The 104,292-nt window shown below is 42.7% G+C and overlaps 1 protein-coding gene and 1 pseudogene across 2 annotated transcripts; both read right to left on the minus strand.

Annotated features, from left to right (window-relative positions):
- Window positions 1–38,317: 38,317 nt before the first annotated feature.
- On the minus strand, window positions 38,318–39,881 carry LOC119622085 (small nuclear ribonucleoprotein G pseudogene; annotated as a pseudogene).
- A 4,109-nt stretch (window positions 39,882–43,990) lies between these two features.
- On the minus strand, window positions 43,991–104,059 carry GDPD1 (glycerophosphodiester phosphodiesterase domain containing 1). Of its 2 annotated transcripts, none has more exons than XM_037993008.2 (10): window positions 103,805–104,059; window positions 89,745–89,787; window positions 75,801–75,936; window positions 71,809–71,854; window positions 62,683–62,801; window positions 62,088–62,177; window positions 52,984–53,117; window positions 49,203–49,262; window positions 47,404–47,424; window positions 43,991–45,353 (listed from the first exon to the last, which is right to left on the minus strand). In XM_037993008.2, the coding sequence occupies exons 1-10, from the start codon at window positions 103,944–103,946 to the stop codon at window positions 45,275–45,277; spliced, it is 870 nt and encodes a 289-aa protein (XP_037848936.1). In that variant the 5' UTR covers window positions 103,947–104,059; the 3' UTR covers window positions 43,991–45,274. The 2 variants fall into 2 exon arrangements, with proteins under 2 accessions (XP_037848936.1, XP_008009444.1); XM_008011253.3 differs by having other exon boundaries at window positions 43,991–46,565; window positions 47,373–47,424; window positions 103,805–104,057.
- Between the last annotated feature and the right edge of the window lie 233 nt (window positions 104,060–104,292).

Raw genomic sequence — 104,292 nt, forward strand, 5'->3', positions numbered from 1 at the left:
CCCTGCTCAGAAGCCAGGCATTTCCCCTCCTCTCTTTCCTGCTAGTAATTTCGGCGAATTAAAAGTACGAAAGGGGCTTAGAGGAATTGAAGACCGGTCTATTGCTGCTAATTTTCCATGACTTTTAGAGGCAGATGACGATGGTTAGAGTGGGATGGTCCGAGTGACCAGAGGGGAGGAGTCCACATTCTGGGTTACTGGGGTGGTGCTTTTCAAGGAAGAGCAGGTTAAAAAATAACCTCGTGGCAGTCAGGAATCCAGGGAGGCACCAGGTGGGTGGAGTGGGGCAGTTTCCCAGCAGGAAGACAGGTCAGTTTGAGAAAGAATGTAGACACGGACAAGGTGAACAGAGCAGGTCCTGCCTTTCACTCAAGACACTGGGGTTCCGCAGTTCCTCTGGGAACTCCTCGTCCAAAGAAACTAGTGATTTACTGTGCAGCCATCAGGATGTGGGGTGCTGCAGGAAGTGCAGCTGACTCCCCGCCTTCCACACACTGGTTTGCACGTACACCCAGAATGCTGGCTCACCTGCATCTCCACCCAGCTGTCTTTCAAATATGCTTGGTCAACCAAATTGTATTCAGTTAATGTCTGTTGCATGTGAATCCCGTCCCCAAAGTTAGTGAAAACAACAAAACACCCCAAATACCTCAGTATTGTGGTGCTGACATATCAGCATCAGATTTGCAGTTTCAGTGTAAACAGAGGCTATGTCATAGTTCACAACTGACTAGTTTAGAGAGTCTAAAAGGGGAGGGGGGGAAATGCTTTCAGATGGGAAGGAATCACAAACAAGAACTGTTTAGCATTTAATCCTTAATCTAAGATGTCATGGATTCTTTAGATTAGCAAGAACTTGCCCTCTCGCCCTGATCTGCTTCTTGAGCATGTTTCGTTGTCTCTCCAGGCCTAGGTTTCCACAGTTTAAAACAAGGAGGGTTGAAATAGGATGATCTCAAGTCCCTTCCAGCTCTGAAATTTTAAGTAGGACCAGAAAGTCATGTTTGTTACGTTTCCGCAATATTGTGCGAGCGAATATTTGTGTTGCCACATCACCACTTCCTAACAGTAGATGCTGAATTAGTTTAACACCCTAGGATATTGGTATGTTATGTAACAAGACTGGTGGCTACTGTTTCTGTTTAAATAAAAGATAATGTTAGCTAAAAAAGACTAGCCTGGTACAGTAGTTTCAGAGGGAGCTCTGAGGACCCCTTCAGGCCTGCTGTGTGTATGCAGGGGACTGGAAAAGGCCCTAGACCTTAGGGCCAGGAGACAATAGAACCAGCCAGCCAGCCAACAACAAAAAAATTATTAAGCCTGATCGTGCCTCCTCCAAGTCAAAAAGAGCCAAGCATTTTGAGCTGGGAAAGGAGAAGGCAGAGGTGAAACAAATAGATTCAACTTCTCTTCTCTGAACCCAGAGAGGGAGAGGGGCCCTTGAGCTGTCCCTCAATAAATTTTCTCTGTGCCTACTATGGACAGAATTTCCTGCTTGACTAGGATGATAGTATCTGAAAAATCTACTGAGAGGAGAGACGCTGAGGCCAATGGAGAGTTGGTGAAATGAGACAGATGTTTATCCTGGAAAACAAAAAAGAGATGGAGAGAGAGAGAAATAAACGAATTTGTTCAAAGTCAGCCAAGGCTTAAACAAACAAACAAACAAAAACCCCTGCTGCTAAAAGTTTGAGAGATTCCTGGCTTCACAGATTATCAGTCTGCCTTTGTCAATGGAACAGTACCTCTGTCTCCTCTGTGTGAAGCCAAATTCATTCATTCCCAGAGCCTTCACGGCATATTTTCCAGCAACCTCTCACTAATCTCATCTTCCCACTGTTGCCATATTGGTGCTATTGCTGCTGTGAACAGAGTCACTTTTACGTGTTCACCTTACTCAACCTCTCAACCTGCATATTATTAATTTGAAATAATTAATTACATCTTCCTTCCCCTCACCACCCAGCCACCTCCCAGTTCATCAACAGGTCCTGTCAGTTTCACTTCACAAATATGTATTTGCTCTGAACACATCTGCCTCTGCTGCTGCACCCTGGTTGAAGCCACCAACATCTCTTGCCTAGAATAAGCAACAGCTTCTCAACTGATCTCCCTGCTTCCAGCCCATTCTCTGTGCAGCAGCCAGATGGTACTTCTTCTAAACAAACTCCTTCTGGTGGCCCACAGTCCCTAGTAACCAGGCCTGCCAACCTCTCTGGTCTTCCACCAACTGTCCTTTGCTCAAATTGCTGCAGTCAAGCTGGCCTTTTTTCTGTTCCTCATCCTGTCATAGGGTGTTTATATTTGCCATCCTCTCCACCTGGAACACCTTGTCCCCAGAAGGCTGCCTCTTTACCTTTTGGTTCTGAGGTGGTCAAATGCAGGGTGCAGTGGCTCACGCCTGTAATCCCTTTTGGACTTTGGAATGCCAGAGCAGGCTGATCACCTGAGGTCAGGAGTTCGAGACCAGCCAACATGGTGAAGCACCGTCTCTACTAAAAATACAAAAATTAGTTGGGCATGGTGGCGGGCGCCTGTAATCCCAGCTTCTTGGGAGGCTGAGTGAGGCAGAGGAATCATTTGAACCCAGGAGGCAGAGGTTGCAGTGAGCCAAGATCACGCCACTGCATGATCTTGACTGCATGATCAGAGACAGAGCGAGACTCTGTTTCAAAAAAAAAAAAAGCCTCCTCCAGAGAGGAGGATTGCCCATTCATACATGCCGTGCCCCCTTTCTATCATAACCCCAGTTTATTTTCTTCATAATACGTATCACTCTCTGAAATCATCTTGTTCATTTCTTTGTGCTTTTTTTTTTTTGGTCACATCTAGCTCTGAAGTGTAAACTCTGTATAAACATCAGGGACCTGTCTGTCTTGCTTCCTGTTGTGTCCCAAGTGCCAAGAACAGTGACTAGCACTCAACAGATTTTTGAATGACTATCTGAACAAATGCATGAGTGTGCCTACTGCCTCATATCTTTGTCCCTGCGGTTTCTTTCACTTAGAATATTGTTCTCTCCCTTATCCCCCTTCCCCACCCCTCAGCCCTTTCCTCTTATCCCGTCTCAAATCCATTTGCCTGATGATTCAGTCCAAAGGTTGGATCAAGTATCACTTCTGTAGAGGAATTTCCCGTAGCTTCCCCAGAAAAATAGTTTTTCCTCTTCTTAGTACCCTACATAGTACTTTACTCAGAGCTCCATTACGTCACCCCACACTCCACACTCCCAATTAAGAGGTATCAGTTATCTCTCCTCTCTGCCAGTCCCTCTTGGGCTGGAACCTTATCAGATCATCCTTGTATTTTCAGCACCTGGCACATGGTAGGCCCTCCCTAAAGGTTTATATCTGAGTTGAATCCAGTGGGAGTCCAAGCAGAAATTGATAGGATCTGTTCTCAGAGTATACTGATCAACAGATAGCAGTCTTACTTTGTAGTATGATAACGTTAAACTTGAAACTTTAGGTTGTTCTATATAAAAGGGACAACCTACATTTTAAAAATCACAGTACAATGGAAACTTCCTGAAGGCTAGAGGCCACCAGGCTCTCACACTACATACCACCTGGGAAAATGGCCAGCTCTGCCTGTGTAGGAGAGAGAGCTGTTCCTCAGAGGTCTCACCATACCCCCTCCAACCCCCACTCCAGTAAAGTCCCATGACATTACATCACAGAAGAGGGCCTGATGCCGTCTTCCCGCAGACAGATGATGGTAACAGTGCTTTGTTTCTTTATGTACAATAAATGCTTTCTCTGATCCTCGTCCAAGTCTCTTATTTTCGGTCATGAAAGTGGCTGATTCTATGCCTTTCAGACTGTTAACAAGGGAGGGTTGTACCTTGGGCTTCTTGAATGCTTTAAAAAAACATTTGCTACCATTTATTGAGCACATATTGTGTGCAGAGCAGTTTCTCTTCCATCTAGTTATATTTAATCCTCAAAGCAACCAGCAAGATAGATATTTCCCTCATTTTAAAAAGGAGCTGATGCTATGAAATTTGAACCCTGATCCAACTGGCTTCAAAACCTAATCATTCTTTTTCTTCTACACTGTCAAAGACTAAAACTGCTTACCTTCTGTTACCCTGAAATATCCCAATCACCTTCGCAAGAAAACAGCCAAAGATCAAACTACTCCACAAAGCGAAACCCTATGCCAATCTAAGAGATCTGGAAGCAAGAGTGGTGAGGGCTTAGCACCTCCCTCTTAACTACAGTAAAAATCATTTATTTGGTGCTTCCTATGTTTTAGAAACTGGTAGAGACATGTTACGTGCATTGTTTAATTTAATCTAATATTCACAACAACCACAGGTCTACATTTTTTAAGCATAATTCCAAAGTTCAAAAAGCTCTGAAAATCCAAAGTTAGTTTGACATGGCTCACTTGATGGCAAACCTTATCTGACATGAGGTCATTTCTAGTCTTTAGTAAATAATTCCACCTAGAATATCCATATGTTTCTTGTAGAAATATTGAAGTTTGAAAGAGTACAAACTCAGCCTGGCAAGGTAGTTCACACCTCTAATCCCAGCACTTAGGGAGGCCGAGGCAGGCCAATCACTTGAGGCCAGGAGTTTGAGACCAGCCTGGCCAACATGGTGAAACCCTGTCTCTACTACTAAAAATACAAAAATTAGCCAGCATGGTGGCACATGCCTGTAATCCCAGCTACTTGGGAGGCTGAGGCAGGAGAATCACTTGAACCCTGGAGGCAGAGGCTACAGTAAGCCAAGATGGCACCACTGAACTCCAGCCTAGACGACAGAGCTAGGCTCTGTCTCTAAATAAACAAATAAATACAAACTCCCTAGGTTCTCTGTAATATGCAGTATATGAGCTGAAAGATTTGGGAATCTAAAACACATCTATCTTAGGGTTTCAAATGAGAGATTGAGAACTGGCAAGTAAATGTAGGCTCAGAGAGGTTCAGTAATTTGCCCAAGGTCAGCTAGTAATGGTAATGCTAGAATTAGAAATATATGTGAGGCTGGGCAGCTAGTCAATGGTAATGCTAGGATTAGAAATACATGTGATGCTGGGCACGGTGGCTCACACCTGTAATCCCACCACTTTGGGAGGCCCAGCCAGGCAGATCACCTGAGGTCAGGAGTTCGAGACCAGTCTGGTCAACATGGTGAAACCCCGTCTCTACTAAAAATACAAAAAAAAACAAAAAATTAGCTGGGCATGGTGGTGCATGCCTGTAATCCCAGCTACTTGGGAGGCTGAGGCAGGAGAATCGCTTGAACCTGGGAGGTGGAGGTTGCAGTGAACGGAGATTGCACCATTGCACTCCAGCTTGGGTGACAAGAGCAAAAACTCTATCTCAAAAAACAGAAAAGAAAAGAAATATATTTGAAACTGAAAAAAAAAATATTTGGAGCACATATGACAGACTAAGGGTTAATTTTTCTGAAGGCAAAGATATGAAGTGACAGTTCATGGTAGAAGTAAAAGAAATAACTTGTAAAGATATGGAAAAAGTGTTAAATCTTATAATAAGAAAAATTAAAATTACAATGAGGTGCTATTTTAATCTATCAAAATTGGCAAGTAATGGCCAGACATGGTGGCGGGCACCTGTAGTCCCAGCTACTCGGGAGGCTGAGGCAGGAGAATCACTTAAACCCATGAGGTGGAGGTTGTAGTGAGACAAGATCGGGCCACTGCACTCCAGCCTGGGGTACATAGTGAGACTCTGTCTCAAAAAAAAAAAAATTGGCAAGTAGTAAACAGTTTAGTAACACTGTTTTGGAGAAGATGTGAAAAAACAGCCAGTCATATATTGTTAGCAGTAAGGTAAATTGGAATAATTTATTTCTATAGAGGACAACAATTTGGTAATCTCTTTCAAAATTAGAGATTAAAATCTCTCAAAAATCTCAAGATTAGTATACTCAGAAATTTCACTTCTAGGAATTTACTTATTTTAATTTATTTTTATTTTATATATTTTTTAGAGACACGGGGGTTCCCTATGTCACCCAGGCTGGTCTTGAGCTCTTAGGCTCAAGCAATCCTCCCACCTACCTCAGTCTCCCAAAATTCTGAGCCACCACACTGGCTAGGCATGAGCCACCACATCAGCTAGGAATTTTTTAAAGCATTTTTTTGGAAACAGGCTCTTGCTCTGTTGCCCAGGCTGGCCTCCAACTCCTGGACTCAAGCAAGCCTTCTACCTGTCTTTCCAGTCACTGGAATTATAGGCAGGTACTACCATGCCTGGCTAGGAGTTTATTTATTTATTTATTATTTTTATTTTTTGAGACAGAGTTTCACTCTTGTCGCCCAGGATGGAGTGCAATGGCACAATCTCTGCTCACTGCAGCCTCCACCCCCCTCGGCCTCCCAAAGTGCTGGGATTACAGGCTTGAGCCACCACGCCCAGCCAGAATTTATTTTTAAAGTAACTCACACACAGCGCCGGGCGCAGTGGCTCACACCTGTAATCCCAGCACTTTGGGAGGCTGAGGCGGGTGGATTCCATGAGACCAGGTGTTCAAGACCAGCCTGACCAAACCCGGCCTCTACTAAAAATACAAAAATTAGCCAGGCGTGGTAGTGTGGGCCTGTGATCCCAGCTGCTAGGGAGTCTGAGGCACTAGAATCACTTGAACTGCAGAGGGTTTCAGTGAGCCGAGATCGCGTCACTGTACTCTAGCCTGGATGACAGAGGGAGACTATCTCAAAAAAAAAAAAAGGAAAGAAAAGAAAAAAAAAGATAACACACATGTGCACAAAGATGTATGTAAATGGATATTGTAAAATTGTTAGTATTATCAGATGACTGACTCTCTAGGGATGTAACTTTGCAATTGTTAAAGCCCATTTTACAGCTCTCTAACACTGATAATGGTGGATGATTATTTTTCTGTCCAGCAGAAGAGAACCTGAAAGGTTATTATTTTTACCATGTAGAACATTAACTAGTTTTGTATCAAGCTTAGCAATTCAGAATTTCTTTTTTAAAAAATCAGATATCAGATTACAAGCTTCAACAAAATTTCTTTTTATCCATTGACTTTACTCATCTCAATTTTTTTTTTTTTTTTTTTTTTTTTGAGACAGTCTTGCTGTGTCGCCCAGGCTGGAGTGCCATGGTGTGATCTCGGCTCACTGCAAACTTCACCTCCCAGGTTCAACAATTCTCTTGCCTCAGCCTGCTGAGTAGCTGGGACTACAGATGTGTGCCACCACGCCCAGCTAATTTGTGTGTGTGTGTGTGTGTGTGTGTGGTTTTTTGTTTTGTTTTGTTTTGTTTTAGTAGAAATGGGGTTTTACCATGTTGGCCAGGCTGGTCTTGAACTCCTGGTCTTAAGTGATCTGCCCGCCTTGGCCTCCCAAAGTGCTGGGATTACAGGAATGAGCCACTTCTCCCAGCCTTATCTCAATTTTCATATTCTCTTTTGAACAGACTTTGTCGTTCTGCTGGTTTCTTCATTAATGAGTTAAATAAAACTAATAATGCTTTCTATGCATTTTTATTAGAAATATGCTTTTCATCTTTTGAGACTGATGCTTTGAAATAACCTAAATCTGTCTATAAAGGACTGGTTGAAGAAATTACAATGCTTCTATACAAAGCAATACTATGCAGCCATTAAAAAGAGGCAACTCTACACATAGATGCTCCTTAAGAGCAAAGATCTTTGGTTCCCTAATGAACCCAAATGCCTACAGTTGTTTCTGGGCACATAGTAGGTCTTAGTTTGTTTCTGGCTACGATAATAAACAACCCCAGTATATCAGTGGCTAACACACATGCACACACACATTCACATACAAATTTTTTTTTTCCCTCATGAATATGTAGAGAAGCTATGGTGTATTGCTTCAGGCTGAGGCTCATGGATTGAATTTAGGTTGGTTTCTACTATCATTTAGAAACCCCTAATGTGCAAGAAATATATGGATACCTATGATGCTTCTTAAGTCTCTACTTAGAACTGACCGACTGTCAATTCTACCCACAGTCCATTGGTCAAAGAAAATCATATGGCCAACCACAAAGTCAAGAGTGAAAGGAAGTCATACTCTATCTTCTTTACTGATAGAGTATCCAAAGTTACAGAGCAGAGAGCATGATATATAACCTACCATAAGGAGTAGCAAACAACAATCCAGTCTATTATAGTGCTTGGTAAATATGTGTTGAATGCATGAATGAAGAGTAAACAAACTCTAGGATTTAAATGCAAGAAAAACATGCTACACAACAATTGTACAAAGTATGCCATCATTTGTTTTAAAATATATACTTATGGCCAGGCGCAGTGGCTCACACCTGTAATCCCAGCACTTTGGGAGGCTGAGACGGGCAGATCGCCTGAGGTCAGGAGTTTGAGACTAGCCTGGCCAGCATGGTAAAACCCCGTCTCTACTAAAAATACAAAAATTAGCCAGTCGTGGTGGTGGGTGCCTGTAATCCCAGCTACTCAGGAAGCTGAGGCAGGAGAATTGCTTGAACCTGGGAGGCAGAGGTTGCAGTGAGTCTAGATCACTCCATTGCACTCCAGCCTAGGCAACAGAGCGAGACTCCTTCTCAAAAAATATGTGTGCGTGTGTATATACATATATATATATATATATATGTGAGTATGTACACAAGTATGCTTGAATATGACTTTACTATCACCAGAAGAATGTACAAAGCATGCCTAACTGTGGTTGCTGCTGGAGAAGAAAACTGGGAGACTGGAGGTTAAGGATGAAAGGGAGCCTTTCCACTTAGTATCATGTGTATGCATTGCTATTAAACAATAAAATCAAATTATCTAAGGAGAGAATAGAAAGAACCACCAAAGACTGATTATAGGGTCCACGCCCTAAAACCCTCTTCTATACACTGTTTTGATTAAGTATGGATTTCTTCTTCTTTTTGTTATTAATTCATTGCAGACACACTGAGCATAGGATCTTTTCTGTCTCTAGTTCCTCCAGACTTACTTACTGCACAGAACTAGTTATAACAAAAATCCAACCAATTTTTAAATGTTCTACAGCAGTTTTTTTTTTTTTTTTTTTTTGAGACAGAGTCTCACTCTGTCACCCAAGCTGGAGTGCAGTGGCACAATCTCGGCTCACTGCAACCTCTACCTCCTGGGTTCAAGCAATCTCCTGCCTCAGCCTCCCAAGTAGCTGTGATTACAGGTGCCTGCCACCATGCCTGGCTAATTTTTATATTTTTAGTATACAGATGGGGTTTCACCATGTTGGCCAGGCTGGTCTCAAACTCCTGACCTCAGGTGATCCACCCACCTCACCCTCCCAAAGTGCTGTGCTGGGATTACAGGTGCAAGCCACTGTGCCCAGCCCTACAGTAGTTTTTTTTCGTTTGTTTTTTGTTTGTTTGTTTGTTTTGGATACGGAGTCTCGCTCTGTCACCCAAACGAGTCCAGTTGCACGATCACAGCTCATTGCAACCTCAGCCTCCTGGCCTCAAGCGATCCCTCCCATCTTAGCCTCCAGAGTAGCTGGGATTACAGGCGTATGCTACCACATAGGCTAATTTGTGGTTTTTTTGTGTCTTTTTTTTTTTTTTTTTGTAGGGATAGGGTTTTGCCATGTTGCCCAGGTTGGTCTCGAACTTCTGAACTCAAGCGATCTACCTGCCTCATCCTCCCAAGTGCTGGGATTACAAACTTGAGCCACCATACTCAGCCTTCTACAGCAGTATTTTCAAACTCAGTAGAAGCCTCCCCATTCCTGGGAAGCCTCGTAGGTGAAGTCACTAAGGAAATAAGAGTAAATTTGTTTCCCATGATTCCTTCAACCGGATTAGCTCTTTTAGCTATGCTGTTCCTGAGTAAATAAAATCATTCTTTTAGGCCAGGCTTGGTGGCTCATGCCTATAATCCCAGCATTTTGGGAGGCCGAGGTGAACAGATCACCTGAGGTCAGGAGTTCAACACAAGCCTGGCCAAGATAGAGAAACCCCGTCTCTACCAAAAATACAAAAATTAGCCAGGCGTGGTGGCGCACACCTGTAATCCCAGCTACTCAGGAGGCTGAGGCAGGAGAATTGCTTGAATCCAGGAGGCAGAGGTTGCAGTGGAGCCGAGATCATGCTACCGCACTCCAGCCGGGGAGACAGAGTGAGACTCCCTCTCAAAAGAAAACAAACAACAACAACAACAAAAAACCCGTTCTTTTAATAGTAAAACATGGCAATGACTGTGGCTTCCTCATACTTTGTGGGTGTGTATAGTCAAGTGTAATCCATAGGTACTCCCAGAACTTCAGATATAGTACCTCTCAGAGAGTAGCAATAAGGAAAATCAAAATACGATGGAAGAGATTAAACATCTACACAAAAGACTCACCTTGTCAGCAAGTAGGTGGCTAGAGATTTGGAGCCATCTATATCCAATCACAGGGATTAGGGCATACTTTTTAGGCCCTCATTTAAGAACAATTGTATATTGCTATTGTATCCAAAGCTGTAAAATACTCTAGTCTCTGAGTGAATCCATTGTATCCTATGTTGTCTGAAGAGTAGCCTCATGAACTACTGAGGTATCCCAGGGAAGAATAAAAACATCACAGCTGGCCCGGTGCACTGGCTCACGCCTGTAATCCTAGCGCTTTGGGAGGCCGCGGCGGGCGGATCACGAGGTCAGGAGATCGAGACTATCCTGGCTAACATGGTGAAACCCCATCTCTACTAAAAATACAGAAAAATTAACCGGGCGTGGTGGCGGGTGCCTGTAGTCCCAGCTACTCAGGAGGCTGAGACAGAATGGCGTGAACCCAGGAGGGGGAGCTTGCAGTGAGCCAAGATCGCAGGCGTCAGCCACCACACCGAGCTGAAAAAAGTGATTTCTGCAGAGCAAGAATTTCAGCCAGGTGCAGTGGCTCACACCTGTAATCCCAGCACTTTGGGAGGTCAAGGCAGGTGAATCATCTGAGGTCGGGAGTTCAAGACCAACCTGGCCAATATGGCAAAACCCCATCTCTACTAAAAATACTGAAATTATCTGGGTGTGGTGGCTTGCACCTGTAGTCCCAGCTACTTGGGGGCTGAGGCAGGAGAATTGCTTGAAACCAGGAGGCAGAGGTTGCAGTGAGTTGAGATTGTGCCACTGCACTCCAGCCTGGACGACAGAGCAAGACTTTGTCTCAAAAAAAAAAAAAAAAAAAAAATTAGCTGGGCATGGTGGCATGACCCTGTGGTCCCAGCTACTCCAGAGGCTGAGGTGGGAGGATCTATCACTTGAGCCTGGGAGGCTGAGGTTGCAGCGAGCCAAGATCATGCCACTATACTCCAACCAACCTGGGCTGACAGAGTGAGACCCCATCTGAAAAACAAAAAAAATTAAAAAAAAAAAAAACAGAGCAAGAATTTCTCCAACATGGCAGAAAATATCCTGCCACAGTCTCAGGTATTTCATTCGGCTTAACTGGTTATCCCTACAGAGGAACTGAACAAATCCAGCTAGGTACTATCTTTTAAGGTCATCCAACTCATGTCTTTATTATACCCTTGATTTTCTTTTTTTTTTTTTTTTTTTTTTGAGACGGAGTCTCGCTCTGTCGCCCAGGCTGGAGTGCAGTGGCTGGATCTCAGCTCACTGCAAGCTCCGCCTCCCGGGTTCACGCCATTCTCCTGCCTCAGCCTCCTAAGTAGCTGGGACTACAGGCGCCCGCCACCACGCCCGGCTAGTTTTTTGTATTTTTTAGTAGAGACGGGGTTTCACCGTGTTAGCCAGGATGGTCTCGATCTCCTGACCTCGTGATCCGCCCGTCTCGGCCTCCCAAAGTGCTGGGATTACAGGCTTGAGCCACCGCGCCCGGCCTACCCTTGATTTTCAAGTGTAACTTAAGGTTCTAACTGGGCTCACCGACATGTATTTCTTTTTTATTTTATTTTTTTGAGACAGAGTCTCTCTCGTTCACCCAGGCTGGAGTGCAGTGGTGCAATCTCGGCTCATTGCAACCTCCACCTCCTGGGTTCTAGTGATTCTCATGCCCCAGCCTCCTAAGTAGCTGGGATTTCAGGCGCCTGCCACCATGGCCAGCTAATTTTTGTATTTTTAGTAGAGATGGGGTTTCTTCATGTTGGCCAGGTTGTTCTTGAACTCCTGACCTCAGATGATCCAATTGCCTCAGCCTCCCAAAGTACTGGGATTACAGACGTGAGCCACCATGCCCGGCCTCTGTGACCTGTTTTTGAACAGTGTTAATTTACTAATTTGTAAGCTTAATTGTTGCTTTGGTCTGCCCAGCACTGAGGCCCAGGCTCCCAACAGAGGTTCATCAGACAACATGATACACGAGATCAACTGAGATGCAGAGGTGAGAGTTTAAACAACAGCTCAGACCAGTGTTCTACCACGGCAGAGTGCTAACTCATTGCATGGCCAGCTACTTCTCCTTTCTGCTGCATTCTCCTTCCCTTGACTGGGCTCTTCCTTCTTTGAATGAAACATAAATAGGTCCATTTCATTTAGTCAAATGACAATATCATCTGCTGTCCTAGCAGCTTGACTGACCAGACTTTTATTTTAGCTTCGCTGCCTGGTGGGACTATTCCACCTCCACCAGTTTTGCAGGGTGATGAGCAGTCTATGCAGGCAGGGTGACATTGGGCCCCCACGGAATTGGGCAGACTTTAGATCAATTAGGACAGCAGTTCTCAGCCTTGGTGTATATGAGAATCACCTGGAAGGCTTTTGCAACCTACCAGTGCCACGCATGCCCTACTCCTAGGCAATTCTAATTGCCTTAATTGGTCCAGGATAGATTCTGGTCATGGATGCCTTTATTATTATTTTATTTTTTGAGACAAAGTCTTGCTCTGTCACACAGGATGGAGTGCAGTGGCATGATCTCGTCTCACTGCAACCTCTACCTCCCGGGTTCAAGGGATTCTCCTGCCTCAGCCTCCCAATTATCTGGGACTACAGGCACCCACCACCACGCCTGGCTAATTTTTGTATTTTTAGTAGAAATGGGGTTTTACCATATTGGCCAGGCTGGTCTCAAACTCCTGATCTTGTGATCCGCCCACCTTAGCCTCCCAAAGTGCTGGGATTACGTGAGCCACCACGCCCAGCCATGGATCCCTTTAAAAACTCCACAAGTGTCCAGGCACAGTGGCTCATGCCTGTAATCCCAGCACTTTGGGAGACTGAGGGAGGAGAATCACTTGAGGTCAGGAGTTTGGTACCAGCCTGGCCAACATGGTGAAACCCTATTTCTACCCAAAATACAAAAAAAAATAATTAGCTGCGTGTGATGATGCACACCTGTAACCCCAGCTACTCAGGAGGCTGAGGCAGGAGAATCATTTGAACCTGTGAGGCAAAGATTGTAGTGAGCCAAGATTGTGCCATTGCACTCCAGCCTGGGTGACTGAGCCAGACTCTGTCTCAAAAAAAAAAAAAAAAAAAAGCTCCACGAGTAATCAGTGATGAGGACCATGGGCTTGGGATCTTCTATTCAAAGGGCAAATTTAAAGCTGACAAAATTTTCTTCTAAGCCTTCTGGTCTGAAGTGCACTTCAATCATCTGCACACATTCCATTTTAAAATTAACCCACACACATATTTGCAGAAAGCTGGAAAGTAAAAATGTGTTCGTGATACAATGCCATGCTTCATGGAGTGCAAGACATTTTCTCATATATTCTCTCATTTAACCCTTAAAATAACTCATTGAGGTAAGAAGGGCAAGGTATTATTATCCATAATTTTCTGGTAAGGAAATTGGTATCCTGAGTCAAAGGAGGATCCAGACTTCTGGTTTTTGTTCAGTGCCATTTAATTATATCATACCTACTCTACAGTGACAGTGAATAACCTCGACTGTCACACAGTGGGAGGAAATATTGCCAAAGAGTTAAGAGCGAATATTTTTATTTTATTTTAAGACAGAGTTTTGCTCCTATTGCCCAGGCTGGAGTGCAATGGCATGGTATCAGCTCACTGCAAACTCTGCCTCCCGGGTTCAAGCAATTCTCCTGCCTCACTCTCCCAAGTAGCTAGGATTACAGGTACCCACCACCATGCTTGACTAATTTTTGTATTTTTAGTAGAGACAGGGTTTTGCCTCCCTGTTGGCCAGGCTAGTCTCAAACACCTGACTGCAGGTGATCCTCCTACCTTGACTTCCCAAAGTGCTGAGATGACAGGCGGGAGTCACTGTACCCAGCCAAAACCCAGGTCTTAATGTCTCATTTAAAAATATTCACTCTTGGCCAGGCACGGTGGCTCACGCCTGTAATCCCAGCACTTTGGGAAGCTGAGCAGGCAGATCATCTGAGGTCAGGAGTTTGAGACCAGTCTGGCCAACATGGTGAAACCCCGTCTCTACTAAAAATACAAAATTAGGTGGGCATGGTGGCCGGCACCTATAATCCCAGCTACTCAGGAGGCTGAGACAGGAGAATCGCTTGAACCCGGGAGGCAGAGGTTTCAGTCAAGATTGCACCACTGCACTCTAGCCTGAGCAACAGAGCAAGACTCTGTCTCAAAAAAAAAAGAAGACCTGGGTTTGAATTTTAGTTTTGTCACTTGCTGGCTCTGTGATCTTGGCAGATTCATAATCTCTTCGAGACTCAATTTTCCTCATCTGAATATGGTACTGGGATATAGTATCAACTTCGAAGGGATAGCAATGAGATACAATACTTGTTACTCACCTCATTCACCTCACATGATCATGCCACTTTTACACACCTGTTAGAATAGAAAGAATTATTTAAAATAGTTAAGCCAGGCGTGGTGGCTCACACCTGTAATTCCAGCACTTTGGGAGGCCGAGGTGGGCAGATCACTTGAGGTCAGGAATTCAAAACCAGCCTAGCCAACATGGTGAAACCCCATCCCTACTAAAAATACAAAACTTAGCCAGGTGTGGTGGTGTGTGTCCCTAATCCCAGTTACTCAGGAGGCTGAGACAGGAGAATCGCTTGAACATGGGAGGTGGAGGTTGCAGTGAGCCAGATGGAGCCATTGTACTACAGCCTGGGCAACAGAGCAAGACCCCATCTAAAAAAAAAAAAAAAAAAGGCCAGGTGTGGTGGCTCACACCTATAATCCCAGCACTTTGGGAGGCCGACACGGGCAGATCACCTAAGGTTGGGGGTTCGAGACCAGCCTGACCAACATGGAGAAACCCCATCTCTACTAAAAATACAAAATTAGCCAGGCATGGTGGTGCATGCCTGTAATCCCAGCTACTCGGGAGGCTGAGGCAGGAAAATCGCTTGAACCCAGGAGGCAGAGGCTTCAGTGAGCTGAGAATGCACCATTGCACTCCAGCCTGAGCAAGAAGAGTGAAATTCTGTCTCAAAAAAAAAAAAAAAAAAAGAATTATTTAAAGTAGTTGGCCTTCTTTATTCTATTTGTGAAGAAAACAAAGAGAGATCAGACTGTTAACTGTGTCTATATAGAAAGAAGTAGACATAAGAGACTCCATTTTGTTCTGTATTTGAGATGCTGTTAATCTGTGACCTGTCCCCAACCCTGTCCTTGCAAGAGACATGTGCTGTGGTGACTCAAGGTTTAACGGATTTTGGGTTGTGCAGGGTGTGCTTTATTAAACAAGTGCCTGAAGGCAGCTTGCTAGTTAAAAGTCATCACCGTTCTCTTAATCTCAAGTACCCAGGAACACATACACTGCAGAAGGTCGCAGGGACCTCTGCCTTGGAAAGCTAGGTATTGTCCAAGGTTTCTCCCCCATGTGACAGTCTGAAATATGGCCTCGAGGGAAGGGAAAGACCTAATTGTCCCCCAGCCTGACACCCGTGAAGGGTCTGTGCTGAGGAGGATTAGTAATAGAGGAAAGAAGGCCTCTTGGTGGTTGAGATAGAGAAAAGCATCTGTCTCCTGCCCGTCCTTGGGCAATGGAACATCTCAGTGTAAACCTGATTGTATGTTCTATTTACTGAGATGGGAGAAAACTGCCTTAGGGCTGAAGGTGGGACGCGCTTTGTCTCTGTATCTCATTTCTTTTCTCAAGTCTCTTGTTCCACCTAATGAGGAATGCCCACAGGTGTGGAGGGGCAGGCCACCCCTTCACTGTTCAAAGTTTTTTTTCTTTGGTGTCAATCTTTGCTTTTCCTAACTGATACTGCTGCATAAAGTGAAAAGATGGATTCATTTGTGAAGGTGGCATTTCCCATGACAGTCACCAAATGATTCCCTTTAGATCAGCAATCAGATTCTAAGGCTGGGCATGGTGGTTCACACTTGTAATCCCAACACTTTGTGCAGCCAAGATGGGGGGAATCCCTTGAAGCCAGACTGGGCAACACAGCAAGATCCCATCTCTACAAAAAATAAAAATAAGAAAATTAGCTAAGTGTGGTGGCACACACCTGTAGCCCCAGCTATTTGGGAGGCTGAGGTGGGAGAATTACTTGAGCCCAGGAATGCGAGGCTATGTGAACTATGATCATACCACTGCACTCGAGCCTGGGTGATGTAATGAGACACGAGTAAAAAACAAAAATCAGAATTCTAGGAAATTCATCATTTTAAAGCCTTCTTTGCTTATTTTACCAAGGCAGTACTTGATCAGATGCTTTAAAAAAAATTAATAGACAATTTTAGGCCAGGTGCAGTGGCTCATGTGTGTAATCCCAGCACTTTGGGAGGCCGAGGCGGGCAGAACACCTGAGATCAGGAGTTCAAGACCAGCCTGGTCAACATGGTGAAACACCATTTCTACTAAAAATACAAAAATCAGCCAGGCGTGGTGGCGGGCACCTGTAATCCCAGCTACTCGGGAGGCTGAGGCAGGAGAATTACTTGAACCCGGGAGGCAGAGGTTACAGTGAGCCGAGATCATGCCAGCCTGGGTGAAGAGTGAGACTCTGTCTCAAAATAAAATAAAATTTGAAGGGTGGCTGGCCCCTCCACACCTGTGGGTGTTCCTCGTTAGGTGGAATGAGAGACTTGAGAAAAGAAATGAGATACAGAGACAAAGTATACAGAAAGAAAAAGTGGGCCCAGGGGACTGGCGCTCAGCATACAGAGGACCCGCGCTGGCACCAGCACCGGTCTCTGAGTTCCCTCAGTATTTATTGATCATTATCTTTACCATCTCGGAAAAGGGGAAGTGGCAAGATAATAGGATCATGGTAGGGAGAAGGTCAGCAGTAAGACATATGAATAAAGATCTCTGTGAGGTGAATAAGTTTAAGGAAAAGTGCTGTGCCTTGACATGCATATGCAAACATCTCCGTAAACCTTTTTAGCGCATAAAGAGCAGCATTGCCGCTAGCGCGTCCCACCTTCAGCCCTAAGGCGATTTTCTCCCATCTCAGTAAATAGAACATACAATCGGGTTTTACACCGAGATGTTCCATTGCCCAAGGACGGGCAGGAGACAGATGCTTTTCTCTATCTCAACCACCAAGAGGCCTTCTTTCCTCTATTACTAATCCTCCTCAGCACAGACCCTTCACGGGTGTCAGGCTGGGGGACAATTAGGTCTTTCCCTTCCCTCGAGGCCATATTTCAGACTGTCACATGGGGGAGAAACCTTGGACAATACCTAGCTTTCCTAGGCAGAGGTCCCTGTGACTTTCTGCAGTGTATGTGTCCCTGGGTACTTGAGATTGAGAATGGTGATGACTTTTACCAAGCATACTGCCTTCAGTTAAACAAAGCACACCCTGCACAACCCAAAATCCATTAAATCTTCAGTCACCACAGCACATGTCTCTTGCAAGGACAGGGTTGGGGGTAGGGTCGCAGATTAACAGCATCTCAAATACAGAACAAAATGGAGTCTCTTATGTCTACTTCTTTCTATATAGACACAGTAACAGTCTGACCTCTCTTCGTTTTCCCCACAAAATTAAATTTAAATTAATAGACAAATTTTAGAGCAGTTTTAGATTTACAGAAAAACTAAACAGCATATAGAGTTCTCATATAACCCTGCCCTTGACATAGTTTCCCCTATTATTAATACTGTATATTAGTGTAGCACATTTGCTGTAATTATGCAGATTTCTTTAGTTTTTACCTAATGTCCTTTTTTCTGCTCTAGTATTCCAGCCAGGAGGTAACTTTACATTTGGTTGCCATGTGTCCTTGGGCTTCTCTTGGTTATCATAGTTTCTCAGACATTCCTTGGTTTTGATGCTGGTGTTTTGTTTTTGTTTTTTGTTTTGTTTTGTTTTTTTGAGACAGAGGCTCGCCCTCTCCCCCAGGCTGGAGTGCAGTGGCATGATCTCGGCTCACTGCAACCTCCGCCTTCTGGGTTCAAGTGATTCTGCTGCCTTAGCCTCTCGAGTAGCTGGGACCACAGGCACTCGCCACCATGCCCAGCTAATTTTTGTATTTTTAGTGGAGATGGGGTTTCACCATGTTGGCCAGGCTGGTCTTGAACACCTGATCTCAGGTGATCAGTCCGCCTCGGCCTCCCAAAGTGCTGGTATTACAGACGTGAGCCACCGCGCCCGGCCAGTTTTGATGGTCCTGGCAGTGTTGAGAAGTTCTCATCAGGTATATTGCAGGCTGCGCCTCTCTTAGGCTTTGATGCTTTTCTCATGACTAGACTGGGGTCATGTGTATTTTGGGGGGATGACACAGAGGTAAGGTGCCATTTTCATGACATCATATCAAGTGTACATACTATCAATATGATATATCAGTGTTGATGTTCTCCTGGATCACATGGCTGATTGTCAGGTTCCCCCACTGTAGTGACTCCTCCCACTCCTTGTCATACTCTTTGGGCAGAGGTCACCATGCACAGCTTACACTTAAGGAGAGAGGAGTTATACTCCCCTCCTTTGCAGTACAGTAGTTACATAATTTATTCGGAATTCTTCTGCATGAGAGATTGATCAACTGCTTTAGTGTGTAAACCTACTGTCAGCATCAACCAAGTCATAACAATCTATTTGGTGGCGCCCGTAGCCCTGTATTGTCAAGATTAGAACCATAATGGGGTCTAGGGAGACCTCTCGTGGTAAAATAAGGGCATAACCAGCCAGCTACATGCTCTCATTTTATGCCGTTGACTTTCCTTTAGTGCAGTGGTTCTCAATCAGGGGCAATTTTGCCCGCCCAGCCCCAGGCAATATTTGACAATATGTGGAGACATTTTTGGTTGCTGCAACTTTTGGAAAGCCATGTTATTGGCACCTAGCAAGCAGAGACCAGAGATCCTGCTAAACATACAGTGCTTCAGACACAAACAACAAAAAATTCTCTGAGTCAAAATGTCAATAGTGCTGAGGTTTAGAAACTCTGCGGTTAACAGCTTTGTAAGTTACAGATAATGTTCAAAGGGACACATTATAATGAGAAGGAGGAAAATACCTTATTTTGTGAAAAAGGATGAATTCTTTAAAAAAAAAAGCCGGGCGCGGTGGCTCAAGCCTGTAATCCCAGCACTTTGGGAGGCCGAGACGGGCGGATCACGAGGACAGGAGATCGAGACCATCCTGGTGAACACGGTAAAACCCCGTCTCTACTAAAAAGTACAAAAAAACTAGCCGGGCGAGGTGGCAGGCGCCTGTAGTCCCAGCTACTCGGGAGGCTGAGGCAGGAGAATGGCGTGAACCCGGGAGGCGGAGCTTGCAGTGAGCTGAGATCTGGCCACTGCACTCCAGCCTACGCGACAGAGCGAGACTCTGTCACCAAAAAAAAAAAAAAAAAAAAAAAAAAAGAAGTACATCTGGAAGGATAGCAGAATATGTTACACCAAAATATGCCATTTCAGCATATTAACTATTTTGAGCTGAAGACAACTCAGAAGAAGCAAATACAAGGAAAATTCTCTGCTCTCCCCATATTTGTCTAGAAGCGGATCATAAATTTGTAAAGGTGGCCCCTCTCGTGAGACAGAGTCTCTCTCTATTGCCCAGGCTGGAGCACAGTGGTATCATCATAGCTCACTGCAGCCTTGATCCCCCAGGCTCAAGCGATCTTCCCACCTCAGCCTCCTGAGTCACTGGGCCCACAGGTGTGCACCACCAAGTTGGGCTAATTTTTCTATGTCTTGTAGTGACTGGGTCTCCCTATATTGCCCAGGCTGGTCTCAAACTCCTGGACCCAAGTGATCCGCCTGCCTTGACCTCCCAAGGTGCTGTGATTACAGGCATGAACAACTGCACCTGGCCAATTTATTTTTGAGTCAGGGCCTCACTCTGTCAACGGGGCTGGAGTGCAGTAGCATGATCATAGCTCATAGCAGCCTTGAACTTCCAGGCTCAAGGAATCCTCTCTCCTCAGCCTACCAAGTTGCTAGAGGCTACAGGCACTTGCCATCACACATGGTTAATTTTTATTTTATTTTATTTTATTTTTGAGATGGACTTTCGCCGGTTTTTTGTTTTTTGTTTTTTGAGACAGAGTTTCGCTCTTGTTGCTCAGGCCAGAGTAAAATGGCGTGATCTTGGCTCTCTGCAACCTCCACTTTCCGGGTTCAAGTGATTCTCCTGCCTCAGCTTCCCGAGTAGCTGGGATTACAGGCATGTACCACCATACCTGGCTAATTTTGTACTTTTAGTAGAGATGGGGTTTCTCCATGTTGGCCAGGCTGGTCTTGAGCTCCTGACCTCAGGTGATCCACCCACATTGGCCTCCCAAAGTGCTGGGATTACAGGTCCGAGCCACCATGCCTAGCCTGGAGTTCCGCTCTTGTTGCCTAGGCTGGAGTGCAATGGTGCAATGTCATGCGATTATTGGCCGCATGTATGTCTTCTTTTGAAAAGTATCTGCTCATGTCCTTTGCCCACTTTTTAATGGAGTTTTTTTCCCTTAAATTTGTATAAACATTATTTTTAACCACACCAAGCTCCTATCCTGATTAGGTTCATAGTTGAGAAGTTTACATTTTTATTTATCACTGTTTCATGCTCCTGTACTTCTCAAAATCCTCCACCCATTTCGGTTTCCCCATCCTTAGTGAGGCATAACTGACAAAAAGTACATACGTTTAAGGTGTACAACTTGATGTTTTGATATATGTACATCCAAATTATCACCATAATTAAGCTAATTAATGGACCTATCACCTCTCATAGTTACCATTTCCTTTTTCTTTTGTGGTGAGAATACTTAAGATCTATCCTTTTAGCAAATTGCAAGTATACAATGCACTATGGTTAACTACAGTCATGTTGCTATACATTAGACTTCCAGAACTGATTCATCTTGCATAACTGAAACTTCCTATCCTTTGACCAACATCTCCTCAATTTCCCCTCCCCGCAGCCCCTGGCAACCACCATTGCACTCTCTTCTATTATTTTGACTATCTATTTTATTTTATTATTTTTTAATTGTTTTAGACCCAAAGTCTCACTATGTTGCCCAGGTTGGACTCGAACTCTTGGGCTCAAGGGATTCTCCTGCCTCAGTCACTGGAGCAGCTGGAACTATAGGTGTGTCCCACCACACCTGGCTATTTTATTTTATAGTAGGAAAAATATGGTGTTTTTTGTTGTTGTTTTGTTCTGTGAGATGGAGTCTCACTCTGTGGCCCAGGCTGGAGTGCAGTGGCACGATCTCAGCTCAGAGATGGAGTCTCACTCTGTGGCCCAGGCTGGAGTGCAGTGGCACGATCTCAGCTCACTGCAAGCTTCGCCTCCCATGTTCACACCATCCTCCTGCCTCAGCCTCCCGAATAGCTGGGACTACAGGTACCCACCACCATGCCCAGCTAATTTCTTTTTGTATTTTTAGTAGGGACGAGGTTTCACTGTGTTAGCCAGGATGGCCTCCATCTCCTGACCTCGTGACCCGCCCTCCTTGGCTTCCCAAAGTGCTGGGATTACAGGCCTGAGCCACTGCACCCGGCCTGTTTCCTTCTTTTTAAAGGCTCAGTAATATTCCACTGTATATGTATACCACATTTTCTTTATCGATTTGTCTGTTGATGGACATCTAGGTTGTTTCCATATCTTGGCTATTTTGATAGTGCTGCAATCAACATGGGAGTGCAGCTATCTTTTTGACATGCTGATTTCATTTCCTTTGGATATGTATACCCAGAAGTGGGACTGCTGGATCATAAGATATCCTATTTTTAATTTTTTTAGGAACCTCCATACTATTTTCTGTACTGTTGGCTGTACCTACCCATTTCATTTTTCACATCTACATTCTTGCATTTAAATTCCACCTTAAACATGATGTTAAGGAATAAGCCAGGAACAGAAAGTTAAACAATGTGTGCTCTCACTCATATGTGGAAGCTACAAAAAAAAAAAAAGGTGATCTCATAAAAGTAAAAAGTAGAACAGAGGATGCTATAGGCCAGATAAGGTAGGAGGAAGGAAGGGATAGAAAGCTAGACAGGAGGAACAAGTTCTAGTGTACCACTATAGGATGACTATAGTTAACAGTAATATGTAGTTTCAAGTAGTTAGGAGAAGGATATTGACCAGCCTGGGCAACACAGTGAGAAGAAAAGAAAAGAGAAGAGTATAAGAGAAGACAAGGGAAGAGAAGAGAAGGAAAGGAAGGCGGGAGGGAGGGAGAGAGAGAGGTGGGAGGGAAGGGGAAGGGAGGGGAGAGAAGAAAAGAAAAAGAAAAAGAAAAAGAAAAAGAAAAATTAGCCAGGTATGGTGGCACACACCTGTGGTCCGAGAGGCTGAGGCGAGAGGATCGCTTGAGCCTGGGAGGTCAAGACTGCAGTTAGCTATGATTATGCCACTGCACTGCAGCCTGGGAGACAAAGCAAGATCAGGTCTCACAAAGAAGGATATTGAGCATTCTCAACACAAAGAAAGGATAACCGTTTGAGATGCTGGATATGCTAATTATTCTCAGCTGTACGCTATACATTATATGTATTGAAACATCACTATGTCCTGTGCAAAACACAAGTGATAGCAAACAATGTTTTAAAAAGCAAAAAAAGGTAACATTACTATGTGCTGTATGAATATGTACAATTATTGTCAATTAAACACATACATAAAATAAATTCCACCTTAAGACAAATTTCTTTTTGTTGTATATTCCTTATCCTCTCTTTGTGTTTTACCTTTCAAATCAAAAAGAGCATTTTAGATCTAGAGGGACCATTTCCTCTACCTGTATATGTCACCCTATAAATATCACATTTCTCTTTTTTTTTTTTTTTTTTTTTTGAGACGGATTCTTGCTCTTGTTGCCCAGGCTGGAGTGCGATGGTACAATCTCGGCTCACCACAACCTCTGCCTCCCGGGTTCAAGAGATCCTCCTGCCTCAGCCTCCTGAGTAACTGAGATTACAGGCATGCACCACCATGCCTGACTAATTTTGTAGTGTTAATAGAGACAGAGTTTCTCCATGTTGGTCAAGCTGGTCTCGAACTCCTGACCTCAGGTGACCTGTCTGCCTTGGCCTCCTAAAGTGCTGGTATTACAGGTGTGAGCCACCACGCCCAGCAATATCACATTTCTTAAGATTTGCTTTCCTAATTCTGTCTGATTCCAGGGTCAAAGTCCTTGACTATAGCACAAGCAGTTTAGCTTAGGAAGACCGTGGCTTATTCATTTTCCTCTTTCTCCACTCTATTGCCTTCTTAGCTTTGGGTTCAGAAGTCAACCATTTAAATCTCAGTGCCTGCAACACATGAATTGATATTATTGTCACCAAACCCATTTTGCAATCTGTGATCAACTGTTAAATTAGTCATAGTGCTTATTATCAGGAAAGGGGAGTATTTCATGTCCAGACAAAAACTAATTTGTAAGTGGATCTAGAGCTGAAGCTGCAATATAACAATTCATTTATTTAACAAATATTTATTGAGACCTTCTATGTGCAAGCATTGTTCTAAGCTCTGAGATAAGGCAGTAGCCAAAACAAATTCCTTAGGGTTATAGACTTATATCCTGGTGGGAAGAGACAGATAATAAACTAGCAAATATATCAATATATAAAAAATATGTCAGCTAGTGATATGTGCTATGGATAAAAATAAAACCAGATAAGGGTGAGAGATAATGAGAAGGTATACAGGGCTATTTCAGATGAGTACGTTTGTTTTGTTTCTTCCTTCCCTTCCTTCCTTCCCTTCCCTTCCTTCCCTTCCTTCCTTCCCTACCCTTCCTTCCCTCCCTTCCCTCCCTTCTTTTCTTTTCCTCTTCTCCTCTCTTCTCTTCTCTTGTCTTCTCTTCTCTTCTCTTCTCCTTTTCTTTCTTTTTTGAGACAGAGTTTCATTCTTGTTGCTCAGGCTATAGTGCAACGGCCCGATCTTGGCTCACTGCTGCCTCCGCCTCCTGGGTTCAAGTGATTCTCCTGCCTCAGCCTCCTGAGCAGCTGGGATTACAGGAACCCATCACCATGCCTGCTAATTTGTTAAATATTTTTAGTAGAGACAGGGTTTCACCATGTTGGCCAGGCTGATCTCCAACTCCTGACCTCAGGTGATCCGCCTGTCTCTGCCTCCCAAAGTGCTGGGATTACAGGCGTGAGCCACTGCACCTGGCCTTCTTTCTTTTATTTTTCATTTCTTAGTTACCAAGGGTTGTGGCATTGTAGGAAGTGAGAAGATGCTGGGCGAGGTGTTAGAGCCCCGGCATCGAAAAGTGGTCAACCCGCCGGTTGGTAAGAAGAATTGACAGACAACAGTACAGGTTTGATAAAGGAACGTTGTATTAGAAACAAAGAACACTGCAGAAGAGGCCAATGAGGTGCCTCAGCAAGAAAGGACTTGGATTTTCCTTAGAAACATTTATGGACCTTAAGGCAGAAGCTCGAGGGTAATTTGGACCATATTAGCCATGTAGGCCATGATAAATGATTACGTTTGTAGCTATTTTGGTGCCTTAATGTCAGCAACGATTGTATAATGAGTTTCCACATGGCATTCTGGAGATATACAGAAATTCTGGCTACTTAGAAATTGTTTTGAAAGATACCTGAAACCAGATGCAGACTTTAGATACAAGGGAAGTTTAATTACTTCTAAATTCTCTAGGTAAGGAATTTTTGTCCCCAGTGCCTGCTTGATCACCAGGTGATCTTTGCTCTCCTCAGAAGGGATCGCATTCTGGATACATTTTGAAGGTAGAGCTGACAGGGTTCTTTGATGGCATTGAAGTATAAAATCCCAGCACTTTGGGAGGCCGAGGCGGGTGGATCACGAGGTCAGGAGATTGAGACCAACCTGGCTAACACGGTGAAACGCCGTCTCTACTAAAAATACAAAAAATTAGCCGGGCGAGGTGGTGGGCGCCTGTAGTCCCAGCTACTGGGGAGGCTGAGGCAGGAGAATGGCGTAAACCCGGGAGGCGGAGCTTGCAGTGAGCTGAGATCCGGCCACTGCACTCCAGCCTGGGCGACAGAGCGAGACTCCGTCTCAAAAAAAAAAAAAAAAAAAAAAGAAAAAGAAAAAGAAAAAGGGACTATCGCCCAGGCGCGGTGGCTCACACCTGTAATCCCAGCACTTTGGGAGGCCAAAGTGGACGGATCATGAAGTCAGGAGCAAGAAAATAAAAGAAAAAAAAAAAGCCGGGGGTGGTGCGGGGTGGAAGGAGTATCAGGCATGATTCTAAGTTTTCAGACTTCAGCAGGATGTGATTGAACCCAGGAATTCTTTTGTTTTATTTTGTTATTTTATTTTATTATTTATTTCAGACAGACTCTCACCCTGTCGCCCAGGCTGGAAGTGCAGTGGCACGATCTCAATTCACTGCAACCTCCGCCTCCCAGGTTCAAGCGATTCTCATGCCTCAGCCTCATGAGTAGCTGGGATTACAGGCGCCTGCCACCATGCCCAGCTAATTTTTGTATTTTTTTGTAGAGAGGGGGTTTCACCATGTTGACTAGACTGGTCTCGAACTCCTGACCTCAAATGATCCACCCAGCGCCTGGCCTTATTTTGCTATTTTATTTATTTATTTACTTATTTATTTTTAGAGATGGTGTCTCACTATATCGGCCAGGGTGGCCTTGAACTCCTGGCCTCAAGCAATTCTCCTGCCTCGGCCTCCCAAAGTACTGGGATTACAGACGTGAACCACCATGACTGGCCTTTTTCAATTTTTAATTTTTATTTCTTTTTTTGAACCCAGGTCTTCTGTACAAACTTTTTGTTACTGTCGATCACACAGAGAAACAAGAATCACTCCTCCAAACCTCAATTCCATAACATCCAGTTTAGGAACTATTCCATGTGACAAGGCTTTGCCAACCTCGAACCTACTTCTACCTGTAACCAAAAAGTCACTCTTACTGGAGGAATGCCAGTTTACAAAGATAAGTGACAAAGAGTGGCTGTGTTTACAAATCTCCCCCAAGGGCTCGCCGGGCGCGGTGGCTCAACCCTGTAATCCCAGCACTTTGGGAGGCCGAGACGGGCGGATCACGAGGTCAGGAGATCGAGACCATCTTGGCTAACACGGTGAAACCCCGTCTCTACTAAAAAATACAAAAAAACTAGCCGGGCGAGGTGGTGGGCGCCTGTAGTCCCAGCTACTCGGGAGGCTGAGGCAGGAGAATGGCGTAAACCCGAGAGGCGGAGCTTGCAGTGAGCTGAGATCCGGCCACTGCACTCCAGCATGGGGGACAGAGCGAGACTCCGTCTCAAAAAAAAAAAAAAAAAAAAAAAAAAAAAAAACAAATCTCCCCCAAGGGCTCTACACATTTCACAAATCTCCCATGGCCAGTTACTTACCTCAAAAACAAAGTCATATCAAAAGCAGATAATTAAGAGGTGTGAAAGAAGCAAAAGAATCTAGATCAGAAAAGCTAAAACCTTCTCATATGAAAACAGCACAGAGCTATCTTGCAATTCTTACTTAAGGTAAATAGAGCTCTGGGTCTTTCAAAAGCGCACAGAAATGATCCAGACAGGAAACAAAAGTACTCCTCTTGCTCCCAGAGCAAATCTATTGGAATTGCTTAGGGCATTCACAGAATGATATGATCTTGGTCAATAAAGTGTTCAAGATGAATATTAAATTTGCACAACAAATTTACTGTTTTACTTTCTTGGAGAATTATCCGAAATGCTTATGAGTCAGTTTTCCTATAACTGCCCTAATTATGGGGGTGAGAAGCATGTTACAATTTGTGTTACCCTGCTCCGAAAAAGTGGAATTCAAAAACTTTCCAGTGGCCAGGTGCGATGGCTCATGCCTGTAGTCCTAGCACTTTGGGAGACCAAGGCGGGCGGATCACTTAAAGTCAGGAGTTCAAGACCAGCCTGGCCAACATGGTGAAATCCCGTCTCTACTAAAAATACCAAAAACTTATCCAGAAATCTCTTGAACCCCGGAGGTGAAGGTTGCAGTGAGCCAAAGATTGCACCACTGCACTCCAACCTGAGCAACAGAGCGAGGTTGTCTACAATAATAATAATAATAATAATAATAAACTTTCCAGTGACTGAATGTGGATAATCATCAGTAAGCTATACTAGAAATGGAAGCGTGAGGAAATGGCATCTTTCATTGGCTTCTTCTGGTGACAATAATGGCCCACATCTTCAAGTTACCAGCAAGAAATGAGGGCAGAATTTGAGACTGCAACAGGTTCACCCTTGCAAAGGTAACTTGATCTTTCACATGAGGATTAAATCCACGGCTTTGGCCTCATCACCAGGTCCGGATTAACTGAACTAACCAGTCCTTTGTAGCAGGGATTGTCAAACTATGGCTCACAGGCCAAATCCAACCTGTCTGTAAGAATGGATGTTATATTTTTTAGATGGTTAGAAAAAATCAAAAGAAGAATAATATTTTGTGACACATGAAAAGTATATGAAATGCAAACATACACTGGAACACAGCCTCACTTATCTATTTAGGCGAGATCTATGGTTGCTCTTGTACTGTCATGGCAGAGTTCAGTAGTTGTGACAAAGACCCTATAGCCTGCCAGACCTGATACATTTGCTATCTAGCTCGTTACAGAAAAAGTTAGCCCACTCCCATCTCAAGGCTTGGCTTGGTGGCTCACGCCTATAATCCCAACACTTTGGGAGGCTGAGGTAGGAGGATAGCTTGAGCTCTGGAGTTTGAGGCAAGCCTAGGCAACATAGTGGGACCTCCTCTCTAATATTTCCAGCTCGATATTATAAATATTATACTGATGTATAAAAGGCAGAAATAATAGTTGAAAGAACTTATATTTCCAAAATGCAGTTAAGGACACATCCTGGAAATGGAAAAGCACAGAGATAAAATTGGTTAATGTTGCATGTGTGTAGCTTCCACCTTCAGCACTTGGCACTCATTCTTGCCAGGCAAGAGAAAGGAGAATGATTGCTTTTCCAAAAAGGAAAGGAATACTAATCCGTTTAATCAATTAGAATCAGATACCATTCATGTTTTCTGCTGTTAGATTGTTCTTTTCTGTGGGGACTTAATAAAAAAAGGGTGCTGAGGCCAGGCATGGTGGCTCATGCCTGTAATCCCAGCACTTTGGGAAGCTGAGGCGGGCGGATCATTTGAGGTCGCAAGTTTGAGACCAGCCTGGCCAACATGGTGAAATCCTGTCTCTACTAAAAATACAAAAATTAGCCAGGCGTGGTGGCACATGCCTGTTACTTAGGAGGCTGAGCATGAGAATCCCTTGAAGCTGGCAAGCAGAGGTTGCAGTGAGCCGAGATCGTGCCACTGCACTCCAGCCTGTGCAACAGAGTGAGACTCTGCTTCAAAACAAACAAAAAAGGTGCTGAGTCAGATAAAATACAATGGTGGTTTAGTCAACCTGCACACAAGTTGGGTAAAATTTCAGAATTGACTTTCAGAACAGGGACCTTGTCTACCTTTTTCACTACTGTATCCATAGAACCTAGCACATTGTAAACACTAAAATATATAGATATTTTAGGAGACGGGGTCCCACTATGTTGCCCAGGCAGATCTCAAACTCCTGGGCTCAAGCAGTCCTCCCACATCACCTTTCCAAAGTGCTGGGATTACAGGTGTAAGCCACCATGCCCAGCCTCAAATAATTTTTTTTTTTAATTGGGAGAGAGTCTCACCCTGTCACCCAGGCTGGAGTGCAGTGGCTTGATCCTGGCTCACTGCAACCTCTGCCTCCCGGGTTCAAGCAATCCTCATGCCTCAACCTCCGGAGTAGCTGGAACTACAGGTGCCCACCACCACGCCTGGTTACCTTTTGTATTCTTAGTAGAGACGGGGTTTCACCATGCTGGCCAGGCTGGTCTTAAACTCCTGACCTCAAGTCATCTGCCCACCTCAGCCTCCTACAGTGCTGGGATTACATGTGTGAGCTATCGTGCCCAGCCAAATATGTGTGTGTGTGTGTGTGTGTATGTGTGTGTCTGACAGAGTCTTGCTCTGTCCCCAGGTTGGAGTGCAGTGGCGCCATTTCGGCTCACTGTAACCTTGACCTCCAGCGTTAAAGCGATTCTCCAACCTCAGTCTCACAAGTAGCTGGGATTACAGGCACCCACCATCATGCCCAGCTAATTTTTGCATTTTTGGTAAAGGTGGGGTTTCACCATGTTGGCCAGGCTGGTCTTAAACTCCTGACCACAGGTGATCTGCCCCACTCAGACTCCCAAAGTGTTGGGATTATAGGCGTGAGCCTTGCACCGGGTCCTGGCCAAATTTTTAAATGAAAAAATGATAAAAAGCTCTCTGCACCACCTCTGAAGAAAGTTATCTACCCCAGATTAGGTCTTCTTCAAGCTGTATCACAGAACCATTGTGGTCTTGGCCTCTTATTACCTTGAGGAAACTGAAGCAGCAACCCTTGATAGCTCTGGTCAACCTCAGGATTAGAGACCTGAAAAATCTAGGGGCTCTAGGTCCCCTCTTTGTACTTGTATCTAAGGGCAAATACAGCTCTTATTTAGTGAAGTCTCAACTGGAAGATCTGGAAGATTATTGGGGTGGACAACATCAGATAGGACTGGACCTGTATGAGCAGAGTCATGTTTACAACCTTGCTCTCCTCCCCTGGAGTCAAAGTTCTTTCCTCCTTGAAGTGTGTTTCAAAGACTGCTGATTATCTTATTGATTGATTGATTGATTGATTGATTGATTGATTTTGAGATGGAGTTTTGTTGTGTTGCCCAGGCTAGAGGGCAGTGGCATGATCTTGGCTCACTGCAACCTCCGCCTCCTGGGTTCAAGCGATTCTGCTGCCTCAGTGTCCCGAGTAGCTGGGACTACAGGTATGTGCCACCACGTCCGGCTAATTTTTGTATATTTTAGTAGAGACAGGGTTTCACCATGTTGGTCAGGCTGTCTCAAACTCTTGACCTCAGGTGATCCTCCTTCCTCGGCCTCCCAAAGTGTAAGGATTACAGGTGTGAGCCACTGCGCCCGGCCAATTGAATGTTTGTTTTTTTTTTCTTTTTTGAGACAGAGTTTAGCTCTGTCACCCAGGCTGGAGTGCAGTGGCATGATCTCGGCTCACTGCAACCTCCACCTCTAGAGTTCAAGCAATTCTCCTACCTCAGCCTCCTGAGTAGCTGGGATAACAGGTGTGCACTGCCACATCCAGCTAATATTTGTATTTTTAGTATAGACAGGATTTCACTACATTTGCCAGGCTGCTCTTGAACTCCCAACCTTAAGTGATCCTCTTGCCTCGGCCTCCCAAAGTTCTGGGATTACGGGAGTGAGCCACCACACCCAGCCATCAGCTTTTTTTTTTTTTTTTTTTTTTTGAAACGGAGTCTTGCTTTGTCTCCCAGGCTGGAGTGCGGTGGCGTGATCTCGGCTCACTGCAAACTCCGCCTCCCGGGTTCATGCCATTCTCCTGCCTCAGCCTCCCGAGTAGCTGGGACTACAGGCGCCTGCCACAATGCCCGGCTAATGTTTTGTGTTTTTAGTAGAGACGGGGTTTCACCGTGTTAGCCAGGATGGTCTGGATCTCCTGACCTTGTGATCCACCCGCCTTGGCCTTCCAAAGTGCTGGGATTACAGGCATGCGCCACTGCGCCCGGCCTTTTTTTTTTTCCTTTTTGAGTCAGAGTCTCACTCTGTTGGCCAGGCTGGAGTGCAGTGGCACTATCTTGGTTCACTGCAACCTCCATCTTCTGGTCTCAAACAATTCTCCTGCCTCAGCCTCCGAGTAGCTTGGATTACAGGTGTGTGCCACTACGCCTGGCTAATTTTTGTATTTTTAGTAGAGACGGGGTTTCACCATGTTGGCCAAGCTGGTCTCCAACCTTCTGACCTCAAGTGATCTGCCCACGTTGGCCTCACAAAGTGTTGGATTACAGGCGTGAGCCACCTCGCCTAGCCCATCAGCCTCTGTTTTAAAAGAATTTTTATTGTTTCATTTTCTTGATATTTAAATCTTTGTTCCATTTGAGATTTGTTTTGTTTTGTTTGTAGAGATGGGGTCTCCTTATGTCGCCAAGGCCAGTCTCGAACTGCTAGGCTCGAGCCATCTTCCTGTCTTGGCATCTCAAAGTTCTGGGATTACATGCCTGAGCCACTTCGTCCAACTAGGTGTAGTTTTAATACCAATGTTGGCCGGGTGGGGTGACTCATGCCTGTAATCCCAGCACTTTGGGAGGCCGAGGAAAGAGGATCGCTTGAGGCCAGGATTTCCAGCCTGGCCAACATTGTGAAACCCTTGACTCTCCTAAAAATACAAAAATTAGCCCAGTGTGGTGACACGTGCCTGTTAATTCCAGCTACTTGGGAGGCTGAGGCATGAGGATTGCTTGAATCCAGGAAGCAGAGGTTGCAGTGAGCCAAGATTGCACCACTGCACTCCAGCCTGGGAAACAGAGTCTGTCTCAAAAAAAAAATATATATATATATATATATATATGTGTGTGTAAATATCAGTTGGCCAGTTTATACATAAGTTTATCAAATTTATTTTGACCTTTTTTTTTTCTTTTGGGGACAGGATCTCTGTTGCCCAGGCCAGAGTTTAGTGGCATAATCATGACTCACTGTAGATGACTGGCTAATAAAAAAAAAAAATTGGTAAGACCTGGGGTCTCGCTGCATTGCCCAGGCTGTTCTGGAACTCCTGGCCTTGAGCCTTAGCCTCCTAAAGTGCTGGGTTTACAGGCACGAACCATCGAGCCTGGCCTATTTTTTGTATTTTTAAAATAGTAGCCATTCTTACAGGTGTGAGTGGTTCTAATAACTTTAAAAAAATGTTATTTGGGAGAAGTTATTCCAAAGATGAATGAATTTAGAAAACTATAACATTTTCCCTAGGGAAGTGTCATACTTCTCAGCTTTCCTCATCTGAGTCAAGAGGTTTCTTTCTTCTAAGGGGATATCGTTTATCTTAAGTTTCTAATACGTTAAATTTGGATTGTTGTTAGTGATCAGTAGGACCAGGTGCATCCTGTTATATTTTGCAAAAGTGCCTAAATGTTTCTTATTTCAGAATCACAAGACCTAGAAAATGATGACTGCAGGCATATCTATCAAAAAGGGAAATGAATCAGCTACAGAGGAGAAGGGTGTTTATCAGGCACGGTGGCTCGTGCCTCTAATCCCAGCACTTTGGGAGGCCAAGACAGGCAGATTGCTTGAGCCCAGGAGTTTGAGACCAGCCCGGACAACATAGGGAGACCCTGTCTCTACAAAAAAACAAAAAAACAAAAAACAAAAAACAAAACGCAACAAAAAATTATCCTGGGTATAGTGGCACATGCACCTCCCAATACTTGGGAGGCCAAGGCAGGAGGATCACTTGGACCTGGGAGGTCAAGGTTGCCATGAGCTATGATGGTGCCACTGCACTCCAACCTGGGTGACAGAGTGAGATCCTGTTTAAAAACATTTAAAAAAAAAAAAAAAAAAAAAAGAGAGAAAGAGAAGGGTTAGGAAAGAACTTCCGAAGGATCATATAGTTCATCTGTACTTTCTGCATAAGTAGACACAACTATAGACTCATCATCGGTAAATTTTACTATTTGACCTCAAAGAGAGCAGAAGACAGAAAAGGTGAAATGCCTGTATTTTAAAAAATTCAAATTTCTTTCTTTCATAAGTATGATGAAAATGTTTAGAATGAAGAAGTGAAAAAAATTCCATACACCATACAGCAGTTGTATTAGACATCAACGTTAATATTAAACATTAAGCATCAAACGTTAGTGTATTTAATACAAAATCTTACTTGGAAGAGAAAAGAAAACAATCACGTTTTTAAAGAGAGTTGCCCGGGGGGAGTGTGGTGACATCATCATAGCTGACTGCAGCCTCAAACTCCTTGACTCAAGTGATCCTCCTTCCTCAGCCTCCCGAGTGGCTATGACAACAGGTGTGCACCACCATGCCCTGATAATTAAAAACAAATTTTTTTGTAGAAAGGCTGGGCACAGTGACTTACGCCTTTAATCCTAGCACTTTGGGAGGCTGAGGTGGGTGGATCACAAGGTCAGGAGTTCAAGACCAGCCTGACTTATATGATGAAACCCCTTCTCTACTAAAAATACAAAATTAGCCAGGCATGGTGGCATGTGCCTATAGTCCCAGCTACTTGGGAGGCTGAGGCAGGAGAATCACTTGAATCTGGGAGGTGGAAATTGCCGTGAGCCGAGATCGTCCCACTGCACTCCAGCCTGGGTGACACAGAGAGACTCTGTCTCAAAAAAAAAAAAGAGTTTTGTAGAGATGGAGTTTTGCTGTGTTGCCTAAGCTGGCCTCGAACTCCTGGCCTTAAGCAGTCCTCCTGCCTCGGCCTTCCAAAGTAGTGGGATTATAGGCATAAACCACTGCATTCAGTCAAATTTTATTTCTTTTATGACACACTTTCCATAGTATTATTTAAAAAGTTTAGTGATAAAGGTTATGGAGAAAGAATAGCAGTGCTTATGGTGAAAACAGCTTTGATCTTGCTCTCTCAAGATTTAGGATTAAAGGCTGGGGACAGTGGCTCATGCCAGTAATCCCAGCACTTTGGGAAGCTGAGGTGGGCAGATCACTTGAGGTCAGGAATTTGAGATAAGCCTGGCCAACATGGTGAAAACCCGTCTCTACTAAAAATACAAAAATTATCCAGGCATGATGGCGAGCACCTGTAATCCTAGCAACTCAGGAGGCTGAGGCAGGAGAATCACTTGAACCCGAGAGGCGGAGGTTACAGTGAGCCGAGATTGTGCCACCGCGCCCCAGCCTTGGCGACAAGAGCAAAAACTCCGTCTTGAAAAAAAAAAAAAAAAGGACAGGTTTGAACACCAGGTTTGTCACCTTACTATCTGTGCAATTCTGTGTGTCACTCAACCCATCTGAGCTTCTATTTCCCCATCTGTAAATCAGAAATACTACTACTTATCTTACAAGACTGTGGTAAAGATTAAATAAGATGATGAGTGTGATAGCCACCTGGCATACAAAAGGTACTAAATAAATGTTAACTGAATTCCTTCCTTCAAAGTAGGGTTGAAGTTTTCTAGTCATTTTGTAGAGCCTAAGGTATGCATACTTGGGCTTGGGATGTCTCTTACTTGATCTTAGCCAAAAGGCTGAGAAGCGATGGATAATGTTTCTCAAAATGTGAATTGAATCAGAATGTTTCACATTCCCATTGGAAATCTGTTTCCTTCTCAGTTTTCTCCATCTCAGTAAGTGACCCCACCATTCATCTATCTAGTTGTATAAGCCAAACCAATTCTGGGTGTTGAATGACAAAAGTTTAATATTACTTTGTTCTTACCTGGGATTTCTTAATTTCTCAAAAAGGTAGTGGTGTAGTTTTCCATCTGTTCCCACAGGTAGTGGTTTCCGTTATTCATGGGAATAGCAGCTTGATTCCCATCTCCACAAATGCTATTAATAGTGTTTAAGTCAGGGAACAGTAAGTACATTTGGCACATGGGACTCTTCTGTTTTGTAGCTTTCATTTGGAAAGTTCACTTTCTATAGCGTAACATTGCAACTGCCCTTTCTCCCAGCTGTTTACATTTCTCTCAGCATTGAATGGTGAATGGAAAACAAATCAGAAAAGTCAGAGTGGGCGGGAAGGTTAAGGAGACCCAACCACACCGCTTCTAGCCGGGTGACCCTGTACATTCCCTTTGAAGGCATCATCTAACTTACAGTTTCATATAAAAAACAGGAAGGTGGGCCGGGTGCGGTGGCTCACGCCTGTAATCCCAGCACTTTGGGAGGCCGAGGCGGGCAGATCATGAGGTCAGGAGATCGAGACCATCCTGGAAAACACGGTGAAACCCCGTCTCTATTAAAAATACAAAAAAAAAAAAATTAGCCGGGCGTGGTGGTGGGCACCTGTAGTCCCAGCTACTCCGGAGGCTGAGGCAGGAGAATGGCGTGAACCTGGGAGGCGGAGCTTGCAGTGAGCCGAGATTGCACCACTGCACTCTAGCCTGGGTGACAGAGCGAGACTCTGTCTCAAAAAAAAAAAAAAACAAACAGAAAGGTGATCATCTCAACTACTCTACCAGGTTGTCTTAAGAAACACAGGAATACTTGTAAATGTGAATAAAAATTTAAACGTCACATAAATGTAACATTTACTATTATTTAACAATGCCCAAACTTTCAAACTCACTATTCCTCAAATTAATCCGAATTTAAACGTTTGAGACTGGGTGCGGTTGCTCATGTCTGTAATCCCAGCACTTTGGGAGGCCGAGGTGGGTAGATCACTTGAGGTCAGGAGTTTGAGACCAGCCTGGCCAACATGGTGAAACCCATCTCTACTAAAAATACAAAAATTAGCAGGGCGTGGTGGCATACATGCCTGTAACTCCAGCTATTCAGGAGGCTAAGGCAGGACAATCACTTGAACATGGGAGGTGGGGGTTGCAGTGAACCGAGATCATGCCACTGTACTCCAGCCTGGGTGACAGAGTGAGACTATGTCTCGAAATAAAGAATTTAAACCTTTGAAAAGTTTATTTCCTCTCCCTAGTGATCTAGATTGTTATCAATACTCCAAATCTCCAAGTAGGTATCCTAGGAAACGAAGAAATACACAACTTCTTTCTGATAATCCTTGGCTACACTAGATTTCTTCTCTCTCGTAACCCTTCTGTGGTCAGCTGCCAAGGGCTTCCTTTTCCCTCTTTCCTTCCTTTTCTGCCTCCTCTCGCACATAACCAATCTCCAGCTCTCCACTTTGACCCCCATCCCCACCTGTTATGAACTAAATTGTGCCCCCCACGCCCCCCTCCCCCACCAAATTCATATGTGTAAGCCCCGACCCCCAGTGTGACTGTATTTGAAGACTGGGCCTTCAGCAGGTAATTAAGGTTAAGTGAAGTCATAATGGCGGGCCCTAATCCTATAGGACTGATGTCCTATAAGAAGAGTAACAGACCACACTAGTCGGCTTTGCTACTCTATCCTCTTTCAAGTGCAAATCATCCCAGTTTTTTTTTTTTTTGAGATGGAGTTTTGCTCTTTTTGCCCAGGCTGGAGTGCAGTGGCACAATCTTGGCTCACTGCAACCTCCACCTCCAAGGTTCAAGCAATTCTCCTGCCTCAGGCTCCCAAGTAGCTGGGATTACAAGCCTGCACCACTACACCTGGCTAATTTTGTATTTGTAGGAGAGACGGGGTTTCACCATGTTGGCCAAGCTGGTCTCGAACTCCTTCCTGACCTCAGGTGATCTGCCCACCTTGGTCTCCCAAAGTGCTGGGATCACAGGCGTGAGCCACCGTGCCTGGCCCATCCCAGTCTTTCATACTTAGCTTCCCATCCTTCCTTGAAGTATATATAAAAAAGATACTTCTTCCTTCTCTTCTGTCTGGTCTGGATTGCTTAACTAGACCATAAGAACCAAGGGCAGGAAATGTTCGGTATGATTCACAGCTGTGACTCAGGTGCTTGGCAAGGCAGGCATTCAACGAATCTACCGATTCGTTGAATAAATTACAAGCCACACAGTCTTGAAGAGATAATTGATCACATGTCCTCTCTCTAATATCTCCAATCTCTCCACTAGCGCCTTCTTGTTTTCACACATTTATAAGCCTCCCACATAGAACACGACTCACTTGATACCGCTGCCCTTTCAAATGTCTTGATTTTCTAATTCCTGTGAATAAGTGGCTGATTTTTACTAGCCTCCTTTAGTATAATTCAGTCCTCTTGATTCCTTTGCAATCTCATATCAGTTCCATCAACTATAGAGATAAATGAACCATAGTTACAGAGGCCTCCTTTTGAAACAAATGCAGGCCAGGTGCGGTGGCTTACGCCTGTAAACCCAGCACTTTGGGAGGCCAAGGAGTGTGGATTGCTCAGGAGTTTGAGACCAACCTGGGCAACATGACGAAACCTCATCTCTACAAACAATACAAAAATCAGCCAAGCGTCATGGCACACACCTGTAGTCTCAGCTACGGTAAAGGTTGAAGTGGGAGGGTCGCTTAAACCTAGGAGGTCAAGGCTGTAGTAAGCCATGAGGATGGCACTGCACTCCAGCCTGGGTGACAGAGAGAAACTCTGTCTCAAAAAAAAAAAAAAAAAAAAAAACTGCAGTTATCCCTTTTCTGGCCCTTGCCTTCTTTGATCTTAGTATTCTATTTTGGGCACTGATGATAATCACCTTCTTTCTTTCTTTTTTTGAGATGGAGTCTTGCTCTGTTGCCCAGGCTGGAGTGCAGTGGCATGATCTCAGCTCACTGCAACCTCCTGAGTTCAAGCAATTCTCGTGCTGCAGCCTCCCAAGAAGCTGGGATTACAGATATGTACCACCACACCCAGCTAATTTTTTGTATTTTCAGTAGAGACCAGGTTTCACCATGTTGGTCAGGCTGGTCTTGAACTCCTGACCTCAAATGATCCGCCCACTTCAACCTCTCCAAGTGCTGTGATTACAGGCTTGAGCCACCGTGCCCAGCCTACCTTTTCTCTTAAATTCTGTTTTCATGGGGTTGAAGACATACTCTCCCTTGCTTCTATTTCTCAGACCACACTTTCTTTTCCTTGGACATATTTTAAACTTGACTTTCTGGGTCATTCTTTTTCCTTCTGAACTCTTCCTTCAGCTTTTTCTCTTAATTTCAATGATCAACTCTTTTGTTGATGACTTGTGAAATCACAGCTGAGTTGAATGATTTCATCATATTTATTTCTGTATTTATATATTTATTTTTTTGAGACAGAGTCTTGCTCTGTTGCCCAGGTTGGAGTGCAGTGGCGCAATCTCGGCTCACTGCAAACTCCGCCTCCTGGGTTCAAGCGATTCTCCCACCTCACCCTCCCGAGTAGCTGGGACTACAGGCACCCACCATCATGCCCGGCTAATTCTTGTATTTTTGTAAACACAGCATTTCACCACATTGGCCAGGCTGGTCTCAAACTCCTGACCCCAGGTGATCCACCTGCCTCGGCCTCCCAAATTGCTGGAATTACAGGCGTGAGCCTTCTTACCGCAATTCTGAAAAAACACTATTAACACTGGCAGATAGCATTTCAGACCTTTAAGATGAATATTTTTTATTTACACAATACACAATTTTGTGGCTTAGTGTTTACACTTAATTTTCTCATGTCAGTAGATATAGAACAGTCATATTTTATAAGGATCTGTCACAATTTATTTAACCAGTCCCTTGTTTTTGGGTTTTGTTGTTGTTGTTGTTGACTATTATGAAAGTTTATTTAACAAAATGTCTAATGTGAAAATGTACGTGACCTAATTTTTACATCATAGTAAAACAGGCCCTATGGAGAGAGGGCATGGGTTTCCCTGCTGAACAGCCATTATTTTTACTCATTCCAAGGCTTCTAACATGATACTATTTCCTCATATTACCACCGTTCCATTATTGTTCTGTTGCCCACTAGTCGCCATCTCCACACATTCATCTATCACAAGATTCATAAAGGGATCAAATCTCCACAATATTTCTTGGACATGTCTGCCACCATTTAATTTCAACGACAATTTCTTGTTCATAAATTTTTTCAACTGGGGAGGGTGAGCTTTTCTCATGGTGTCTGCTCTGTGGGCTCACAGATGCCTTGGAATGGAATGCACTGCCTCTCTCACTGTTTTGTTTCTGTTTTTTGTTTGTTTGTTTTGAGACAGAGCCTCGCTGTGTTGGCCAGGCTGGAGGACAGTGGTGCGATCTCGGCTCACTGCAACCTCCACCTCCCAGGTTCAAGCGATTCTCCTGCCTCAGCCTCCCAAGTAGCTACAGGAGCCCGCCACCACGCACGGCTAATTTTTTTGTTTTGTATTTTTAGTAGAGACAGGGTTTCACTATGTTGACCAGGCTGGTCTTCAACTCCTGACCTCATGATCCGCCTGCCTTGGCCTCCCAAAGTGCTGGGATTATAGGCATGAGCCACCATGCCCGGTCTTCCTCACTGTTGTTTTGTTTTGTTTTGTTTTGTTTGAGATAAAGTCTCATTCTGTCACCCAGGCTGGAGTGCACTGGTGTCATCTTGGCTCACTGCAACCTCCGCCTTCCAGGAGGTTCAAGCGATTCTCATGCCTCAGCCTCCCAAGGAGCTGGGACTACAGGCCTGTACCACCACACCCATCTGAATTGTTTTTGTATGTTTAGTAGAGATGGGGTTTTACCATGTTGGCTGGTCTGGAACTCCTGGCCTCAAGTGATTTGCCCGCCTCGACCTCCCAAAGTGCTGGGATTACAGGTGTGACCCACCATGCCTGGCGTAAACAGTCCTTCAATGTTGTATATTTAGGTTGTTTCCAATTTTTCATTCTGCATGTGTATCTTTGGACATTCATCCTGTTTTTTTCTTGGAATATTATTCCTGGCAGTGGAATTTCTGATGAAAGGATGTGTTTGAAGGTACTGTCAAATCTATCCTCTAAGTGTTCTGCCAAGGCCGGGTGTTGTAGCTCACACCTATAATCCCAACACTTTGTGAGGCTGAGGTGGGCAGATGGCTTGAGTCCAGGAGTTTAAGACCAGCCTCGGCAACATAGCAAAACCCTGTCTCTACAAAAAAAAAAAAAAAAATACAAAAATTAGCCGGCATGATGGTACATACCTGTAGTCCCAGCTACTCGTGTGTCTGAGGTGGAAGGATTGCTTGATTCCAGGAGGCACAGGTTGCAGTGAGCTGTGATCATGCCACTGCACTTCAGTCTGGGCAACAGAGCAAGACTCTGTCTTAAAAAAAAAAAAGGGGGGGGGGGGCGGGTGGAGGGGTGGGCTCTGTCGATTTATATTCCTACCAACAGTTTATGAGTGCTTGTTCTCCTATCCTCTCACCAACACTCATTCTTGCCTACCTGAGAGTCAGGAATTGGTATCATATTCATTATCATTTCATTTTGTAAGTCTTTTATTATGAAGGAGGTTAAACATTTTTCATGTTTCTTGGCCATCGACACTTTGAATTAGCTGTTATATCCTATGCCTGTCTCTCACCTCTCCTTCCCCACCCATTGGTTGTTCTTGAGAAGTTTCTGACCAGAAAAAAAAAATAAATCATAAACCATTAAGGGAACTGACTGACTTTTTTAAAGGCTTAGAGTGAGTTATCAGGGAAGGAAGGGAGGGAAGAAGAAAGAGAGGAAGAGGAGGGGAGAGAGGGAGGTTCTAAAGTCCAGAGGGGAAAAATCTTAGATCAAAGATTACAAACGCAAAAAAGTTTTTTTTTTTTTTTGCAGAAAATTCCTATTTCAAATCAATTTTATGTGGAACTCATGTACAAAACAGAAAAAAATGAAGCAGCTCTCATCAAAGTGAGAATGGGTAACCTGCTACACCTACTCAGCCTCCTCTTGCCTGGGAGAGGCTATCCAGGACCTGCTTTGTTATTTTAAGACTTTAAAAAACTAAATTTTAAAACTACTCAACAAACAAGACTAATGTACTTGTATTCTTTTCATAAATAATGCGATGAGTTAAAATTATGCCTGTTTTGGCTGGGCGCAGTGGTTCATGCCTGTAATCCCAGCACTTTGGGAGTCTGAGGCAGGTGCATCACTTGAGGTCAAGAGTTCGAGATCAGCCTGGCCAACATGGTGAAAGCGCATCTTCACTAAAAGTATAAAAATTAGCCAGGTGTGGTGCTGTGTGCCTGTAGTCCCAGCTACTTGGGAGTCTGAAGCAAGAGAATCACTTGAATACAGGAGCAGAGGTTGCAGTGAGCCAAGATCGCACCATTGCACTCCAGCCTGGGAGACAGAGTAAGACTCCATCTCAAAAAAATAAATAAAAAAATTATGTCTGTTTTGATAGAGCTCTCTACTTTTGAAAGAAAAAGGCATAAATGAGATCATTTGTTATGTTGTACATTATCATTCCATCTCACTAGGGTATGAACCCATGCTATTCACAACCTAGGCATCTGGTGTCATGGTACTATTCAAATTGCAAGTAGAATACTGAGAAGCAACTAATATCACCTCTAAAGAGCAACTTTGCAAATTCATACCTATGAAGTACAGGAAATTCCTAAATCTATTCCTCCAGATTTAGCCTTTCAGCCAAGGACTAATATGTCTAAAGCATAGACACTCAAACTTCTTTTTGCTCTTTCAAACTCAAGTGCACCCACATTCATCATCTTTACCATCACATTGTTTCCCTTCTCCAGTTCCCCATTTTTTTTTTTTTTTTGCAGCTTTGTGACTTTCCCTTCTTCTTTTAAGCTTATCCAGTCACTAGCTTTTATTATTTTTTCCCTTTTTAAATTTTTATTTATTGAGATGGAGTTTCACTCTTGTTGCCCAAGCTGGAGTGCAATGCCATGGTCTTGGCTCACTGCAACCTCCGCTTCCCGGGTTCAAGTGATTCTCCTACCTCAGCCTCCAGAGTAGCTGGGATTACAGGCGCCCACCACCATGCCCTGATAATTTTTATATTTTTAGTACAGACAGGGTTTCACCATGTTGGTCAACCTGGCCTCGAACTCCTGACCTCAGATGATCCACCTGTCTTGGCCTCCCAAAGTGCTGGGATTACAGGCGTGAGCCACTGTGCCTGGCCTAATTTTTCCTTTACAGAGACACATAGATTTATTGTTTTCCTACTTGTTACCATGTCTGTCTGTCTGTCTTTTTCTTTCTTTCCTTCCTTTCTTTCTCTCTCTCTCTCTCTCTTTCTTTCTTTCTTTCTTTCTTTCTCTCTCTCTCTTTCCTTCCTTCCTTCCCTCCCTTCCCTCCCTCCTTTCTTCTTTTCCTTTTCTTTCCCTCCCTCCCTCCCTCCCTCCCTCCCTCCCTTCCTTCCTTCCTTCCTTCCTTCCTTCCTTTGTTTCGAGATGGAGCCTTGCTCTGTTGCCCAGGCTGCAGTGCAGCAGCATCATCTTGGCTCACTGCAACCTCCACCTCCTGGGTTCAAGTGATTCTCCTGCCTCAGCCTCCCAAGTAGCTGGGACTACAGGTGCGTGCCACCACGCCTGGCTACTTTTTTGTATTTTTAGTAGAGACGGAGTTTTACTGTGTTAGCTGGGATGGTCTCCATCTCCTGACCTCAGCCTCCCAAAATGCTGGGATTACAGGAGTGAGCCACCACGCCTGGCCTTTTTTCCTTTTTGAGACAGAATCTCACTCTATTGACCAGGCTGGAGTGCAGCAGTGCCATCTCAACTCCCCGCAACTTCCGCCTCCAGGGTTCAAGCAATTCTTGTGCCTCAATTCTTGTGTAATCCTGAGTAGTTGGGATTACAGGTGTGCGCCACCACACCTGGCTAATTTTTTTTTTTTTTTTTCAGTAGAGACGGGGTTTTGCCATGTTGGCCAGGCTGGTCTTGAACTCCTGGCCTCAAGTTATCTCCCTGCCTCGGCCTCCCAAAGTGCTGGGATTACAGACGTGAGCCACTGCACCTGGCCACCAAATTAAGTTTTACGCAATCTAATGGCAATTTAGATTTATATGAACCTGTTTAGACTTCTGACCTGGTTTCTGGACTGTTCTCTGCTCTAGGCTTGTATTTTTCTTTCAGATTATAGGATGATCAACTTTCCAAACATTAATTTTTCAATGCTATCTAAATGAGGCACAGAAAATGTCTTAGTATGCTCCCAGCATTTTGATTTCCTCTCTGACGCTTGCATCTGACTTCTTTAGTTCTGCTTTTGTTTTGGGGCCTGGTTACAGACTGTTCTTTACATTTTTCTTTTGGGACTGAAATCATTATGTCGTATTATTGCCTAGCAGTTTTGGTTCTTGTTTTTATTGCCTCAAGTTTAGCCATCTACTTGAGCTTTATGACTTTCAGTTTAGAACAAACTCTTCAACCTGGCATTCATGGCCACCCTTGACTTGTCACTCTTATCTATTGCAGAATCTCTTTTGATTTTTTTTCAATGGATTCTTTCTGGGGTCACCATGTTGCATAACTCTAGGCAAAATCATTGATCATATTATATGTTAATGGTTTCCCGTACTGGAGCATACTATGATTTATGATTTATGTTCTGTTTTCTCAACCCATCACAGCCATTCTTTCTTCACAGTGTGGCCATGAGATGACTCCCTATAGTCCTGCCCCACTCCTCAATTTCTAGAACTGACCCTTGCCAGAAATTAGAGCTTTAAGAAATTCTGAGGCCGGGCACATTGGCTTGTGCCTGTAATCCCAGCACTTTGGGAGGCCAAGGTGGGCAGATTGCTTGAGCCATGGGCAACATGGCGCAACCTCGTCTTTACAAAAAACACAAAAATTAGCAGGGGGTGGTGGTGTACTCCTGTAGTGGCAGCTATTCAGGAGGCTAAGGTGGCTGAGGTAGGAAGATCACTGGAGCCAGGGAGATTGGGGCTACAGTGAGCGGAGACTGAGCGACTGCACTCCAGCTGGGGTGGCAGAGCAAAACCCTGTCTCTCTTTTTTTGTTTTTTTTTTTTTGAGATGGAGCTTCGCTCTTGTTGCCCAGGCTGGAGTGCAATGGCATGATCTTGGCTCACTGCAACCTCTGCCTCCCAGTTTCAAGCGATTCTCCTGCCTCAGCCTCCTGAGTAGCTGGGATTACAGGCATGTGCCACCACGCCTGGATAATTTTGTATTTTTAGAAGAGACAGGGTTTCTCCATGTTGGTCAGGCTGATCTCAAACTTCTGATCTCACGTGATCCGCCTGCCTCGCCCTCCCGAAGTGCTGAGATGACAGGCATGAGCCATGGTGCCTGACTGTGTCTCTAAAAACAAACAAACAAACATGATGCCCCTATCAGAAAGCAGAATTCAGGTGTTAACTGAATGATGATCAACTTCCTTGTTATAAATTACTATGTTTTTATTAAGAAAATTAAAGTCACCTTGACTATAAAATCACCAAACTTTTGAAACATTATTTTCCAAACATCTTTACCTTGTTGGGTACTTTATCTTCTACTGGTTTACGTAAGATATAAGCTGGCCCTTTAATATGATCTCCTCTGAATCATAACAAAGCAAAATTTAGAAAGGAGAAATAACAAAAAGAATTCCATCAAAGATGATCAAAATGATCCCTAGCAGCTATAACCATAAGTTACAATAAGTGAAATTGAAAATGACTGATTCAATGGATTATCCGCCCAAGTTATTTGTTCAAATGCCAAGAAGTAACTTTCTTACCATAAAATTGTTTCCATATTTTCTTTTATTTTTACTAGAGCGAAATCTCAGGTGCATTTATTATTCATATGATTAAAGCATCACCTCATTAAATTCTGCAAAAAAAAAAATCTACAAAGCATATTTGGAACTAAAACTGAAAAAAAAAAATGAAGAACCCTTACTTTGTTCTTGGAAAATTTATTTCAGTTTAAACAACAAAGCAAATGATATTTATGTCATCTAGGGACAGATGGGAGAGTACAGTAATTCTTCATAGCTGTTTCATTGCCAAACTCCAAATGAGAGACGTAATCTAGGTAAAAGACACTTATTATTCCAGATTACATTTACCTCACAAACTGAGATCATGAAAATTAGTCAAATATATTAGAAACAGATGTACACGAAGTCGCTTCAGATAAACTGAGAAAGCGAGGTCTAATGCTTTGGAAAATTCTGTTCCTACTTAGTACTCAGATTAATGAATTTTAAAGATCAGGAACATCTTTATGGGGGTTCATAAGTGTTAGGAACAATCATATGCACTTTCATCAGTTTAATATAATTATTAGGATTCAAGATGGTATTTAAAATCTAGATGTAGGCTCAGTTAGTCAATGCCAAAAGTGAAAATCTTACATTTTTTTAGAGGAAACACAAAAATAGAACTATTTGGATCTTATCTTAATTTATAATTGATAAGTTCATTTTTAATGCTTAAAAAAATGGACATGGTAGAATTGTTACACACCTGAATAAAGGTCTCAAATAGAATGTTCCATTAACAACATCAACTCAGAAATCTAATTCACTCTACAGATTTTATTTCTGATCAACGAATCAACTTTTATTTTCTTGAGCCTGACTGCTGCTAATTATGTATAACCTGCCAGATAACTACACATCACTGATTTCCAAGCTTTTTCCATTTTATTTTTCCCCTTTAACTAAGATGCACCTAGAAATAACAAGACACTAACAAATAGCTGCAGTGGCCTTCAAAATTTCTTTTACTGGCCAGACGCAGTGGTTCACACCTGTGATCCCAGCACTCTGAGAGGCCGAGGTGGGTGGATCACCTGAGGTCAGGAGTTCGAGACCAGTCTGGCCAACATGGCAAAACCCTGTCTCTACTAAAAATACAAAAATTAGCTGGGCGTGGTAGTGGGCACCTGTAATCCCAGCTACTCAGGAGGCAGAGGCAGGAGAATAGCTGGAACCTGGGAGGCAGAGGTTGCAGTGAGCCAAGATGGTACCACTGCACTCCAGCCTCGGCAACAGAGGAAGACTCCATGTCAAAAAAAAAAAAAAAAAATTCTTTTACTAACTAACTGATTGTATTCCAGTGAAGGCTAATGCCATTTTTTTTTTTTTTTTTTTTTTTTTTTGCGACAGAGTCTTACTCTGTCTCCCAGGTTGGAGTGCAGTGGTGCTATCTTGGCTCACTACAGCCTCTGCCTCCCAGGTTCAAGCAATTCTCGTGCCTCAGCCTTAAGAGCTGCTGGGATGACAGACGTGTACCACCACGCCTGGCTAATCTTTGTATTTTTGGTAGGGATGGGGTTTTGCCATGTTGGTCAGGCTGGTCTTAAACTCCTGACTTCAGATGATCTGCCTGCCTCAGCCTTCCAAAGTGCTGGGATTACAGGCGTTAGCCACCCCACTCAGCCCAATGCCAAATGTATCCAACAGTCTTTGATTCCAGAATTACTTATAATAGAACACTACATCATCTACAGAAATCTTGATCAATAACCTAGATAACCTAGTTTCTAGATTATTGATCAAGATTTCTGTAGATGATGTAGTATGTACATTTCTGTGTATGTTATTAATCAAGATTTCTGTGTAAGATCTAGAAACTAAAATGCATATTAAGAAATTAAAACTTACATCTCATAACCAATTATCTTTCTAAACAATTTACAAACATAAAATATACAATATTATTTAAAATAAATATACATATAATATATAGTTTCTACATTCTCATACAGGCTTAAAAATGAGGTAATAAAAACTGATTAAACCTTTTACCATTCTGGAAATGGCTTAGGGAAATGATGATGAAATTTTTTTTCTTAGGTCTTCATTTTTTCCTTCAATACTTCTAAGTACCTCTTTTTCTATGCTGAAAAGTTATGTAAAAAATCCTTAAGCTTTGTTGGATAGTCTGTCATCACCCCAGTTGCTCCCAAATCAAAAGCTCTTTTGTATTCTTGTTCTTCGTTTAATACCCAAATATACACCTGAAAATTAGAAGTGTGAGAAGGATGAGAAGAAATGTTAAAATAGAAAATTATTTTTATAACAGTATTTATCCACTACAATCTTGGTACATTTAGAAATAACCTTTTAAAGCTATCATTTAAATAAATCATTAGATCCTTTTTTAAAAGTTCACTTTGTTCCTTACAGGAATGAGGGGTGTTAAAAAAAAAATTCACAGTGCTTATTAAATATACACTCTCCTGGCTGGGCGCAGTGGCTCACGCCTGTAATTCCAGCACTCTGGGAGGTCAAGGCGGGTGGATCATCTGAGGTCAGGAGTTCGAGATCAGCCTGGCCAACATGGCAAAACCCAGTCTCTACTAAAAATACAAAAATTAGCCAGGTGTGGTGGTGCGCGCCTATAATCCCAGCTACTTAGTAGGCTGAGGCATGAGAATCGCTTGAACCTGGGAGGTGGAGGTTGCAGTGAGTCAAGACTGCACCACTGCACTCTAGCCTGGGTGACACAGCGAGACTCCATCTCAAAAAAAAAAAAAAAGAAAAAAAAAAATACACACACACACACACACACACACACACACACAAACACTGGCCCACCCCTATGGCAACAGCTATTCTGTACATAAGAGGAATCTAGATCCAGAAATGCCAATGCTTTATTGCTAACTGTATAGGAAGAGCTTAAGGTCCTCATTTGTGGATCAGTAAAGCAGCAGTATCAGAGTGAAGGGCCAAACTAAGTCAGTTAAAAGTTCTTGCCCTTTATATTTGTGTTAAACTGGTGAGCTATGCTGCTTCCAAAATGCATCATTCCAGAAACTTACTTGAATGCCTCGAGCAGTTAAGTGGTCAAACAAAGCTTTCCTCATTAGTAAGCTAGAAAAGAAAAAGCATAAATGATTTAGGAATCTAGTCCTTAGTCCTAATTTAGTCAATTTAGAGTTTAGTAATTCCTAGTTTAATTTAATCCCAATGCTTCAGCAATAAAAGAAATGGTCTCAAGTAATAATGGCTGTTGTGAATTAATTTATGTCTTAATTGCTGGATCTCCTTTCATTGCAGGCTGCTGGTTGGTGGACAACCAGAACCTCCTTTCTACTCCTTACTGCTACCAGATCTGTCGGAGACCCATTCTTGTTGACACAGCTCAGTAGAAAAGAGGCTGCCTCATTTTCACTGCTGAAGAAGGAGAAAGAGCTGGCTTTCCTTTCTTACTATTAATATGTGTTCCTAACTTTCCAAGTTAAAATAAGTCAACAAATGCAGGTCAATTTCTATAGCATCATAGTTCATTACACAATGGATTAGTCTTTTGTAAGCTATGTTAGAAGCATTATGTCCATTAATTACACTATCCTATGTCTAGGGAAAAAAAATTTTTTTGTTCCAAGTAACTCACTGATAAGTGAACTTTCAAAATACAAATCTCTTGAGCAAGATAGGAATTCACTGCGCTGGAAAGACATTATTTCTATTCTGTTATGTCTATTAGAATGATTAAATAACAGAAACTAGAAATCATGTGCTTTTGACACAAATTAAAAATGCATCTTGTCAGTTAATAGGGTTGAAAAAAGAAAAAAAATGCATCCTGGTTTTACATGAGCACAAAAAAAAGGCATCCTTGAAAAACTAGAGCTTAAATTGAGAATAAAGCAAAAAAGAATAAACACTGACACAAAGAAAAGATAAAACTAATTGTTTAGGACTCTTTGAAAAAGGCGTTAAGGCTGGGCGCGGTGGTTCACACCTGCAATCCCAGCACTTTGGGAGGCTGAGGTGGGCAGATCACTTGAGGCCAGGAGTTCAAAACCAACCTGGCCAACATGGTGAAACCTTGTCTCTACTAAAAAATACAAAAATTAACCAGGCATGGTGGCAGGCGCCTATGGTTCCAGCTACTCGGGAAGTTGGGGCAGAAGAATCACTTGAACCCGGGAAGCAATGAGCCAAGATCACACCACTGCACTCCCTGGATGACAGAGCAAGACTCCGTCTCAAAAAATAATAATAATAATTAAAAATAAATAAATAAGAAAAGAAAAAGGCATTAAATAATAAAAAGTTGTGATTTTAGACTATTAAAATATTTAAGCATTCAAGGTTCCATCTTAAAGCAAAATATAGTACAATTATTTTGTGATTTTTACTAAAATTAAACTCAACATGTCTAAATTAAGGCATTTTCTTTAAAGTTGATATCCATTCTATAGGTGAGATTTCCTTTCTGCTAAGTCTTGGTGCAGAGCAGATTTTTCTGAGAAATGTGCTGTAGGCAACATATACTTTTATATATATGGTGTTGTTACACGTCTTTTCACCATGCTTGGTGGAAACAGCAAGTAAGCAAAAAGGAATGGTTATTTAACCTAGTTCTGCTACTAACTAGCTAGACAACCCCAAGTAAATAATTTAACTGGGTATATGGTGGCTCAGTTTTCTCATGAAGTTGGATGAGATTCTCTCTCAAGATTCTTCCTAAGGTTTTGTGATTAGTAATTAAGATATTTCTAAATGATTCATACACATTTTACATAGCAGGTACTCAATTTGCCCTTGTTATAAATTACATGTGGAAAGCTTGCACTAAATTTTAAGGGTAGTATTTAATAGCTGAAGCAATAACTTGCATATTAAGAAGTTAAAATTCTTACAGATCAGAAAGCCAGATGAGAAACTTCTGACTTCTGGACATGGTGTGTGGTTCTTTTAGCCTAGGGTAAAATAAAGTTTGAATTACAAATTAGAAACACAGAAATATATCAGTGTGATGAAACAGATTTGAAAATGAAAACAGTGCCTTGTACTTTGTATATTCTCAAAAATATTTGTAAAAAGGACAAAAATAAAACAAAGGCCAGTTGGGTTCTGTTTGCACTGGTCTCAAGCTAACTTTTTGCCATCCCTATTCAAAAGTTAAAAATAAATAAATAAATAAATAAATAAACAAACAAACAAACAAACAAATACTGTCTTTCCAGAGACCCTGGTGCCCTAGGCTCATATCTCCTTTCTTTTTTGGTAAAATCTTTCTCCTGCTTTGTCTGCTACAATTTAGTATGCGGCAGATTTAAACATACAACAGAACTGTATTATAGATTAAAGTAAGCTGTTTACCATGTGTTTTCCTTTCCTTTAAAATATCTGTAGGCCGGCCGGGCGCGGTAGCTCACGCCTGTAATCCCAGCACTTTGGGAGGCCAAGATGGGCAGATCACGAGGTCAGGAGATCAAGACTATCCTGGCTAACATGGTGAAACCCCGTCTCTACTAAAAATACAAAAAATTAGCCAGGCATGGTGACGGGTACCTGTAGTCCCAGCTACTTGGAAAACTGAGGCAGGAGAATGGAGTGAACCTGGGAGGCAGAGCTTGCAGTAAGCCGAGATTGCGCCACTGCACTCCAGCCTGGGCGACAGAGTGAGACTCTGTCTCAAAAAAAAAAAAAAAAAAAAATTCTGTAGGCCAGGCACGGTGGCTCATGTGTGTAATCCCAGCACTTGGGGAGGCTGAGGCGGTGCATCACCTGAGGTCAGAAGTTCCAGACCAGCCTGGCCAACATGGCGAAACCCCGTCTCTACTAAAAACATAAAAATTAGCCAGGCATGGTGGCATACGCCTGTAACCCCAGTTACTTAGGAGCCTGAGGCAGGAGAATCGCTGGAACCCAGCAGGCAGAGGTTGCAGTGAACCAAGATTGTGCCACTGCACTCCAGCCTGGGCGACAAAGTGAAACACTGTCTCAAAAAAAAAAAAAAAAAAAAAAAAAAGTACTAAATAAAGTACAAGTCCTTTTTTCCATAACTCTGGCCCCAGTGGAAAGTCCTGGTTGCAATTTCAGGAATCTTAGGGATTTAGTAGCTCAAATACTGACTACCTCATTAAACAATCACTATATTGTCTTAGAAAATATCCACTGTCTTCCATAGAAGTATTAAAACACACAAAAAATATCCTACTTGTGTCTTAATCCATAATCAGTTTTTAGAGAAAATATTAATTCTATGGAGTTTGTTCTTAGGTCTGTATTTCAACAATATTTGCTTCTAAAAGGAACACATGAAGATAAATACAGAGCAAACAGTCCACTCCAGGCCAGATGGAAGCTAAGTACTTTAGGAATAAATGTTTTATTTATTTATTTAGAGGCAAAGTCTTGCTCTGTCGCCCAGTCTGGAGTGCAATGGTGCAATCTCAGCTCACTGCAACTCCCACCTCCCGGGTTCAAGCGATTCTCCTGCCTCAGACTCCTGAGCAGCTGGGATTACAGATGTGCGCCACCATGCCCAGCTAATTTTGTATTTTTAGTAGAGATGGAGTTTCACCATGTTGGCCAGGCTGGTATGGAACTCCTGACCTCAGGTGATCCTCCTGCCTCCGCTTCCCAAAGTGCTGAGATTACAGACAGGAGCCCCTGGCCCGGCCAGGAATTAATGTTTAGGGATAATTTTAATCTAGCAAATAAAATAGGGTTTTGTTTTGTTTTGTTTTTTTGGTAGACAAGAAGTGTTTTCTATTGTTTTGTCTAAGAAACAGCCACAAAGACTGTTCATAAATATAATTTAGGAATAAATAAACATGTTCATCACTAACATACTGAAATTGGAAAACAGGCACGAAATAGAAGTTGAGCACAAGAGTACTGACTAAATTGTTTTTCTTTTCTTTTTTTTTTTTTTGAGACGCAGTCTTGCTCTGTCGCCCAGGTTACAGTGCAGCGATCTTGACTCATTGCAACCTCCGCCTCTGGGGTTCAAGTGACTCTCCTGCCTCAGCCTCCTGAGTAACTGGGATTCTAGGTGCCCACCACCGTGCCCGGCTAATTTTTGTATTTTTAGTAGAGAAGGGGTTTCACCATGTTGGCCAGGCTGGTCTCGAACTCCTGACCTCCCATAGTGCTGGGATTACAAGCATGAGCCACCACACCCGGCCAATTGTTTTTATTTTTTTTCTTTTCTTTTTTTTTTTTTTGAGAAGGAGTCTCGCTCTGTCCCCCAGGCTGGAGTGCAGTGGCGCAATCTCGGCTCACTGCAACTTCCGTCTCCCAGGTTCAGGCAAGCCTGGCTAATTTTTATATTTTCAGTAAAGACGGGGTTTCACCATGTTGGCCAGGCTGGTCTCAAACTCCTGACCTCATGATCTGCCCACTTCGGCCTCCCAAAGTGTTGGGATTACAGGTGTGAGCCATTGCACCTGGCCTGCTTTTCTTACCAATATTGTTTGATGACTGCTACACTAACGATCAGCTTGATGTTTTCCCCCAAGTAATTAGCTTTATTGAGACATGCTATAAAAGAGGAAAGCTCTTCAGCTCGATTTTTTAAAGTTCTGTTGGATATGAAAAGTGTTTTCATACAAGTAAAATCACATTTAAATGATCTCCCCAACAATTCCAAATTCCTTTGTCATAATTCAGTTATGAATCTACAGCTAGAAATCACATTCTAAGTGTGTAGAATTTTGAGATGAAGCTATCATTCTTTATAATAACAAAGATAACAATAAAAGCTATCACTTATGAGTGCTTAGTATTTATCAGGCAATCTAAGTGTTTTTATGTACCTATGTATTTTTACAATCTATGTATTTTTATCTTTCTAGTAAATTAGCAAGTGAAATGCAAGGCTTTTCTGGTAGAGGAATTATGTAAATATAAAAGGATCCTGGCTGGGCAAGGTGGGTCACGCCTATAATCCCAGCACTTTGGGAGGAGGTGGGTGGATCACCTGAGGTCAGGAGTTCGAGACCAGTCTGACCAACATAGTGAAGCCCCTGTCTCCACTAAAAATACAAAAATTAGCCAGGTGACATGGTGGGTGCCTGTAATCCCAGCTACTCAGGAGGCTGAGGCAGGAGAATCACTAAACCTGGGAGGCGGAGGTTGCAGTGAGTCGAGATCACACCTTTGTACTCCAGCCTAGGCCACAATAGTGAAACTCCATCTCAAAACAAAACAAAACAAAACAAAACAGTATCCTATATAAGCTAACTGTACCCTTTTATTTTCCTATCTCCAGAGGCTTTTATGGTGGTGGTAGTTTTTCTTCCTAAATGTATTACAGTAATACCATTGTTTAATTTGGAGTTTAATGGAATTTCAGCTGGGTAGAGCTGTCAATGAAGTAGAAAGAAGGGAAAGTGGAGGGCAACTGCTATTTGATGTGAGAATAAAAGAATTATTGACCTTCTGTAATTAAACTAAATTCCTTTTATCTGATTTCTGACTATACAGGCACAGAAAATCATTATAATCTCAGATGGGTCCTGATTATTTGTTTTAGAGAATGTGTCTTATATAAAAATGCATAATATAGGTCAGGTAATAGAACATGGAAATCACTACAGAAATCTCTTCATCATTGATGTTGATATTAGCTTTTATCTTAGTCTTTCTATAATTGATAATTAATTTTAAAATAAAAGGGTAACCACTTACTTCAGTATAATAGAAGGCATTGGGATTTCAAAAAACTGTTCTCGAATGGGCACAAAGGGCAAGAGGCCAGTGAAGAAAAGGCCAAGAATGAGCAGGACACGTTGTAGACTGAAAAGTATAGGAATATCTGAATTCTAAAAGACACAAGCAATATTACATGTTACTTTTACAATCACTCAAATAAAGAGGATTACTTCACAACTCTCAATATTTCCCAAGACAATATTTTGAAATCTATTACAAGCATTCCCGGGATTATGAATATTTATTTGCAAATAACACTACACTTAATAGTGGTTAGTCCTTGACAAATGGGTCAGGATTGATCGTGGAGCCTCATAGTGTAATAATGTTACTAAAATTTCTCTATTACCATTTCTGCTTTTGCAATACCACTTCTGTCTGTTGGTTAGGGTACCTACAGCTAAAGACTTAACATGTCAGAATCCAATGGAACAAAATGAAAAGATGAAAAGATGGAATATTCAGTAACTTTACTCCTGTTTAAAAAATATGTAGCTATATATCTCTATATATGAGTATATATAGATACACATCAATACTGTTGCAAATGTGTCATCTTTTAGCTATGTTATGAATCAAATATAAAATACAAATTAGTTTGTAAACTAATTCAAGAATCTAACCACCATTTTAAGTTTCTATTGGAAAAATGCTCAATATCCCAAAAGTTTAAAAATACAAGATAGACATACATATATATATATAATTTTAATTGTGCTAAAATACACATAACATAAAATTTAAGATTTTTTTTTTTTTGAGATGGAGTCTCACTCTGTCACCCAAGCTGGAGTGCAGAGGCACAATATCGGCTCACTGAAACCTCTGCCTCCTGGGTTCAAGCAATTCTCCTGCCTCAGCCCCCCAAGTAGCTAAGACTACAGGCACACACCACTATGCCCGGCTAATTTTTTGTATTTTTAGTAGAGATGTGGTTTCACCATGTTGGCCAGGCTGGTCTCAAACTCCTGACCTCAAATGATCTGCCTGCCTTGACCTCCCAAAGTGCTGGGATTACAGGTGTGAGCCACCACGCCAGCCAAAACTTAAGATCTTTTTTTTTTTTTTTTTTTGAGGCGGAGTCTCGCTCTGTCGCCCAGGCTGGAGTGCAGTGGCCAGATCTCGGCTCACTGCAAGCTCCGCCTCCCGGATTTAGGCCATTCTCCTGCCTCAGCCTCCCGAGTAGCTGGGACTACAGGCGCCCACCACCTCGCCCGGCTAGTTTTTTGTATTTTTTTGTAGAGACGGGGTTTCACTGTGTTAGCCAGGATGGTCTTGATCTCCTGACCTTGTGATCCGCCCGTCTCGGCCTCCCAAAGTGCTGGGATTACAGGCTTGAGCCACCGCACACGGCCAAAACTTAAGATCTTAATCATTTTTAAAATTTATTTTTTCACCACCCCCACCACCCACCACCCAGCAAAATTGAATGTCAATCATTTTTAAATGTACAGTTTGGTGGTTTTAAGTATATTCACACTGTTGTGCAACCAAAGTCCAGAAGTCTTTTCATTTTGCAAAACTGAAAACAACTCTATGCCCCCGGCCCCCCACTTTTTTTTTTTTTTTTTTGAGACAAGGTCTCACTGTCACCTAGGCTGGAGTGCAGTGGCACAACCAAAGCTCACTGCATCCTCGACCCTGACTCAGGTAACACTCCCACCTCAGTCTCCTGAGTTATAATAGATGGGGCTACAGGCGTGTGCCACCATGCCCAGCTAATTTTTTGTATTTTTTGTAGAGATGAGGTTTCACCATGTCACCCAGGCTGGTCTCGAACTCCTGGGCTCAAGCAATCCACCTGCCTCAGCCTCACAAAGTGCTGGGATTATAGGCGTGAGCCACCTTGCCTGGCCAACTTTATACCGTTAAACAACAAATGTCCATTCCCTCTCTCCTTGCCCTTCTATGTGTATATATGTATGTGCGTGTGTGTGCGTGTGTGTGTGTGTGTGTGTGTGTGTGTATTAGACAGGGTCTTGCTCTGTCACCCAGGCTAGAGTACAGTGGCCGGATCATGGCTCATTGTAGCCTAGACCTCCCAGGCTCAAGTGATCCCACACCTTAGCCTCCCACACAGCTGGGACTACAGACATGCACTACCATGCCGAGCTAATTTTTCAAAAATTTTTTGTAGAGACAGAAATTCATCATATTGCCTAGGCTGGTCGTGAACTCCTGGGCTCAAGCATTTCTCCTACTTCAGCCTCCCAAAGTGCTGGAATGACCAGAGTGAGCTACCATGCCAGGCCCTGTTATATTTACTGAGAGAAAAAAAAATTACGCTTACAGGGAACTTTTAATAAAAACATAACGTATTTTTTAATCACATAAAAGTAATTTATTTTAAATAGTTAGTTCTAGGCTGGGCACAGTTGCTCACGCCTGTAATCTCAGCACTTTGGGAGGCCAAGGTGGGTGGATTCACTTGAGGTCATGAGTTCGAGACCAGCCTGGCCAACATGGTGAAACTCTGCCTCTACTAAAAATACAAAAATTAGCCGGGCCTGGTGGCATACACCTGTAACCCCAGCTACTCGGGAGGCTGAGGCAGGAGAATCTCTTGAACCCGGGAGGTGGAGTTTGCAGTGAGCCGAGATTGAGCCACTGCATTACAGCCTGGGTGACAGAGTGAGACTCTGTCTCAAATTTAAAAATTATATAAATAAATAAATAGTTCTAAATTATCTACTTCTTTATTTTTAAAAAAACAGTAAATAAGTTTGAGAATTTATTTTGCCCCTTTGTTTACATGGTGCTTTGTAATGTTTTTGGCTTACTTATATATAGGTGTTTCAGTTGTAAGAAAATATACAAGTCACTGCAAAATCTTGAGTTCTGCAAATTCATACATAAGGATAACAGAGCTTATAGGGAAAACAGGGTTAGGGGCTGACCCTCAAAACTTACAGCCAGGTACGGTGACTCACACCTGTAATCCCAGCACTTTGGGAGGTTGAGGAGGGTGGATCACTTGAGGTCAGGAGTTTGAGATCAGCCTAGCCAACATGATGAAACCCTCTCTACTAAGAATACAAAAATTAGCCAGGCATGATGGCAGGCACCTGTAATCCCAGCTACTCTGGAGGCTGAGGCAGGAGAATTGCTTGAACTCAGGAGGTGGACGTTGCAGTGAGCCGAGATCGTGTCACTGCATTCCAGTGTGGGCAAGAGTGAGACTCTGTCTCAAAAAAAAAAACTTGGCTGGGCACAGTGGCTCACGCCTGTAATCTCAACACTCTGGGAGGCCGAGGCGGGTGGATCATCTGAGGTCAGGAGTTCAAGACCAGCCTGACCAACATGGAGAAACCCCATCTCTACTAAAAAATACAAAAATTAGCTGGGCATAGTGCCGTGCGTCTGTAATCTCAGCTACTCAGGAGGCTGAGACAGGAGAATTGCTTGAACCCACAAGGCAGAGGTTGCAGTGAGCCAAGATTGTGCCACTGCACTCCAGCCTGGGTGACAGAGCGACACTCCATCTCAAAACATAAAATAAAATTAAATTAAATTAAAAATACTTATGCAACTTTGGAACCAGAGCACTAAAAGAAAGAACCATTGCATTAAGTGTGAAAGAGTGAAAAATCATTAAGTGCCACATTTTCCCACTACCACTATGTGCCCCAATTCCTTTAATGTTTATATTTTGAGTTTACATCTGGAAATTAAAGGACTAATGTAAAATTCTTATAAGTCATACTGTAAGAATTGCAAAAGTAGGCTGGCCGTGGTGGCTCACACCTGTAATCCCAGCACTTTGGGAGGCCAAGGCTGGTGGATCACCTGAGGCTGGGAGTTCAAGACCAGCCTGACCAACATTGAGAAACCCCATCTCTACTAAAAATACAAAAAATTAGTCAGGCGTGGTGGTGCATGCCTGTAATCCCAGCTACTTGGGAGGCTGAGGGAGGAGAATCGTTTGACCCGGGAGGCGGAGGTTGTGGTGAGCTGAGATCGTGCCATTGCACTCCAGCCTGGGCAACAAGAGCAAAACTCCATCTCAAAAAAAAAAAAAAAAGAAAGAAAAAAAGGAAGAGAATTACAAAAGTTGTGTCAATTATATAGCATGTTGGTAATATGAATGACAAATTTTATTGAGACATTTTTACTGTGATGTTTGGAAATTGCTGCTGAAAGGTTTTTGGAATTTTTAAATTAAAAAATGACAGAAAGCCAGAGGCTTCTGGAAAAATATGGGAATCAAGGGAAAAGTTCTGTGATTACAGGCCAAAAGTGAGCCTTTTATTTTGAAAGAATTATAGACTTAATCTCAGCACTTTGGGAGAACGAAACAAGATGATTGCTTGAGCTTAGGAGTTTGAGACCAGCCTGGGCAATACAGTGAGACTGCATCTCTACAAAAAAATTTAAAAATTAGCCAGGCATGGTGGTACACACCTGTAGTACAGTATAGTCCCATGCAGCCTTCACCCAGCTTCCCCAAAAGGTGACACTGATGTAACTATAGTATAGTATCAAAACCTGGAATTGACATTGGTACCTTACTGTTCATTAGACTACAAACTTTATTCAATTTTCATCAGTTTTTAAACACCACATTCATTTGTTTGTGTGTAGTTCTATGCAATTTTAACCCATGTATAGATTCATGTAACCACTACCACAATCAAGATACAAAGCTATGGCTGAGCATGGTGGCTCACACCTGTAATCCCAGCACTGTGGGAGGCTGAGGCGGGTGGATCACCTGAGGTAGGGAGTTTGTGACCAGCCTGACCAACATGGTGAAAACCCATCTCTACTAAAAATACAAAAATTAGCCAGTGTAGTGGCGGGCACCTGTAATCCCAGCTACTCGGGAGGCTGAAGCAGGAGAATCACTTGAACCCGGGAGGCGGAGGTTACAGTGAACCGAGATCGCACCATTGCACTCCAGCCTGGGTGATACAGTGAGTCTCAAAAAAAAAAAAAAAAAAAAGAAGAGAGAGAGATACAAAGCTGTTTCATCACCACACAAGAACTTTTTCTTGTATTGGTGCCCACTCTCTACCCTACCCTAAGTCCCCGTCCCCTAATCTGCTCTTCCAGGCTATGGTTAATGGAATCTACAATACAGTTTGAGGTTGATTTTTCACTAAGCATAATGTCTTTGAGGACCATCCAGGTCGTTGCATGTATCAATAGTTCATTCCCTTTTACTGCTGAATAGTATTCCATTGTATGGAAATGTCAGAGTTTGTTCAGTCATTTACCCACTGAAGGTCATTTAGGCTATTTTCAGGATTTTGCTTTTATGAATAAAGTTGCTATAAACATTCATGTATAGGTTTTAGAGACTGTGCCTTCATTTTACATGGAAGGCTGCATCTCCCTGGTAACATATTTTTATTAAAAAAAAAAAAATGCCTGTAATCTCAGCATTTTGGGAGAACAAGACAAGAGGATTGCTTGAGCCTAGGAGTTTGAGACCAGCCTGGCCAATACAGTGAGACTCCATCTCCACTAACAATTTAAAAATTAGCCAGGCATAGTGGTACACACCTCTAGTCTCAGCTACTCAAAAGGCTGAGGTGGGAGGATCACTTGAGGCCAAGAATTCAAGATCAACCTGGGCAACAAAGTGAGACCTTGTCTCTGCAGAAAAAATCGAAAAATTAGCCAGGCATAGCAGCATGCACCTGTGGTCCAAGCTACACAGGAGGCTGAGACAGGAGACCATCTGAACCCAGGAAGTCAAGGCTGCAGTGAACCAAGATCACACCACTGCACTCCAGCCTCAGTGACAGAGCAAGACCTTGTTTTAAATAATAATAATAAAATAAACCATTAAATTAAAAAAAATTCATTTACAGGTTTTTGTAATCATATATTTCATTTTTCTGGGATAAATGTCTAAGATTGCTGGGAGTTATGGAAGAGTCTAAATTCTAAGTTCTTAGGAATCTAAAGCCACTCAGCCCAGTGATTACTGTGTTCTCTCCTTTTGTACACAGTTACCTTGGGATCTCTCAGGCCATGCTGCACATAAAACTTACTTGCTTTAGGCCAGGTATGGTGGCTCACACTTGTAATCCCAGCACTTTGGGAGGCTGAGGCAGGCAGATCACTTGAGGTCAGGAGTTCAAGACCAGCCTGGCCAGCATGGCAAAACCCCATCTCTACTAAAGATACAAAAATTAGCTGGGCATGGCGGCACGCGCCTGCAGTCCCAGCTAGTCGGGAAGCTGAGGCAGGATAACTGCTTGAACCCAGGAGACGGAGGTTGCAATGAGCCTAAATCACGCAACTGCACTCCAGCCTGAGCTAGAGTCTCCAAAACAATAACAACAACAACAACCTTACTTGCTTTAGTGGGAATCTCAATTATACTCTGAATTGTAATGATGCTGACTGTGCATGTTTTTGCCTTCTCTGCTAGGAAGGAAGGCCTGCCCAAAGAAGTTTTTTGTTTTGTTTTGTTTGTTTTTTAAGGCTAATCAAATGAAGCAGTGGGAGTGGAGAAATAAATAAATCTGTAACTGGTTGTAATCAATTAATTGTAAACACCATTACACTCAGATCAGCCACCAAAGAGTTCTTTGTATTTGAAAAGTGCTACTTATATCATGATATTTCTTCTATATTACAGATTATTTCAGCATCTTCAATGCTCAAGATTTTTTAACATCTTAAATTTCAAATTCTCTTAGCTGATGATGTACGTAAATTTGCTTATGAAGGTTTAACTATACTTTTAAAACATATAAATTAATTTTTATCCACTTTGTTTTTTTTTTTGAGACAGAGTTTCAGTCTGTTGCCCAGGCTGGAGTGCAGTGGTGCGATCCCAGTTCATTGCAACCTCTGCCTTCTGGGTTCCAGCCATTCTCCTGCCTCAGCCTCCTGAGTTCCTGGGATTACAGGTGCGCACCACCATGCCCAGCTAATGTTTGTATTTTTAGTAGAGATGGGGTTTCACCATGTTGGCCAGACTGGTCTCGAACTCCTGACCTCAGGTGATCCACCTGCCTTGGCCTCCCAAAGTGCTGGGATTACAGATGTGAGCCACTGCGCCCGGCCGACATATTTTTTTAACCAGAAAATTTTCAGTGGGTAGATGGTCCTGCTTTTATATCTTGCTTAATAATCATGATCGTGCATGATCTTGTCTTAACTTGCTTAAATTTATTTGGAAGTTATAGAGTTGAGGAACCGAATTTTTTTCTATATTTTTTTTCTTAAAGATAACAGGATTTTTTTTTTTGAGACAGGGTCTGGCTTTGTCACCCAGGCTGGAGTACAGTGGCAGGATCTTGGCTTACTGCAACCTCTGTCTACCAAGCTCAAGCCATCGTTCCACCTCAGCTTCCCAAGTAGCTGAGACTACAGGCATGTGCCACCATGCCTCGCTAGTTTTTGTATTTTTAGTAGATACGGGGTTTCCTCATGTTCCCTAGGCTTGTCTCGAACTCCTGAGCTCAAAGTGATCTGTCCGCCTTGGCCTCCCGAAGTGCTGGGATTACAGGGGTGTGAGCCACTTAGCCTGACCCTAAATAATTTCTTTTCCTTTCTTTCTTTCTTTTTTTTTTGAGATGGAGTCTTGCTCTGTCACTCAGGCTGGAGTGCAGTGGCGCTATCTCAGCTCACTGCAGTCTCTGCCTCCCAGGTTCAAGCAATTCTCCTGCCTCAGCCTCCCTAGAAGCTGGGATTACAGGAGCACGCCACCATGCCCGGCTATTTTTTGTATTTTTAATAGAGACAGGGTTTCACCATGTTCGCCAGGCTGGTCTTGAACTCCTGACCTCAGGTGATCCGCCTGCCTCGGCCTCCCAAAGTGCTGGGATTACAGGGGCGAGCCACCGTGCCCACCATTTTTTTTTTTTTTTAATAGAGTTGGAAGTCTTACTATGTTGCCCAGGCTGGTCTCGAATTCCTGGCCTCAAGCGATCTTCACCCCTTAACTAATTTCTTTCTTTAAAAAAAAAAATAGGGCACATGTTCTCAGGATTTCCTGAGGGCTGTGTCACAGGCAAAAGAAAATTAAAAATTAATAATAATAATAACAGACAGGGGGTCTGACTATGTTGTCCAGGCTGGTCTCAAACACCTGGGCTCAAGCAATCCTCCCACTTTGGCCTCCCAAAGTGCTGGGATTACAGGCATGAGCCACCGTGCCCAGCTAAATAATTTAACTCAAAATTACACAAAAAATTTCAATTACCTAACACAAGACAGTGATTAAAAGATAGAAACCATATTTTTTCCTTTAATACACATAATAAAATATTGGTAAGCAACTAACACTAGCATGTGAAAATAATAATTCCTTGAACCAGTTCAACTGCATTGATCTTATATTGCTAGGTCCAAATCCGTTACCTCTACTATATTAAACTTCTGGCTAGTTGCTTCCACCCAGTACCATCTACCTGTGTATGAAGGTTATGAAATAAAATAAGTTTTTTTTTTTTGGAGACAGAGTCTGGCTCTGTCACCCAGCTTCCTGGGTTCAAGCGATTCTTCTGCCTCAGCCTCGTGAGTAGCTGGGACTACAGGCACGTGCCACCATGCCCAGCTAGTTTTTGTATTTTCAGTAGAGACAGGGTTTCACCATATTGGCCAGGTTGGTCTTGAACTCCTGACCTCGTGATCTGCCTGCCTTGGCCTCCCAAAGTGTTGGGATTACAGGCGTGAGCCACTGTGCCCAGTCTGAAATAAGGTAAGTTTTAAAAATTATTACTGTAATAGGGGCCGGGCACAGTGGCTCACACCTGTAATCCCAGCACTTTGGGAAGCCAAGGTAGGAGGATTGCTTGAGTCCAAGAGTTTGAGATCAGAGTGGGTAACATAGTGAGACCTCATCTCTACTAAAGATTTAAAAATTAGCTGGGTGCAGTGGTGTGTGCCTGGAGTCCCAGTTACTTGGGAGGCTGAGGCAGGAGGATCACTTGAGCCCAGGAGTTTGAGGCTACAGTAAGCTATGACTGCACCACTGCACTCTAGCCTGGGTGACAGAGTGAGACCCTATCTCTAAAAATGAGAAAAAGAAAAAAAAATTATTACTATAATAACTTATCATTTATAGATACAAAAACAACAACAAAAATAGATAATTCTGTATAATTTTTGAAGCTTACCTCTTTGTAGCACTTTTCTACAATTTCATAATTGGCATTACCCCACACTGTTATGTGTTCGCGATTATACTGCTTCACCAACTCTGAAACCTACGTGTGAAAATTCAAAATTTTATGCATGTGCCTATTTGCAAATCCACTAACATTTCACTTAAAAAATGAATTAGGATTGACTCTCTGTCAATGAATAGCATAATATTTTAGAAGAATATTATGTAAATTTAGAATATTTTATAAAATGCAAAATTTACTCACATTATATCATTATATAATTCATTTAACAGAATACAGTTATTTAGTAATTTGACATAAACTAACCACGAATGAAACAAGTTAAACTAGAAGATAATTATATAAATACCAGAATGACTGGTTCATACAAGCTTACTTTATCCATGACATGCCAACTCTCTCTGAAAATAGGCTCTCCTACAGTAACATGATCTCTTCTACTAGGGCATTATTTAAAACAATGCTGATCCCTAGGGTATCACATTTCCTTGAGCATTATCAATCTATGCAGTCACCTACTCTAACCTTATTTAGTTTGTGAAATAGGATGCAACACACCCAGAGGAGGCAATGCCTTGAGTACCTTCTTAATCAGCACATTGTTGTTGACTTTGATATCGATGTTAATGGGAGTGTTAGGAAAGGCCTCAAAAACTTCCTTCAGTAATGGAATTCGGTTATCTTTTCCTTCACATTGGCATGCTGAGAAAGCAAGATTTTTAAATGTATTTTTAAAATACAAGTTTTGCTTTTTGATGACTAGAAAAGGTATAGAATATATTCATTAAAGGACATTTACAAAATAAGAAAAAGTATAGAGAAGAAAAAATCATGTTAATCTAACAACTTAGATATAAACGCTGTGACCATTTGGTGTACTTTCTCTACTCTTTTTTCCTATGCATCATTTAATACAGTAATAATATGACATGCTACAGATTTTAACTTGATATTTTCACATAAAAATAAATATTTTCCTGTTGATTTACTGTGCTTATGATTATGATTTAGTTTTTATTAATTTTTTATTTTGAGATAACTACAGACTCACAATCAATTGTAAGAAATAATAGGGTCCATGTACCCTTTATCCAGATTTCCCAGTGGTAACCTTCTTGCAAATCTATAGTACGATATCACAACCATGATACTGACATTGATACAATCCACCGATCTGATTCTATCTTAATTTTTTAAAACGTGTCAGAATACTCCATTGAGTAGCTATACAATAATTTATTTTAATTTAACCATTTCCCTACTAGTAGATACTGAGATTGTTTCTAAAGTTTTGCTATATCATCATTGACTTTTTCAGAGATTAAAAATAACATTCAGGCAAGGGAAGTACACACTAAATCAGTAATGTGTTGAAGAATTACATGAATGCAGTTATTCAAAGAAAATTCAAGTAATGAGAAAATTAGAAGGGGACTTTAATTGTTGTTTATATTTCCTGAGGATTATTTTCTTTAGTCTTTCTCTAGTCCCTTTGGTTGGTGGTTGGTTGGTTGTTTGAGACAGGGTCTCACTCGGTCACCCAGACTGGAGTGCAGTGACACAATCTTGGCTCACTGCAACCTAAGCCCACTTTAGCCTCCTGAGTAGCTGGAACTACAGGAACACCACCATGCTCGGCTAATTTTTTTGTAGTTTTTGTAGAGATGGGGTTTTGGATTTGGCCAGGCTGGTCTCAAAATCCTGTGTTCAAGTGATATGCCCGCCTCGGCCTCCCAAAGTGCTGGGATTACAGGCATGAACCACGTACCCAGCCCTTTTTTGTTGTGTTTTTGAGACAGGATCTTGCTCATAGCCAAGGCTGGGGTGCAGTAGCATGATGACTCACTGCAGCCTCCCACACTCCAGCAATCCTCTGGGACAACAGGCACGCACCACCACGCCCATCTCTCTCTCTATATATACACACACACACACACATTATATATATATCATATATAATATATATACTGTATATAATATATATACTATATACTCTCTCTATATAGAGTATATATACATCTCTCTCTCTATATATATATATACACACACACACACACACACACATTTTTTTTTTTTGAGATGGATTTTCGCTGCTGTCGCCCAGGCTGGAGTGCAATGGCGTGATCTCGGCTCACTGCAACCTCCGCCTCCTGGGTTCAAGCAATTGTGCTTCAGCCTCCTGAGTAGCTGGGATTACAGGTGCCTGGCACCACAACTGGCTACTTTTTTGTAATTTTAGTAGAGGCAGGGTTTCACCATGTTGGCCAGGCTGGTCTCAAACTCCTGGCCTCCAGTGATCCAGCAGCCTCGGCCTCCCAAAGTGCTGGGATTACAAGCGTGAGCCACTGCACCTGGCCTATTTTTTGTTTTATTTTTTTTAATTTTTAATTTTTTTTTTTTTTTGAGACAGAATAAAAAAATTGTCATCCAGGCTGGAGGGCAGTGGCCGGATCTCAGCTCACTGCAAAAGCTCCGTCTCCTGGGTTTACGCCATTCTCCTGCCTCAGCCTCCCGAGTAGCCGGGACTACAGGCACCCACCACCTCGCCCAGGTAGTTTTTTTTTTTTGTATTTTTTAGTAGAGACGGGGTTTCACTGTGTTAGCCAGCATGGTCTCGATCTCCTGACCTTGTGATCCGCCCATCTCGGCCTCCCAAAGTGCTGGGATTACAGGCTTGAGCCACCGCGCCCGGCCTTGTTTTATTTTTTGTAGCAACAGGGTCTCACTGTATTTTGCCCAGGCTGGTCTTGAACTCCTGATCTCAAGCAAACCTGCCACCTCAGCCTCCCTAAGTGCTGGGATTACAGGTGTGAGCCACCACACCTGGCTCTCCAGTCCCTTTTGACTCTAATGACTCTAATCATTTATATAATTTACTATACATACTATACAACTATTGTAAAAATTGTTCTGCTTCCACCCGAAACTTCAATTCCGCTAATCTGCAAATAACAAACTGGTGAAAAATCCTTTATTCCATCTTATTATACAGCAAATCAAAAAAATGCATTATCAAAAAGTAAATGAAATCCATGTCAGAAAATTAAATTATTTATAATTAGAACCTATGTGAAAAGCAGCATGTACATTAAAGAGGAAAAAAGGAAGTCTGTTAGTATACTTCTTGTAATTCTGACGGGGGTCTGGGTTACTCTGATGGGACTGGCAATTATTGGCTCTGCCTCTCTGACCACAGACTAAATATATGACCAGTCTAACCTGTTAAGCATAACAATATGGACACTGGGAGAGAAGGCCTCTTGAAATCCTTTGCTGAATGGATCATGTACAAGCTGCCAAGAGTTCATCTCTGTGGAAAGGGTGTCCCTAAAAGCAAAGCTAACACAAATGAAAGCAAAAGCAAGAAACGGAGATAGAGAGAGACCAATTACTGCTTGAGCAACTGGAATCAGTCATGTCTGAGGGCATATAACCCCTGGACTTTCTTTCTAATTATGAAAGCCAATACATTCTTTTTAAAATTTTTTTCTTTTTTTTTTTTTTTTTTTTTTTTTGAGACGGAGTCTTGCTCTGTATCCCGGGCTGGACTGCAGTGGCCGGATCTCAGCTCACTGCAAGCTCCGCCTCCCGGGTTTACGCCATTCTCCTGCCTCAGCCTCCCGAGTAGCTGGGACTACAGGCGCCCGCCACCTCGCCCGGCTAGTTTTTTGTATTTTTAGTAGAGACGGGGTTTCACCGTGTTAGCCAGGATGGTCTTGATCTCCTGACCTCGTGATCCGCCCGTCTCGGCCTCCCAAAGTGCTGGGATTACAGGCTTGAGCCACCGCGCCCGGCCTAAAATTTTTTTCTTAAGCTATCTTGAGATGTATATCTAACACTTATAACTGAAGGAGTTTAAACTTATCATAGGCTACATAATTAAACTTTAAAAATTATGTTTATAGTAGATAGCTTGTATACATATATATATATATATTTTTTTTTTGAGACAGGGTCTCAATCTGTCACCCAGGCTGGAGTGCAGTGGCATGACCACAGCTCACAGCAGCCTTGAACTCAGCTCCAGTGATCCTCCTGCCTCAGCCTCCGAATAGCTGAGATTAGAGGCATGTGCCACCATACCTGGCTTTTTCTTTTCTTTTTTTTTTTTGGAGACAGAGTCTCGCTCTGTTGCCCAGCCTGTAGTGCAGCGGTGCCATCTCGGCTCACCACAACCTCCGCCTCCAGGGTTCAAGCAATTATCCTGCCTTAGTCTCTGGAGTACCTGGGATTACAGGCATCTGCCCCACGACGCCTGCCTAATTTTGTATTTTTAGTAAAGATAGGGTTTCTCCATGTTAGTCAGGCTGGTCTTGAACTCCCAACCTCAGGTGATCTGCCCACCTTGGCCTCCCAAAGTGCTGGGATTACAGGCGTGAGCCACCATGCCTGGCTCCCCTACCCCACCTTTTTTTTTTAAGTAGAGATGAAGTCTTGCTTTATTGACCAGGTTGGCCTTGAATTCCTGGCCTCAAGGGATCCTCTCACCATGGCCTCCTTGAATGCTGGGATTATAGGCATTAGCCACCAATATTCTTCCTTCCTTTGGAAACCTGTATTTCACATCATATCTCCTTATCTCACATTGTTCCGATAGGGCTGTCAACACACTACCCACTGCCCATTCACCCTCGGGGGTGGCATATAATCATAATAGCCCACTTCTTTTCTTCAAGATGGCCACATGACCCAAGGTGGGCCAATCAGTGTCTTTCTCTGGGACTTCATGCTTGAAGCTCATAAGGAAGACTGCCTTTTTGTCATGGTGTGGGCAAATTAAAAAATTAATTTAGCAGTCAAGTAAATGCATGTAAGAATCAGTTTACAAAAAGGTCAAACAGATTAAACTAACTTTGGAACAGCAAAATAACACATAAGAATATTCTATCTAACAGCGAGGGAATGAGAAAACTAAAATGTGTGCTGAGGAAAAAAAAAGTGCTATAGTGATGTAAAGATACAAATATTAGGCCAGGTGCAGTGGCTCACTCCTGGAATCTCAGCACTTTGTAAGGTTGAGGCAGGAAGATTGCTTGAGGCCAAGAATTCAAGACCAATCGGACCAACATAGCGAGACCCGATCTCTACTTAAAAATAATAATGGATAAATTAGATGCCTCAGCCAGTTTAGAATGTAGAAAAACATGTGGAAAAAGAGAAGTTTACCCCAGTATTTTTCTAGGCAGAAGGTAACCAGCTAGGAAGTGGTGGACTATAAAAAGAAAAGAGGAAAATAATAGGAAATAGGAAAAATAGACAAGGAGTATGCCATAGGATGTGTTGGTTGATGGAATAGTGGACCCTATGCAAGTTAGGGGCCACTATTTAAATAGTTTTCACTATTTGGGGAACTCTAAAATGATAATTATAGTCAACTCTAGATTATCCAAATTATGCGTTTTCCATGAAAAAAAAAAAAAAAAAGGTTACTTTCAACTAATTGGGATAGATAATAACAAGTTTTGTTTTGTTTTGTTTGAGACAAAGTCTCGCTCTGTTGCCCAGGCTGAAGTGCAGTGGCATGATCTCAGCTCACTGCAATCTCCACCTCCCACTTCAAGTGATTCTCCTGCCTCAGTCTCCGAAGTAGCTGGGAGAACAGGCACATGCCACCATGTCCAGCTAATTTTTGTATTTTTAATAGAGATAGGGTTTCACCACGTTGGCCAGGCTGGTCTTGAGCTCCTGACCTCAGGGGATCTTCCTGCCTCGACCTCCCAAAGTTTGAGGATTACAGGTGTGAGTCACTGTGCCAGGCCAATTCAGCATTTTTTTTTTTTTTTTTTTTTTTGAGACAGTCTTGCTCTGTTGCCCAGGGTGGAGTGCAATGGCATGATCTTGGCTCACTGCAACCTTTGCCTCCCGGGTTCAGGTGATTCTTCAGCCTCAGCCTCCCAAGTAGCTGGGACTACAGGTGTGCATCACCACACCTGGCTAATTTTTGTATTTTGGCTAGGCATGGTGGCTCATGACTAATCCCAGCCCTTTGGGACAAAGAGATGGGCAGATCACCTGAGGTCAGGAATTCATGACCAGCCTGGCCAACGTGGTGAAACCTCGTCTCTACTAAAAATACAAAAATTAGTTGGGAGTGGTGGCGGGCATCTGTAATCCCAGCTACATGGGAGGCTGAGGCAGGAGGATCGCTTGAACCTGGGAGGCAGCGGTTGCAGTGAGCTGAGATTGTGCCACTGGGCGACAGAAGCAAAAGTTCATCTCAAAAAACAATAATAAAAATTTTAAAATTTTTGTATTTTTAGTAGAGACAGGGTTTCGCCATGTTGGCCAAGCTGGTCTCAAACTCCTAACCTCAAGTGATCCACCTACCTCGGCCTCCCAAAGTGCTGGGATTACAGGTGTGAGCCACTGTGCCCGGCCTGGTAAGCAAGAATTCTATGCAAGGAAATAGGATAGAAAAAATGGAACCACTGTTTGACGAATCTGAGTCAAGTTTCTTGTTTTCTTTTCTCTCTTTTTCTTTTTTCTTTTTTTTCTGAGACAGAGTCTCACTTTGTGCAGTGACACAATCAAGGCTCACTGCAGCCTCCACCTCCTGGGCTCAGCAATTCCCCCACCTCAGTCTCCCTAGCTAGGACCACAGGTGCATACCACCATGCCTGGCTAATGTTATTTTTATTATTTTTGTAAAGATGGAGTCTCTGTATGTGGCCCAGGCTGGTCTCGAACTCCTGGGATCAAGTGATCCTCCTGCCTTAGCCTCCCAAAGTGCTGGGATTACAGATGTGAGCCACTGCCATGGTTCTGAGTCAAATTTTTACACACAGTTTATTAGTCTGTTCCAAATGCAGTCAACTCCACATTTGAGGATCAGTCTAAAGTCAATTATGATATGAGATGAATGCAATATAAAAGGAAAGTTTATTATTATTCCTTTCAGATATCTGAAACTTGACAGTACACAGTGTTGTTCTTTTTTTTTCTCTCCCACAGCATTGTTCCTTTTTTTTTTTTTTTTTTTTTGAGACAGAGTCTCACTCTTGTTGTCCAGGTTGGAATACAATGGCGCAATCTCAGCTCACTGCAACATCTGCCTCCCAGGTTCAAGTGATTCTCCTGCCTCAGCCTCCCAAGTAGCTGGGATTACAGGCACCTGCCACTATACCCGGCTAATTTTTGTATTTTTAGTAGAAATAGGGTTTCACCATGTTGGCCAGGCTGGTCTCAAACTCCTAACCTCAGGTGATCCACCTGCCTCGGCCTCCCAAAGTGCTGGGATTACAGGTGTGAGCCACTGCACTGGACCCACAGCATTGTTCTTAATACAACATTTGAGAATAGTGTTCCAATGGAGAGGCAATATGGTACAGTTGAACACTGGTCTGCTAAGAGAGAGACCTAGTTCAAGTTCTAGCATTGTTATTTCCTTATTATATGAACTTGATTAAGTTAGTTTGCATCTTTAGACTTCAATTTCCTTGTCTATAACAGAAGACAAGATTAGACAGTCTCAAAGGTCTCTTCACATTCAAAAACTGGCCGGGTGTGGTGGCTCATGCTTGTAATCCTAGCATTCTGGGAGGCCGAGGGGGGTCAGGTAAATCAATTGAGGCCAGGAATTCCAGACCAGCCTGGCCAACATGGTGAAACCTCATCTCTACTAAAAATAAAAAAATTAGCCGGATGTGGTGGCAGGCACCTGTATCTCAGCTATTCAGGTGGCTGAGGCATGAGAATCTCTTGAACCCAGGAGGTGGAGGTTGCAGTGAGCTGAGATTGAGCTACTTCACTCCAGCCTGGGCAACAGAGCAAGACTCTGTCTCAAAAAAAAGAAGAAACAGTTTCATGACTTTATGAGGGACATACAAAACCAGGAGAATTTTTAAACTTTTTTTTTCCTCAAGGATTTTTTTTTTTGAGACAAAGTCTCACTCTGTCACCCAGGCTGGAGCATAGTGGTGTGAGCATAGCTCACTATAGCCTTCAACTCCCAGGCTCAAGGGATCCTCCCACCTCAAGTCTCTTCAATAGCTGGGACTATAGGCACATGCCACCATGACTGGCTAATATTTTTTTTAGAGACGGGGTCTCACTATGTTGCCCAGGCTGGTTTCAAACTGTTGGTCTCAAGCAACCCTCCCGCCTTGGCCTCTCAAAGTGCTGAGATTATAGGTGTGAGCCACTACATCTGCTGGATTTTTAAATTTTTATGGGGCTTTCTTTGGCTTTGCTCTACAAAGGGAAAAATAGGAAAAACTTCATTTCTGAAATTTTCTTAACTTTCACAAGTCCAAAATTGACACAAATATTACAATAGCTTGGCAAGTATAATTCTATAAACTACAAGAATGAAGAAATGTTTCCTCAAACCAACAACTTCAACTTACCTAGAAATTGAAATCAAACACATCTGAGGTTTAAATATCCCTTAGAAATAACTAATGTTAAACTTTTTCTGATTTTTATTTCGTTTTCAAAAATTCCCCTATCCGTGGTCAATTTTTTTTTTTTTTTTTTTTTTTTTTTAATTTTAGAGACAGGGTCTTGCTATGTAGCCCAAGCTAGACTCCCAACTCTTGGGCTCAAACAAGCCTCCCAACTCAGTCTCCCAAGTAGCTGGGACTAGAGGTGTACGTCACCACACCTGGCTTGGCCAATTTTAAATCTAGTTCGTGGAGCAGTTACAGTTCTTTTAAAAAATTAATATAAATGGAGCTGACATTTAACCAAGGTTTCAACTAAATCATACCAAGATTCATGAGATGTAACATCTTATGGTTTTATTGAGTTATACATTTGAATCATTAAAAAATGTGAGACAACGTCCCTTGTGACAATGAGGGAGGCTGTATCTGTTCAGTACATACCTTAAGGTGGTATATTTTCCATTCTAACATCTGCAGTAACTAACAAGTTGGGTCAAGGGACATGTTTCTTTGTGAGAAATGTTCCCTCAGAAGAAAACTGCTAAGTGAAGATGACTAGGAAATGGTTTATTTGAATGACAGAAGTCCGTTTAATTATTTAAAATATGGAGCAGCTAAAAGACAGAATTAAATATTATGGAACCAGAAAGGATTTGAAAGGGGTCCTTTCCATTTCTTTTTATTTATTTTATTTTCATTATTATTATTATCATTTTAGACAGAGTTTCACTCTCATTGCCAGGCTGGAGTGCAATGGCGCAATCTTGGCTCACTGCAACCTCCGCCTCCCGGGTTCAAATGATTGTCCTGCCTCAGCCTCCCAAGTAGGTGGGATTACAGGTACACATCATCATGCCTGGCTAATATTTTTTGTATTTTTAGTAGAGATGGGGTTTTGCCATGTTGGCTAGGCTGGTCTCAAACTCTTGACCTAAAGTGATCTGCCTGCCTCAGCCTCCCAAAGTGCTGGGATTACAGTCGTGAGCCACCGTGCCCAGCCCTTTTCATTTATTTTTTATTATATTTTTTTGATGGATGACTACTGTAAGTTGCGGCAATATTCTAGAATTTGAACCTTTAGAAGTGAAATGTTTCTTGCAATCAGTATTCAGGTTTAAATTAACTGTATGTGAATTTAAGTAGCATGAATCAGTTAACTCTTTGGACCTGATAATTTCACGTCAGATAATTTTTAAGGCTTCAGATTTGTAGGCCTGAGGGAACAAGCTTAGAGGCCAGTTACTTTTAGTAAGAACTTACTATGACAAGAAAACACACATATGCTTCTCAACACAAATGTTTAAGCTACAAACAAAAAATATTACCTCTTTGAAATGAGACATCCAGTTTGCCAAGGTAAGGTGGGAGCTCCTTTAAAAGACATGATCAAAAAAAAAGTTAACTCTCAAAAAATAATAAGATTTTAATGTCTTACATTAAGACACAAAGATACGCTTTTTCAACACGTAGAAGAGTAAAACACTACAAAACATGTTTACATAGGCACCTTTTAGCAGAACATCCCCAACAGCAAATTAACCATATTACTTACGTATGCCATCTACAAAAAATATATCTGTACTATTTAATATAGACCTTTTCACAATAATATACAAAGATTTCAGTAGAAAAATGTCAAGAATACACAATTCAATGAAAATAGAAAAATAACAATTAAATAGATCTTTAAACTCATTAATAATGAAATGTTAATTAAAATTTAATTAGCAAATTTGGTATTATTATAATGCTCAATACTAGTAAATATTATTTTTTATTTTATTTTATTTTATTTTATTTTATTTTATTTTATTTTATTTTTTTTTATTTTTTTTATTTTTGAGAAAGGGTCTCACTCTATTGCCTGGGCTGGAGTGCAGTAGCACAATTATACCTCACTGTAGCCTTGATCGTCTGAGCTCAGTGGATCTTCAGAAGGATCTGTACTTGGCCGGGCGCGGTGGCTCAAGCCTATAATCCCAGCACTTTGGGAGGCCGAGACGGGCGGATCACGGGCGGATCACGAGGTCAGGAGATCGAGACCATCCTGGCTAACACGGTGAAACCCCATCTCTACTAAAAAAAAAATACAAAAAACTAGCCGGGCGAGGTGGCGGGCGCCTGTAGTCCCAGCTACACGGGAGGCTGAGGCAGGAGAATGGCGTAAACCCGGGAGGCGGAGCTTGCAGTGAGCTGAGATCCGGCCACTGCAGTCCAGCCCGGGCGACAGAGCGAGACTCCGTCTCAAAAAAAAAAAAAAAAAAAAAAAAAAGGAGGATCTGTACTTTTGGGAGGCCTCAGACTCCAAAAGCACTGGGACTACAGGCATGAGCCACCGCACCCAGCTGGCAAATGTTCTTTTACCCAATAATTTCCCTTCTGGGAGTATATTTAGAGAAATAATCTTAAAATAGAGAAAACGTTATATAAATAACTTTTATAAATACAAATATTTATATATCTTTATAAATAAAAAGCTAAAGATAGAGAAAGCTTTAATCTTTATGCATAAAGCTGTTCAGTGCAGGCCGGGCACAGTGGCTCACCCCTATTATCCCAGCGCTTTGGGAGGCTGAAACGGGCAGATCATCTGAGGTCAGGAGTTCGAGACCAGCCTGACCAACATGGTGAAACCCTGTCTCTACTAAATACAAAAAATTAGCCAGGTGTGGTGGCGCATGCCTGTAATCCCAGCTACTTAGGGGGCTGAGGCAGGAGAATTGCTTGAACCTGGGAGGTGGAGGCTGCAGTGAGCCGAGATTGCACCATTGTACTCCAGCCTGGGTGGCAAGAGCGAAACTCTGTCTCAAAAGAAAAAAAATAAAATAAAATAAATTCAGTGCAGTGTTATCTATAATGGTGAAAACTTAGAGCTACTCCAATGTCCAACAATAGAAGAATGGTTAAAAATAACTATATATCCACACAATGGAATGGCTATAGTCATTTGAAATGTTTATGAAAGATAAGCATGGAATCTGAAAGGTCAAATACGGTATGATTCCAACTATATGACACTCTGGAAAAGACAAAACTATGGAAACAGTAAAAAGATCAGTGGTTGGCAGGGGATGAGGGAAGGGGGACTGAATAGGCAGAACACAGAATTTTTAGAGCAGTGGAAACATTTTGTATAATAGTATAATTACTGGATACATATCATAATAAATTTGTCCAAAACCACAGAATGTACAAGAGTGAACCCTAATGTAAACTATGGACTATGAGCAATAATATTGTGTCAATGTATGTACCAGTCTGGTGCAGATGTTAAAAGCGGGGGACCCTGTGTCTGTGTGGTAACTGTGCAGGTATGTGGGAACTCTGTATTTTCCACTCAATTTTGCTATAAACCTGAAACTTATTTAAAAAATAAAGTCTAATTTATTTAAAGCATGGAAAAGGCTGGGCACGGTGGCTCACACCTGTAATCCCAGCACTTTGGGAAGCCAAGGCAGGAGGATCACCTGAGGTCAGGAGTTCAAGACCAGCCTGGCCAACATGGTGAAACCCCGTCTCTACTAAAAACACAAAAATTAGCCAGGTGTGGTGGTGCACACTTGTAATCCCAGCTACTCTCACTCTGGTTGAAAAGAGTGAGACTCCGTCTTAAAAAAAAAAAAGAAAGAAAGAAAGAAAAAAAGAGAAACATTATAATAAAAAAAAGAAAAAGGAAACATTTTAAATGATAAACATTTTTCCATGCTTTCCATTGCCCAGGCTGGAGTGCAATGGCATGATCTCGGTCACTGCAACCTCCGCCTCCTGGGTTTAAGCGATTCTCCTACCTCAGCCTCCTGAATAGCTAGGATTACAGACGCATGCCAACACACCCCGCTAATTTTTGTATTTTTAGTAGAGATGGGGTTTCACCATGTTGGCCAGGGCGGTCCCCAACTCCTGACCTCAGGTGATCTGTCTGCCCAGCTAATTTTTGTATTTTTAGTAGAGACGAGGTTTTGCCATGTTGGCCAGGCTAGTCTTGAACTCCTGACCCCTGGTGATCCGCCCGCCTCACCCTCCCAAAGTACTGAGATTACAGATGTGAGCCACTGAGGCCGGCCATTATCATGTTATAATGTTAAAGTGTCTAAAATTCTACATACATGATGCGCAGTGAGAATATAAATCTAAAAAACATAAAAGGTAGAATCCTGTTAACATAAGTGTTTTTTTGGTAGTAAGTTTATGCATGATTTTTCCTTCTGTTCATCAGTATTTACTATAATTAATATGTACATTATAATGATCTTTTTTTTTTTTTTTGAGACAGAGGCTCACTCTTGCCCAGGCTGGAGTGCAGTGGCGCAATCTTGGCTCACTGCAACCTCCGCCTCCCAGGTTCAAGCGATTCTCCTGCCTCAGCCTCCCAAGTATCTGGGATTACAGGGGCACCACCACACCCGGCTAATTTTTGTATTTTTTAGTAGAGATGGGGTTTCACCATGTTGGCCAGGCTGGTCTCGAACTCCTGACCTCAGGTGATCCGCCCGCCTCGGTCTCCCACAGTGTTGGGATTACAGGCGTGAGCCACTGCACCCTGCCTCGTTTTGTTTTTGAGACAGGGTCTCACTCTTTCACCCAGGCTGGAGTGCAGTGGTACAATCTTGGCCCACTGTAGCCTCAACTTCCCAGGATCAAGTGATCTTCCCACCTCGGCCTCCTGAGTAGCTGGGACCATAGGTATATGCCACCATACCTAAACAATTCCCCCCGCCCTTTTTTTTTTTTAAGATGGAGTCTTGCTCTGTTGCCCAGGCTGGAGTGCAGTGGCATCATCTCAGCTCACTGCAACCTCCACCTCCTGGGTTCAAGCGATTCTCCTGCCTCAGCCTCCTGAGTAGCTGGGATTACAGGTGTGCAACATCATGCCTGGCTAATTTTTGTATTTTTAGTAGAGATGAGGTTTCACCATGTTGGCCAGGCTGATCTCGAACTCCTGACCTTGGGGGTGATCCACCCGACTCGGCCTCCCAAAGTGCTGGGATTACAGGCGTAAGCCACCGTGTCCAGCCAATTTTCCTATATTTTAATAAAGATGGAGTTTTGCTATGTTGCCCAGCCTGATCTCAAACTCCTGGCCTCAAACAATCCTCCCATCTCAGTCTCCCAAAGTGCTGGAATTACAGGCATGAGCCAGCACACTTGGCTTCAAAATAGTTTTTAAAAATTTCCTGTGACATTTAGTATTTAATCAGTATTTAAATAATATTAGAAATTTTTTACTGAAGCAATATCTGATATTCACTATTTTTAAAAAAAATATTACAGGCCGTGACACCTATTAGCTCTTAGTTTATCATGCATTTTTACTTACACAGTATTTGAGATCAGAGATGTTTACATTGACCCCAGTTGCTCTCTTTAGATTCTCATCATGTGACACTACAACTTGTTCATCTTTTGTGATATGGCAGTCCAATTCTAGCATATCAGTTCCGATTTTAACTGCACTGAAGAAATAAAAGAAGAATGACATTCTGACACTTAAGTATACATTTAGGTTACACACATCAGATCTAACAATTCAGAGTTACAAATCCAAAATCCCATAATATTAAAATATCTCACTACCATCACCTAGTATGACTTATTCACATGAAAATATTCTAAGTGAACTGAGAATAAAAGAATCATGTTGCCTCCTTTCCATAACCAGTTATCCTTAATTCTTCAACTGAATATAATAGAATACTGAATCTGAAGTTAAGAGATTTGATATTAACTCCTGCTTTGCTGTGAACTTGCATAACTTTGGGCAAATAAATTCTTCTCTCAGGGACTACATTTTCACTTCTATAAAATGAAAGGATTAAATAACAAGACAAGGATGCTTGCTTTTATTTTTATTTATTTTTTTGAGACAGAGTCTTGCTCTGTTGCCCAGGCTGGAGTGCAATGGCATGATCATGGCTCATTGCATCCTCAAACTCCTGGGCTTAAGTGATCCTCCTGTCTCAGCCTACTGAGTAGCTGGAACTACAAATGGATGCCACTGTGCCCAGCTAATTTTTTATTGGGCTCATGTGATCCTCCTGCTGCAGCCTCCCGAAGTGCTAGGTTTAAAAGCATGAGCCACTGCACCTGGCCACTTTTATTACTTTGATTTAACGTAGTATTGAAAGCTCTAGCAATTAGGCAAGAAAAAATTAATAAAAGCATCCAAATTGGCCAGGTGCAGTGGCTTACACCTGTAATCCCAGCACTTTGGGAGGCCAAGGCGAGCGGATCACCTGAGGTCAGGAGTTTTGAGACTTGCTTGGCCAACAAGGTGAAATCCCATCTCTACTAAAAACACAAAAAAATTGGCCGGGCACGGTGTCTCAGGCCTGTAATCCCAGCACTTTGGGAGGCCAAGGTGGGTGGATCACAAGGTCAAGAGATTGAAACTATCCTGGTCAACATGGTGAAACTTTGTCCCTACTAAAATACAAAAAATTAGCCGGGCGTGGTGGAACGCGCCAGTGGTCCCAGCTACTCCGGAGGCTGAGGCAGGAGAATCGCTTGAATCCGGGAGGCAGAGGTTGCAGTGAGCCAAGATCACGCCACTGCACTCCAGCCTGGTGACAGAGTGAGACTCCATCTCAAAAAGAAAAAAAAACCACACACACACACACAAATTGGCAGGGCACTGTGGCTCAGGCCTGTAGTCCCAGTTAGTCGGGAGGCTGAGGCAGAAGAATCGCTTGAACCCAGGAGGCGGAGGCTGTGGTGAGCCGAGACCATACCACTGCACTCCAGCCTGGGCAACACAGCGAGACTCCATCTCAAAAAACGTAACAAACAAACAGAAAAAAACCCAGCCTCCAAGCTTTCAAAAAGGCAAATTGGAGAAATATCTCTTGTCTTTCTGCTTGGCTGGCCCTGCAATAATTGAACTTTCTTTACTGTAAAACCATTGTCTCAGTGAACTAGTTTTATCTATGCAGAAGAACCCGTTGGGCATTAAGAATCGGTCAACTTGGCTTGGCGCGGTGGCTCAAGCCTGTAATCCCAGCACTTTGGGAGGCCGAGACGGGCGGATCACGAGGTCAGGAGACTGAGACCATCCTGGCTAACACGGTGAAACCCTGTCTCTACTAAGAAATACAAAAAAAAAAACCAAAAAAACAGCCGGGCGAGGTGGCGGGTGCCTGTAGTCCCAGCTACTCCGGAGGCTGAGGCAGGAGAATTGCGTGAACCCGGGGGGCGGAGCTTGTAGTGAGCTGAGATCCGGCTACTGCACTCCAGCCTAGGCGACAGAGCGAGATCCCGTCTCAAAAAAAAAAAAAAAAAAAAAAAAAAAGAATCGGTCACCTTTATATTACTTATATTTTAACATGACAAAATAAACAAAATAAAGACTGGCCAGGCGCAGTGGCTCACCCCTCTAATTCAAGCCCTTTGGGAGGCCAAGGCGGGCAGTTCACTTGGGGCCAAGAGTTCAAGACCAGCATGGAAAACATGGTGAAACCCTATCTCAACCAAAAATACGAAAATTATCGGGGCTTGGTGGTACATGCCTGTTATCCCAGCTACTCGAAAGGCTGAGGCATGAGAATCGCTTGAGCTCAGGAGGCAGAGATTGAAGTGAGCCAAGATTGCACCACTGCACCCCAGCCTGGGTGACAGAGTGAGACCCTGTCTCGGAAAAAACAACAACAACAAAAAAAGACTGTACTCCCAGCTAAGCAAGAGGCTGAGGTGGGAGGATCGTTTGAGGCCAGGAGTTGGAGGCTGTATTGTGCAATAATCATGCCTGTGAATAGCCCCTACACTCCAGCCTGGGCAACATAGTAAGACCCCATCTCTAAAAGAATGAATAAATAAATAAATAAAAGGATTAGTCCAGACCAGATAATCTTGTAAGGTTCCTTTCACCCCTATGTATTTTAGAGACAGTGTACTGCAGTGGTTAAGAGCACAGACACTGGAGCCTAAATTTAAATACTGGCTCTCCCACTTATTCAAGTGAGTTATTTAGCTTCTTTATGTTGCAGTTTCTTATGTATAAATCAGTGATAATAATATTAGCTCTCTACACCTCCTCCCCACCTTACAGTTTACATTTCAAGCCACTCCATGCCGTCTCACTACTTCCTCTGCCTGAAATGTCTTTTTCAGAAACACAGTACACAAAATAATAGACAAAAACTTGAAAAGTCACTTCACAAATGAAGATTTCCAAATGTCCAATAAGTATATGAAATAGATATTCAACATCAAAATTCATTAGAGAAATGTATATGAAAACCACAGTGAGGCTGAACATGGTAGCTCATGCCTGTAAACCTAGCACTTTGGGAGGCTGAGGTGAGTGGATCACCTGAGATCAGGAGTTGAAGACCAGCCTGGCCAACCTGGCAAAATCTCATCTCTACTAAAAAATGTAAAAATTAGCTGGGCATGGTGGTGCCTGCCTGTAATCCCAGCTACTTGGGAGGCTGAGGCAGGAGAATTGCTTGAACCCTGGGAGGCAGAGGTCACAGTGAGTCGAGATTGCTCCACTGTACTCCAGCCTGGGCTACAGAGCGAGACCCTGTCACATACACACACACACACAAAAATAAAAAGGAAAAAAAGAAAAAGAGAGGGAGGGAGGAAGGAAGGAAGGGAAGGAAGGGAAGGAAGGGAAGGAAAAGAAATTAGAATAATGGTTATCTAGGGGCAAGGAGTGAGTATTGCCTGCAAAAGGTAACACTGATGCCCTCCGCAGTGCTAGAAATATTCGAAATCTTTATCTGGGTGGTACAAAGATGTACCCATATGTTAAAATTCACTGGGTTATAAACTTAAGATTTGAGAGGCTTGTCATGGTGGCTCATGCCTGTAATTCCAGCACTTTGGGTGGCCAAGGCAGGCAGATCACCTGAGGTCAGGAGTTTGAGATTAGCCTGGCCAACATGGCAAAACCACGTCTCTATTAAAAATACAAAACTTAGCCAGGTGTGGTGGTGTGTGCCTGTAATCCCAGCTACTCAGGAGGCTGAGGCAGGAGAATCGCTTAAACCTGGGAGGCAGTGGTTGCAGTGTGCTGAGATCACACCACTGCACTCTAGCCTGGGCAACAGAGCAACACTCTGTCTCAAAAAGTAATAATAATAATAAGTTGCAGTGGGCACCAGGAAAAGGCAGTTTCCCAGTAGATATAATAGAAAAAACTGAAACTGGGGATCAGCTTTCTAAGATCTCAGGAGTTGGGCAAGTGGGCTCAAGCATGCACACTAAGAGGCAAAATGGCGGAGTTTTACTGGTATGTGATCTTCTAGGAGCATTCAACTGGTAAGGGAAGAATGCCTCAAGAGAGCAGGCGTACAACTCCAGTAAACACACTGCACATGTGGCCCCTCCCAAGTAGCGGCAGGCTACTGTGCAAGCAGACAGCCCATCCCAAGGGAAGAATCAAGGGAGAAGGGACACAAAACCCCGGAAGTATGCCAAAATATAATACCCTAAGTCAAAGGTCAAACTGGGCACTTGATCTCTCAAGTCACCACTTGGCCCTCTTCCAAATGTACTTTACTTCTTTTCATTCCTGCTCTAAAGCTTTTTAATAACCTTTCACTCTTGCTGTAAAACTCGCCTTGGTCTCTCCTTCTGCCTTATGCCCTCAGTCAAATTTTTTCTTCTGAGGCAAGAAATGAGGTTGCTGCAGACCCCCATGGATTCACTGCCACTAATAGAAGGGACTATGTCTGTTCCATATTTTCTAATGTTTATGGTGTTGGGCACATTGTAGGTACTCAATATATTTCTAAATGAGGGGAATGGAGCCATGTTATTGTTATCAACATCTATTAATATTTTAAATTTTAATTAATTCTAACTCAGAAGGCACCTAAGTGTTTATCAATCATGATCCAAATCCATAGTATGTAATATGTAGTCATTTCAAAGAATATAGAATTCACATGGAATAGCATTGTTGGGGTATATCTGAATTTTAAAATAGGTATGATGATAGACACAGGAGACAGCCAAGGATCCCTGGTGGAGCCCCACCTTCAAGCCTAAAACAGCCTGATGGCTGAAAGACTGAACTGTTGGTCCAGGACAAAACTGCAGCCCAGAGGGAGAACTGCCCCTGTTCGCTCACATTTTTTTTTTGGCGGGGGGGATTGAGTTTCGTTCTTGTTGCCCAGGCTGGAATGCAATGGCACAGTCTTGGCTCACCGCAACCTCCACCTCCTGGGTTCAAGCGATTCTCCTGCGTCAACCTCTCAAGTAGTTGGGATTACAGGCGCCCCACTATGCCCACCTAATTTTTGTATTTTTGGTAGAGACAGGGTTTTACCACGTTGGCCAGGCTTGTCTCAAACTCCTGACCTCAGGTGATCCACCTTCTTTGGCCTCCCAAAATGCTGGGATTACAGACAAGAGCCACCGCGCCCGGCCTGCCCACCTTTTCCTAACTTTTTTTTTTTTTTTTTCTTGTAGACAGAGTCTCACTCTGTCACCTGGCCTGAAGTGCAGTGGCACGATCTTGGGTCAGTGCAACTTCTGCCTTCCGGGTTCAAGCAGTTCCCACACCTCAGCCTCTCAAGTAGCTGAGATTACAGGTGCCCGCCACCACGCCTGGCTAATTTTTGTATTTTGAGTACAGAAGGGGTTTCACCATGTTGCCCAAGCTGGTCTCAAACTCCTGACCTCAGGTGATCCGCTTCCCAAAGTACTGGGATCACAGGTGTGAGCCACCATGCCCAGCCTCTCGACAGATTCTTTCTGAATAATGTCCACATGTGCGCTGCAGGGAGTGGGTGGAGCATTCGTCCCTCGTGCAGTGGTGAGGGGCCTCTTCAGCTCTTCAGCTCACGTGTGGTGGCCTGGTGATCAGTCTATGAGGTGGGAGCCTGTTAGCAGGACTCCTTTTTTTTGCTGAGAGCTTTCTTTTAATAAATTCCTGCTCTCAGCACCCAGCTGAGCTAGTGTATTTAAAAGGATGCTCAGAGGCCAGGCACAGTGGCTAATGCCTGTAATCCCAGCACTTTGGGAGGCCAAGGCAGTAGATCACCTGAAGTCAGGAGTTCGAGACCACCCTGGCTAATATGATGAAACCCCGTTTCTACTAAAAATACAAATAATTAGCCAGGCATAGTGGTGCATGCCTGTAATCTCAGCTACTCGGGAGGCTGAGGCAGGAGAATTGCTTGAACCCGGGAGGCAGAGACTGCAGTGAGCCGAGATTGCACCATTGCACTCCAGCTTGGGCGACAAGAGCAAAACTCTGTCTCAAATAAATAAATAAATAAATAAATACACTAGCTCACGTGATTCTTATTTTATCTGTGAATCACCTATGTGGGGTAAATGTATATTTCTGTTTATACTTACAACACATAATATAAAAATATTATAAAGTCATGCACCACTTAACAATGGGCATATGTTCTAAGAAATGTATGGTCAATTTTGTCATTGTGTGAACATCACAGAGTGCACTTACACAAATCTAGATGGTATTTATACATCTATGTTATAGAGTGTAGCCTATTGTTCCGTGGTTACAAATCTGTACAGCACATTACTGTACTGAATACTACAGGCAAATGTAACACAATGTTAAGTACTTGTGAATCTGTCTAAACACAGAAAAGGTACAGTTAAAATATGATATAAAAGATTAAAATGGTACACATGCATTAGGGTACTTATCATGAATGGAGCTTGCAGGACTGGAAGTTGCTTTTGGTGTCAGTGAGTGAGTGGTGAGTGAATGGAAGGTGTAGGACATTACTAATACAGTACTGTACACCTTATGAACACTGTATACTTAGGCAACATGAAATATATTTTAAAAATAGACCTGGCATGATGGCTTATGCCTGTAATCCTAGCACTTTGGGAGGCTGAACCAGGAGGACTGCTTGAGGTCAGGAGTTGGAGACAAGCCTGGGCAACATGGAGAGACCTCATCTTTACGAAAAAATTTAAAAATTAGGGAGGTACAGTGGCACATCTCTATACTTCTAGTTACTTGGGATGCTGAGGCAGGAGGATTGCTTGAGCCCAGGAGTTCAAAGTTGCAGTGAGCTAGGATCATGCCACTGTACTCCAGCCTAGTAGAGAAAGTGAGACCCTGTCTCTTAAAAATATAATAAAAATTTTAAAAAAAACCTATTTAACTTTAGCTTACTGTAACTTCTTTAAAAACTTTTAAATTTTAAAAAACTTTTTGAGTCTTTCATAATAACACCTTAAAACACAAACATTTTACAGCTGTACAAACATATTTTCTTTCTTTATATCCTTATTATGCAAGTTTTTTTCTATTTAACATTTTTTTAACCTTTTAAATTTTTTTTTTTTTTTTTTTTTTGAGATGGAGTCTCACTCTGTCACCCAGGCTGGAGTGCAGTGGCACGATCTCAGCTCACTGCAACCTGCGCCCCCCAGGTTCAAGCAATTCTCCTGCCTCAGCCTCCTGAGTAGCTGGGACTACAAGAGCGGTCACCACGCCAACTAATTTTTGTATTTTTTAGTAGAGATAGGGTTTCACCATATTGGACAGGCTGGCCTTGAACTCCTGACGTCGTGATTCGCCCGCCTCAGCCTCCCAAAGTGCTGGGATTACAGGCATGAGGCACCGCACCCGGCCAAAGTGTAAAATTAAAGGTGCAGTTGCTCAGGGCTGTAATCTCAGCATTTTGGGAGGCCAAGGTGGGTGAATCATCTCTACAAAACCCGGTCTCTATAAAAAAAATATGAAAAATTAGCTGGGCATGGAGGCATGCACCTGTAGTCCCAGCTATCAGGGAGGCTGAGATGGGAGGGTCGCTTGAGCCGGAGGGGGAAGATTAAAAAAAAAGTGTGTCCTATGCTGGCAATAAAAAAAAAAAACTGTACATATTACCTCAGAAATCTTTCTAAGTTTGAAGTTTGTCTCTAGATGAAATGCTGGCTATTTTTAGAAATGTTTAGGAATTATTTGAAAAATATTTCCTATGTATGTTTATTGTTATTGACAAACTAATAGATTAAAAAGTTAGAACAATAGTAAGTGTATCTAGGACAACTTGCAAATTATTCTAGTAAAATTACCCCAAATTTGATATGTAAATAGCTAGAACACAGTGAGAAAATAAAATTTTTTAATCACTTTTGCCTTGAAAAATTTTCATGAATAACAGCATGCACCTACTTCCATTGAAATATCAGATATTTTATAGCTGAATTTCTGACAAGCTGTTGACAAATTAAAAAAAAAAAATACAAAAAAGAAGTTGGAAATGCCAAGGTTTCAACATTTCCAGAAAAAGAAATAAAAACTCTAGCTCTAAAACAAAATGTGAAACTCCACAGAAACAATGCATAACAATTAAAATAGGCATCATGTTAAAAGAATTTATCTGAATCTCATTTACTCTTCACAACACTGAGGTTGTATCACTATTCCCATTTCATAGATAGTCATATTTTTTTTTTTTTTTTTTTTTTAAGACGGAGTCTTGCTCTGTAGCCCGGGCTGGACTGCAGTGGCCAGATCTCAGCTCACTGCAAGCTTCGCCTCCCGGGTTTATGCCATTCTCCTGCCTCAGCCTCCGGAGTAGCTGGGACTACAGGCGCCCGCCACCTCGCCCGGCTAGCTTTTTGTATTTTTAGTAGAGATGGGGTTTCACCGTGTTAGCCAGGATGGTCTCGATCTCCTGACCTCGTGATCCGCCCGTCTCGGCCTCCCAAAGTGCTGGGATTACAGGCTTGAGCCACCGCGCCCGGCCAGATAGTCATATTAAGTAGATATTCTAAAATATTTATCATGAGAACCAGGTCACTGATTAATTACCTTGACTGTCTGCCAACTTACACTTCTAGCTATTGCTAACACAATTTGCTTTTTTCTCCTTACCATTCCAGCTAATACCATAGGGATCACATTGTCCTACAGGTATTTCCTAAGGCGGCCTGTTTAATAACCTAGTTTATTAGCCCTTGAGAACCACATCTTACATACTCAAGGGTTTAGTGGCTCTGTGTGTGTGTATGTGTATAGCACAATTTCTTAGTTTTTGCTTCTATGCTTTACTATGAAGGAGGCTCTGTCTCCTTCATCAGTCTTTTGCTAATGTTCTGCTTTATTCCTGAATGTCCCATTCCATATTTCATTCAGTAAGCAACTAGTGAGTGTCTATTTATGTCAGAGCCTGAGCTAGGCATTAAGGATTTTGAAATTAGTAAGAAAAGATTCCTGCTCCTAACAAAATAATAGAAGGCTGGGTGTGGTGGCTCACGCCTGTAATCCTGGCACTTTGGGAGGCCGAGGCAGGCGGATCATGAGGTCAGGAGATCAAGGTCATCCTGGCTAACACGGCGAAACCCTGTCTCTACTAAAAGTACAAAACATTAGAAGGGCATGGTGGCACGCGCCTGTAGTCCCAGCTACTTCAGAGGCTGAGGCAGGAGAATCGCTTGAACCTGGGAGGCAGAGGTTGCAGTGAGCCGAGATCTTGCCACTGCACTCCAGCCTAGGCAACAGAGTGAGACTCCATCTCGGAAAATAAATAAATAAGTAAAAGAAATAATAGAAGAGCCATATTCATAACCTAAGGGAGATGGTGTTTGTGAAAGCATTTTATAAACCACATTAGGCCGGGCGTGGTGGCTCAAGCCTGTAATCCCAGCACTTTGGGAGGCTGAGACGGGCGGATCACGAGGTCAGGAAATCGAGACCATCCCAACATGGGCTAACATGGTGAAACCCCGTCTCCACTAAAAAATACAAAAAACTAGGCCCGGCGCGGTGGCTCACGCCTGTAATCTCAGCACTTTGAGAGGCCAAGGCGGGCGGATCACGAGGTCAGGAGATCGAGACTATCCTGGCCAACATGGGGAAACCCCGTCTCTACTAAAAATACAAAAAATTAGCCGGACTTGGTGGCGGACTCCTGTAGTCCCAGCTGCTCGGGAGGCTGAGGCAGGAGAATGGCGTGAATCCAGGAGGTGGAGCTTGCAATGAGCCGAGATCGCGCCACTGCACTCCAGCCTGGGTGACAGAACGAGACTCCGTCTAAAAAAAAAAAAAAAAAAAAAAATACAAAAAACTAGCCGGGTGCCCGTAGTCCCAGCTACTCAGGAGGCTGAGGCAGGAGAATGGCATAAACCCAGGAGGCGGAGCTTGCCGTGAGCTGAGATCCGGCCACTGCACTCCAGCCTGGGCGACAGAGCGAGACTGTCTCAAAAAAAAAAAAAAAAAAAAAAAACACATTAAAGGACATTTCATACATTGTGAGACCCAATTGTTTCTCTTTGTCAGTTTTAATTATTACTTTTTGTTTTTTTGAGATGGAGTTTCACTCTTGTTGCCCAGGCTGGAGTGCAATGGTGCAATCTTGGCTCACTGCAACCTCTGCCTCCTGGGTTCAAGTGATTCTCCTGCCTCAGCCTCCCTAGTAGCTCAGATTACAGGCATGCGCTACCATGCCCAGCTAATTTTGTATTTTTAGTAGAGAAGGGGTTTCTCCACGTTGTTCAGGCTGGTCTCAAACTCCTGACCTCAGGTGATCCACTTGACTCAGCCTCCCAAAGTGCTGGGATTACAGGTGTGAGCCACCATCATGACTGGCCTTTTTTTTTTTTTGAGACAGAGTCTCGCTCTGTTACCCAGGCTGTGCCCAGCTAATTTTTTAATTTTTAGTAGAGATGAGGTTTCGCCATGTTGGCCAAGCTGGTCTCGAACTCCTCATCTCAAGTGATCCGCCTGCCTTGGTCCCCCAAAGTGCTGGGATTACAGGTGTGAGCCACTGCACCCAGCTGATTCTACATTTTCAAAATAGCTCCTTCTTGTCTTCAAATGATAGCCCTTTTAGTCTTAATACCTTTTGATTTTCGGGTTATTTTTAATCAGGCTTCCCACACCAACTATTTATATTGTCATTAGTATCTCCTCATCTTCACCTCCACTTTGAAATGTATATGCTTTGTGAAATGTGTATTCAAATATGTAAATAAATAAGGTCTAAGTTTTAGCTGGTCATTTTATTTTTACTATCTCTCCCTCATCCTATCAAGAATATATCATACTTAAGCATAGTATGTATCTTTTCCTGAGTGTATATTACAACTCTTTAGTATTTTAATATACAGTACCTTAAAAATAGTATGTTTATTTATTTTTTGGAGACAGGGTCTGGCTCTGTCACTCAGGCTGGAGTGCAGTGGTGCCATCTCGGGTCACTGCAACCTTTACCTTCCAGGCTCAAGCCATCCTCTCCCACCTCAGCCTCTGGAGTAGCTATGACTACAGGCTGCACCATGATGCCCGATTAATTTTTTTTTGTACGTTTTCTAGAGACAGGGTTTTACCCTGTTGCCCAGGCTGGTCTTGAACTCGTGACCACCAGTGACCCACCAGCCTTGGCCTCCCAAAGTGCTGAGATTACAGATGTGAGCCACCGCGATGGGCCAAAATAGTATGTTTAAACAGTGTTTTCTTGTTATTCAATGAAACAAGTATGAAAACAAAACAAAACAAAAAAACATTCTAAGATTCCTAGCAGTTAACAGTAAAATATTTGTAATTTTTTCAAGTATAATAAAAAAAAAGTATGTATTCATAGCAAGGGCACTAATGTGTAACACACACACACAAACCACCACCACTAATAATGAAAAACTCAAAAAAAGGGGTTTTATATAAATTTCTAAGTCAGTTGATAAGCAGCCTTACAAATAAATACATCTAACAAACATTAACAATAACATATGAAAGGTTGGGTGCAGTGGCTGATGCCTGTAAACCCAGCACTTTGGGAGGCCGAAGTGAGCAGATCACTTGAGGTCAGTAGTTTGAGACCAGCCTCGGCAGCATAGCAAAACCTCGTCTCTATTTAAAAAATAAATAAATAAAACTAAAAACTAGCCAAGAGAGGTGGCAGGTGCCTGTAATCCCAGGTACTCAGGAAGCTGAGGCAGAGGAATCATTTGAACCTAGGAGGTAGAGATTGCAGTGAGCTGAGATCACGCCATTGCACTCCAGCCTCCAGCAACACTCTGTCTCAAACAAACAAACAACAAACAACAACAACAAAAGTAGCATGTGAAAGAGGTGTTCCCTTCTTCTGAAGTACTAGAAAAATCTCCAAAAAATTTTTTTTAAGTTATAGAAAGCTTCCACATGATACAGAAGGCTGTGGTACTTTTCAGTAGTTACTATTTGAACAAAACTATATAAAAACTGTTGAAGATGAAAAACATGTTTTATTTTGCAAGTAAAAACCATTTAAATTAGATATCCTTTAAATATCAAAAAAATGTTAAGAGGATCAAAATCTTCAAAGGTTAGAAAAAACTGTGATTTTTTTCAAATGCATCATCCTTTAAAATAATTTATTCTATAACCCAGTATTTTAATTTCATAAATAATGGTGGTTGGTAAAAATTTAGCAAAAAATACGGAGGAAAATATAAAATAATGTGCCTTAAGTGTGAAGAATGCTAAAATCACTCAAAGTTATGAGTAGTTTTTTTCTCGTTATATGTATCACCAACCTCGTGGGCAACAAATGATATATGATAGTGTGTGTATATGTTGTAGAATTTGTACACATAAAATTATATATCTAGGCCGAGCGCGGTGGCTTAAGCCTGTAATCCCAGCACTTTGGGAGGCCGAGACGGGCGGATCACGAGGTCAGGAGATCGAGACCATACTGGCTAACACAGTGAAACCCCGTCTCTACTAAAAATACAAAAAACTAGCCGGGCGAGGTGGCAGGCGCCTGTAGTCCCAGCTACTCGGGAGGCTGAGGCAGGAGAATGGCGTAAAACCAGGAGGCGGAGCTTGCAGCAAGCTGAGATCCAGCCACTGCACTCCAGCCTGGGCCACAGAGTGAGACTCCGTCTCAAAAAAAAAAAAAAAAAAAAATTATATATCTATATTTAGTTATGGCTAGCTAGCCAGATATGTAATCTAAGTAGAGAAAATAAATAAAGTATTTAAACTAAAATAGTCCATTTCATGGTCTGTGATAGGAGGAAAAATTTTACTTTTTTTTAAGACAGAGTCTCACTCTATTGCCCAGGCTGGAGTGCAGCAGTGCAATCTCCGGTCAGTGCAACCTCTGCCTCTCGGATTCAAGCAATTCTCATGCCCCAGACTCCCGAGTAGCTGGGATTACAGGCATGCACCACCATGCCCAGCTAATTTTTGTATTTTTAGTAGAGACAGGGTTTCACCATGTTGGCCAGGCTGATCCCGAATTCCGGACTTCAGGTGATTCACCTGCCTCGCCTTGGCCTCCCAAAGTGTTGAGATTACAGGTGTGAGCCACCATGCCCGGCCAAAATTTACATTTTTGTAAGAGGCTCTTGAGATCATAAACAAAAGGCAACATAGTATAGAACAGGAAGAGTAAGAGATGACAAATACAAGGAAGATAGGATTTAGGTGAAACTAGAACATGAAAAAACAATAGCTTTGTATCTAATAATAATAAGAAAAATAGTCTCTAAGGTGTCTTTGAACGACGAGAAGCAGAACAAAAAGTGAAGTCAAATTCTCCAAATTTCTTAGTCCCAATTATATACATTAAAATGGCTCCAAAATTATATAAGAAAATATTTATCTTACTAAATATGGATCTTACTAATTATGGATAGGTAATGTCTTTCATTGGGTTTCACTTTTCACATTCTCTGCTTTATTTTTCACGGAAAACAGTGTTCTCACGATTACCACAGACTGATGATAATCATTGACTCTAAGACAAAGAACGAGGTATTAATTAGTTTTCATTCCTGTTTCTCCTGCTGCTTCTCTGTGAGATGCTTTAAAAGACACTTATATGAAATAATTTATAAATAGGAATTTTAAAAATGTATTTTGTTTGGTAAAAAAGATCAACACTCATGAGGCTTCCAAGAAGAAACCAGATTGCAGGTTCAGTTCTGTACAAAAATTACTGGGTACAAAGACACATAATCCTATTCATAAATAGCAGCCACTGTAACAGTTGTTTCATTTTCTCTTTCTCTCCAAGACTAATTAGCATTATATACAGAACATTCCTTGTTACAAATGTCTTATTTCAGCTTTGTAACTATAGTATCTTTTGATTACCCTAAACTCCCATCTGCTTTTTCAGTCATCTGCTTTTTCAGTCAGCCAAACACTCTTTGCAACACTTCTGACCAACTAATTAAAAAAAAAAAAAAATTAACAAAATAGAAACAACTATCACAAACTGATGCCACACTTACACTATCCTCACTTTGTGAATCATCATCACTTTCAAGAAAGCCTGCAAACTCTAAAAGAAAAGAGTACTTTTTACCTTTTTTACATACTTACTGCTGAAAGGCTGTCATTGTATTCTCCAAATTTTCTCCAGCACCTGTGAAAATTTGAACTTTACTTATTTTGAACATTTTAATTTTCCTGAAGTTATTTTTAGTAAGATACACCTAATGAATCCTGACTTTTTTTTCTTTTTTTTTTTTTTTGTTTTTGTTTTTTTTTTTTTTTGAGACGGAGTCTCGCTCTGTCTCCCAGGCTGGAGTGCAGTGGCCGGATCTCAGCTCACTGCAAGCTCCGCCTCCCAGGTTCACGCCATTCTCCTGCCTCAGCCTCCCAAGTAGCTGGGACTATAGGCGCCCGCCACCTCGCCCGGCTAGTTTTTTGTATTTTTTAGTAGAGACGGGGTTTCACTGTGTTAGCCAGGATAGTATCGATCTCCTGACCTCATGATCCGCCCGTCTCAGCCTCCCAAAGTGCTGGGATTACAGGCTTGAGCCACCGCGCCCGGCTTTTTCTTTTTTTTGAGACAGAGTCTCGCTCTGTCACCCAGACTGGATGCAGCGGCACCATCTCAGCTCACTGCAAGCTCCGCCTCCCAGGTTCACGCCATTCTCCTGCCTCAGCCTCCCAAACAGCTGGGACTACAGGCGCCCGCCACCACGCCAGGCTAATTTTTTTTGTATTTTTAGTGAAGACGGGGTTTCACCGTGTTAGCCAGGATGGTCTCAATCTCCTGACCTTGTGATCCGCCCGTCTCGGCCTCCCAAAGTGTACAAGTGTTTTAAAGAGTGTAATGGTACAGGTTCAGTATTCCTTATCCAAAATGCTTGGGCCCGGAAGTGTTTTGGATTTCTGACTTCTTTAGATTTTGGAATATTTGCATATATATAAAATGAGAGATTTTGGGGATAGGACCCAAGTCTAAACAAAATTTATTTAGTTTTCATATACTCCTCATACATAGCTTGAAAGTAATTTTACACAATATTTTAAATAATTTTATGCATGAAACAAAGTTTGTGTACACTGAACCATCAGAAAGCAAAGGAGCCACTCTCTTAGTCATTCATGAGCACAATCTGTGGTTGTTTGGCATCACCATCATTCTTGACTGAATTTATAGGCTACCAATAAACATTTTCTTACACTTACTCATACATCAGTACGTAACAGTAAAAAATATGAAATACCACTAATGCAATGAAAAAATAATATGTTCAGGGTAACTAAGTAACATAGTAGCATCATCAGAATACCTATATCAGTTGTTAAAAACAGCAACAAAAAAGGCAGGTGTTCAGTCTCCACCTGTCTCATTGTTTTGTTTTGTTTTTTTCTGGAGACAGATCATCACTCTGTTGCTCAGGCTGAAGTGTAGTGGCATGATCTGGGCTCACTGCAACCTCCACCTCAAAGGTTCAAGTGATTCTTGTGCCCTAGCATCCTAAGTAGCTGGGATTACAAGTGTGCGCCACCACACCTGGCTAATTTTTATACTTTTAGTAGAGATGGGGTTTTGCCATGATGGCCAGGCTGGCCTCAAGTGATCCGCCCACCTCGGCCTCCCAAAGTGCTGGGATTATGGGTGTGAGCCACTGCATCCAGTCTCACTGTGTTTTGATTTAAAAATTACCATACACTGTATTTTCTTTTTCAAGTGAGAAGAAACATCAGAAGCAGCTGAAGGACCAGGAAGTGGGTCCTCTAGGGGTGAGGGGGCATTCTGCTAGATGGCTTTTTAAAATGTTTTCTCCAGAGTCATGTGCCTTACTAATAAGTTTTTGTCTTAAAAGTCTCTCTTTGATTTTATAAACAAACATGATTTCTTGTCCTGTTATGAATGCACCCTGCTCTAGCCCTTCAATAAGCTCATCATGTATTTTCATCACGTTGTCTATGGGCACTTTTTCCGCCATGTTAACATCATCTTCATTGTTATAATGTCTATTATCATGATAACCTTGATTCAGAACCATTTCGACTATTTCATCATTGGTCAATTAATGAACAACTAGAACCTCATGATCAATGTTAAAAACTTCTTTGATATCCACTTCTTTCTGTTTACTGACAAATTCTGAAGGCAATTTTTTGTATATGTAAAGAGGTCAGACATCATTTTTTTCTCACTTTGTCGACATATGGAATCCTTAAAAGTCACCAACTTGTTCATTATCATCACCAAACATAGTCAAAGGCCAGAGTTGTGCCAGGCATGCACAAATTTGTCTTTATTCACTGATTTCCAAGCACTGGCAACAGTATACAAGACATTCTTCATGCTACACTCCTTTTGAAAACTTTCTGGCAGGACATGGTGGCTCATGCCTATAATCCTAGCACTTTGGGAAGCTGAGGTAGAAAGATCGCGTGAGCCCGGGAGTTTGAGACCAGCCCGGGCAACACAGCAAAAATAATTTTAAATAATTTTATGCATGAAACACAGTTTGTGTACCCTGAACCATCAGAAAGCAAAGGAGTCACTATGTTAGTCATCCATGGGGACAATTTGCAGTTGTCTTAATTTTAAATTAAAAAACTTAAAAAAGAAAAAAAAATTTCACACTCACACCTCTGTTCATTACTGCTAGCACAAGAAAATGTTTTTATATTTACTCTCATTGATCCAAGCATAGCCTGGACACATGGAATTAATAAAGTCATGTTTAGGGGAAAGTACATGGCATAAACATTATATTTGATGAGAAAGACAGCTGGTGGATTAGCAGAACAGTTGTCAAGAAGTAACAAAATCTTGCAGTTGTCATCCAGTCCAACTTCCCAGCAGTGAGCATGAGCCGCTGGTACAAAATGTTTGTGAAACCAATCAGAAAAGATGTCGCTGGTGATCTGTGCATGCCTTTTTGGTAGCATAACGGACTGGTAAGAAATTCACTCCTTGAAGACAGTGAGGAAGGAAGCTTTTGCCTATCACAGCAAGTTTACACTTATGCATTCCTGCTGCATCAGCATATCCTAACACAGTTATTCTGTCATTGGCATCCTTAATTTGCATCTCATCAGCAACAGTCAGTGTCTTTCCGGAGCAATAATCCAAAAGAGTGCTGTTTCATCAGGATTATAGGCTTGTTCTTGTGTCAGATTTTCAACAGCAATGACCCTGGCAAACTTGTCAATAAATTTCTTTGCTGCTTCATGACCAGCAGATGCTAATCACCATTAGTCTTTAAAAATGTAATGCCATGTCTTCTTTTAAATTTCTGCAACTGGGCCGGGCATGGTGGCTGACACCTGTAATCCCAGCACTTTGGCAGACTAAGGCAGGCGGATCACCTGAGGTTGGGAGTTCAAGACCAGCCTGACGAACATGGAGAAACCCCGTCTCTACTAAAAATACAAAATTAGCCGGGCATGGTGGCGCATGCCTGTAATCCCAGCTACTCGGGAGGCTAAGGCAGGAGAATTGCTTGAACCCGGGAGGTGGAGGTTGCAGTGAGCCAAGATCGTGCCATTGCACTCCGCCTGGGCAACAAGAGTGAAACTCCGTCTAAAAAAAAAAATTCTGCAACTGGCTTGTTCAATATTCACGGTTCCCGTCATTTTAACTTCATCGCTTGAGATCTTCATTTTAGCTTTATGCAGTGTTTTTCTCTTTTTAATTAACTTCTGTTCATCACTTCCACTTTATATATACTACTTCTGATATATATAAAACTTCAACAGTTTATCCTTCTTTTTCTTCAGGTCATATATAGTGGTCATTCTAATACCATATTCCTCTATAATGTATTTCATACTTACACCACTGTTCAGTTTCTATAACACCTTGACTTTCCGTGCTATAGATAAACATAAATGTTACTTCTTTTTCTTATCACTATAACCCATAGGAGTATTTGTGGGCCTTTTTGATATTTTCAACGTCTTTATACCAAAGAGCAGAGAATAATCAAGCAAGCAAGCAAGCAAACAAACAAAAACACACACTGAACAATGCATATAGGTCTTCGCACCACGTAGGGCATCATGGGGAATCTGTTGTTGGTGTGACCAGTCAGAGCATGTGCCATTTTATTACCCTTTGTGGGCATGCTTGCATAAGGAAATCTGGGCATACTCAGAAAAGATATATTGTAACTGAAGGGAGCTGGAAGGGTCTTTTTTCCCTTGAGGATGCTGAATAAGGTGTGTTACTTCGTTTTGTTTTGACTGCAACCTGTCACATGAGGTCAGGTGTGGAATTCGTTATATATATATTTTTCTTTTTTAAAACTTTATGGCTGGGTGTGGTGGCTCATGCCTGTAATTGCAGCACTTTGGGAGGCCGAGGTGGGCAGATAACCTGAGGTCAGGAGTTCGAGACCAACCTAGCCAATATGATGAAATCCCCATCTCTACTAAAAATACAAAAATTAGGCCAGGCACGGTGGCTCATGCCTGTAATTCCAGCACTTTGGGAGGCCGAGGCAGGCGGATCACCTGGGGTCAGGAGTTCGAGACCAGTCTGGCCAACATGAGGAAACCTCATCTCTAGTAAAAATACAAAAATCAGCCGGGTATGGTGGCTGGTGCCTGTAATTCCAGCTACTCGGGAGGTTGAGGCAGGGAGAATGGCTTGAACCGGGGAGGCAGAGGTTGCAGTGAGCCAAGATTGAGCCATTGCACTCCAGCCTGGGCCACAGAGCGAGACTCTGTGTCAAAAAAAAAAAAAAAAAAAATTTAGCCAGGCGTGATGGCGGGCATCTGTGATCTCAGCTACTCAGGAGGCTGAGGCAGGAGAATCGCTTGAACCCAGGAGGTAGAGTTTGCAGTGAGCTGAGATTGCACCACTGCACTCCAGCCTGGACAACAGAGCGAAACTCTGTCTCAAAATAGTAATAATAATAATAATGGTGATTTGAGGAAAAAAAATATTTTTTTTTCCTCAAATTATTTTTTACCAGGAATTTTCTACTTGTGGAGTTATGTCTGTGCTCAAAAAGTTTCAGATTTTGGAGCATTTCAGGTTTTCAGATTAGGGAAGCCTAACCTGTATTTTGAATTTTTTTTTACCTGCAACAGTAGAAATCAGAAATCAAAACACAGCCACAGCAACACAGGAGGGTTCTAACAGAACCTAAACTGATTTTTTTTTTTTTTTCTCCCTGAGACAGGGTCTCACGCTGTCTCCCAGGCTGGAGTTCAGTGGCATGATCACAGCTCACTGTAGCCTCAAACTCCTAGCTCAAGCAATCCTCTGGTCTCAGCCTCCCAAGTAGCTAGGACTACAGGCACATGCCACCACGCTCAGCTAATTTTCTTTTTAGAGACAGGGTCTTACTATGTTGCCCAGGCTGGTCTCAAACTCCTGGACTCAAGCAATCCTCCTGCCTCAGTTTCTCAGTCCTGGGATTATAGGCATGAGCCACTGTGCCTGGCTAGCCTAACCATGATTTTTAAGCTATAATATCTGCTTATTTGTCAAAGGAAAAACAGAAGAGGATTTGGTACACATACATCTCCTCAGACAGAGTTAAACAGTCTCTCCTCTGTATCCCCGTAGTCTCTTATGCATAGCTCTACTAAGGCATTTATCATATTATGGCATAAATTATTTACCTGTTTCTCTCCTCCCATTCCCATGAATTGCTTAAAAGAAGTGACTGTCTTTTAATCACCTTGACTGAAGGCAGTATACTGTAGTGGTTAAGGGTGAGACTCTGGAGTTTTAGGATGCTTGGTCTCCAATCTGTTTAATAATTGTGCGACCTCAGGAAAACTACCTAAGAAACTTTCATAGAATTGGTATAATCAAATGAGTTAATATTTAAACTGCTGTATGTTATCAATTTTTTTTTTTTTTTTGAGATGGAGTCTGTCTCTGTCGCCCAGGCTGAAGTGCAGTGGTGCAATCTCGGCTCACTGCAACCTCCACCTCCTGGGTTCAAGCAATTCTCCTGCCTCAGCCTCCTGAGTAGCTGAAACTACAGGTGTGTGCCACCACACCAGGCTAATTCCTTTGTGTTTTTTTTTTTTGTTTTTTTTTGTTTTTTTTTTTTGAGACGGAGTCTTGCTCTGTCGCCCAGGCTGGAGTGCAGTGCCCGGATCTCAGCTCACTGCAAGCTCCGCCTCCTGGGTTCATGCCATTCTCCTGTCTCAGCCTCCTGAGTAGCTGAGACTACAGGCGCCTGCCACTGCGTCCGGCTAGGTTTTTTTGTATTTTTTAGTAGAGACGGGGTTTCACCGTGTTAGCCAGGATGGTCTCGATCTCCTGACCTCGTGATCCGCCCGTCTTGGCCTCCCAAAGTGCTGGGATTACAGGCTTGAGCCACCGCGCCCGGCCTCTTTTGTATTTTTAGTAGAGACAGGGTTTCACTGTGTAGGCCAGGCTGATCTCAAACTCCTGAGCTCAAGTAATCCTCCCGCCTCAGCCTCCCAAAGTGCTGTGATTACAGGCGTGAGCCAATATGCCCAGCCATTCAATTCTAAAATGATAGCTTTTCATTTTTTAACATCTCTGAAGTTAAGATGTATTTTACAATTAATGCTGTATAATGAACAGTTTAATTGGCAAGCTTTTCTCTTTTTTTTTTTTTTTTTTTTTGAGATGGAGTCTGGCTGTGTTGCCCAGGCTGGAGTGCAGTGGCCGGATCTCAGTTCACTGCAAGCCCCGCCTCCCGAGTTCACGCCATTCTCCTGCCTCAGCCTCCCGAGTAGCTGGGAGTACAGGCGCCCGCCACCTCGCCTGGCTAATTTTTTTGTATTTTAGTAGAGACGGGGTTTCACCGTGTTAGCCAGGATGGTCTCGATCTCCTGACCTCATGATCCGCCTGTCTCGGCCTCCCAAAGTGCTGGGATTACAGGCTTGAGCCACCGCGCCCGGCCTCTCTCTTTTTTTTAATCAACTTTTATAAGGGTCTCTTTCTTAACGGTATGTTAAAATTGTGTACTTTATAACCAATGGCATTAGATTCAATGAAATACTATAGTAAACATTCTGTGAAAGTAAAGGATTATTGCTATTATTAGTATTATTATTACTATTGCCATTATCATAGTAACTGGTAAAGAATAGGTACTTGGTAAATGTCCATTAACTGCAATAATAAATAATATTGTAATTTTTAAAAAAGAACACAGATTTTGATGTGAACATATTGAATTACAAAAAATTGTCTAATAGTATATACTATGTAAAAAGAGTTAACTAACTTTATGCATGCTACCCAAATTTTTTTTTTTTTTTTTTTTTTTTAAACGGGATCTTGCTCTGTTGCTCAGGCTGGAGTGCAGTGGCACAATCTCAGCTCACTGCAACCTCCACCTCCCAGGTTCAAGTGATTCTCCTGCCTTAGCCTCCTAAGTAGCCAGGACTATAAGCACATGCCACCATGCCCAGATAATTTTTATATTGTTAGTAGAGACGGGGTTTCGACACGTTGGCCAGGCTGGTCTCAAACTCCTGACCTCAGGTGATCCTCGGCCTCCCAAAGTGCTGGGATTACAGGTGTCTGCCACTATCCCCAGCCTAAAATGTTTTAAAACTAAAACATTTCAGTATTACCAAATAATTTATGAAATATACAGAAAAATACTTTGGAAATAATTTTCCATACACTTTGGAAAAACAGCCAATTTCTTCTTAATAGAAAGAGACAATTCAATAAACTCTCAATAAAAAGAGGGTTTAAGGTACTGCTCAGGGTGGGCACGGTGGTTCATGCCTGTAATCCCAACACTTTGGGAGGCTGAGGTGGGTGGATCACCTGAGGTCAGGAGTTCAAGACCAGCCTGGCCAACATGGTGAAACTCTGTCTCTAGTAAAAATACAAAAAAAAAAAAAAAAAAAAAGGCCGGGTATGGTGGCAGATGCCTGTAATACCAGCTACTCAGGAGGCTGAGACAGAGAATCGATTGAACCCAGGGAGTGGAAGTTGCAGTGAGCCGAGGTTGCGCCACAGCACTCCAGCCTGGGCAACAAGATCAAAACTCCGTCACAAAAAAAAAAAAAAAAAAAAAAAAGGTACCACTCAAAGTACCTAAAGGACTTAAGTATTAGCATTAAAATGTTTTATATACAATACCATCTGAACATATCTGTATTAAATGCTTCTTCTTTTATATTGTTAGATTGTATTTTTATGATGACCTAATTAATCAACAGAAATACAAGATATGCAGAAACAAATATATTAGCTTTAATATGCTAAAAGTTTATCACTTTAGCAGAGGGAAGATACCGACGTAAAAAAAACTACTAGTTTGATTTTAGGTTCACTTGGTTACTAGAGTTGATGCATGATAGAAAACAGATGCAGTAAATGTGAAGGTTATAGGTTTTTTTTAAGTCCCCTTTCAAGGTTAGATGACCCTTTATTGGATGAGGCTAGTTGGCCCTTGTTTTGATCAAAAACTACGGAAACACATTATATTCAGATAATATTCAAAAACAAAGTACCATAGAATATTTCTAAAAAGACAAGAGTGCTAAAGGAGTTACCAGTAAGTTAAGTTAAACTACTGACCACTTGTACCAAAAAGCAAAGAAATTAAAAGAACACAAAAGCCAGCTTGAAGGACCTTTCACTGGACAAATCTGGGACAGTGCTAGCATCAAAATAATGATAGTGAGCAGATTTTTAAGTCAGTGAATAAGAAATTCTGAATCCAGGCTGGGCACAGTGGCTCATGCCTGTAATCCCAGCACTTTGAGAGGCTGAGGCTGGTGGATCATCTGAGGTCAGGAGTTCCAGACCAGCCTGGCCAACATGGTGAAACCCCATCTTTACTAAAAGTACAAAAATTAGCCGGGCATGGTGGTAGGTACCTGTAGTCTCAGCTACTTGGGAGGTAGAGGCAGGAGAATCGCTTGAACCCTAGAGGCAGAAGTTGCTGTGAGCTGAGATCGCACCACTGCACTTTAGCCTGGGAGACAAAGCAAGACTTCATCTCAAAAAAATAAAATAAAATAAATTCTGAATCCATTTTAATAAATGGATTGATAATTTGTTAAGGAGTTGGGTATTTGTGTAGTTAGTTTTAAAGTATCTCCCTCCAAAAATTGGCCAAGCACAATGGCTCATGCCTGTAATCCCAGCACTTTGGGAGGCTGCGGTGGGTGGCCTCTTATTAATTATGAGCCTTTTCTCTTATTAATTATAAAGAGAAAAAGTAACCTCACAGTGGAAAAGCTTGGCAGACAACACCTCATCAAGAGATCAAAGTCAACTTCATTAGTTCCTTGGGGCTGATTTCTGCATCCTTTTAACTACCGTACTTTGAAAATAGGCCAGGTGTGGTGGCTCATGCCTGTAATCCTAGCACTGTGGGAGGTGAGGCAGGCTAATTGCCTGAGCTCAGGAGATCGATACTAGGCTGGGCAACATGGCAAAACCCCATCTCTACTAAAAATACAAAAAAAAAAAAAAAAAATTAGCTGGGTGTGGTGGCACCACCTGTAATCCCAGCTATTCAGGAGGCTGAGGCACAAGGATTGCTTGAACCTGGGAGGCGGAGGTTGCAGTGAGCCGATCATACTATTGGACTCCAACCTGGGCAACACAGCAAGACTCTGTCTCCAAAAAAAAAAAAAAGAAAGAAAGAAAATAATAAACACATTGTATGTTAAAATAACATTTTTATGAAAAGCAACTGTTTTTCAAAATAAAATAATGCATGAAAAGAGTGGTATTGTTTTATATTTTTGCAAATGTCTTTAATATCTGGCTTAATAGAAAGCAGCAAGATTCTCATATCTGCTTCATATATACCCATTGTCACACAGATATGTATTTGGAAATGAAAGAGGCTTCTTTGATATAGCATCGAAATTCACTAAGTGGTAATTTGTTTGTTTACTTTAGAGACAGGGTCTTGCTGTCCCCCAGGCTGAAGTTCAGTGGCTATTCACAGGCACGATCATAGCAACAACCTCAAATTCCTGGGCTCAAGTGATCCTCCTGCCTCAGCCTCTCAAATAGCCGAGAATACAGGTAGGCACCACCACACCCGGCTCAACAAGTGGTAGTTTCTTAAAAGTTCATTGCAATGTGGAATCTGAACCATATGAGTAATCACTTCATACTCTATTATGTGAAAATCCATTGGCCAATCTTGAACTTTGAATGATCTTTCACCCATGCATGATTTTATAATAGCATGCATAGGTCATTTGGAAACTATTGATTCACTGAATCATACTGGTCTTCTAAATGTTGACACAGTATGCAATATTTTAAAAATCACATTTGTTAACATCCGAGTTCATTAGGAAAATCTTTCAGAATTAAATGATGTCAAGCTCATCATGATAGCAGTGATTGCATCACTGCACTCTAGCCTGGGTGACAGAGTAAGGACTTGTCTCAAAAAAAAAAAAAAAAAAAAAGGGGGAGAGAGAAAGACCCGTCTGTCCACCTGTAATTCAACCCCTCGGAGTGCCCTGATAGAGTCTCGAACTGTCTCTCAGGCTGGAGGGCAGTAGCGTGATCTCGGGTGACTGCAACCTCTGCCTCCCAGGTTCAAGTGATTCTCCTGCCTCAGTCTCTTGAATAGCTGGGATTACAGGCATGTGTTTTTGCAGTAGACCAATTCAGGTGCATGTACTTTATACACATAACATGATTAATGTTTCAATGGTCATATATCTAATTTACAAGAAATATCACTGTTTCCTTACTTATGGGGAAAAATAAGTAAATATCAGGTATTTGCTGTTATGGCAATAGAGAATAAGCCCAAATACTAGTAATCTGCACACACAGACCAGTGATTGCTATTATTCGTGTCCAAGACAAAAATTAAAGGCAATCAAGGGAGTGACTCCTTCCTAGTTACATTGTCTCTTTTTTGTTTTGTTTTGTTTTGTTTTTTGAGACGGAGTCTCGCTCTGTCGCCCAGGCTGGAGTGCAGTGGCGCGATCCTGGCTCACTGCAAGTTCCGCCGCCTTCCGGGTTCAAGCCATTCTCCTGACTCAGCCTCCCTAGAAGCTGGGACTACAGGCGGCCGCCACCTCACCTGGCTAATTTTTTTGTATTTTTAGTAGAGACGGAGTTTCACCGTGTTCACCAGGATGGTCTTGATCTCCTGACCTCGTGATCCGCCCGCCTCGGCCTCCCAAAGTGCTGGGATTACAGGCTTGAGCCACCGCGCCCGGCCTACATCGTCTCTTATTTGCCAGAGAGGTAGATCTTGAATTACAAAGTGCTTTATCTCCTCTATCACTCTGGATTCAACTGTAGTATTGAGTGTACATATTCAACAAAAGCCTATGAAGCACTGACAATGGGAACTTAACCACAGTGCTTGTAGGACCATTATATAGGTAAAACAGATTTTGAGTCTGCAGATATTTAATAAGATTATCACAAAAAGTTCCATTACATCTTTAAATATATAAATACTGATACCACATTTACAAAAAAATGAATGGACATTTTTATATAAGAGGTAATATTGAAATGACCTAATATCTAGGAAGAAAATAGTTTAAAAATATCTTCAACAGTAAACAAAAATTTGAGATCTAGCTTATCCTGGCTTTTATACTTGCTGTGATGAACTAGCACAGTCTTTAATGCCTATGGAGTGTTGGCTTTTTTCACCTGCAGAGTGTTACAGAATTTCAAAGATGTGACCCGTATTGCTTTTTTTTTTTTTTTTTTTTTTTTTTTTTTGAGACGGAGTCTCGCTCTGTCGCCCAGACTGGAGTGCAGTGGCCGGATCTCAGCTCACTGCAAGCTCCGCCTCCCAGGTTCACGCCATTCTCCTGCCTCAGCCTCCCGAGTAGCTGGGACCACAGGCGCCTGCCACCTCGCCCGGCTAGTTTTTTGTATTTTTAGTAGAGACGGGGTTTCACCATGTTAGCCAGGATGGTCTCGATCTCCTGACCTCGTGATCCGCCCGTCTCGGCCTCCCAAAGTGCTGGGATTACAGGCTTGAGCCACCGCGCCCGGCCCCGTATTTCTTCTAAAATAAAATTTTGATCATTCACAATGACAGTTTAGAGAGCTTTTAAGGATCTGGTTTTGTTTTGTTTTGGAGTTTTTAGTAAGCATACATTTTGTAAATCAGTAAACACAACACACAAAAAAGTAATGTGTACTGCCCTATCCCCAGAATAGAACTACTATCATTGAAAATTGCTTCTGGCCGGGCGCGGTGTCTCACACTTGTAATCCCAGAGCTTTGGGAGGCCAAGGCGGGTGGATCACCTGAGGTCAGGAGTTTGAGTCCAGCCTGGCCAACATGGTGAAACCTAGTCTCTACTAAAAATACAAAAAAATAGCTGTGCGTGGTGGCAGGAGCCTGTAATTACAGCTACTCAGGAGGCTGAGGCAGGAGAATCGCTTGAACCTAGGAGGCAGAGGCTGCAGTGAGCCAAGATGGCGCCACTGCACTGCAGCCTGGGCGACAACTCTTTTTTTTTTTTAAAAAAAAAAGGGCCCAGCACTGTGGCTCACGCCTGTAATCCCAGCACTTTCGGAGGCCGAGGCGGGCGGATCACGACATCAGGAGATGGACACCATCCTGGCTAACACGGTGAAACCCCGTCTCTACTAAAAATACAAAAAAAATTAGCTGGGAGTGGTGGCGGGCGGGCGCCTGTAGTCCCAGCTACTCAGGAGGCTGAGGCAGGAGAATGGCGTGAACCCGGGAGGAGGAGCTTGCAGTGAGCCGAAATCGCGCCACTGTACTCCAGCCTCGGCGACAGAGCGAGACTCCGTCTCAAAAAAAAAAAAAAAGGAAAAAAAGAAAAAAGAAAAGAAAATTGCTTTTGTGACAACAACTTGAATACTAAAAGTTGGTCCCTGGTTCCAATGGTTGAAGGCACCTTAATAGTTAAATGTCATCCTACAGTTTAACCAGGTAGCTGTTAAAACAGATAACCCAAATAAACAATAACACGGCATTTGGCTGACCACCCTTTAAAACCTCTGAGGCTTTTAATGAGTGGGAAGGCTAGAATACTACTGAAGTCACTCATTAGACTAACAAAATTATATAGAAGAATGATAATGTATTTCCGTATTTATATTTCAAAACCTTATTCCTTGGCCAATACTTGTTAGTAAAGTGATTATGGTACTAAACGAAGTTTTAGACTGTAAACTCCTAGAAATTATCATTTCAAGTGTGTATTAAATTTCAAGCAAATTTTAAACCAGTTTAAGATTCATCCTTAAAGAACAGTTAAAACTGATTGAAAATAATCCAATTTCACCGCACTTTATACATCATACCTGAAATGCAATGAAGACACATTATTATACACTAATGAAGAAGCAAAGATTCGGCCTCTTATCTGGGAAATCAGAGGGTGGACTACCTGGGCTCCTTTTAGCAAAACACTTTTCCAAAAGAAACTTATTTTTGTTTTCTTTAAACAATACTGTCCTGTCCTAAACGAAATCATTTCTAGTCTTTTGAAAATCCACGTGTCTTTGCGTGTTTATTTATTTATTTTTAAATTTTTTATTTTTTTTGCAGTGCTAAAAAAAAAAAAAAGATGCAAGGTTTCCAGCCCTGGGGACCAGGACGCTCTAGCTCCTGTCTCAGTTCAGCCCTAGCTCTAATTGTGACCTTGGGAAATGTCCCTGGCTCGGAGGACTCGGTTTCCCTCTCTTCTCAATTATAAGTGCTCGGGAACATGGGGGTGGGACGGGCCCCCAGCACCGCAGACAGGGGGCTACAGCTTGTCCAGTTTCACGCAAATCCCCAGCCCTCCTCGTCGCCTCGGCTCTTCCCATCCACTCAGCCACTGGCTCGCTCGGAGCAGTGTGTTCCCGGTGCCCCCCGCGGGGTACCCTCGGTTCTACACCGCGCTCCCCTTTTGTGTCTTGCTGCTAGGAAGGGACCTTGCGATCATCCTTCCATCCGCCGAGAAACGCTCCACCTACCCTTCATTCTCGACCGGGTCTTTCCCGTTTCAGAGAACCCCTCACATTGCTGCCCTCGAGAGACCCCCGCCGTGGATCTGACTGGGAATCCCTCTCCTTCTTTCGTCTCAGGAGACCTTCCCTTCACACAGCCTTCACCTCCGGAGGAGCCCTCAATTCACACAACCCCATTCTTCCTCAAACTCTCAGGGATTGGCACCCGGCTGCCTTTTGCTGAGCCGCAAAGGACCCTCAGCCTCCCCCACCTCCGCCATCGGTTCTGGGGACCCCTCTCACCTCCGCGGTGAGAGATGTGTTTACTGAGGAATCGCTGCTTCTTTCTCTGGTGCAGCAAGGTCGGGTATTTAAGCAACAAGAATGAGGTCACCAAGTACCCTCCTAGCGTAGACAGAAGGTAAAAAGCCGCAGTGGACGACATCTCAGTCACCGTGTGGGAAGTCTCCCACCTCCGGGCCCTCTGAACTCCGCTGCGGCAGTAGCAACGACGGCGGCGGTGGCGGCTGCTCGAGGTCTGCTCGCCCCCAGCCGGTGCCAGTGGTGCAGCGCACTTGTCAGTGCCGGCCTAGTGCGCATGCGCAGCTGGACCCCAGCGCCCCAGCAACAAAGGGGCTCCGACGCGCAGGCGCGCTCCGCCTCTCAAGTAGGAGCCTGCAGAGATCCTGGAGTGAGCGTTTGTCACCTAGCTCTGTGGACCGACCCGCATGAAGAGAAAGCTTGCAAACCTGCCAGTGTGTTGGCCATCACTCAAGCAGAAAAGACTATTC

Source organism: Chlorocebus sabaeus, chromosome 16 (genome assembly GCF_047675955.1).
Source record: "Chlorocebus sabaeus isolate Y175 chromosome 16, mChlSab1.0.hap1, whole genome shotgun sequence".
Classification (NCBI taxonomy): domain Eukaryota; kingdom Metazoa; phylum Chordata; class Mammalia; order Primates; family Cercopithecidae; genus Chlorocebus; species Chlorocebus sabaeus.

What these genes read in the sequence shown, in the direction of transcription:
- GDPD1 (XM_008011253.3), bottom strand. Translation starts at nt 103,946, where the DNA reads ATGTCGTCCACTGCGGCTTTTTACCTTCTGTCTACGCTAGGAGGGTAC. An exon ending in ACAATGTGCTGATTAAGAAG is followed by an intron (nt 62,178 to 62,682) that starts GTACTCAAGGCA and finishes TTTCACACGTAG; the next exon opens with GTTTCAGAGTTGGTGAAGCA. An exon ending in CTCATCTGGCTTTCTGATCT is followed by an intron (nt 47,425 to 49,202) that starts GTAAGAATTTTA and finishes TTTCTTTTCTAG; the next exon opens with CTTACTAATGAGGAAAGCTT.